General features: G+C 39.4%; 5 protein-coding genes and 2 long non-coding RNA genes across 8 annotated transcripts; 3 read left to right on the plus strand and 4 right to left on the minus strand.

Annotated features, from left to right (window-relative positions):
* Nucleotides 1-4,729: 4,729 nt before the first annotated feature.
* LOC110971617 (major histocompatibility complex class I-related gene protein-like) lies at nucleotides 4,730-48,786 on the minus strand. Of its 2 annotated transcripts, XM_051956043.1 has the most exons (8): nucleotides 48,393-48,786; nucleotides 46,522-46,788; nucleotides 43,675-43,953; nucleotides 40,584-40,886; nucleotides 6,541-6,648; nucleotides 6,400-6,417; nucleotides 6,263-6,305; nucleotides 4,730-5,679 (listed from the first exon to the last, which is right to left on the minus strand). In XM_051956043.1, exons 1-8 carry the CDS (start codon nucleotides 48,439-48,441, stop codon nucleotides 5,649-5,651), a joined length of 1,098 nt encoding a protein of 365 aa, XP_051812003.1. In that variant the 5' UTR covers nucleotides 48,442-48,786; the 3' UTR covers nucleotides 4,730-5,648. The 2 variants fall into 2 exon arrangements, with proteins under 2 accessions (XP_051812003.1, XP_051812004.1); XM_051956044.1 differs by lacking the exons at nucleotides 4,730-5,679; nucleotides 6,263-6,305; nucleotides 6,400-6,417; nucleotides 6,541-6,648 and adding an exon at nucleotides 38,077-39,044.
* LOC127536248 (uncharacterized) lies at nucleotides 11,599-13,186 on the plus strand. Its single transcript, XR_007945238.1, has 3 exons — nucleotides 11,599-11,941; nucleotides 12,670-12,778; nucleotides 12,938-13,186. It is a non-coding gene; the product is annotated as an uncharacterized LOC127536248 (long non-coding RNA).
* A 10,603-nt stretch (nucleotides 48,787-59,389) lies between the features above and the next one.
* Nucleotides 59,390-61,787, minus strand: LOC127536247 (uncharacterized). The gene is made up of 5 exons (XR_007945237.1): nucleotides 61,382-61,787; nucleotides 61,156-61,295; nucleotides 60,741-60,971; nucleotides 59,803-60,646; nucleotides 59,390-59,727 (listed from the first exon to the last, which is right to left on the minus strand). It is a non-coding gene; the product is annotated as an uncharacterized LOC127536247 (long non-coding RNA).
* A 3,225-nt stretch (nucleotides 61,788-65,012) lies between these two features.
* Nucleotides 65,013-65,858, minus strand: LOC127536085 (BOLA class I histocompatibility antigen, alpha chain BL3-7-like). The gene is made up of 3 exons (XM_051955541.1): nucleotides 65,642-65,858; nucleotides 65,440-65,547; nucleotides 65,013-65,318 (listed from the first exon to the last, which is right to left on the minus strand). Exons 1-3 carry the CDS (start codon nucleotides 65,856-65,858, stop codon nucleotides 65,287-65,289), a joined length of 357 nt encoding a protein of 118 aa, XP_051811501.1. The 3' UTR covers nucleotides 65,013-65,286.
* A 469-nt stretch (nucleotides 65,859-66,327) lies between these two features.
* Nucleotides 66,328-73,098, minus strand: LOC110946630 (major histocompatibility complex class I-related gene protein-like; the record flags this gene model as incomplete). Its single annotated transcript, XM_051955542.1, has 2 exons — nucleotides 66,328-66,970; nucleotides 72,774-73,098. Coding segments are annotated over 2 exons (717 nt in total), but the record flags the coding sequence as incomplete, so codon positions are not given.
* A 5,865-nt stretch (nucleotides 73,099-78,963) lies between these two features.
* slc39a7 (solute carrier family 39 member 7) lies at nucleotides 78,964-98,385 on the plus strand. The gene is made up of 8 exons (XM_022220803.2): nucleotides 78,964-79,168; nucleotides 80,007-80,434; nucleotides 82,589-82,757; nucleotides 92,088-92,168; nucleotides 92,349-92,483; nucleotides 92,705-92,815; nucleotides 95,849-96,045; nucleotides 97,277-98,385. Exons 2-8 carry the CDS (start codon nucleotides 80,015-80,017, stop codon nucleotides 97,529-97,531), a joined length of 1,368 nt encoding a protein of 455 aa, XP_022076495.2. The 5' UTR covers nucleotides 78,964-79,168; nucleotides 80,007-80,014; the 3' UTR covers nucleotides 97,532-98,385.
* A 26,979-nt stretch (nucleotides 98,386-125,364) lies between these two features.
* On the plus strand, nucleotides 125,365-133,988 carry LOC127536086 (chitin synthase-like). The gene is made up of 14 exons (XM_051955544.1): nucleotides 125,365-125,390; nucleotides 125,841-125,976; nucleotides 126,463-127,100; nucleotides 128,737-128,911; nucleotides 129,031-129,132; nucleotides 129,229-129,364; nucleotides 129,455-129,655; nucleotides 130,027-130,142; nucleotides 130,312-130,480; nucleotides 130,584-130,763; nucleotides 130,900-131,172; nucleotides 131,939-132,003; nucleotides 132,284-132,394; nucleotides 133,857-133,988. The coding sequence occupies exons 1-14, from the start codon at nucleotides 125,365-125,367 to the stop codon at nucleotides 133,986-133,988; spliced, it is 2,460 nt and encodes an 819-aa protein (XP_051811504.1).
* Nucleotides 133,989-144,179: the final 10,191 nt, after the last annotated feature.

Raw genomic sequence — 144,179 nt, forward strand, 5'->3', positions numbered from 1 at the left:
CTTGATCAAGGTAGACACTGTACTTGGACCTGGCTGATGCCGCAGAAGTCAAGAGCTCTTTCCTGATGGGAATCTTGGTCACCCTGCCATGTTGAGTGACATAATCACACACAAGCCTGTGCGCAACAACAGTGTCCTCCTGCATGTTACACGTTTCAACTTCCTTGTTTACAGAAAAACCTCTCTCCACTGTGGCCTGTCCATGGGACAAAATGAGCAGCTTCTGGCAAAAAGACCAAAGTTCAGGATAGGGCCTTCTAAGGAAACTACTAGGGCTGGCCCGAATAGTGGTTTCTGGGCTCCGAATATTCGTTCCGCCCCATAACGTCCGACGGCGGAGACGGCCCGGGGGGGGGCCGCGGCAGCGGCGGCGGCTGCTGCTTGTGGCGGAGACGGCCTGAATATTCGGATCCGTTCGTCTGGTCTCGGGTCCAAATTTTGCCTGCGTTTTGTCTTCAGTTAAACTGAAGAATTCCCAAACAGCGGAGTATTTCAGCATCTTCTCTTGTGTTTATGCAACGAAGTGAAGCGTGACCGCTGAGCGTGCACAGCAATGGCTGGTGGTGTTCGATAAATTGTGGCCGAGCAGTACAGGTAGCCTACATTTAGTTCCGGTTTATAGTTACGTTATAGCGTCCTCAAAAATCGAAACATTTCAAAGCGAGACTGAAGTTTATGCATGTTTTACATATAAGTAACATCAATAGATTTTTAAGACCTTTCAAAATCGTATTTAAGACCTTTTATAAGATTTTAGGAGAATTTTAGACATTTTAAGGCCTTAAATTCAAATTATTGGATTTAAGACTTTTTAAGACTTTTTAAGACCCCGTGGATACCCTGTAGAATACACCGTGCATAAACAAATCCTGCTGCAAAACCTCCTCACCATCAGGACCATCAGTTGTTGAAGTCCTTCCTCGGGTCTCTGGTTTCTAGAGTAGCAGCACTAGCGCTGAGCTACAGACCGTCTGAACACGTCAGGGCAGTGAGGGACGTCTACGTAGATCATGTGACCGATCAAGAGTAGATCTGAATTTAAAAAAACAAAATTAAATGAAATTAAACAATTTTTTTAAAAAAAAACTGACAAAAGGGCATTTTGGGCATCAAGGGGCAAAAGGGCACTTTGGGCATCAAGGGGCAAAGGGGCAGGTGTTTCAGCCCCCTCCACCCTCCCCTCTGCACGTATCTGAACTAGACAGTGGTCATGTGATCATTTTTCATCAAATAAATATTGTAATGAACACGTTAAATTTTTTAACCAAACATTAATTTTAGAGTTGTATATTTTTCAAAATCACCTTTTTAAACATCCTATTTATTGCAGTTTTAATCAACCTTAATCACCATATGAATTCAAACAGTAATGACATTACAACATAAAATATAAAATTCAACTTGTGCTCAAATCTCAAAAATAACTGACAGTCACAACAAAGGAAGGAAGGCTAGAGATGTTTAAAGACATTTTATGACCAATTACTCTACTGTTAGTTAAAAGGCAAATTAATAAATAGCAACAAGAATGATAATAAAATTATTATTATTATTATTAGAAGTAGTAGTAGTCTGTACTGTGAGATGATATATGTTGTGAATCTGCACTATATAATTAAAATTGAATTGAATCCTGAAAAAGGGTAAATAATAAATGAATAAATAACTACAATAATAATGATCATTATTATTATTATTAGTCATAGTTGTAATAGTAGTACTAGTAGTAGAAATAAACAGCATAATAACAATTATTAACATTTTTCATATTATTTCTGCCAAAACAAATTCCTCATTGTAATGTTTTTGTCACACTCCTCTGGTGCCAGCCCCTCTGATCTGGCTAATTGAGCTCAGCTGAGGAGGCACAGCTGAACTCTATGAACAATCACTGCAGTATTTAAGCCGGCCTCTCTGTACAGCTCACTGCCGGGTCATTGCTCCATGCTCATCTGCCAGACCTCGACACACTCCGCCAAACCATGTACAGCTTTCTCCGTTTCCTGCATATAGTGATGGTGAAATCGAAGCTTCATGAAGCAATGAACCACTTTGACACATCTGCTTCAAGAATGACACATTGCTTCGAAGCATTTGACACAACCAGAAGAGTGACATCTGCTGGTCCTGTGTCTGAACTGCATCTAAGTGGAAAAAAATGAAAAAGCCTCAGGACTGCTTCTCTCACACTGCTTTGTACTTGCAATAAATGTTTTAAAACGTTATATATGTATGTTTGTGTTTATATATGTATAGTGTGTTTCTATGAATGAATGTGTGTTGTGTATGTGTGAATCTGTGTGTGTGTGTATGAGTGAATCTATGCATATGTATCTGTGTGTTATTTAAAGCTGCTGTCCGGAGTTTCCGTTTGTTTTCAATTTATGTTTTTTAACAAAGCTTAAATGTGTTAGTCTAGTTCGATACTATAATATAAAGTTAGTATGACGCGATATGAAAATTTATTCCTGAGCTCCGCCTTCCTCTCATAGACCCCCATGTTATTCCAAAAAGCGCCGGTTGCTGCCGACCAATCAAGTTCGAGCTTCAGCTTTGTCATGCTGTCAATCAATGGTTACGCGCACAGCAAGCAAGCCCATGCAGAGGTGGGCGAGCTACGCACTACGCAACCGCGCGCACATTTGTTTTGCTTGTGGAGGAGAGATCATCAGGGCTCAGCAACTTCCAGAAAAGTTACCAATCCCACGGCTTGTCAGGCCAAGAGACTGCAGGACGTTTTTTGGCTCGGGGTGCTCGCGTCGCTCCCCGACCACGGCCTCCATAGCCCGCCTGCGGGCTTCGTTTAGATGCCCGACCTCTGGAGGAAGATGTTGGGGCGTCTGGGACATACTCTTCGTCAGAGGAGTCATGCAATTCTGAACTCAAGATAGAAATAAATAAACAATGTAACACATATACACGCGTAAATGCACTAAGTTTGATAAACAACGTCATCGAGAGGGATACACGAGTGTAATCACATATTGAAACTTTACTTGTTCGTCCTAGCAGATTCATGTTATTTTGGTATTAGGACAAGTTAGACTCAATACAGCATTCTAACGTAATTCCTTTATTATTTACTAAATGTACTAAATGTAGAAGAGTGGAAAACAGCAAAACAGGCGAGATGCTGCAGCACTCCGGGTACTTCTCTCATGTACTGTGCGCGTGCACAAATAAAGGGGCGAAATCAGAGGGAGGGAGGGACCAACAGCGTTTTGGGAGACGCTGCGATTCAAACTCCGGACAGCAGCTTTAATGTATGAAATGCAACTAGATATATCTAAACTAAATTCTAACTAAATATATACTCTCCCTAACTTCTCCATAAAAGACTGATCACACACATTTAACTGCAGTTGTTGCTGCCAAGGAAGGCCCAACCAGTTATTAGGTTTAGGGGGCAATTGCTTTTTCACAGGGAAGATATAAATTTTAAATAAAATCAGCATTTAAAAACTACATTTTGTGTTTTGTGGGTTATCTCTGTCGAATATTAAATAAATATAAATATTAGTCTTGGGATCTTTCTGCATGGAGTTTGCATGTTCTCCCTGTGCATGTATGGGTTTTCTCTGGGTACTCCGGTTTCCTCCCACAGTCCATAAACATGCTGAGGTTAATTGGTTACTCTAAATTGCCCGTAGGTGTGAATGTGAATGTGATTGTTTGTCTGTATATGTAGACCTGTGACAGACTGGCGACCTGTCCAGGGTGTCCCCTGCCTTCACCCGAGTCAGCTGGGATAGGCTCCAGCACCCCCCACGACCCTAGTGAGAATAAAGCGGTGTATGGGGAATGGATGGATCTGAAACATTTATGTGCGAGAAATGTGGAAAAAATAGAAGACATCAGGAATTAATACTTTTTCACAGCTCCATATAGACACAAGTTTAGCCTTCAAATCGCTTCTTTCTGAAAATACTACACACCTGATTCAATGGAAAGTTAGTTTCAGACTAAGGACCAAATAAATCAGGAGGATGAACCAAGTTAAGAACTAACTGACAACTTCATGAAACTTTGGCATCAGGACAAATGTAGCCAGGTGTCAGCGAATTCAAAGATTAAGAGCATCCAGCTTCAGGTGCTTCTCCATGTACTGGATTTGAAATCTCTGAAATCTGAAATCTCTGAAATCGCTTATTGGTTTGTACAACACTTTTGTTAAACCTTTTGAATCAAATCTGAAAGTCAACAATTCAGTCACATCTTCACTGTTTCATTTCAAGTCCACTGTGACGGTGTACAGAAGCAACATAACAGAATCTGCATCACTGTGAGTTATGATACTCCAGAAGAAATGCAGAAGTTTCATGATGTCACTGTTGTGCTGCAAAACATGTGACTTAGACATGGGAGACTGAAGTTTGCTTCTTGTTTTCAGAACTCATTGGAGTTTCTTTCAGTCATGACCACAATTTCCCTTTCCCACTAAAAGCAAAGTCAAAGTTTTGTTTCCACATTTTAATGCTGTATTTTCATTTGTATTTGTATTTATTTACAACTTTTTCTGCACAATGGATTTTTATGTTTTCAGTTTACTGATAACTTGCATGACCTAAAAATCTGATAATTTCCCAATAAAATTTTTAAAAAAATACACATTACAAACAAATGGAGATTACAGTATTTGAAAATCTAAATCGTTTCTTCACAGTGTTGTGACCAATATTTAAAAAGTCAGCTCTCTGAATCCATGAACTGTGAATTTGAGGTCATGAAATCAGAGCTTAGCCTGGTGTTTAGTTTGACCAAAAAACTGGACATGAGAAACCAAAAAATACAAGTATTTACTAGGCAAGTAAAAAGTAATGTACAAGTGACCCATCTATGTAGAAACAGATCCAACTAAGGAAGCAGATAAAAGGCAAAAACCAGGAATAAACAACATCCAAACACTTAATATGCAGGTTAACATTTTGAAAAACAATCAGCAAAAGTCATACAAAAGGAGTTAACTAAACCAGAAAACACAAGGAAACTATTTTTTGTACGAGGAATCTACATTTAAAACATGAAAAAACACAAGCAGAGCAAACTTGGGAATAGCTGGAAAGCTCGACAACAAGAAGTAAAAAGATAATCTGCTGAAGAGTGATCAGAGAACTGGTGTGTTTCTACCGTGGAAAGAAGTTAATGGATCAGCTTCAGGTGTTTGATATTAGAGGAGGAGCAGGTGAGAAGGCAGCAGTCAGAGGATGAAACATCCACAGCAGAAAACTGAACAGGAGACATAAAGGAGAAAGAAAAAGACACAAAAATACCACAAATACAACAGAAGCTGCCATGACACTAATGTGTGTTTGGACAGTTATGGCAAATAAGTAGACATTGATTATAATCTGTAAACCATACTTCATATTTATGCTTGAGCAGAAGAGTCCATTGTAGACATGTAGTATGTGTTCAAACTATGAGAATAATCATATAAAGCTGCTTTTGTACCTGTGGTTAGACTTAAACAATCAGATGTTTTGCATGATGGATAAGAAACAAAACATTTAAATTGTCTGCATTTTTTTGCACAATATTAGACACAAAATTAAACTGAAGAGTTTCCAACTTGGGTTAGTTGCAGAGGCTTATTAAATGCAGAACAGACTCAATTAATGGTTTTGACAGAATCCCAGCTTCACTGGAGTTTACTCTCCTCCTCCAGTCTTCCCTGAGAGTCTGTCAGGACAGATTAAGATATGAGCAAGTTAAATAACTGGTCAGATGCTTGGAAGAATTCATTATACAATACTATTTACTGGATACTGACAATTAAAAGGACTTACAGGCTGGTGTTTACAGAAAAGCGAATATTATCCCAGTATACTGTTGAGTGTAAACTTTAGGTTCATATACACTAATGTTCAACAGTTTGGGGTCACCCAGACAGTTTCATGTTTTTCATGAAAACTCACACTTTTATTCATTTGCTAACATAATTGCACAGGCGTTTTCTAATCACCAATGAGCTTTTCAACACCATTAGCTAACACAATGTAGCATTAGAACACAGGAGTGACGGTTGCTGGAAATGTTCCTCTGTACCTCTATGCAGATATTCTATTAAAAATCTGCCATTTCCAGATAGAATAGTCATTTACCACTTTAACTATGTCTAGACTGTATTTCTGATTAATTTACTGTTATCTCAATTGAAAATAAATACTTTTTCTTTCAAAAATAAGGGCATTTCTAAGTGACCCCAAACTTTTGAACGGTAGTGTATATCTGTAATGCATCTATGAAACAAGGACGTACTCACTGTGATTGGCTGGAATCTGAGTTACTGTCTGCAGAATCTGAGGCTAAAAAAAACATAGTTTGAGTTCAAAACCCAACAGACAAGACTGTAAAGATCAGACTGATTACAGATCTACAGTACACATCAGAAAATCTTACTGTTAGCAGCTCTGAACCCTGAAACAAAGACGAGAGATGACTGTAGTTAAAATAATGGATCAGTCATTTGCCATGAAGAAGTTTCACAGATTTTTGCTTTGAATGTGAAGGCAGGACAGCTGCTCTTGTGTTACTGTGTACCGTTAGTCTTCTTTGTCCACATGAAGAGTCCAGCGATGCAGAGCGACAGCAGCAGCAGACCTACAACTACTCCAATGACAGCACCAGCAGGAAACCCTGATGGAGGAACTGGAACCAAAACACACCCTTCAGATTTCATCTCTACTGCAGAATGGAGATTAATATGTTCAGTGGCGGCTGGTGGTAAAATTTGTTGGGTGGGCTAACAAATGCATAATGCCGATTAAATAGTTAACATCACCTATGATACACACAGTTACATCAATTACAGGTACACTATACTTTAGTGCTCTACATCAACTCTCTCTCTCTCTCTCACACACACACATGCCACATCGGTTGTCTCATCAGCTTGCACAGCCACAAATGCCATCTGTGATATTTCATCAGTCACTTTTTGTTCATAAACAGCTATCATACAATTAAGCAACTCGTTTTGGCTAGTCTTGGACGTGTACTTTGCAACTTGTGTGTTTGACAGGTGATCTGCTAACTGGCTGTCTAAAAAAGAAAATTGGTCAACCAGGTCCAGAAATACGCCACGTTGGGTTGAAGTGGGGGATTCGTCAAACTCCCGTAAAGCTAGCTCATGTGCTCCACAAAATTTAATACAGTCCACAATCCTTGATAGTGAATGTCTATTATTTTTTCCACCAGCTCGTTGTGCCTCTGTTTAGCGATGCGGTGGCCCTCATCCAGCTGACAGGGGATGTTAACTTTTCCTAACATGGACAGCTTGACGCTGTTTCCGATGTGACTTGTGCTGCATTCATGTTTTCTAATTTTGTCTGACAAATGTTTCAAATCCACAATTCTTTGTTGAGTCCATGCGGTATCTCCTCCAAAAAGTGAGCATGGGAAACAGAAAAGTGAATTCTTCGCTACACTTGCCGTTAGCCAGTCCTTTCTGTCAAACTAAGAAACGCAAAACTTACGATTTTGTCATTTGTCCCGTTGAGTTTTTTGAACATCGTTTGGTCGATGTGATCCCAGTCTCTTAACTTCCAGCTTTTCCTCCAAAGACATTGAGGAAAATGGACAAGAAAGCAAATAATCCACCTCGTTCATGCTAACACCCGTCATTGCTTAACTTTTTCTCCCTCCTTCCCAACTCTGGCACAAATAGCAGCACCGCTGCGTTAACTCGCTGCTATTGGTCAAAAATCAGTGGCCTGTGGGCTGACTGAAGTTAGCCCAAATGATCAGTAAATCACGGGGGCGTGACATGACACCTGTCAATCACTTACAAGAACGAAATGAATGAAAGCGGACTGTATCTGCTGGGGCTGTAAAAAATAAGCCCACTTAGAGATATTCTATGTTTTTCTATGTTTTTCTTTTGACTGATTGGTGTTGTTGCTACATTTGGTTTCACCTAAACTTAAAACAATCTGTTATTTAAAGTTATTTAAAATATAATTTTCTCATCTTTTTTGTGTTTGCTTGGGAGGGTTTAGCCCTGTTAGCCCATTTATACCAGCCGTCCCTGAATAAGTTTCATTTCCAGACTCCACTGTTCTGACTGACTTACCCCAGTTAGTCCTGATCACTGATTTGTCCAGTTTGGTGATGATGTTGTCTTTGACACCAGACAGCTGAAACACACAGTCATACTTCTTCCAGTCTTCAGGAGCGATTGATGAAATCTTCAGGTCAACACTCATCTGGAAGGTTCCATCATGGTTGGGGAGGATCTCTCCTTTGTCCACGTCCTCATGAAGCTCCTCTCCATCTTTCCTCCAGAACAAGTCGGCTCTGTCGGGGTAGAAACCTGTAGCGTGGCAGGTGACCGGAGAGGAGGGAGTCTTCTGGAGGAGAGACACTGAGGGAAGATCTGGAGAGAGAAACTGATGAGTCTCAACTGAACGTGACCGATCTGAGGGCTCTACTACAACATGAGATTACTGGATTAACAGGTATGTTGAGCCCGAAGTCAGAGTTTTCAGTGTCACAAAGGTGGTTTTCTTTTAACCTACATTATGGGACAGAGTCAGACCTAAATGCATTTCAATACATCATATTTACATATGTGATGTCTCAAGTTTAACTGCTTTAATGCTCTAATAATCAGATGCATTGATGGCTAAAATTAATATATTAACACATTTAACAGTTTTCTACCAACATTTCTGTTTTGCTTCATTTGCAGTCGCAGCACTTTTAACTGTCATGTATTTTTATTTTCCTCATTGTTGTCCATTATACTAACCTGTTGACTGAAGCAGCTGCCGATACTCGTGAACTCTGACTGTGGTTCTGTCGAGCCGACTACCAGAAAGAAGCCCAGCTGTGTCAAACCAGCTTCATAGTATATGTAGCATTTATTATTTGTTTATTTTTTCGTTAATATTTCTCCATCAATTATAACTGTAAGATTATTAAATAATGTTTCTCCACCAAATTATAAAACATAGGGTAATTGTTTGTTCAAATGGGGTTAATGTTACTTCATGCAGAATTTTTAAATAGTCGAACTGATATTCAACCAGCGAAGTATTTAGATTAGACAAACTAACCAATTCAGCATATAGGGAGCACCTCTTGTTGTCAAGAAGAGCTTCAAGAATTGCCGGGGAATTATTTAGCTTGACAGAGTTCTATGTTAAATTTAGATAATAACCTGTTTTTTGGTTACACCTAGTTAACCCTAGACAGGTGGATCATAATTTTGCCTATGCATTGTTTTATTTTCATTGGATGCTCTTGTGGATAGAAACAGATGGAGTACATAACTGTGTGTATCTCAGGTTGTGTAATTCTACCTGTTCTCAGCAGAGAACTCCTCCCGTACTGCACATATTTCTTCAGCAAGTCAGGGCACATGTAGGTGTAGAAGTTTTTGTTGAACTCTAGTCTAGCTTTCTCTGTGTCCCATTTCAGTTTGGTGATGAAAGCCTCTGGTTTTGGAGCGATCCATGTCAGTGTCTGCAGGTCCAGCGCTATGAAGTCTTCACCATCATATCCATATTGATTAAAACCCCTGATTTCTCCAGTTTCATCATCCCATTCACAGCTGTTCATTCTCTGTAGGATGTGGGCACCTGAGACACAGAAAGGGAGATTTTATTGGTTTACTGTTAAGGCTGACTGACATGGACACAAATATCACCTCAACAATTTTCTGACTGACAGACAGCCAACTACAACCAGCACTGCTCTCAGGAGATTGCACAATGATAAACTGTCATACTTTATTTGGTGCATTATCAACACATTAACAGCTGTGAATTATTCATTATTTTGTACATTTAAAAACTCTGTGCTTTATCAGTTTTTCTACATCTAAAAGAATCTGCGCAATGTCAATATTTTTCCACTTATGGGCAAATCTGTAAAATATAGATAAAATCTGTTCAATATTAATACTAGTGTAGATTTTTCTCTTGAAAGATTCTGTACAATACCACTGATGTGTGCAATATTGTTATTTCTACATCCAGAGGAATTCAGACAGTCTAAGTGAGTACAAAATATTTTGTTTATTTTTCTACTGACATTGGTTACATGTTTGCATTTTCCACTTTGCTGCTGTAACAATGCCAATTTTCCTTCAGTGGGATTAATAGAGGGTCATCGTTTTGCATTGTTATCACAATATATTTTACATTTAATACTATCAGGCAGGATGGGGAACCTGACGTCAAGCACCATAATCATGAACACAGCTAGCAGTAGAGAGGGTGAACTCAATCAGACTCCTTGGCATGCACATTACCAAGGATCTGACATGGACACTAAACATCTCCAAAATGGTGAAAAAAGCCAAGCAGAGGATGTTCTTCCTGAGGAAGCTGAAGCAGGCTGGTCTGGCCTCACCACTGCTCAGAAACTTCTACAGAAGCACCATCGAGAGCATCCTCTGCCAGGGCTGCACAGTGTGGTACAGTTCCTGCACAGCAAAAGACAAACAGGATCTGTCCCGGGTGGTAAAGGTGGCACGGAGAATCGTGGGAGCTGAGCTCCTGGACCTGGACTCTGTGTACACTAAGCGCATGTAGAGAAGAGCACGGGCCATCTGCATGGACGTCAGCCACCCAGGACACTCTCTGTTTGTCCCACTGCCATCAGGGAGGAGGTACCAGGCCATCAGAACACAGACTACCAGGCTGAGGAACAACTTCTTTCCCAGAGCTGTTGCCTCCATCACACCACAACATCTCCTCCCTCCCCACCCACCTGCTCTCAAACAGAGACTCACTGATGGACAATAATCATCGTCATGTGCAATAACCATTCATACCGAGTGTTTTACTTGTATCAGACACTTTAAAGCAGACGTTGCACCTCATTGCACTATTACACTTTTAAAATATTCTTTACTTGTGTGTGTGTGTGTGTGTGTGTGTGTGTGTGTGTGTGGTCAGGTGCTGGCTATACTTGTGGGGACCAAATGTCCCCACAACTGTAGGAAAACCGAAAACAATGTCACTTCTGGGGACCTCATTTTGGTCCCCACAAGTTTAAACAGTGTTTTCTTGGCCATGTTGTTGTTACTGAAAAAAGTAAAAGCACAAAAACGGTTCTTTAGAGTTAGGCATTGTTTTGGTCTGGGTTAAGGTTAGGGTTAGGGGTTAGATATGAATGGGAGTCAATGGTATGTCCCTACAATGATAGAAAAACATAGTGTGTGTGTGTGTGTGTGTGTGTGTGTGTGTGTGTGTGTGTGTGTGTGTGTATATGTCACTTATATATGTATATATATATATATATATATATATATATATATATATATATATATATATATATGGCATGCCGTTTAGGAAATTATATATATAATGAAAGTCGATATATATATAATGAAACTTGATATATATATAATGAAACTTGATATATATATAATGAAAGTCGATATATATATAATGAAACTTGATATATATATAATGAAACTTGATATATATATAATGAAAGTTGATATATATATATATATATATATCAACTTTCATTATATATATATCAACTTTCATTATATATATATCGACTTTCATTATATATATATCAACTTTCATTATATATATATCTCGACTTTCATTATATATATATATATCGACTTTCATTATATATATATATCGACTTTCACTATATATATATCAACTTTCATTATATATATATCAAGTTTCATTATATATATATATCAACTTTCATTATATATATATCAAGTTTCATTATATATATATCGACTTTCATTATATATATATATCAACTTTCATTATATATATATCAAATCTTTTTTTCCTACCGAGCCCCGGAAGGGACATGTCCGTATGGCGAAGCGACAACGAAGGACACTCACCCGGACGAGAATTTTATTGAGTTTTATTTTAAAATCGGCCTGAAACACACAGACATTCAAGCAGTGCGATGCGCTAAGAGTCTGCCATGCAGACCAGCGATCCTGATAATGGTAAGTTTTATTTCTCCAACATCCTGCTGTTATCCTACTATGAATACGCTAGCTACAACAGTCCCACATCAGTATTATGAACGTTCCGCCAGCTAACGCGGTCCGGACACCGGATCAGTGATTAGAGGTTGGCGTTCAACTATTGTTTGCCAGCCAGTTAGCCGCTGGTAAGCTAACAAGCTATGAAACAACTCCTTATAAAACCGGAGGAAAGCAGCAGCAATATTTCAGTCCAAGACCTGTATTCAGAACCTCCCACGCTGTTACACAATGACCCATTAATCATATTACTGAACTATATGGTTATCATTGAAATTTCCCTTGAAGAACCAGTGAACTCTTTGCGAACACATTTTAATTTATGTGTTGATTATGTTTCGTATCAGTAATACAAGTCTAAAAAACTGATTGAAATGATCAAGTTAACACAATGAAGTAAAGAGTACTGGTAATCTGCAGCTATTTTCATAATTTCAAGGTGAAATTCTGATGTGTGATTTTCTAGCTTTGCAGATGTGGAAATCCAATGCACTGATTTCTTATACACAGATGCTTTTGGTGTTTTTTGTTGTAAAATAAAACAAGGCATTTATCACTGTTGGAAATTATTACAGGTATTATTTGTAAGACTTTCTAACATTGTATGGACAAAGCAATAAATCAGTTAATGGATAAAATCATTTGTATTACAGATGCTATCAACAGCATGTCTTGTTCATTTTATTTAGTTGTCGGCCTTGGATGATGAGGTCCAGTTACCAGGAGCACTAGTCTGCAGCTTACTGGTTCCGTCTTGCAGCTCCTCCACGCTGTCCTCCTCTCTACAGACCAAATCAAGTAAGATCTGTTTAGACTATGCAGACATCAACATGATCAGTATGTTATCTTTTGACCCATCCTAAAATCACAAAATAGAACATTTACTTTAAGTTAACTGTGTTTATGAAAATAGAAAATAATTACTGACAACTCGTACTTTTTGGTGCTTTTATGCAGGAAAAGGGAACCAGGAAGCTGCTGTGGATCCTCTGCAGTATCTGGAGAGGTCAGAGGAACGGTTCTTGGAACAGATCGGAAGACACCAAGACGTGACCTCTGCCATGCTCCAGAACATCCAGAAGATGAATGAAAACCTTGGTTGCACTGATGGGACGCATGGTGTCGGTGCTGGAGCAACTGTCCCAGAATTAAACTGCATTGTTGACTATTGGCTTTTCTAGAAAATAAATCTTTTTTAGTACTTCACCTGTTTTGTATTTTACTCATGCACTTTGGATGAATGAACAGAAATTTGTGATGAGAGATGCAAATTTTGTCTATAATCTACAGAGACTTTATTCAGTGTTCAGTGCACACTTTTGTTACACACATTTTGACAGATAAGCAGTTGTGCTTTTCAAGCAGATTTTAGTCAGAAACATCAGTAGCATATATTGTTGTTTTTTTTACTGTTACACCAATCTAGGTAGATAAACTGCACTACTGCAGCAGACATATTATTGAAATGTGCTTCTATTATGTGTCTACATACACTGCTCACAAGTAGTTATTCAACTTTTGGGTGAAATTGATGGAAAATATAAAAAGTGCACGCTGTAGTGATATATCATAAAAGTAGGGTATTTAACTAGAAACATGCAATAGTGATTTCCTCATCTCAAAAAAATTATTGAATCAAAAGCTAACAACAGTGGAGGGTATGTCACAATAAAAATGTCTCAGTTTGGACAGAACAGCAGCCTTCAGCTGAAATCCAGTACAATTGTGTCCCACCAGTGGCGTGATCATGGATGTGTCCAGGCAGCAGCTGACCTCTGCCTCGTAATTAGCCTTAAGACCAGCTATAAAGATAAACATAGATATTATCATTATCATCAACATATGGTGCATGTGTTTAACCTTTAAGCTATGTAGGGATGCAAATGTAGTCGAAGCTAAGTAGCTAAGCTAATGCTAACACGTTCAGTGTTCAGAATCAAAACATCTCTAAAAATTACCTGTTTTCTCAAACGTAGTCGCCGTTCCCTGTGACAACCATGAAGACAGATAGATAATCACAGAAGAGCTCATCTGAAGAGCAAATGTCCAATAAGGTTCCTGTTTTTGTTTGCCATGTCCTTCCAGGGCTCAGTAGGAAAAAGTCTGAATATATGGAATGAAACTTTGAATAGATGGAATGAAAATCTGAACATTCTATATTCCGACTTTCATTATATATATATCAAGTTTCATTATATATATATCAACTTTCATTATATATATATATCAACTTTCATTATATATATATCAATTTTCATTATATATATATATATCAAGTTTCATTATATATATATCAATTTTCATTATATATATATCAAGTTTCATTATATATATATCGACTTTCATTATATATATATATCAACTTTCATTATATATATATCAACTTTCATTATATATATATATATCAAGTTTCATTATATATATATCAAGTTTCATTATATATATATATCAAGTTTCATTATATATATATCAATTTTCATTATATATATATCAAGTTTCATTATATATATATCGAGTTTCATTATATATATATCAAGTTTCATTATATATATAATTTCCTAAACGGCATGCCATATATATATATATATGTATATATATATATATATATATATGTATATATATATATATATATATATATGTATATATATATATGTATATATATATATATATATATATATATGTATATATACATATATATATATATATATATACATATATATATATATATATATATATATATATACATATACATATATACATATATATATATATATATATATATATATATATATATGTATATATATATATATATATAGTGGGTACGGAAAGTATTCAGACTACTTGAAATTTTTCACTCTCTGTGTCATTGCAGCCATTTGCCAAAATCAAAAAAGTTCATTTTATTTCTCATTAATGTACACTCAGCACCCCATCTTGACAGAAAAAAACTGAAATGTAGAAATTTTTGCAAATTTATTAAAAAAGAAAAACTGAAATATCACATGGTCATAAGTATTCAGACCCTTTGCAGCGACATTCATAATTAACTCACATGCTGTCCATTTCTTCTGATCCTCCTCGAGATGGTTCTGCTTCTTTATTGGAGTCCAGCTGTGTTTAATTAAACTGATTGGACTTGATTAGGAAAGGCACACACCTGTCTATATAAGACCTTACAGCTCACAGTGCATGTCAGAGCAAATGAGAATCATGAGGTGGAAGGAACTGCCCAAGGAGCTCAGAGACAGAATTGTGGCAAGGCACAGATCTGGCCAAGGTTGCAAAAGAATTTCTGCAGCACTTAAGGTTCCTAAGAGCACAGTGGCCTCCATAATCCTCAAATGGAAGAAGTTTGGCTCCAACAATCCCTCTCGGCATTGTTGGAGTCAGTCTCATTGCCAGGTGGCTGAAGTCGGCAATGATGCCAAAGGAATCATAACGGATTGAGCTGGTCACTCTAAGACCTGGATACTGTGCTCCTGTAGCCAAGTTCTACTGACTCTGGATGTGTTCAAGGAGCATTATCTCATGGAAACATCCAGTTTTGATCTCAACAGAATAATGCACGTGCAGAAGGGAGCATGTGGGTTTGAAGAATGACACAGTACTTGGCAGAGTTTAATGTGCCATCACAGACAGTGAGATGACCAACACGAGCAGCACTCATGCATCCTTAAACCATGATACCGCCTCCACCATGCTTGACAGTAGGTACTGTACATGCTACAGATAATGCTTGGCCTTCTGCGTACCCTCACGTGAGCAGGAAGAAGATAAAGCTGGAAAGTGGACTCATCTGACCACAGAATCTTCTTCCGATTCCTGGCTGTCTAGTTCTTGTGTGCTTGGACTCAACGACGTCAGGCTACTCTCTGTCTCTCATTGATCAGGGGTTTCTTGACAGCCTTGTAGGATCTTAAGCCATGATCTAAAAGTTGGCCACGTACAGTGCAGGTGGAACACTGGACACCGGTTTAACCACTGCTGCTGAACCTCCTGTGATGTCATTCAGCGGTTTTCCCCACACATGCAGATCAGTATGGAGGAATAAAAGTGTCAAAATTAAATAAATAAATACATCAATAAATAATTAATTAAATATGTCACTAATTAATTAAAATTGTATTTTTTTATTTCATTTTGACTCTTCTGAAGGACTAATAGGGCCAAAATTAAATAAATAAATACATCATTATATAACTAATTAAATATGGCACTCGTGTTGCAGTGGATCATGAATTTATTTTATCTGTCAATCTTGCCTGTCAAAGTTGGTGGGCGGGACTAATGCGAATCTAGTCTAATCCACTGCTTTGGTCTGCCTTGAAACCGGAAGTAGAAGAAGAAGAAGACGTCTTTCTAAACAATGGAGGATCTCTGTGAACTTCCTGGAGAGTTGGTGAGAGACATTCTAGACCTTGCAGATTATGTGGAAGCAGGACCTGCTGACCCTGAGCACGTAGCGTGTAGAGGAATTGATTGAAGTTGTTGGAGTTATTTCCGCACTTTCTGATCAAGATGTTGATTTGTGATTTCAAATTTAGAAGAAGTACTCTGCTGCTTCTCTGGTACAGGAGCACACACAGGGACCGTGATGTTCTGGAACATCACGTTCTTTGTGGAATACAAGCCTGTCAAATTGCAGTGATGCTCGGAGTGTCAAAGAGGACCATCAGGAGGCGCATGCAACAATACGGTTTAAGGTATTTACACTAAATTCATGAGTTTTTAGTTTATGAATTGCCAGTCTCATCCACTCAGAAAGGATATTACATTTAGTGTAATACGCAATGTTAATTATTTTTGTTTGTGCAGAAAGACAGACTTGTATTCAGACGTGAATGATGAGGAGTTAGACTGCATCGTAAGTGAAGTCCACAGAAGACATCCAAACACCGGCTACAAGCTAATGCATGGTCATCTGAATGCAAGAGGTGTACATGTTCCAAGTGAGTATAACATGGGCATTATTTAACGATATACAGTACAATATCACTACCTCTCGTGTGATATTGCTTTTATACAAAAGTTCAACCACAACTTGTAGCACTGCTGAGTAAGGAAATGTTAATAGAGGGTGATGAAATAAATTATTTAAGTAGGCTATGTTAGGCCATATAGCTCCGCGGAAAAATACAGTTCTCTTAGTCTGTTGCCAGGCAACGCAGCACACACACGAGGCAATCATAACGCTGCTTCGTAGCTTTGTTGATCTGCAACTGTAACTTTGACCAGTTCGGCTGATGAAACGTTGGCAAACCTGGATGTCGAAACAGCTTCCAATCTCCCTCATCCTCATCAGTACCTCAACAAATGACCAATGATAATTCAGTTCAAACGATATCACAGCTTTGTTTTGCTTTTATAGCCTACAACAGCTCTACAAACGTCATTATAGCCATCTACAGCGAGTGTAATAGTTGGCTAATTAACCGTTATATTTCGAAAACTTGTGAGAGAAATGATTTTACTGTTACATGTCCCAGTAGTTGGGTTTCCATTCCAGTTTTTCGCAAAATAAAAGCAATATTTCTAAAATTTCGACAAAGTATATTTGCGCTTTGAACGTGTTTCCATTGAAGGTTGTTCTGGGCAGAAGCATCGTAACTCTCGTAAAATATCATCCCGTGAGATTTCACTGCAGGAAGATGGACGCTTCTATCTCCTTATAACACTCTGCATTCCTCTGCTGTTTGCTGTCTAGTATGGCAGTGATGTTTTTTCTCAAGAATAACGGCAAGAAAAGTCTTGGTCTCCTCTTCTGTCCACACGTACCGCGCCATGTTTACTCCGAGAGAACTGGTCATGTGACCAGGTACGTCACGACCGGTGACGTATAATTGCGGAAGAAGTGCTTCCATTGCACTTTTGCGATATTTTTCAATATCGAAACGTCCGAAAAACCACCTCCAGAGAGCGTAAAAACTTTTTAGCGATATTTTAGTCCTTTTTCGAAATTCAGGTGTTTCTATTACCAGTTTTTTATTGCACTATTTACATTTTGTGCATATCTAAGGGTAATGGAAACACAGCTAGTGATGATGTACTGTATCAGCACTCATGGAATGCCTCTTGTCTAATCAAATTACCCGGTCAGAACTAACTGTTGTATAATTGAATTTATTTTTAATGTATTTATTATTTAAATATGAACTACAAAGTAAATTAGTGAGCCTAGCTAATTTTGAGATAATATTCATGTATCCATTTGATCCAAACTTTAAGCCGTATCACTGCCGAAGTCTAATCATTTGGTCCTTGTGTCATTTCTGACCGACCCTGAAAATTTCATTTACATCCCTGAGTCCGTTTTTGAGTGATGTTGGTGACAGAGGAAGGATTCACACATGCTGATGAGTCACACACATAACTCCGCCGTGTTCTTTGGTGGAATAATTAATCTAATTTACCTTCATTCTTTCAGTGGTCTAATGGACCGGGATGCAACAGTTTCCATCATGGTGATTTGTCTGGTCTGTTGTCCGCTCATTTCAGCCGTTTTAATATGTTTCGCGTTTTTAAAAAAAGTGTGTATCAATCGCTGATTTTTTTTTCTTTTTTGTATTCCACCACAATATTGCACGGGTGTAAAACAGTTTAGCTCTGCTTTGGTGAAGAACATCAGTGAATTAATTGTTTATCACGGTCTTCATCAGTAATTTTTGTTGGTAAATGAGAGACATTAGTATCGCATGTCTGCATCTTCAAACCATAAACAAGGAAGTGAATTCGGTGACGTACGTGCATTACGTTTGCGCTGGGAGCTGCTATGATTGGTGGAACTCACGGAAGGCGGGCCAAAATTGCGGGAAAGTTGCGGTGATTGGACAAAATTGCAAGGCCGCGCAAAATTCGCGGAGATTGGTTGATTTCGCGTGAATTTGCGCGATCACAACATCGCGAATTCCTGGAGGGACTGATCAGGGAACACTGAATCCAGACAATGAAGTCCGACTTGATGACCAAAAATAACGATCTTAAATATTTTGTGTAATGATGTGTCAGACTAGTTTTCAGTACAAGGTTGATCATGCTTGTCCCCCATTCAGGTTTATGAAGACTATGGGATCGACTGGAACGGACCTCACAGTCTTCATGAGGCACTGTGTCAGTCCCTGTGGTTCAGCTGGCCCGTGAGCTCTCGCTGGAAGAGGTTGCCATTTTGCCAGCTCCAGGAGTTTCTGTAACCGATATACTTAGATCATATGTAGAGACTGTGCAAGTTTTATCAAGAATCATAGCAGACTGATGTCCAACCCATGCTTTTATTTAGCATTTTACAACAAGTAAACATAAACTGAAAAAGTTTGCTTTCCTTAAAAATAAAGCTGTTTTACTTTGGTCCTCTATCAAAATCATTGTTAAGATCTAGTAAATGCACTTTATGCACAGAACGAATAACATGAATGCTGTTCCGTTAACACTGAAAGCTGAAGATGCAGAACTGTTTGGTTTCAGCATGTCAGGATTCTGCCCTGTTGCTGCCTCTTGTTCCTTTTCCACTTTTCCTCTCTTTTTCCTTCCTCCCCCCCGTTTGGATTTAACCCTTTTGGATTCTGTTTTTTGCTTTTGACCTAAGCCTGTTTGTCCCCTCAGTGTTTGTTGTCCTTCTGTGTGTGCTTCTGCTGGTGTCTTTGTCTCCCTCTGTCTGTGGCCCTTCTCTCCTGTCGCTCGTCCCCTGGCTCTGTCTTCCCATTAGTTCATCACTCTCACCTGTTGCAATCAGCTCTATTCATCGCACCTGGTTCCCTTCCCTATTATTTAAGCTCTGCCATTCCACTCAGTCTTTGCTGGCGCATAGTTAGAGCTACATGCAGTTCTGCCTTCACTGCCCACTTACCCTCGTCCGCTGGATTCTTGGTTGTTAGACTTCGTCATTTTTCACCCTTTTCTGGATTTACCCCCATTGGACTTGATGCTTGTTCGGACTCTAGTTTGCTCTTGTGTTAGTAGTTTGTTCTCCTTCTGTAAGTACCTCTTTAGTCTTGCCGTTTAGTCTCTGTCAAGTTTAGTTTTTGTCCACTCCAGTCTCGTTTTCAGTTGTTAAAGGTTTCTTGATTTAGTTAATAAATTTTTTTAATTATGCCTAGCGTTCTGTCTGTGATGTCTGCGCCTGGGTTCTCCACACCCCACATTCCTAACACAGCAAGTGGAAAAAAAATATTTTGAATAAAACCATTATCAACTACAGCACAGTATGTTAAATGTTTTCAAAGACATGGGACTTGTGTCAATTGACCTGTCCTACTGAACAGTACATTCAATGACATCTGTCTGAAAACTTCATGTCCAAATCCAGTCTGTGCACTACTCATGGCAGAGACAAGTGCTTCTTCGAAGTCCATGTAGGTTTTGAAATGAGCTGGCAGCTTTAGTGTTTCAAAGCACGTGGAGGACGTAGGAAGGGTTCTCCCAGAGATCTCCACTTTCAGTTCAGGAGGAAGCTTCTCCCAGCCAACCCAGAATGTCTGCAGCTGGGCCAGTGTACCTGATGAAGCTAAAAGTCATAAAATGGATTCAAGACAACATTTAGTTAAACTTTAATTGATCATATCTATCCATGAGACATAGAAGCATTTGTAAAGAGAGCAATATGTTTGCCAAATAAAGTGTTAATACCTGTTTCAGTGAACATCCTTAGAAAGTCAATGATGCAGCACATGGACTCTATGTCAAAGTCTTCATCATCACTGTCCTCAGCTGGCCATGTGATTTTTATTTTTTTTTTTCTAGGAGCATCTTAAACACATCAGTGTAAATATTTTAAAGGGAGAGCTTATTTTGGTGAAGGAACATGTGGATCACATTCCTGGTAAATGGAAACATAATTGGCTCAGTCATTGAAAACACATGTAAATTGAGTAAAGTCACAAATGTAACTAAATTACTGACATACCTGGGATGTGAACTGCATTTCAGCCATTTTAGGGGAAAGAAGTGAGACAACATCTGGCCTAAATATCAGCAGGGGCCATACCATCACATCTTTCAGGCCCTTTCTCAGCTCTTTAATTTGGCGCATGGTCCTCCCAATGACCTAAGAGACAGGCCCGACCCATATTACAGACCAAATCCACAACCCAAATTTTACAAAAGTTGGCACAGTAGGGAAAATGTTTTTAAAAGTATAATGAAGTGCTTTATAAAATCCCTTCAAACTAGTACAGAATTTATCAACCCTTAATAAGAAAACACATTTTAGATTAATGGATTCCATTTTGTTTGGAAAAAAGTACTCACTTCCTCACAACTGAGGTGTTCATTGTTGTTAGTTTATGACATCCTAAATGCTGATGTGTCCGCAAACTGCAGTCACCCTAAAACAAGTGTAGGTGCCAAGTCATCCCAAATTGTCACCCTTGACCCATGATTCTCCTAAACTGAGGATGCAAACCTGTTGATGCTCTTTCTGTCCCTAATATGACCCTGAAACAGACAGATGCTTGCTGGAGATAAAATAGGAGTGGAAGACAACTGTTTGTAAGAAAAGCAAGGTTACATTGCTGTATTCTCTGACAGACGGAGCCTGAGTTAACAGTCCTGTCTCCATATTTGGAAGTGTAACCTAGACATGGCATGCCCTCCAAACGGTAAAAGTACCCAAGATATCAGTAAACCTTAATCTCAACATAAGCCATCTGAGTCTCCAGAGTATCTCTGAGTTTGCCTCCTGATTCTTCTTTCGACATTACAAAATTCCCTAACACATTTTATACATTTCTGCAGCTGATGTCTTTAGTGCTCAAAGGCAGTGGTGACTGTATCGCCTTTTTAAAGTATATTATCAAAAATGCAAATTCACGTAACCTGATGTGTGTTGTTGAGCTACTCTAAATGTACTGTAGCAGGGTTTTATTTGTAAAAGATTACATTTGTTTTGTATAATCATTTTCCTATTGTGTCAACATTTGTGAAATTGTTTTTTTTTAACATGCCACTGTTCGATCAACACTTGCAGGAGTGAAAAATATTGAAGTAGTCCCTTACATCCATTTTCATTTTCAGTGGTTTCCCAGGTGCATGTTCCCTTAGCAGATTCTCTTTGAAAACTTTGGCAGCTTGAGCTAGTTCTTTAATAAGTTTCCATTCTAGACAAAAACAATAATAAAGTTATCTATTCTGGAGAGGTATGTTGTGAGTTGGCATGTCACCTGCAGATACAGATATCCTCTCAGTCTACAGAAAAGGAGGAAAGTTCTGTCCATGTCACTGACAAACATGAGACCCAACATCTTCAGAATCTGCTACAAAGCTGAGTTGACATAAAAACAGCAAAACAGCATTCTGAACAAAAACTAAATATTTTAACAGTGAGAATATATAACCCAGTTGAGTGTTATTGTATTCTCTTATCTGATTATATCTTGTAGGTGTCATTTTTCTATTGACTGAGTTTAAGTTACACACAATCTTACAGCAACCCTAATGTGATGACACAAACCACTGACTGTTTCTTTGTGATCCAAGGCCTCGCCAATCACTGCTGGTACAACTGCACTCTCAGCTGATGTTCCAGGGCTCACTGGAACACTGTCACTGACTGGGGCTGTCTATCATTTTCTTCACTTCGGCCTCCCTCTTGTTCGCTCTCCAGTTCCTGCGTGGGTGCCCCTGAAGTTAACAAAATTGAAATTACGGTCATACTTTATTATTTGTGTGCACAACACTCTAAGAGAGACATTGTACAAAATAAAAATTAATATGCTACCCTTGCATTTCTTTAGGAATTACATACCCATTGCAGCTCAATCTGTGCAGCTTCATTTCTGAAAAGGGAACTTCCTTCTGACAGGTGATGCAGGGGATGACTGGACCAGAGGCAGTTTGTGAGCTCTCCTAACAACAAGAAATGGCATTCAAACTCATGATTAAAAGTCACCAGTGAGCTTTGTTTTAACTATGTATTAAACTGAGTCTCTGTAAATCTGTACACAATCTATGGGTAGATCCTGTTGAAGTGGACGTATGTAGATTGTAGCCTGTCCAACTATCGTCGATGGATCTCTCAGATACGCAAGGGTGTATCCAGTGCTGGGACATGGAAGCAACACAAGATTTCAGCTATGAGTAGATCCTACAATTTTTAGAAATTCAAAGCCTCCCCCTTTTTTGAGCTTCGGAAATACTTCCATCAGTTTATTTGTTATAACCATGGGATCGTTGTCATTCCCTGTAAAAAATAAAAAATAAAAAATAGACATAACTTGTATTGACTCACCTAATGCCTGCGACAACTATTATTCACACTATTAAAATCAAGTCTGAGTCAAATATGAACATATGGAAATACTTATGACTAAAAAGAAATGCCGAGTTGAACAGCAAATAATTTAAACGAGCCACAGACAGTACAAACTTTTTTTTCTTTGGTTTTGGTAAATTCCTAATTTCATACTGACCTGAAAATGTCACTTTTTGCTCTCCAAGTCCGCAAGTAAGGAGGTCTGCTTTTAAGCAACACGTTAGGAACTTTATCTGCCTTGTGGTCAGCCAAACAACAGACAGTGTGTGTGTAGCTTATTTGACTAACTTGGACTTGTGCTGATCGTCTCGTCATATTCCTTCTGGCTACACCGTTATACGGCGCAAAGAGCCTTGCTACCTTGGCTGCAACACAGAAAAATGTCACAGCTCAGTGGTCACCAGTCAGCTAAACAGCCTCAACTTCTATCTTGACATGTTACTGCCAGCTAACACTATTTTGCCGATTAGCAAACTAGTTTTATACTTCCACCATTTAGCTACATTGAACATGTACATACGTTATTTTAGCTGCGTGCTTAGGGTCATTGTGAAAAATTTCAAGGGGTCTGAATACTTTCCGTACCCACTGTATTTTCGATCCAACTCCAAATTGTTATCTAATTTAACCCACACCTGTGTCCCGAGTCACTGATTAGTCGCACACCTGGCTAACATTAAATTATTTAGCTTACCTTGGACAGGTGTAACGTTACGTGATGGAGCAGCAGGTATCTGCTGTGTCTGAGCCGCCGGAGCTGGAGGAGTTCTGCTCAGAGCTTCCTCAATCAAATTCGCTGCTTCTCTCAGCAGCTCTGGGCAGGTTTTTGACATGTTGTCTTGCACCGCGCTGTATCAAAGTTTAGAGTAGAGGAGCGAGTCTTTAGCGGTTGCCTGTAAAGTTTTGTTTAATAGAGTATCCAAACCAACGTTGAGGTGAATAGCGCCACCCAGTGTATCGGAATGCGTTCACAAGCTCTGCAGCAGTCCATTATCTGGAATCGATTTGCCTTGACTTGATGTGCAGGATAACCAATCAGGTGTTAGGATCCGCCCTCCAACTTTGACGGGCTAGGTTGACAGATAAAATAAATTCATGATCCGCTGCAACACTAGTGCCACATTTAATTCATTATATATTGATGTGTTTATTTATTTATTTAATTTTGGCAATTTTATTCCTTTGAAAGTGCCAAAATTCAATAAATGCAATTTAAATCAATTAATGATATGTTTAATAATTTACTTAATGATATATTTATTTATTTAATTTTGACACATTTATTCCTCCATAGATGAGGATGCGGTCATTTCTTGCTGAAGAAACCCTTAGACGTCCAGATTTTGGTTTGTCTTCCAAGCTGTTGGTTCATCTGTATTTCTGCAGAGTGAATCCAACTGCTGAAGGACTGCATCTGCACTTCCTGGCTCTCTGGTGGTAGCTGTACCCTTCCTGGCTGAGAATGTTTATCTTCAGGGGTGTTTCCTGTGTTAGGTTCCTTGTTATAGCCATTTTTGTCTCTGAAGAACTTTCAAATGTGCTGGCTTTATACAGACACGAAACATGGTAACAAAAATTGTGTCTTTTAATAAAAAGCATGAAATTCATTAGTGCATCACTGGTACCATGACAAAATACTCAAAATTTCTTAAGTATTGTTATGGAACCAATCAATTTTAAGTTTTTAATGGCTTTTTTTAGGACCGTTTAGTATTTTGGTGGACTGTACTAAAAGAAATTGCGCTTGAAAACTTAAGAATGATTCTTAATGCAATATTTCATAAAGGCATGTGGTGTCAGAACACTTTGTTCCACCACTGTGACACCCTGCATTGAAAACAGACCTCCTCAAATTCCATGACCACAAGGTTTTGTTAACTGACAGCAGATGAAAAGGGACACAAACCTGCAGCCAAACTAAGACACGTCAGGAATTCTCAAGAAAATGGAATGAAATCTAATGTAATCCATAATTTAGCACAGTCTAAGTTGTCTCTTCGGTGACTTTGGCAGGATTAGAACATGTGCAGACAACACTTACAGATAATGTTGCCTTCAGAGACAAGCAGACAAATGACAAATATAACAAGATCTGAGAGAACAACTGATGTGGAACAGAAAGGGGAATCAGACTAAAGTATAATGAGGAGCTTTAAAGTAAGAACACATCTGATGTGCAGCCCACAATCTTACAAGAATTTGTCTAAATCAAAGGCAACAGAGAGAAGCCATTACTGGGCGTTAGGAAATTCCATCAAGCTGTAATGTTCATGAAACTCTCGTATGAAGTATCAGTAAATACAGATATTGTGAGAAACTGGCTGTCCAGGATTTAATACTTGCAGTAGAACTCTATGGGGAATATTCCAATTATGAGTCTACCAGCAAAATTCTAGTAGAAAACCAGCTTTTATGCCTGCAGATGTTTTCAGTTGGGCAGATGTTAGCTTCACAAATGTAGCAGCAGTGGCTGCAAGTCATTAAGCCTTGTCCTAAAAACACTGAAGAAGGGCTGATATTTAGTGCAGCATCTTCCAACAGAAGGACGACACATTTTAGCATTGTAAACATAGACAAAAAAATATCTTACCTCCTGTTTGGTTTAAGCGTTTCATCAAGCTGTTGATGTTGGCTCTGAAGAAGTGCTGGGTGTTATAGTATTCGTTAACGTAGAACTCCTGTTGTCCTGGGTTGTCTTTCATGAACTTTCTCATCCAGTCCTGTTTGGGTTCAGCCGTATTGATGTTGCTGTCACAGTAACCCACTTGAATGTCATCAACCAGTGCAGAACCCACCAACTCTGGAACATCCTGCACTCCAGAAGTTGCAATGATGAATAATGTCAAGGAGTGTTTCACTGGAGGGGAAAGGAAGTTATCAGCTTTTGAATTGTGTTTTCTTTTCTACTTTTGTATTTTGAAATCTATTAACTCACAATTGACCAGAAAAAAAATCCGGAATATTTTAAAGGCCCATTCCTATACTATTCCTCCTATCATACATGTGTGTACAACAGAGATGTGCTCATGTACAATGACATATTAAATATCATGAAGAATGAAACTTCTGTGAAGACCTGTGTCAGATGTTCAGCTCATTAAGCCACAAGATAATCCATCCAAATGTAAAATGAAGCATTTCATTTGTGCTCAGTACCATCATGCGCGGGGACTTCAGCCAGTACTCGGCCTCACTTGAAAACATGGGGCATAACAGTTTAATGTGAATTTAAACCATTGCTCCATGAACTTTATTCACCAACCTGTACCGTCTGACTACTGTCTATTTCCTAAACAGAAATCTTGCATGGTTGCTATTTTCAGAGTGATGAAGTCATGCATGCTTTTGAATATCTGGAGGCCCAAGATGTGACCTTCTGCAAAGGGATAATTCTCCTTTAATATCGGTGAGCGAAGTGCACTTAAGGTAAAGGAGACTATGTTGTGAAATAATGCAAGAACAACTTTCAGTCGATGACAGTTTCTGGTGAGGGAGAGAACTTTTTGAAGCACCATCATTGTAGTCTTTGATTTTTCAGCTCTGCCTCTTGCCAAACTGCACATGACACACCTGATTTCCATGATGCACACTCTCCTTTCATTATCAAATATTGCACATCTAATGCATATAACATATATTACACACACATATTATACAAGTCAGAAAACTACATATTGTTTTGTAACATAGTCATACTACGTTTAGGTCAAATTTAATTGCTGTGCTGCATTATCATTTATTTGCGATCTATTCTGCATTACTATTCTCTATCATATATTTTATTATAGTGGAATATTTCACTTTACAGTTTCCATGCCATATGATCCACTGTATTGCTTCACAGGACTAAATGATCTTACAGTTTCTATTTTAAAATTACAAAATGTTTTAGCAATATCATAACAGTGCATCTGAATATTTTACTTCTCTATTTGTGTGTGCTTATTTCTGTCCTTGTGCTGCTGCAACACGGGAATTTTCCATAGTGATCAGTTAAGGCTTATTTTATTTAACTTATAATTTTGACAGGTTCTTTATTGTGAGACATCAATGTCTTCTTTAGAAAAACGTTGACAGAGAAAGTCTAACAGATCCTTATCTCCATCAGACTGAATCCTGCCAGTTACTCTCAGCCATGACAGCTGCAGCAAATAAATGTTGTCTTTAACTCACTGATTTGTAGGCAATATAACAATAACATCGATAACAATCATAAGTCAGGACTAAACGGATACATGTCAAGCTGAATTTGTGCTATTAAGACACTTGTAAGACTTTCAAAAAAAAGTGAAACTAAAAGCATCGGGTGCTTTGCAGACAATAACTGAACCAACAAACAACAGCACCAAGAAGAAGTTAACAGTTACTCTGAGATCTTACCTGAACATGCGACGTGACAGAAGAAGAGTAAAGCCAATAATTTCTTCATCTTCCTTTTGGAAGTCCTGGAGCTGAAGGCTTTAATCAGACAATCAGAAACAGATAGAGAAAGTGGGGCGTATCTTTCACTGAAGTTCCAGTAACTACACAGAGCCTTCTCATCAGGAATGTAACTAGACCGGCCCGATGTAATCATGCAGGTATTTATAATATTTGTTTACTCTTCAGTCCTTAGTCTTGTCATCATCCACAAAAACTACAAAAAATAAAGACAATACAAGAAACATTTCAAATACACATTATACAGTTATTTTAAAAGTTTCCTCCCAAAAGTGTCTCTAATTAGACGGGTTCAACAAGTCTCTCAAGGTAGTTTCAGTCTATAGATGGATCCAGATATACTAACCTGCAACAGTAATACATTAAACTGTTCATCATACAAAAGAACTTTGACAAATATTACAAACAAATAAAAGTTAAAAGTCACAAACACAGTGTGTGCCTTTGAATGTGTTTTTTCTCTATCAGATCATGTGTCTGATCCATAACACCACAGGTGTGTCCATTAACTAGATGGAGATCATGTGATCTTTCTTCATCAAATAAATACTGTAATAAACAGAGGTGGGTAGTAACGAGTTACATTTACTCCGTTACATTTACTTATGTAACTTTTTGAAAAAATGTACTTCTAAGAGTAGTTTTTCTCTGCCATACTTTTCACTTTTACTTGAGTAGATTTATGATGAAGAAGCACTACTCTTACTCCGTTACACTGGGCTACACTCCACTCATTCCTTTTTTTTTAAAAACCACTTTAGATCTGCTTTATTTTGTCAGGGTTGTTGCTAGAGGTACGGACCCGTACCCGTAGCCTGTGGACTACGGATACGGCACTTGCCATTTGCCAATCAGATACGCAAGATCTGGTCACGTGACTCCCGGTAGACGCTAGCTGTACGGACCCGTAGCATCGGTACGACAGGTATGGACCCTAAACCTGACCGTAACACTAACCCTAACCTTAACCTTTGCTTACCTTTCAACAATTTGCAGTGGTTAGCAGCTTCTTGACTCGCGAGACTCGCGTACGGGTCCGTATCTGTCTGGCAAATGGAAAGTGCCGTACCCGTAGCCTGTGGGCTACGGATACGGACCCGTATCCATAGACACTACCTTTTGTCAGAGAGATGTCCCAGTGGATCTACCATATGATTGTGTTTCACCAATCAGACGAAGCAACAATAATCACGTGACTCCGTTTCACAAGAAGTCGCCCTGCAGTCACATTAGCAGCATAGCGGCACAAAGTCTACACACGTAGCAGGCAGGGAATGAAAAAACAGAGGCATTTTTGAGAAATTTGATCTTGCTTCAGAGTCCGACAACATTAGCATAGCATTAGCATGGATATCTCTGTCTTTTGTCTTCTGTTTACTAACACAGGCGAAGTGAAGCGTGACGTCAGGCTTGATAGGTACGCATGATACGGGGGTGGGGGGGAATACAGCACTAACATACAATCTATGTCATATACTCTATGAGCATGCTGTAAATCTTGTCACTGGAAGTATTTTGCACTGATCAAACATACAAACGTTACCTTACTACAGGTAATTGTTTCAAAGGTTTATGTTGTGAAAAACTGAGATTTGGAAATTTGGGGTTTTTTTTTGCCTTAACTTGTCATTTTGTAAAGATGTTTATTTTTGCTATTTTTTATTATTTGGAAATACCAGAATTTGCACATTATTTTACATTATTCTCTGTCTGATCTCATCATTTCTTTAAAAAAATAAAAATAAATCAGACATTACAATCAAACAGTTACTGAGTACTTTCAGTACTTGAGTAGCCTTTTCACCAAATACTTTTTTACTCTTACTTGAGTAATTTTTTGGAAGACTACTCTTTACTTCTACTTGAGTGATATTATTTTGAAGTAACGTTACTCTTACTTAAGTAAAATTTTAGGCTACTCTACCCACCTCTGGTAACAAACAGCATCACACTGTTTCACCACACGTTTATTTTAGAGTTGTATGTTTTTCAAAATCACCTGTTTGAACATCTTATTTATTGTCCTTTTAATTGACCTCAATCACCAGATAAATTCAAATAGTAATGAAATTCTGACATTAGATATAAAATCAAACTTGTACTAGAAATCTCAACACTAACTGGCAGTCACAACAAAGGAAGGAAGGCTGGAGATGTTTAAAGGACATTTTATGACCAATTGGTTCAGTGTTGTTTAAAAGGTCAGTGATTAAATATCAACAACAATGATAATGATATGAATTCAGGTTGAAAAATGATTCTTCATGCATGATGCGCTGATTAAATAAGGTGACTGTCTTCCCTATTTCTGATCTTTATCACACCCTGATTAATTATTTACAAGGTAATTACTTTTATATAAAAAATCATTTAAAGCTCAGTGTACATTATCAAAACATGACTACATTTCATCTAGTCGCTGGCCTAAAAGTATTTTCCAAAGAAAAAAACACATCACAGACACACACATACAATCATGAAACTTAAAACAAACAAAAAAACATATGATAACATGTATTAATCCATGCAAGACAATCACAAAATAGAAAGATTAATAAACATAATTAATAAACAGTATCAGGGATGTCTTCTTCATCGTATGATATTTCATGTCAGACCTCATTACTCCCTTTGTGAATGTTTTGGCAGTGATGCAGATGGTTCCAGTAATTTTGAAAACAGTTATAAGTTACAGGACACCGATTGTGACTTACTTACAACCCACAGGTATTACAGGTAGCATGACTGCTGAACTCAACGTTGCATTTTTTCTTTCAGTCAGTAGCCTCCTAACACCTGAGCTTTGGATGGACTTCAATTTTAGATTTATTCTAGTTATTTAGAGGAGTAACCAATAAATATAATCAGAAAATATCTAATATTTATTATATTTTATGATATTGATAATATCTTCATATTGTCATTGTAATTATTATTATTAGTAGTATTGTTAATGTTATTTAGATGAACAATATCCTCCTTTTAAATAAAAAAAATGACATCCACATATGTGAACTCCAAGTCTTAGGAGGTTAAAATGGTATAATCTACATACAGTGCTGTGAAAAGTATTTGCCAGCAGACAACTGGGTTCAGTTTCATCATCCACACCTACATATGATTCCTGCCAGACTTGTTGAATCTAAACATTAAATAGAACCTGTCTGGTATTGTGAAGTAGCTAATCAGTTAAGGTCCATCTACATGATTTCATAACAAGAAAGATTCAGGGGGGGAATATTTAAAAAATCACATCCATGGGAGAGTTGCAAGGATCAAACCACTACTGACCAAAAAGAACAGAAAGGTTTGTCTGGTATTTACAATAAAATATCTAAATGAACCCCAACACTTTTGGGATAACATTCTGTGAACTGATGAGTCAAAAGTGGAACTTTTGGAAGACATGAGTCTGTTACTTTAGGTATGAAGTAAATATTGCATTTCACAGATGAAAATGACACCAACAGTGAAACATGATGGTGGGAGTGTGATGGATTGAGGACCTGCATGACTTGTCATAATTGATGAAGCCATGAATTCTGCTTTGTATCGGAAATTCCTCCTGGAGAATATCCACCCATCAGGTCAGGACCTAAAGCTCAACACAAATGTATTATGCAGCAAGACAGAGACACAGAGCACACAAACAAGTCCTCCTCTGAGTGGCTGAAAAAGAACAAAATAAAGCTTCTGGAGTAGCCGAGTCAAAGTCTGGACTTGAATCCAATCAAATGAGATGCTGTGGCAAGACTTTAAAAGAGCAAAAAAAAAGTCTAACGTGACTGAGGTAAGACTATTTTGCAGAAAAGAGTGGGTCAAAATTCCTCCATGTAAAAGACTGATCACACACATTTATCTGCAGTTGTTGCTGCCAAGGAAGGCCCAACCATCCATTCTCTATACACCGCTTTATCCTCACTAGAGTTGCGGGGGTGCTGGAGCCTATCCCAGCTGACTCGGGCGAATGCAGGGGACACCCTGGACAGGTCACCAGTCCGTCACAGGGTTAAGGCCCAACCAGTTATTAGGTTTAGGGGGGCAATTACTTTTTCCACAGGGATGATATAAGTTTTAAATAAAATCATCATTTAAAAACTACATTTTGTGTTTTGTGGTTTATCTCTGTCTAAGACTAAATAAATATAAATATTAGTCTCATGATCTGGAACATCCGAGTGTGAGAAATGTACAAAAACAGAGGACATCAGGAATAAATATTTTTTTCACAGCTCGGCATAGACACAAGTTTTGCCTTTAAATTGTTCCTTTCTGAAAGTACTACACACCTGATTCAATAGTTAGTCGGAGTTACGATGCTTCAGAAGAAATGCAGAAGTTTCATGACATCACTGTTGTGCTGAAGAACATGTGACTTAGACATGGGAGACTGAAGTTTGCTTCTTGTTTTCAGAACTCATTGGAGTTTCTTTCAGCCATGACCACACTTTCCCTTTCCCACTAAAAGCAAAGGAAAAGTAAAAGTCCTGAGATGAACATTTTACTTGAGTAACTACAGACTTGCTGGAAACAGAATGTACTTTTAGGTTTTGAAGATTTACAGAAAATGTCCACTGTCAGAGTTATATTATCATGATTGATTATCATGACTGTTATCAAAAAGTAAAGTGATAAATAATGTACATGTGTTAGATTTCTTCTGAATCTGTTGTGAGGTCCAAGTATAAATAAGGATAAAAATTACAGCTAGAAAGTCCAACTGCACTAAAGTAAATATACATAAATACTTTACATCAATTCTGTAGTTTTTGTGCCAGACTTTAAAGACAGAAGATAAACGAGTCATTTCTGAGGTAATCACAAAGGACCTAATAATGTAATGTCAACAGCTGAGGTTTTTTCTCCATCTGTAATAAATGTAACACAGTTTTTGCTTGTAATTATTCTATTCTTATTTGAGATAAGTAGAGTCTAAATACTTTATTACTATAATTAGAAACATTCTGGAGTAAAAAAAAAAAATCGTTTTGGGTAAAAGTGTCTCTTGTGTCATAATATTTTGTACTGGTTGTCAGGATTGTGGAGTGTAGAGAACCCAGGGACAGACATAACAGAGAGGTAACCAGGCATAATTAAAAGGATTTATTTAAGCAAAATCAAAACTACTACAAACTGAAAGTGGGCCTCAAGTGGACAAAAAAACAAAACTAGACTGTGGCAAACGACAAGACAAAAAGGTACTTACATACGGAGAAACAAATGACTAAGGCTAGAGCAAACTTGAGTCAAACAATTGAGTCCAAAGGGGTAAATCCAGAAAAAGGTGAAAAGTGAAGAGGTCCAACAAACTGATGAAATCCAGACGGATAGGGAAAGTGGGTAGTGGAGTCCAAAGCAGCATATCCAACGATGCTCCAGCAAAGAACTGAGGGAAAGGCAGGGCTTAAATAGGAAGGAAGGGGACCAGGTGAGATGAGTAGAGCTAATTGCAGCGGCTGAGAGTGATGGGCTGTGTCCGAAATCGCATACTAACGTACTACATACTACATTCTCAATGAGTATATACTGTATACTACATACTATAAGTATGATTAGAATGCCAACCGTTCACACTGTAGTATACTACTACATTTCCCATAATGCATTTCAAACCTCCGACGACAAAAACCGGAAGTACGGCTATCAAATATCTCGGCTGAATGCCGGCTTCAGGTCGATTTTACGCTAACAAACAGTCACATAATTAATGTGGCAATTTCAAGCCGGCACTCCTCATGCAGTTATTAGCCAGATTATGCGAATCGTTTCAATTGTAGCTGCAGGCTACTGGAGGTAGCTGCTACTTGTTCTGTATGCAAAGCGAGCTGCTGCAACTAGCTGCTAGCATTCAGTAGCACGTTCTGGGGCGTCTGACAAATTTAAAACGTTGGTCAGAAAATGCCTATTTCTCAAATCTGTGGGGTGATTAGGATGACTACTTAACCACATAAAATAAAATAAAAATCGGCCCGGTCCGGCCACATATCCCGCGGAGGCTTGCATTTCGGTGGATAGCTCGGAAAGCATTATGGGGCGGTTGAGTATGACTAGTGTGGTCACCGCGCATACTTAAAAATTTTCCAGATATAGTATACATCCAGGTATTTCTCGCGTACTCAATCTTTTCATACTATCTAATGTGAAAGCACTACATACTTATTTTGACGTCACACTTAGTATGAGCAGTACGTTAGTATGCGATTTCGGACACAGCCATGGAGTAATCAGGTGACAGAGCCAGAGGACGAGCGACCGGGAGAGAGATAGAAGGGGAAGACAGATAGAGGGAGACAAGGCCAAAACACACACAGAAGGGCGAAAATGAGAAAAGGAAGGAAAAGTGGAGAAAAAGGGCAAAAGCAGGACCATAACCATAACACTGGTAAATGATCTCTTATTTATTTCAAATTTTACAGCCACAACATGGGACTGAAAATTACTTTAATCTGTATCAGCACAACTAATAACAGACTAAACATTATGAAGGAGTCAATCAGTGGGGTGCACAGATAGACATCAGCAGGTGCTAGAGCACCTGCCCTTTGCCCTCAGTATCAAGCAGGTGCCCTCCGTGTAGCAATTTTTTTTAATCGAACCATTAAACACACACACAGGTGAACGCACACACATACAAACACACACACATGACCCATGCCATGCTAAGCTGCGACTCGGCCCACCACATCTCGTAACATGAACACGGGGAGCGGACACGCACCTACAGCCATCTCCACCCTGACTGTATCCACCAACCAGGTAACACATAACTGAATCAAGTGTGTTGTTCATAAGCCTCAGTTGCCACACTGTATTTATTTGTCTCTGTTGTGAAGTAGTCTGTCTCATGCAGTGCTAAACAACCGTGCCTAAATTAGCCAACTGCCCGCCTGCTTAACAAGCTCAATGCTACACATAATAATAATAATTAACGGACATAACATGACGACGATGACAGCACAACCAATGTTATTTGGTGAATTGGTACGGCATATGATCTGTATACTATAACTGAATATATAGTTTGTGTAGGTTTATTATTAGCCTACATTAGGTAGAGGCAACACCTGCTGTGACTTATTTGCTAAATGACAAAAAGAAAAAGTAGCTTTCTGCCTTTTTGTAGCCTAATATCAAAAATCAGTCTTGATTTTGTGGATCTCTTTTAATTTACCAATTACAGCATGCCCAGAAGGGAAAAGATCAAGAGAGTGTGGTATCTGATCTGTTACATGTATTACTTAATAAGTTAGTAGACTGGAATCTGTTTTGTTTGTTCTAGTATTTGAAAGGAGATGCAGTGTTTGCTCTGGTGTCTCTGACCACAGATGGAACCTGCATTATATTCAACCCATGCCATGGGAATGTGTTCTCCTGTTTACAGAGCCCTGTTGGAGGTGTTTTTATGGGGGTTCTTCTGTCTAAAATACTGATTTAGGGATTCTTCAGCTGTTGTAGACACAGGGGGTTTGTTTGGAGATACTCCTCACTTGTTTCCCATGTGTTAGACAATAAATAACCATATGTTGTACTCATTTACATGTTAAAACCTATAAAACCTGGTTACTGGTCACTGTCGGCAGGGATTCAATTGGCCGACTCCTTCCAGGCAGGTTCTGTCTGTACTGATGCTGCTCTTTCTTTTAATAAAATACTTGTAAACATGGCCGTAGCCAGGTATGAGGTCAGCGAGGTCCGGACCTCACCTATTTTTCCGAGTTTTTTTGTTTTTCGCCAAATATGCCCAACTGAATAAAACATAAACTCATAAAAACTTGAAACCTCTCTGTGAAACGTGCTTGTAAATTGTAAATTGTGGTAAACATCCATGGGCTTTGTGTTCTGTTTGTGCCTGTGTGCGTGTTGCGGTGAAAAGTTGTTTGATCTGCTGATGCACGTACCCGCAAATGCGCCCTGTGACACGCTTGGCAGCGGGCCAAACCCCGTTCATAAACTAGTGTTTTTATTATTAGCACTTTGTAGACCACATCCCCGCCCATCTACACCAAGGTGACCACAATATATTTTTTTAGATAATTCGGCACGAGTTCGGCCTGTCAGATCATCTGATCAAAGAGTTTAATTACTTTTATCCACAGCGTCCGGCGCTTTTTTTTTTTTTTTTTTTGATGAGCGCCTGGCTCATCAGACAACATACAATGTATGTTGAAGATATTTCTAACCTTGCCAGTGACGACTTGTGCCTGTGAGAGGTCATTCTCAGCCATGCAAAGACTTAAGACATGGCTTTGATCTACCATGTCCAACGACAGACTGACAGGCCTGGCCATGATGCATGTGCATCAGAAAGTGGAGGTGAACCGGGAGAATATCCTTCAACTGTGGGATGCCTCTGGTCACAGGAGGATTCAGCTAGCCTTTGATGTAAAAAGTTGATGTTTTTTTGAAAAAATATACATTTTTGTTTGGAAAATGCTGATTTCACATCATTAAAAGATATTTAAACAACAAACATCTTGTGTGACTTGTAGCCTAAAAAAGATATATAAAAATATATTTTTTTAAAAAACATTGAAAAATTTTCGGCGCGCGCTTTTCGCGCGCATCATGGACCTCACCTATTCCAAAATCCTGGCTACGGCCCTGCTTGTAAAGAAAGTCAGTGTCACGAACATCTCTCCTTCACCTGCACATCACGGACACCAGAGAGAGAAACAATGACAAGAGCCAAAGAAAGGAAGCTGCAGCAGGCTGCCCAAGGAGGCAGCTCTCTGCTCTCCTGGATTAAATAAACATCTAAGGTGGATGAGGAGACAGATCATGATCATGAAGAAGAAAAATCAGAGTCAACATCAGAGTCATGTTTACTGTTAAGGGCCGTTTCCTCTAATTTTATGGAGATATCATAAAAGCTGTTCCTGATTTGCTTTGTCAACACAAAGTGATTTGATGTAAATAGGCTGTATTGGCAAAATATATTATTTTGTACTAACCATGAGTTACTTCTACATTACAACACTTGCAGCAATTTTGCATTTACATTGATAGGCTATTATTAAAACCTTAAAAAATGGTAACTTAAATACCCTATTAAAATGTGTCTTCAGAACACAACTACACGGCGAACAAGGTGAACCTTTTTTTCCACTGAGCACCTGCCACCTAAAATGTTTGTGCACACCACTGGGGTCAATAGAAACCTGCAGTCAGATGGAGATTTAGCTGCCGGTAAAACCGAAATGAAAGTGAAACTAAACCCTCAGCAAACAGCACCAACAGTCCATCAGCTCATAGACAGATTACAGTCAGACATAAAGCAGTTTTCGGCAGAAATTCAGGAAACCTGATCTTACACCGCTGAGCAACAGATTCCTCATTCTCTTACCAAATTTTAATGTTGAAAACTGTGTCAGTAGTTTTAGGTAAACCTGTAATCATGTCTTAGTTCACCTGCAAAATTTATGAAATGTTTATTCTACTTATGAAAGGACAATAAAGGGCAGATTTTACTGCCTTTTGTTTTGTTTTTTTTGCCATTAACAGCACATTTGACCAGTTCAAATGACCACTGCTACGTTAAATGTGTGTTTGTAAGATGAAAGAAATGTAATTCACTGATTTAGATGGACCCTTTCATTTGCAAACATTATTGTCATGAGTTGTGTTGACATGATTGCGTCAACTTAACAGCTGAAATCAAGTTGATGTAACATAATACAAGTGGCTCAATAACTTAATGAATCTTCAACTTGAGTTCAGGATTTCTGTCTTATGGACAATTTCACAGGTTTTTGACTAGTAATTAAAATATAGATGAAAAACTAAGTGTCCTAACTCAAGATAGTTTGTTGGTTAAACAATTTAATAATTTTCATAACTTTAAACACTGACATTAATATTTTTTGTTGAGTCCATACATTATTTTTTAAATTGGTAAAATCAGATTAAGGCAAAAAAAAAGGTCTTTTAAACATAGCCTCTGAATTGTGAAAGCTTTATTCTATTTGTGAAAATGCAAAAAAAAGGTGGAATTTCTTAGTATTTTTTCGCATTTGAACCACATTGGACCAGATCCAGACCCCACCAAAAAAAGTAATTCAAATGATCTTTTTTATGTTTGGTTGCAGGATAAAGAAACCTAATTTACTGATTTATATAAATTCAGTCATTTGTAAACAATATTGCCATGAGTTGTGTTGATGTAATAATTGCATCAATTTAATATTGTGTGTAATTTGAACTTACGTGTTTGAAATCAAGTTGATGAAACTCAATTTTTTCTATTTTTCTCCACATCTGAATCACACAAGACCAAAACCCACTAAAAATAAATCATTCAAATCTATATTATCCTACAGAAGATGAAAAATCTTTCAATCCACTTTCTGCCATTTCTGCTATCAGTACAAAGCACAAGTAAAGGATACAAGACACATTAAAAGTTTAACACCAGTAATAAAAAAATCAATAAATATGTTTATTTAATGACAGAATATTCACAGTTTACAAATTCAATACAGACTACATGACTATTGTTGACATAATGATGTATTTGCACATTTTAAAACAAACCTTTGAAATTTTTTTTGTTGATTCAAAATACATTTAGCTCATTTGCTGGCATCATTAGGTGAAATAGCCTCCGGCTTTGATGAATTAGCCTATTTTGTCCTTCATCATTATTATTCTGTCTCCAGATAAGGAGTCCAGTGATGCAGGAAATTCTAAAGGAGAAACTCAGAGCTGTCGGAGCTACATCATTTCACATCAATCCAGGCAATATTCAGAGTCCTCTGAGGCAAACAGTGGCTCTCCCTGTGCTGCATCACAGTGCAGTATTTCATTCGTATTACGTTCTACTGCCTGACCTCGTGATTGTGCAGCTGCTGCATCTCATTCAGCAACACCAGAACCATCCAGATGTTTATCTCCAGGAGAAAACCTGTTTTTTACTTTCTAGCATCCTCTTCCAATGCTCACTGTTCCATTGTTAAGACAAATAAGAAACAAAAAGTAGTATAAGCATCAGAATATTTGTTTCTTGGTGAGAAGAAATAAGAAAAATCTTTTTTTTTTTGTATTTAAAGGTAAAATACTAACCGTTAGAGAGCTGGAACCCTGAATATTGAAGAGAGATAATTGTATAGAATGATTGACATTTCAGCATTTGCAATATGTTCTTCACCATCAGTTGTTGAAAAAACAAAATCATTTACTAAAAGTACCACACAAAACATGCAGATAGGTAAGACTATCACATACACTGATTCCAGATTCATTGGCGAAATGAACATCATTGTCAATATTGTTGCCCAAAGATGCTCCTTCTCCTGATGAAGAGTCCGGCAATGAAGGCGACCACGAGCAGCAAAAATCCTACAACACCACCAAGGAAAGGACCAGCTGGAAACTCTGAAGGAGACACTGAAAAGGTCCAACAAGGTTATTAGAAACAATCCATCCATCCATCCATCATCATCTATACACTGCTTAATCCTCATTAGGGTTGTGTGTGTGTGTGTGTGTGTGTGTGGGGGGGGGGGGGGGGGGGGCTGGAGCCTATCCCAGCTGACTTAGGGTGAAGGCAGGGGACACCCTGGACAGGTTGCCAGTCTATTGCAAGATTGAATGTAAACAATAATAAAAACAATAATAATCCTTATTTGCACAACATTATCAGTATCAGGATTCAAGAGACAGCTAAAAACAGTTTGGCAAATAAAAACAACAATGTTGAAATGCAGTTCAAAAGAAATAAATATCAAATTAAATCAGGAAAGGCTTGATGATTAAAGCTGCTGTCCGGAGTTTGAATCGCAGCGTCTCCCAAAACACTGTTGGTCCCACCCTCCCTCTGATTTCGCCCCTTTATTTGTGCACGCGCACAGTACACGAGAGGAGTGCCCGGAGTGCTGCAGCATCTCACCTGTTTTGCTGTTTTCCACTCTTCTACATTTAGTAAATAATAAAGGAATTACGTTAGAATTCTGTATTGAGTCTAACTTGTTCTAATACCAAAATAACATGAATCTGCTAGGACGAACGAGTAAAGTTTCAATATGTGATTACACTCGTGTATCCCTCTCGATGACGTTGTTTATCAAACTTAGTGCATTTCCGCGTGTATATGTGTTACATGTTTATTTATTTCTATCTAGAGTTCAGAATTGCATGACTCCTCTGACGAAGAGTATGTCCCAGACGCCCCAACATCTTCCTCCAGAGGTCGGGCATCTAAACGAAGCCGTCAGGCGGGCTATGGAGGCCGTGGTCGGGGAGCGACGCGAGCACCCCAAGCCAAAAAACGTCCTGCAGTCTCTTGGCCTGACAAGCAGTGGGATTGGTAACTTTTCTGGAAGTTGCTGATCCCTGATGCTCTCTCATCTCCTACACAAGCAAAACAAATGTGCGCGCGGTTGCGTAGTGCGTAGCTCGCCCACCTCTGCATGGGCTTGCTTGCTGTGCGCGTAACCGTTGATTGACAGCATGACAAAGCTGAAGCTCGAACTTGATTGGTCGGCAGCGACCAGCGCTTTTTGGAATAACATGGGGGTCTATGAGAGGCAGGTGGAGCTCAGGAATAAATTTTCATATCGTGTTATACTAACTTTATAGTATCGAACTAGACTAACACATTTAAGCTTTGTTAAAAAATGATACATAAATTGAAAACAAACGGAAACTCCGGACAGCAGCTTTAAAGTATGTTTTAAGAAGTGACTTAAAAGTTGGAGACCAGATTCCCAAAGTAAATCTGAATATTATTGTTTGTTCACTTTAAAATGACCTAACGACTCATAGTTCTGTTGAACCAAGGAAACCAAGAAAAACATCTGGAAACACAGTTGATCACATTTCCTAAATGTCACAGTTTTGAAGGCATCCTAGTAAATAGCAGATAAATAAAATGATAAAAGCATGATCACCTTGACTGGGACAACATCACTTCTATATCAGTCTTACCCCAGTTAGTCCTGATCACTGATTCGTCCAATTTGGTGATGATGTCGTCTTTGACACCAGACATCTGAAACACACAGTCGTACTTCTTCCAGTCTTCAAGAGCGATTGATGAGATGCTCAGGTCAACACTCATCTGGAAGGTTCCATCATGGTTGGGGAGGATCTCTCCTTTGTCCACGTCCTCATGAAGTTCTTCTCCATCTTTCCTCCAGAACAAGTCAGCTCTGTCGGGGTAGAAACCTGTAGCGTGGCAGGTGACCGGAGAGGAGGGAGTCTTCTGGAGGAGAGATACCAAGGGAAGCTCTGGGGAGAGAAACAGATGAGTCTCAACAAAGCGAGACTAAAACTTATCAGGTATGTTGAGTCGAAAGTCAGAGTTTTCTGTGTGAAGATGTCTCTCTTTTAACCTGATAGATCTCCATTGTAACTAATACTGTGGAGCTAACCTGTGTCTGAGGAGGTTATGATGACTTTCAGCTGTAAGAAGTGCCTCCCTTTAAACAAAGCTTTTTCCTAATAATTATTTATGAGTGATACAGATTCTCAGCTGAGAGAATAGGTTTTATCTGCTAACATGAGGGGGTGGGAGAGGGGAAGGAGGGGCAGAGGGGTGGGCAGCGGGTGCAGATTTTGGTGGCCACTACCCACCAGGTGGACCCATGGCAGCTCCACCTGAGCTCACGCTCTAGGCTTCCGTGCTCACCACAACGACACCTCCTACTCCTCGCAGCTCCTGTTGCCAAAAACAACCAGGTATGGGCCCGACACTCCAGCCCATCCATTTTCATAGCGAGTTGATTCAACCAGCCCCTGCAAGACACGACCCACCGGGACAGTATCTGGTATGCCAGATGGCCAGTCCACCCTTGGCTCCAAACGATTGTCGAACCTTGGATTCAGGTGGAGCAATGTGGATTCCATCCTGGTCGCGCAACGGTGGATCAGCTTTTTACTCTTGTGGCGCAGCTGAGGGGGTCACGGGAGTTAAACCTGTGTTTTGTGGATCTGGAGAAGGCCTATGACCGTGTACCCTGAGGGGCTCTGTAGGGGCTACTGCGGCAGTATGGGGCACTGGGCTCACTGATACAAGCCATTTGATCCCTGTACAACCAAAGTGAGAGCTGTGTCCGCATGCTCGGCACAAAGTCTGACATGTTTCCAGTAGGTGTTGGACTCCACCAGAGCTGCCGCTTGTCTCTGATCCTCTTTGTTGTGTTCGTGGACAGGACTTCAAGTCTCAGCCAGAGTGAAAAAAGTGTCCAGTTTGAGGACCTCTGGATCGCACCTCTGCTTTTTGCAGATGATGTGATTCTGTTGGCTTCATCAGATCGTGACCTTCAGCATGCACTGGAGTGGTTTGCAGAAGTGTGTGAGGTGGCGGGGATGTGGATCAGCACCTCAAAGTCCGAGGCCATGGTTCTCTGCTGGAAACCTGTCGATTTCTCCCTCCGGGTTGAGTGGTAGTTGCTTCCCCAAGTGAAGGAGTTCAAGTATCTCAGGAGCTTGTTCACGATTGATGAAAAAAATGGAGCGTGAGATGGACAGGCGGATGGGTGTGGTGTCAGCAGTAATGGGGGTGTTGTATCGAATTGTCATGGTGAAGAGGGAGCTGAACCGCATGGCAAAGCTCTTAATTTACCAGTCCAACCCTCATCAATGGTCATGAGCTCTGGGTAGTGACTGAAAGAATGAGATCGCAGGTACAAGTGGCCGAAATGAGCTTCCTCCACAGGGTGGCTGGGCTCAGCCTTAGAGAAAGGGTGAGAGGCTCGGATATCTGGAGGGAGCTCAGAGTAGACCATTGCTCCTTCGTGTCAAAAGGGGGTGATTTATGTCATCTGATTTGGATGACTCCAGGTAGTCATCCTTCGGAAGTTTGAACACATCTGCCTGGGAGGAGACTCTGGGGTAGATCCAGAATTCGCTGGAGGGATTATGTACCTCATCTGGCCTGGGAACGCCTTGGGATCCCCCAGGAAGAGCTGGAAGGGCCGCCGGGGGGAGGGACAAGATAAGAGGAAGAAAATAGATGGATGTATGGATGTATGGATGTATGGATGGATGGACACTGTGTGCATTGTGTTGCCATGGGAACCTGGCATGTATCTCGTTGACGATGCAGAAATTGTTGCACAATGTGTTTATGTTTGACCCTGCTGGTACAACAGCTGATATAGACAACTGATTCGAACATTGATTATTGTGCTGGAAATAACTACAGAGAATATTTAAATGGTATCATGAATTTCGTTTTGATTTTGCCACAAATTAAAGTGATTTCCTGCATTATGGGACACTGCCAGACCTCAAGGCACTTCAATACAATATTATGTTTAAATATTAAGTTTAAAGTTTAACAGGTCTGATGTGCAGCTGTCAGTTAGAAAGAATCAGTTAGGCTGATCAATAAAATAAATATATTACCACATTTAACAGTTTTCTACCAGCATTCCTGTTTTACATTATTTGCAGTACCATCATATATTTTTTGTTCCTTGTTGTTCTCCGTTAAAACAAACAGTTGACTGAAGCAGCTGCACACGATTTTTTAAAATCTTGTAGAGAAAAAGACTAACATGATGCGTTTAACTCTTTTTGTGTGAATGCAGGGTTTGAAACTGAAAGGCTGAGTTAACACAGAAAGTCGATTAAAAAACATCATGATACATGTTAACTCTGACTGAGGTTTTAGTTTTTGACTTCCACTTATTCATTAGTTACTTTTGTTCATCACATGGGTGTTGTGATTGTGTCTTTAGATTTTGTAGGGAGTTCAGGTTAGTTGTTTATTTTTGCTACTTTGTTTTAGCTACTTTTGCAACTCTGTTAGCCTTCATTTGCATTTAATTGGTTCTTTTAGTTAGCAGCACCCATCAGCCCTGTATTCTTTCTTTTATTATCACGTTTTCTTAATTATGTCACTAAGCAATGAATTGCTTTACTTCACGAATAACCTGCTTTTTGTAACACCTAGTTGACCCAGCATAGTTGGATCGTAACTTCATCTATACATTGTTTTATTTTCACTGGATGCTTGGATAGGATCAGATGGAGTACAGAACTGTCTGTATCTCAGGTCGTGTAATTCCACCTGTTCTCTGCAGAAAACTCCTCCCATACTTCACGTACTTCTTCAGCCAGTCAGGGCACTTGTGGATGTAATAGTTTTTATTGTACTCCAGTCTAGCTTTCTCTGTGTCCCATCTCTGTTTGGTGATGAACGCCTGTGGTTTTGGAGCAGTCCATGTCAGTGTCTGCAGGTCCAGCGCTATGAAGTCTTCACCATCATATCCATATTGATTAAAACCCCTGATTTCTCCAGTTTCGTCATCCCATTCACAGCCGTTCATTCTCTGTAAGATGTGGGCACCTGGGACACAGAGAGGGAGATTTCATTGGTTTCCTGTCAGTGCTGACTGGCATAGACACAGCATCAGCTCAGCAATCTTCTGATATGCAACGAACTACAACTAGCAATGCTCTTAAGCTGTGTGTCCACTAGATGCGATTTTCCCGCACAGCAATGCATCGCACGGACAGCAGGTATCACTAGTGGACCACAACATTGTCACATGACAGCACTCGAGCAACAGCGGGCCGCAAGGACAGCAGTTCAGCCAGGACCTTTCCCTTTTATTTCGAAAACACTCAAGCGAAAAGTATTTCTGAAAGCATCTGAGGCGAGAAATAAGCTGTGTAGCAGCTGAATTTGTCCTCGTTTTAGGTCCCCGGCGACTAGTTTAGATGTTTGAGGACAGTTTCACGATGCGTGGAATCTCCGCACGCCGCATCTAATTTGCATAAAGTAGAAGTCCAGTCTCCTTTATGCAAATGAGCTGCATCCCTCTCCGGGTAAACACACCAGATCACAGCTGGAAACACACCGCAACCGGACCAGCTTGCAACATGCAGGGCATTTCCAGCTGCGATCCGGTGTGTTTACCTGGAGCAGGCTGCAGCTCATTTACATGGAGTAGACTGGACTGCAGTGTGGAGAACCCACACATCGTGAAACTGTTCTCAAACACCTAAACTAGCCGTCGGTGAAATAAAACAAGGACAGATTCAGACAACTTATTTCTCACCTCAAATGCTTTCAGAAATACTTTTCACTGCAGTGTTTTTGTAATATTAGACAAAGTTTGTAGTCGAGCCTCCATGTTGGTCCAGCTTGAAATCCAGGCGCAGACCAGCCCTCGAGTCGATGCATTTGTCCAATCAGGGGCAGGCAAGGTGCTTAAAGAAGGTGTTGAACATGGTTCACCATGGAGGAGAAGCTTATAACAGCTGTATCTGTGCATGCATCGTAACCATTAGCGTTTTAGAAATAAAAAGGAAAGTTTGCGGCCGAGCCGCTGTGTTTATCAGACTCATCTGCCGGACTGTCAGGCTCGGTCATGTGACCACGTAGCCGCCTGCTGCTGCTCGAGTGCTGTCATGTGACAATGTTGTGGTCCGCTATGAAGCGCCTGCCGGCCATGCGATTTTCATATGCGGTACTTTGCCATGCAGGAAAATCGCATCTAGTGGACACGTGGCTTAAGTCGCGCATTGTCAATTTATTAGAAGTTGTGAACTGTTAACCTGGCAATAGCCAGATTAATAATGGTGTAGTACTTGATAGTACTCCACAATATCAATCTGGGACCGCTCCATGTAAATCCGTTCGGAGGAAAGAGGCACGGATTGGACAATGCAACAGTATGTCCCACCTCTGACAGATTTGTTTTTAGCCAATCGCGGGATCTTTACAACAAGCGTAAAATAATTTGTGAAATTAGTGTTTCTCTACTTATAAAAAAATATATGTAATATAAATAAAATCTGCGTAATATTAATATTTCTCTATTAGTATTTCTTCTCTTGAAAGACTCTGTGCAATATTATTGATAAGTGAAATATTGTTACTTTCACATCCAGAGTAATTTGGGCAAACTGAGGTTGTACTTACATATACTTTTGTTTTATTATTTTTTTTCGACTAATATTTCTTAAATGTTTGCACTATCCACTTTGCCAATGTAACCATGCAAATGTCTCCACTGGTTGGATGAATAAAGTGTTATCATATCACATTGTTATCACAATGCAATGTAGATTTAATATTATCAGGCAGGACACACTGAGTAGAAAAGCGCTATATAAGAGCAAGTCCATTTACCATTTACACACCTTCAGTGTGTCTGTTAGGCCTCAGAGATACACACTATGTTTTTATTGAGTAAAATTAATGTTTTTGCTTATGAGCAAACTCCACAGTCAATCTATAATTTGAGTGGTATTTGCATCTTAGGATTGATTGTTGGCTGCTTAACAAACATATTACCACATGCACACATGCTTTCATTTATATGCCCTGTAATAGCAACATATAAAAATATATGCAATAGCAAAATGTGGCGGATAAAGTGAAAGTCTCGTTGCTTGAACAGAAAAAGCCCATGAATGACCAAACAGACAGAGTGACTCTTTAGAACTGATGTTACCACAACTGACTTGATTTGGTGTTAGCAGTGTGGGCCCAGAGGCTTCTGTAAACTTGTTGGGGTGGTAACACAACTCATTTAAATGTAAAAATTTGTTCTGTCTCTTGTCTTTGTGGGCAAAGATCTCCTGGATAACTGGCAACTGACATCACTCGACCATTTATGATTGCAAGAAAACTCTATGGGGAATGCCAGAATGATGTGCCTACAAGGAATTTTGTAGTAGAAAACTTAATTTAAATAATTTCATAAAGCGACCTGATTCTCTGCCTGCTGATGTTTTAAGTTGAGTAGATTTTAGAATTACAAAAGCAGTAGCGATGACTGCAAGTCATTAAGCCTTGTCCTTTAAAAACACTGAAGAAGGGTTGATATTTAGTGCAGCATCTTCCAACAGAAGGACAACACATTTCAGCAGTAACAACATAAACATACATTGAAAAATATCTTACCTCCAGTTTGGTTTAAGCGGTTCATCAAGTTGTCAATGTTGGCTCTAAAGACGTGCCGGTTTCCAGAGCATTTGTTAATGTACCATTCCAGGTGTTGTGGGTCGTCTTTTATGAACTTTCTCATCCAGTCCAGTTTGGGTTCAGCCGTCTTGATGTTGCTGTCACAGTAACCCACCTGAACTTCATCAACCAGCGCTGAACCCACAAACTCTGGGAAGTCTGGGACTCCAGAAGTTGCGGTGAGGAAATATATCAAGGAGTGTTTCACTGGAGGGAAAAGAAAGTTTTCAGATTTTTTTTGCGATTAATTTTTGTATTTTATAATTTGTTAAATGACAATGGACTCTAAAACAACACGTGATTATGTTAAAGACCCATTCCTTCTTATTGCACATGTGTGTCCAACAGAGATGTGCTCATTTATTGCAAATATAATGAAGGAAAGCATGTGTCCTATTCCATTCTATTTATGATGACCCATCCAAATGCAAACGGAGCACTTTATTTGTGCCCACTACCATTCTATGCAGGTACTTCATAACGTACTCGGCCTTATCCAGAAGCAAGGGGTGTAACTGTCATTTCGGGGTATATTTTTATACAATAAAGCTTGATATTAGAGTCCACAAACACTGAAATGTTAGAAGCAATCAAAGACAAACAGAGTTGAAAGCTTGGATGTGGTTGCTCCAGAAAAATGAATCCTTCCACACAGATCAGGTTGTAGAAAGAGCTAAATGTGATTTTAAACCGTTGCTCCATGATCACCAAAGTGCATCGTCTGACTTTTTTCTGTCTCCTTAACGGAAATCTTGTGTTGTTGCCATTTTCAGAGTGATTGAGACCTTCTTCTGTAAAGTGATAGCTCTGCTTTAATATCGGTGAGGCAATGCATTTAAGTTAAAGGAGACTATGTTGTAAAAATAATGCAAGAACAACCTTGCTTCTGTGACAGTTTCTGGTGAGGCAGAGAACTTTTTGAAGTACCATCATTGTAGACTTTGACCTGCACATGACACACCTGATTTCCACAGTTCACATAGGATAATATTCTACCTCTTCATTTTTAAACATTGCACACTTAATGTATATAACATATACTGCTTGCACATACAAGTCAGAAAACTACATACTGTTTTGTACTATACTCATACTATAGTATGAATGGCTTAGGACGAATTTACTTGCTATGCCATATTTTCATTTATTTGCAATCTATTCTGCCTTATTATTCTCTATCGTATATTTTACTATATTGGAATATTTCACTTTACATTTTCCATTTCACGTGATCCACTATATTGCGTGACTGGACTAAATGATCTTACGGTGTCTATTTTAAAAATTTAAAGATGTTTTAGTAATAGTATAATAGTACATCTGTGTATTTTACTTCTCTATTTGTGTGTGCTTATTTCTGTCCTTGTGCTGCTGCAACACATGAATTCTCCATCTAGTGATCAATTAAGGCTAATTTTATTTAATTTTTAAACTAATACTGAAAGCTTCTTCATTGGGAGACATCACTGTCTTCTTCATTTAAAAAAAAGGTTGACAGAGAAATTCTAATAGATCCTTATCTCCACCAGACTGAATCTTGTCCATTACTTTCAGCCATGACAGCTGCAGCAAATATCATGTCGTCTTTAATGCACCGATTTCACCGCAATATTAAAATAACATCCATAAAAATCACAAGTAAGGACTGAACAGACACGTCAGGCTGAATCTGTGCTATTATGACGCTTGTAAGACTTTAAAAAGTGAAGTGAAACTAAAAGCATCGGGCGCTTTGCAGACAATAATAACTGAAGCAACAAACAAACAGCACCAGAAGTAACAGTTAACAGTTAGCTATTCTGAGATCTTACCTGAACATGCGATGTGACAGAAGAAGAGTAAAGCCAATAATTTCTTCATCTTCTTTTTGGAAGTCCTGGAGCTTAAGAGGTTCCGTCAAACCTTGAGAAATAGATACCGAAAGTGGGGCGTATCCTTCTCAGAAGTTACAGTAAATACACAGAGGCGCGGTAAATTTGGTTCGCCTATTCACCGAGGTGAAATTGGTTTTATATTCGACATTCGCTTGTTTTTTTCCGTTTCCAGCCTTAATAGCGTCGCGAAAACCGCACCAATTCCAGCCAGGTTGGTATTATTTTGTACAGTTAAGTCAGAGAGACATTTCACAGTTGCCATCAACTCACCAACCACTATAATTGTGGCGAAAACTAAAAAGAGCAACGCTGAATGTCCGTCGGAGTCCCGTGCGGCAGCCGGAGCGTTTAGGGACCGTCGCAAAATTGCAATCGGTGATTTTTCTGTTTGGACAATCAAGGAGAAAAAAACCCCCATACAAATACTGTCTGTTTAAGTTTATTATACATCTTTCACAAGCATTATCTAGAAGAAAATGCATTTAAAAACACCTCACAAAGAAGAAGTGTTCAGTCAACAAGAGTTATTTATATTTCCATATTTGGAAATTGCACACAGAGATTCCAGCCGAGCAACCACAAAATATTTGTCATGTGTTCTGCTGTTCTTTTACGACCATTATGTCCTACAAATAAAAAATTTAAATATATACCAGAAAAAATGCATGTCCATTGAGTGTGATATTAATATTTCTCCATTTTATTTTGAAACAGGTCACAACAATTTAATCTGACCAACACCAATCTACTCATCATCTATTTGTATGGTTGATATTGAGCTTTCACAAACATTATCTCTCAGAAAATCATGTATAAAATATTCTAGAAACTGTGACAAATCATTGAACATATTTTTGGAACATTTCTCAGTTTTATTTTGAAATAGCTCACAGGAACTTCCACCTACCAACACCATTCAACTCGTTAGCTGTTGTTAAGGTCAATATTGATCTTTCACAACCATTATCTCTTAGAAAATGTGGTAAAAATATTTCAAGAACGCAGAATACACGAGTAGCAGAAAAGAGGTGCTGATCACTGATCTAAAGCACCTGAGAAGGACTGGGAAAGCTGTTATCACTGATTTAAAGCACCTGGGAAGGACTGAAGCAAGCTCAGTCATTCAAACAACCTTCAGAGGAGAAAGAAGTAAGGAAAAGAACAAAGGAGATCCAAGTCCACTCCCGGATTCAGCCCAATGACGCCAATGGTTAGTTGAATGTTTGTTTGCTTTCATGGTGTTTAAAATCTTTCTTGATATGGTCAAGTTTATGCTAACTGCTGTTGTATTGGTGAATGATAGCATTCACTAGTGATGGCAAAAATGGAACGATCAAGCGATCGAGTCATTTGGAACAATTGATTCAGAAAAAGAATCGATCTTATGGAACGTTTGAAACATCTCCCCGCAGTGACATCTGGTGGCCAATCTCAAAATAACATGCTCAAACAGCACAGCCGTGTTGCCACTCCAAATTGTAATTTAAGGTGTAGGAGAGAGAAATAACATAGTGGGAGAGAGAAAAAGTGAGTAAAAAAACACCCTAAATATCTTTAGCAATACAAATTAACTGTCTCCTGTTGATTCTTGGTTTGTGTGATTTTAATTTTGCCTTTGAAATAGGCCGTCACTTCTCAAAATAACTTCATGACTCAAATGCTTTGTCTCAATCCACATTGCATAAATCAATTTTCTCATCTCTTGTTACATGTTGGAATATCACATTTACTCAAAAGACTGATGTGGAGTGGAATTACTAGCTCTACCTGCAACAGTCCTCCATTATCTCGAGATGAGAAAGTGACCCAAAAGAGGCATATTGCCACATTTGCGATTGAGCAGTGTTGATCCTCAGGGCCAGTGACCCCCTAATTAACTTACTCAGCTGTCAGGGAATCACCGGACCAGCTCTCCATCCTTCGGGTCCGGTCCTACTGCCCCCTGAGATCTTACTCAGAGGGATGCTGCAGAACTGTTAAGCTGGTTGACGAGGAAAATTCGCCTAGCTGTCTCACTGCCTTCATCCAGATGCCTATCCCTACTTCCCCTGATAATTAATTTAACCGAGTAGCCACTTCGGTATAGTTAAATTTAACCACCAGATACACCTGTTAACGGCAGCTTTTCCTCTCATAGATCTGGCACTTGTTAAGTTGCTAGGTTTAATTCAGAGATTATGGACATATAGACAACCTCTAGGATATGTTTATACTGGGCCAACCTGGCCCCTATGACTAGGTAACCTTTCAGAACCTTGCTACTATCATGCACGCTGTAAGTTAACTTATTACATCCAGAGCTAGATGTATAAGTATTTGTTCAGGGATAATACAAAATAGAAATAGAAATTAAAAAATAATAAAAGAAAATAGCACTTGCAATTTGTTGTCTTTAATTGCAGAATAATGCTTTATTGATATATTTTAGCAGGGCACAAGCATAGCCAATAAATCATCAGACAAATAATCAAACATTAGATAATATTCAAACCACCCTTAATCCATATCCCTACTGGTCTTATGCTTTCTTAAGAAAAAAGGGGAATGCGTGTTACCTAATGTAACGGTAATTTGGAGGGAGTAGAACAGCGGGTGGGGCCCCACCCGGCCGTTCACCTGAGCCCACCAAGGAACCCAGGGGGAAGCTGGAGAGAGCGTTAGTCCAAATTTCAGGTCTGCATGTAATCCAGTTTTGGGGTTTTGGGCCAGGAAAAAACTTTGTTAATCCATTCAGGTGTTATTCCTCTGGAAATAATAGAATCCAGTGATACTCCATCAGTCCATTGTCAAGCCCCGAGCACAATCTTGTAATCCTTAACAACGAATAAGATGCAGTTCCTTTAGTCCATTATTCCATCAGAACAGTCCTTCCTTCAGCAGACCAAGTTATTCCACTCATCCAGAGTTACGTGGTAATCATCCCCTGTGCTCGGACTAATGTCCGGATTGCACCCAGGCAGATACCCGCAACTAACTCCCCCGAACTACTTCCAATAGGTACAATTTATACATCACAGCTCTCTTTAATTTTGCATACGTGTTGACACCATACTCTAACCCACGCAAACAAATTACAGCCACGTCCACCCCCCTCCGCAAATGTGCACTTCCTCATTCCTCACCCAGTAACCTTTACTTGCCCCAGACATGTTCTTGTCCCTTTTTTCACCTCTCTCTACTGGTTACAGGAACTTGAGAAAAGTGAATGTCAGCAGCTTTTAAAAGTTGCTGACATATGCACCCCACATTTCAGCACGGTGCACACAGACTTACAACACTCCCCTATCCTATTTACAGAGCCAAAAAGTCCCATGACCCTCTAAGGGCATGATCTAAACTAACCTATTTTAACTCTTTTTGAATCACCCTCTAGTACAGTAATTCATTATCTACACAGGGATCAACCAGTGATCCCCCCCTGAAAGCATTTCCATTTATCTAATAGCAGCAAACCCTTGTTTAACCTTCCGTCCTATTTCGTTAACAAAAGGCACTCACAGCTCCCTGTGAGGTGCTGCCCTCAAGTGGTTACCCCTTAGAACACAGTTACCATTCTCTTTGCTGCACCCTAGTAGACCAGTAACATTTTACTCAATTTCAAACAACATAAAACCACTGATATATGTATATATTCAAAGAATTAAAAAAGAGAAATAATAAAAAAAAAGACATTCCATTATATTAATCAAACCATCACTACTTATAGTGAGACACGCTTCTGATTTCTACACTGTTTCAAAAATTAAAGGAGAAAATAAAAAGACATCCTTCCAATATAATCAAACCATCATTCTTCTGAATAAGGCACTCTTATGATTTCTACATTGTTTCAACACTGTAAATGTAAAGATGTAAAAATGTAAGCATTTGATTAATTCACACACATTCATTTGGTTATAGCGTACTGCATTTTAAATCACAGATTAATATATCATACCGTGCTTCTCTCATTCTGCCGCCGCTCCTTCATAATTCCATCTTTATGGCTGACTAGGCATCCCATATTCATGACCAGGAATGTTGACAGCAGTCATCCGCTTTTGACAACACAGATGCCAAGATGATTTGGAAAGTTGCCAGAATTTGCAGAGGGTCACCAAATTGGCAACACTGCAGTAGAGTGTTTTTGTGTATCTTGTTGTCACTTAACTTATGTTTTGTTTTGTTAGGGTTTGTAGTATTATTTGTATGAAAGGATATATTGTTTCAATCTATCAGTATTTGTAGGGTGTGCTTGTGTACAATATAGACATTAGTCAGTATTTGTAGGGCATGCTTGTGTACATTCAAGCATAGGCGTCAGTTTAGGGGGGGACAGTGGGGATGTGTCCCCCCCCACTTTTTGTCAGGGGTCATTTTGTCTCCAACACATTCAAATTCTTCACATGTAAGCTGTTGTAAACCCAGTTATTTTCAGCAGTATAGAAAATTACGACGCTCCTGAACGCACCATCCGTACTCAGCCGAGAGTTGCACAGACATGCAGCACACCTTCATGAGGTTAAAAAAAAAAACAACAAAAAAAAACGTGCCAATTGGAAGCTCCGACCAGAGGTGTGCAGGGGCAAAATTTTGGCCCGGGAGAATTAGTATTATAGTGGCCCACAGACCCTACTACCTGCATGTACTGATAGCTCAACAGGTTGAGCCTTTGTCTTTGGTGTGGGGGTTGTGGGTTCAAGTCTTAGCTTATGGCATTTTGCCGCCATTCTTCGACATTTTCTCAAAGTGCTGTCTTACCAACGACACGGAAGCATATGAAAAAAGCAGGCGTGCCGCACCAGTTGGCCCGCGAGTTTGAGACCCATGATTTAAAGCATTATTATTATTATTATTTTATGACTGGAGCGGCCCAACAATAAAGCGGCCCACTGGGGATATCCCCGGTGTTCCCGATTACCCAGCACGCCACCCAGGGTGTGCATTTCCATCTGACAATGGCTGTGGTCTCCATCCCCCCACTTGTAAAAACAAACTGACGCTCTTGCATTCAAGCATTTTTATTCAGAAAGACGATGTGTTCAACAGTGCTTGGACTGAGACGGTTTCTTCTCTTGTTTAATATCTCTCCTGCTTTTGAGAAGATTCTCTCACATGGGACTGATGTGGCAGGAATGGAGAGATATGTCTTGGCCAGCTCAAAAAGATGAGGAAATACAGCTGCATGTCGGTTCCAGAAATCGAAAGGGTCATCTCTTCTGGGCAGGTATGGGGCTGAGAGATGGTGCTGAACCTGGAGAGTAAGATACTGTATCAGTTATATAGCAATAAATATGAATGGAAAAACCATTACAACCTCATTCAATCACTGTTAGTATAGTGTGTGTCTGTGGGGGTGGCCTACCTCAACAGTAGCATCAGCAGTGGCACTCTGTCTTTGAGAAGTCTCCCCCACCATGCTGTCAAATCCATCCCACAGGCTCTCCTCCTTGTGCTCACTGGGTTGTGGTCCTGTTGCTGATGTGGACGGCACACAAGCACTTGCGTGTTCATGAGAAGCTGCTCGAATGACAGCACAGCACTCCGCTGTCAAAGCCTTCAACGGCCTGGTCTGCATTCTTTGGACATCCGAATGCAAGAACTTTGAACCGAGGATCTAAGACAGTTCAGACAGCTAGGACCCTCACAACCTCCACTCCACATCGCTCTCAAGTTCTTATGAAGGTTATTGCTCAACTGAAGGACAGTTGGGCAACTTAATCTCCCACGTTGTTCAACAATTTTGCAATGTATTTGTCTCACTAAAGGAATGATTATTAAGGCTGACACTCTTTTCAGAGGAGAGCTCCACAGTTGCTTCATTAAATACAGCAAGAAGCTGAAGGCACTCGCTTAATGTGTCATTGTCAGCACTGTTTAAGGGAGTCAAGCTTGTGTTCAAGCAGGCCAAGGCTGCTGCTACTGCTTCATGCTGCTCCAGCAGACGCTCAAACATTGCATAAGTGCTGTTCCATCTTGTCTCCATTTCTTGTATTAGTTTCATCATTGGTTTTCCCATTCGCAGCTGGATGTCCGAAAGCTTCTGCTTAGAACTGGCACTAGATCGGAAGAGGCCTACTATCTGCCTAGACTGAAGATGCAGAGCATGCAATGCAGGAGTTTGCTCTATGGCTTGTTTCACCGCTAAATTCAATGTATGAGCAAAACAAGGCACATGACGTACCTGCAAATGTTGTGCACAAGCTATCATATTGGCAGCATTATCAGTGACTAAGCATGTAATGTTGTTCTCGATCCCCCATGAATGTAAGAGAGTGCTCTTTGCCTCCTTCAGGTGTTCAGCTGTGTGAGTCTCAGGAAAATTAGTGACCCCAAGTACAGTGGTGGAAAGCTTTCCATTCTCATCAATAAAGTGGCATGTAACTGCTAGGTAAGCATCCATGTTTATTGATGTCCACATATCTGAGGTCAAGCTGACAGTTTTGACCTTTTTCAACTGAGCCATCGCTTTCTCTTTGGTCTCGGTATATCTGGACTTCAGCATTGTTTTCAGTGTGTTCCTGGATGGAAGGATGTAGTTGGGGTTAAGTTTTTTTTAACAAAGTTCCTGAAACCCCCATCTTCCACAATTGAAAAAGATTGTGAGTCCTTCACAATAAGGTCAACTAGGGCCTCATCTAATTCTTTTTGCCTCCCTGTCAAAGAACAAGAAAAAGACTGAGTTAGAAGGAATGCTGCCATGCAACTTCATGTATTACATTGTACATCTATGTAACTTGTAATTGTAGAACAATATGATCTCTTTTAGTGATTGTATTTCTTGTAATGACAAATGTGAATAAATAATTTTTGATTTTTTTTTTCAAATTTTATTTTTGATCATTTATAAATTTTTACTATTGTATTGCTGTCCATTTTGTATTTCAACTTCTTTGCACTACGTGTTATTTGTGCTATTCTTTCAGGTGTTTATGGAGATTTCTTTGTGTGGTCTTCTGTTTCTGGCACATTATCTGCACACTGGAGCTGTCATGACAGTATAATTCCCCACTGTAGCATCAATACAGCTTCTCACTCCACTCTCTACCAATAAATGTATAGGTGTACAAAAATGACATGAATACATTACCACAAACACCATGTTGGCCTCAGTTTGATTCAGCACTTGGTCGTGTAGCGCTAGACGTGCAGACGTCCAGATGTTTTGTTCGCAGGTGTCTCCACATAGTTGTGGTATTACTACAAAATGCAAGCTGTTGCATGCAATGCAAACATTTCACTTTATTTGCTTCAGGAAGGTCGAAGTGCTCCCAGACACCTGACCTGGGACGCTTTCCACCACCATCCATTTTAAGTTCTCAGTCCAAAATCAACGCTCAGTACAAGACACTCAGAGAGGCAAGACTTCGCAAAAAAATTGCGGATTGCAACTGCTTTTAAATGTTTTACAGCCAATCACGCTGAAAATGATTATTTTATGTATAAAGTACTTGGATATATTTTGAATATAATAGGTATTTTCATATTGTGTAATGGTAGTATTTTATTTACTATTCAATTTTAGGAAAAGGATAACAGGATCATCGCGTGTTCACTTTGATCGTGTATTCACTTCCATTTTACTGAAACAAAAACAACCGTGATGTTTCAAACCAGTTGGTGTTCCATGGAACGCGACATCATTCTTCTGATCCAGACCTCGGAACAGCGTTTCGAATCACAAGTTCCACCGGGGTTTCGGTACGTACCAAAACACTGTTCCGATTTTGCCATCATTAGCATTTACTTCATTGATTTTATGTTAAATGATTGTAGCAGGATGAATGAGAGCTGCATCCTGGCTTTGGGTTGGCTGGTGTTTTGCTCCTGTGACTTGTATTAACAAATCATGTTAGAGGACGCGCTATAAAGCTGGGCAATGGTTACTCACCTTTCTCTTGCTTTGACGTCAGGGGCACGCCCCTGCTCCCCGTTTGCCTCACTTCCTGTTTACATTTTGCTGACAGGTATGGTAGCAGTTGCTGCATCATTTTCCCTTTTGTTTAAGGCTGTTTTGGTGTGTTGTGGTTATGGTAGCCATTTATTATCCTCATAGAGTCACTGTGGTGCGTTAGAAGTGAGTCGTACGCAGGCTGCATTTTGTGTGTGTCCAGTCCGACCTGTGAGCCGCCCGTTACCGGTAGGTCTCTTTCGCTTGCTATCGCGTGCTATGGTTCTATTGCATGCCTATAACAGCTTGTCATTTTAGGCTGTTACTTTGGCTGCGGGTCGTTCCCTGTTATCTCCTTTTGGACTGATACACTGACCGGCGTGGCCGCCGTTTGTCTGGAGCTGTGCTGGCTACGCTGGATCAGATGCAGGAAACGCTGCTGCTTTGCCTTACTGGGTTTATTTGGCCAACGTGGGTCTGCGTCGCCGACGCCGTTGGTCGACTTTGTCCTCTTTCAGGCTGTTATTTGTGTTGAGCTGCCTCAGCTTGTCTCTGTGGCTGCTGATAAATGTCCCACCTGTTGCGTATTTTAACGTTTGTGTGCATGTGTGACGGCAGGGTGTAATTTCTTTGTTTCTTTTCTGTGTGTTTTTTTTTTTGAGTATTTACTGCAGGCATGTGGTCATTTGTTTGTTAGGTATTTTCTTTGTTTGACATACATTTGTCATGTGACTGCATTTGATTAGTTATTTTGTATGATCAGTGGATTTGGTTTGAGTTGTAAAATGGATTTTATCAATTCTTAAATTGAATGTTTCAGTTTTTATAACTATTCTTTTGGTTATTAAGTAGTTTTCCTCAGTGTTTGTAATTATTTTATTGTGTTAATTGAGTTTCTTTTTGGAACCCTGCTAATGAATATCCCTTCCCTTTATTATTTGTAGGAGCAGTGGGCCTACGGTGGTGGGAATTGGTGTCGCAGGGTGGTGGGAACCCCTTCCTGTGTGGCGTGCTGCCCATCCCCTGGTTTTGTTTTGATTTCTTCATTTAGGTGTGTGTGTGTGTGCATGTTCACGTGCGAGTGGGGAGATTTTTCCTGGGCTCCTTTGTGATGCCCGTCGGCCCAAACCCCTGCCATAGAGCCCCCAGCTCTGATTAGTCCCTTGAAATAATCATTTAGCAGCTTGGTGTGAATGGTTGCTTTTAAACAGGTTTTTTTTTTTTAACAAGAGTATTTTTGATATTGTTAAATAAAAATTTATATTGTTGCCTTCATTGGAATCACGTCTCCTGCCTCATTAGTAGAACGAACCTGAGTTGCCTTCTCATTAGTATTGGTTATAGCTCCCTGGGTGAAAGTCCCGGGGTGGCGTTGTCCGCCTGGTGTCTACAGTTGGTAGTTGTAGCACCCTAATTCTTCTCATTGAAGCCCTCCTCCACTCGCCACATAAGTTTGAATTAAGATATATCATTTTGAGTTTCAGTAAAGCAAAATATAGTGTGTATATATGTGTGTATGTTAAATTTCTAAACTTTACTAAAAAAAAAAATTTTCCTGTCTTTAAAGGTTTACAACCTATTGCTATTGAAATACTATGACCAGCTAAAAGGAAAATAAAAAGTTTGAGTTGTAATCCTGAATTGAGTTGTCCTCGCGTCCTTTGAACTGAAAGAGGTGGACTTGACAGTGGTGCTGGTGTCCAAATGGTGGTGTCCTCCTTCTTTTGGTGTACTGTGCGCCCGGGGAATTGGTTCACGTCGAGAGTGTGTCATGTGTGCTTGGGCTGTCTTTATATTATTTTGGGGTACTCCCTTCACTACGGTGGCCGAGACCCGCCATCGCTGCAAACAAAACAACCGCTGCAAATAAAAAGAAACACCGCTGCAAATAAAAAAGAAACACCGCTGCAAATAAAAAAGAAACACCGCTGCAAATAAAAGAAACACTGCAAACAAAAAGAAACGCCGCTGCAAATAAAAAGAAACGCTGCAAATAAAAAAAGCCACAACGAAAGTGGATTACTGGGGATTATTTTTGCCGATACACCGGTGTGAGAAGAAGTAGAAACAAGAACAGGAGTACGACTTGGAAAATGAACGAGAAAGTAAGTGAAAATGTTAGTGTTTAATGTCACTACGTCTAATTTTTAATGTGTTATCTGGTTAGGCCATGCAGCCCCAGGTTTGAAGGTTTGAAGTTGAACTGGAGGATGCCGGTGTGTTGTTAGCCGTCAGTTGTTTCCACCCGGATGCGTTTTCGTTCCGGACTCATTCATTCTGTCCGCTCGGGCGGACGGGCGCCGGCGGCAAAGGATGGTTCGCCCGGGGCGCAAATCTAGCCAGGACCGAATCTGTGTGTTTTTCTGGGGTAGACACTGTTCTGGAGTGAGAGCGTGCAGTGGAACATGTTACTGTGTTTTGTTGCATATTGGAGTAAAGTTACCAAACTCGATTGTCCTCTCGTTAGCCGAAGCTAACAACACACTGGCATCCTCCAGTTCAACTTCAAACCTGGGGCTCCATGGCCTAACCAGATAACACATTAAAAACTAGAAAAGCACTCGGAGAGCGCAGACCTCCGCCAGGCCGTCTGTCTGTCTGTTTACAGCATAACTCAAAAAGTTATGGATGGATTTTCACCAATTTTTTACAGAATGCCCGGAAGAGCAAAAGTAACAATCGATTAGATTTTGGAGGTGATCCGGATCACCGTCTGGATCCAGAAAAAAATCCTGGATGCAGGATCCTGGATCCAGATGTTTCTTTTTTTTTTTCAAAAAAATCCTGGATCCAGACGTGTGGAGGTGTGGATCCAGGTGTGTTGTTAGCTTCGGCTAACGAGAGGACAATCGGGTTTGGTAACTTTACTCCAATATGCAGCAAAACACAGTAACATGTACCACTGCACGCTCTCACCAGTGATGTGCAGATGATACCTCAGTGTGCGTGTCACACATTCCCCCTATTGTGTCGACGCTGTATCACGCTGTATTGGTATGTGTATGGGTTCCATTTAGTGGTTAAAAAAATGTACTGCAGCATATAACTAAAGGCACACTTGTAATGAGTTTCCATAACATTAAACATTTTTATTCAGAAAGAGAAGTTTTTGAAGCATGTTTGGGCTCAAACGATTTCTTCTCTTGGATGCAATTTCTCCAGCTTTGGAGAAAATTCGTTCACAAGGAGCTGATGAGGCTGGAGTAGACAGATATTTTTGGGACAGTTTGAATAAGTGTGGGTAGGTATTCTTTTGAGATTTCCAGTATTCCAGTCGATCTTCGGTTCTGGGAATGTTTGCTGATGAAAGGTATCTTTGTACTTCTATCATGGCATCAGCCACAACACTTGTACTTGTTCGAGTACGGGCCACCTCCATGTCCAGCTGTTGCCACAGGTTGTCTGTAAAACAAGACATGATTAGCTTCAAATGTAAATATATCACCCCAAAAACATTTTGAATAAATAAATACACACCTGACATAGAAGATGCTGGCAAATGAGATGAGGGGCCAGGCTGATCTTCCTGTGGTGCCGAAGGTGGCCCAGAAATTCTCACCTCTGCAGCACATTCAGATTTTAGTTTCTTCACAGCATCATTTATTTTGGTCCCATTTAAGAATCCAAGGGCTTTAAATCGTGGATCTAATAAGGTTGCCAGAGACAGATGACTGGAAGATTCATAATTGTTCAAGGTTTCGGTTACTCTTTTGTCGAGTTCATGACGCAGTTTTTTTCCAACTGATGTTTCCAGAGATGGAGCACATTTTTGCATTGTATGATGAAGCATTTTCATCATCGGGATTATTTTGCTCCCACTCACTCGCTTCTCCTCTGAAAGCTCCACAGTAGCAGCATTAAAAGGGGCAAGCACAATCAGGACTTCTGCAATGATGTCATGCTCCTCTCCAGTAAGTGCAGGCAATGGTGTTTTTAAAGATGCCAGACTCACTCAAACAGGCTGTTTTTGGCTTGCTATTCTTGACAGCATTTGGTATGTGCTGTTCCAGCGTGTAGGAACTTCATTTATGAGTTTCAGAATTGGTTTTTGCATTTGTTGCTGCACGTGACTCAGCTTTTCCTTGGCAAGAGTGCTGGAACGAAAATAGGTGACGATGTTTTTGGTTTTATGTCGGATATCAGTTAGGTCTGACACTTGATCGCAAGATTTTTTAACAATCAAATTTAAAGTATGTGCGATGCAAGGACTATGCCCGATTTTTAATAGTCTTGCAGACGCGATCATATTTGCCCCGGCATCAGTTACAAAGCGTGGAACCTTCCCTGTGATGGCCCAGCTGTCAATCAGATCTTGTGTGACCTAAAAAAATACAGAAATAAAAAATAAGTCTATGAGTATATGACAAGTACATGACATCAACAGATACCATTATTAATATTTTCAAAAAACCTACCTCAGCAATATTCTCTGCTGTGTGGCTCTTGGGAAAATATTTAACTCCCAGCACAGTGGTGCACATTTTATTTTCAGTGTCAAAGAAGTGGCCAGTCACAGCCAAGTAGGCCTCCATGTTTACTGAAGTCCACATATCTGCTGTAAGGCTGATTGCATTGGTGGAGTGTAATTTTTCCTTAATGTTCTGGGTTTCTGCTGCATATCTCTCAGAAACCATTTCCTTTAGAGCCTGTAAAGTAGAAGAAAATCTTCAAACAATAATAATTGAAACTCCTAATGATAAGTGCAATTTCTGACATATAGTACCTTTCTTATTAGCAAACCACCAATAATTTCTCTACCAGAGTCTATTACAGATCCAGAATTCCATTGAAATATTGTCAATATAATATTATGGAAATATAGTACAGTACCTTTCTGGTTGGTATTGCGTATGATGGCTCAAGAGTCTGGAGCATCTCCCTGAATCCCTCGTCCTCAACGATGCTTAAAGGTTGGCAATCTTTGATTATCATATTTATAATGCATCGATTGAGGGCCTGTTTTCTAGAGGCTTGAAGTAAAAAAAAAAAACAGTTTGATTTAGAATGTAATTAGCCTCCATAATAATTAGTGATAGATTACAAAATAATAATCCACCAGTATCCATTCCTGGTGTATTGTCTTCTCTTTCATGACGAGCTTTATAATGCCGTAGCATTGATGATGTGTTTCGGGTTGCATAAGACAACTCCGTTGAACACAGACGACATTTAACCTGTGGATCATAAAAATATACACTACAGATTTTGTCAGCCATTTAAATTGGAACGAAGTACAAAGAAATTACCTTATCAGGTGATATAAGGTCAAAATGATCCCACACGGCAGAGTACTTTCTCTTTCTCGGAGGTTCCATAGCAATGAACAGCGTCGAAGCAACAAGTGAGTCGATGGGTGCTGGACTTCCTCAAGTAGAACTGGCGCCTCGAGGACACGTGATACAACATGATACAATACGACACAGTTACTGTGTCGGTCACGTGACTTTTCTTAAAGCGATACGCTCAGTGATACAGCTCGGCTGAGGTATTGCTTTCAGTGCATGATACGTGAATCGGTGCCTCGGCTCGTTCAGACCAACACTAGCTCTCACTCCAGAACAGTGTCTACCCCAGAAAAACACACAGATTCGGTCCTGGCTAGATTTGCGCCCCGGGCGAACCATCCTTTGCCGCCGGTGCCCGTCCGCCCGAGCGGACTGAATGAATGAGTCCGGAACGAAAACACATCCGGGTGGAAACAACTGACGGCTAACAACACACCGGCATCCTCCAGTTCAACTTCAAACCTTCAAACCTGGGGCTGCATGGCCTAACCAGATAACACATTAAAAATTAGACGTAGTGACATTAAACACTAACATTTTCACTTACTTTCTCATTCATTTTCCAAGTCGTACTCCTGTTCTTGTTTCTACTTCTTCGTCTTCTTCTTCTCACACCGGTGTATCGGCAAAAATAATCCCCAGTAATCCACTTTCGTTGTGGCTTTTTTATTTGCAGCGGCGTTTCTTTTTGTTTGCAGTGTTTCTTTTATTTGCAGCAGCGTTTCTTTTTATTTGCAGCGTTTCTTTTTTATTTGCAGCGTTTCTTTTTATTTGCAGCGTTTCTTTATTATTTGCAGCGGTGTTTCTTTTTATTTGCAGCGTTTGTTTTATTTGCAGCGATGGCGGGTCTCGGCCACCGTACTTCACCTTCACTGGCCCTGTCCACCTGGCCGCCAGCAACTGATTAGATTTCTTTTCCTTTGACCCCTAGTGTGAATGGTGTTTATCGATTTTAATCTGTTTTTTTTTTTTGTTGAGAAAATTATAATAAATTGTTTTAATTTGGACGCACGTCTCAAGCCTCAGGAAGTAACGTGTGTGCCTCCCATATTGGAGACCAATAATTCTCTGGGTGAAATTTCCAGGGTGGCGTTGTCAGGCACTTGATCTCAATTTTGAAATCGTAGAATGTGTGTTGTATGCATGTAGATTCGCACCGTGACATAAACATGCAGTATGTGTTCAAACTATGAGAATAATAAAGTTTTTCTTGTACCTGTGGTTAGACTTGCAACCAATCAGATTGTTTTGTATGATGAACAAGACACTAAACATTTAAATTGTCTATTTTTTTGGCACAATGCTGGACAGAAAATTTAACTGGCAAGATAAGAGTTTCCAACCCAGGTTAGTTGAAGAGGCTTCATGTTTGCAAAACAGACTCTGAATGATTTTGACAGAATCACAACTTCACTGGAGTTTACTCTCCTCCTCCAGTCTTCCCTGAGACTGTCAGGACAGATTAAGAAATGAGTAAGGTAAATAACTGGTCACATTCTGAGAAAAATTTATTATACATTACTGATAGATTCAACCTCTAGGGGTTGGCTGGATGCAAGAAAAAAACAGAATGCTGTTGGTTTAGGTGAAGGGATTTATTGCTTAGTGGCAAAGGAACATAAAAGTGATAGAACACAAGACTGGTGAGGGTTGCTAAATCAAAGAACAGAATAAAACCAAATGAAGGCTAACAGAGTTTCCCAAACTTACCTAAACCCCAAAAAAAGCAACTAAACTCCCTAGCCAAACTTAAATACATCAGCTACACCCACCACCAGTAACAGAAACTAATACAAAGAGTGCAAAAACAAACTCAACAAAACTAGTGCCTCACACTCACAGACATTTGACCACATAGGGCACGAACACTGAAAAAAATGGCTTCTTTACCAAGCCCGAAGTGTCTGTAGCACTCCCCAAGAGTGTCTACAGACCAAGGTGTCTACATTACCCCCAACCCAACCACACGTACCTACAGACTGACACACATCAACATACAAATTATCACATACAAAGAGGCACCAAAGTGGACTGATCACCGATACCGACCAAGAGCACGGTTGCAGATATATAAGCAACAGGTGTGGGGATGGCTGTGTCCGGTTGGTTGATGGTGGAGGGGAGCTGGAGGGTGGCCCATTGAGGAAGGTTGGGAGACGGGGAGAACAGGGCTGCAGTGTAGGTTAACTCCAGAGTTGTCAGTTGAATGGCTGGCAGCTGGGGTGCTGGAGAGATTCAGAAACAGCCACAGCTGAACCCATGCATGCAATTTCCCCCACACAAAGGCCCGACAGAAAACCACCCAGAAACTAGATGGCACACAGATACCTGTGGCCGTAACACTAACGATTAAAAGGAGTAATCGGCTGGTCTTTAGAGAAGAGCAAATATTATCCCCGTATAATGTTGAATGTTTTTAGGTTCATTAATATCTGCAATGCATATGTAGCCAGGTGAACTAGAGACTGCTTTTCTAGCCTGATATGACCAAAATTTAAGTATAAATATTGTAAAAGTTGTTTCTCCTGACTAACGTAGCGCTGTACCTTTAAGAGCGGCGCAGGGGTTACCCTCGCGAGACCGCAGAGACCGTAGACGCGGAAGTGAAAAGGAAAAAACAAGACACGTAATGTTGGACCGTGTAGGTGTGCGTTTTCATCCACATGGAGGAAAATATCTCTGTAAATGTTAGTTTAACGCAGAAAATAGTCATTGGCACATCCAATAAGGTGATGTTATTGTTGTTGAGCGAGACTGACGAGTGATGATTTAGTATTCCTGACGATGTTTGTAGATCGTTGAAACGAAACGTGTTCAGTGAGTCCTCTCTTCGCCACACTGAGGGAAAGACTGAATAGCAGGGCGGCGTAAGTGGTTGTTTATTGCACTTATGAATGAAAACAAAGCCTAAGGTGTTTTATAATTGATTGTTGAGTTTTATATGCTTTTGCCACGTTTTAGAGGGGAGATATGCCGTGTTGAGTTCCTGGTGTGTGTCCGTTTGTGCAGATTACACACTGGAGTGAAAGTGAGTCTTCTTACTTCTTTTTTTTTACTTTGTTGGCTGCTGGGAAAATGTTATAAATAAATGCACAGAATATTTCCTAAGAGCAATACATTATTTAAGTTACTGAATTATGTGAGTAAGGTTGTGACTGTTTAAAAGAAGTGTATTCATTTCTTTCTGTACTGTTGTTCTCTTGCCAGGAAAGTGCCACTACTGTTGTCTTTAGTTTGTAGTAACATTTATTTTGTAGTCAGTGAACCCGGTTTGATTAGAGGGTGTTCCAGGGATTACACTTTGAGGGTGCAGATGTACCAATGGGTGTGTAAGAGTACCAGCATCGTGTACTGAGCAACAGGTTAACTATTCTTTATTGTTACAACTGTAAAAACAAAAAAATCTACAATCCTCAGTGAATAATATTAACGCTGTTCTCATTTTTGTATGGGTCCAGTCGGGCAATAAAAACCCACATAAAAATTATTCTGTGTCCGGTCCTGTCATTTTATGACCAGGCCACACGTAGATAAAAGAAGGACGTACTCACTGTGATCAGTTAAGATCTGAATGTCTGTCTGCAGAATCTTAGGCTGAAAACCAAACAAAGTCTGAGTTTAAAATCCAACAGACAAGACTGCAAAGATCAGAGTGATTACAGATCTACAGTAAATATCAGAAAATCTTACTGTTAGCAGGTCTGAACCCTGAAATAAAGATGAGATGACTGTAGTTAAAATGATGGACTGATAATTTGTCATGAAGAAGTTTCACAGATTTCTGCTTTGAATGTGAAGGCAGGACAGCTGCTCTTGTGTTACTGTGTACCGTTAGTCTTCTTTCTCCACATGAAGAGTCCAGCAATGCAGAGCGACAGCAGCAGCAGACCTACAACTACTCCAATGACAGCACCAGCAGGAAACCCTGATGGAGGAACTGGAACCAAAACACAACCCTCAGATTTCATCTCTACTGCAGAATGGAGATAAATATGTTTCATTTCCAGACTCCACTGTTCTGACTGACTTACCCCAGTTAGTCCTGATCACTGATTTGTCCAGTTTGGTGATGATGTCGTCTTTGACACCAGACAGCTGAAACACACAGTCGTACTTCTTCCAGTCTTCAAGAGCGATTGATGAGATGCTCAGGTCAACACTCATCTGGAAGGTTCCATCATGGTTGGGGAGGATCTCTCCTTTGTCCGCGTCCTCATGAAGCTCCTCTCCATCTTTCCTCCAGAACATGTCGGCTATTTTGGGGTAGAAACCTGTAGCGTGGCAGGTGACCGGAGAGGAGGGAGTCTTCTGGAGGAGAGACACTGAGGGAAGATCTGGAGAGAGAAACTGATGAGTCTTAACTGAACATGACAGATCTGAGGGCTCTACTAAGAAGGGAGATTATTGGGTTAGCAGGTATGTTGAGCCTAAATTCAGAGATTTCAGTATCAGGGAGATGTCTCTCTTTTTTAACCTGCGAGATCTCCATGGTAACTGATGCTGTGGAGCTAAAGTGTAAAGAGACTGTCACTGTAATTAAGACCTTCACTGCACATGAAGGTCGCTGCTAACAGCTGAGATGCAGCCTTCAGGGCTGGAGACAGGACTGCTCTTCACTCAGCCAGGTCTGCACTCTCAAAAGAGATCAAGACTGCAAAACGCACCTACACAGAGAAAATCCAGGAGCACGTCTGTGATACAGGAAACCCCACACGGATGTAGCAGGGAGTCCAAGCACTGACGAACTGCAAGACCAGGCAGGGGGTAGATGATGACGATGCTTCTCTTCGCTTAGTTTAGTTTTGTCTTCTGGTATTTTTTAGCTAGTTTTTAGATCTCGGTTTTCATAGGTTCTTTGAGTTAGCAGCAACCCATCAGCCCTGTTTCATTTTCACCTTTTCTTTTGTTAATTATGTCACTAAGCAATAAATTGCTTGACCTCACTCATAACCTGTTGTTCTGTAACATCTAGTTGACCCTAGACAGCTGGGTTATGCATTGTTGTATTTTCACTGGATGCTCCTGTGGATAGACACAGATGGAATAAAGAACTGTTTGTACCTCCGGTTGTGTAATTGTACCTGTTCTCTGCCAAGAACTCCTAAAGTAGTGCAAGTACTTCTTCAGCCAACCAGGGAAAAAGACAGTGTAGTAGTATTTATTGGCATCTAGTCGAGCTTTGTCTGGATCCCATCTCTGTTTGGTGATGAACGCCTGTGGTTTTGGAGCGATCCATGTCAGTGTCTGCAGGTCCAGCACTATGAAATCTTCACCATCATATCCATATTGATTAAAACCCCTGATTTCTCCAGTTTCATCATCCCATTCACAGCCGCTCATTCTCTGTAGGATGTGAGCACCTAGGACACAGAGGGAGATATTATTGGTTTACTGTTACGGCTGGCTGAAATGGACTTAAACATCACCTCAATCTTCTGACTGACAGACAACCAGCACTGCTGTCAGGAGATTGCACATTGGAAAAAATGTCATATTTCATTTGGTACATTAACAGCTATGAATCATTCATATTTAGTACATTTAAAACTCTGGTCTATCAGCAGGGGCGGATCACTGATCTTTAAATAAACCCTGGATGTACTGGGCTGCTGAAGCTGAGGTAACCGGATATACTAAAGCGGACATCTTGCAAGCCCCAAAACAATGCCCTGCTGTGGTCCCCCGCTGGTTTAAACAAAGCAATCCCATGCACTTGCACGTGTTATTCTTTCTCGGTATTTTTATTATTTTACAACGTTTCTTACCATTTATTATACCGTCTTGTGCAGGAATTAACTGTACTTACAGAAAAGGGACAGGAAAGGGGAAAACCTTTCATAAGTAAGTTGAATTTATAGTTTATTTTAAGTCATTTAATATGTCAGTGAAAAGTTCTGTACAAGGTACATTTCCCAGGCATGGCAGAACAAAGCCCCTTATTATAACCTGTTACTGACAATAATTAATCATTATAATTTTATTAATTTTTAAATATGCTTCTTAATAAATATTTAGACATATATACCTATAATTATAGAATAAGTTATATTCTGATAGAAAGCAAATTATTAAGAAGTAAAAAGTTCTTATGTATAGAGGTATATATATATATATATATATATATATATATATATATATATATATATATTATAAACTGGATAATATATATGTATATATTATCCAGTTTATAATATGCCTTCAAGACATCTACATAATATATATATATATATACAGTGCCTTGTGAAAGTATTCGGCCCCCTTGAACTTTTCAACCTTTCGCCACATTTCAGGCTTCAAACATAAAGATATAAAATAAAAGAAATAAATTTTTTTTGCCAAGAATCAACAACAATTGGGACACAATCGTGAAGTGGAATGAAATTTATTGGATATTTTATACTTTTTTAACAAATAAAAACTGAAAAGTGGGGTGTGCAATATTATTCGGCCCCTTTATTTTCAGTGCAGCAAACTCACTCCAGAAGTTCAGTGAGGATCTCTGAATGATCCAATGTTGTCCTAAATGACTGATGATGATAAATAGAATCCACCTGTGTGTAATCAAGTCTCCGTATAAATGCACCTGCTCTGTGATAGTCTCAGGGTTCTGTTTAAAGTGCAGAGAGCATCATGAAGACCAAGGAACACACCAGGCAGGTCCGAGATACTGTTGTGGAGAAGTTTAAAGCCGGATTTGGATACAAAAAGATTCCCCAAGCTTTAAACATCTCAAGGAGCACTGTGCAAGCAATCATATTGAAATGGAAGGAGTATCAGACCACTGCAAATCTACCGAGACCCGCCCGTCCCTCTAAACTTTCACCTCGAACAAGGAGAAGACTGATCAGAGATGCAGCCAAGAGGCCCATGATCACTCTGGATGAACTGCAGAGATCTACAGCTGAGGTGGGAGAGTCTGTCCACAGGACAACAATCAGTCGTACACTGCTCAAATCTGGCCTTTATGGGAGAGTGGCAAGAAGAAAGCCATTTCTCAAAGATATCCATAAAAAGTCTCGTTTAAAGTTTGCCACAAGCCACCTGGGAGACACACCAAACATGTGGAAGAAGGTGCTCTGGTCAGATGAAACCAAAATCGAACTTTTTGGACACAATGCAAAACAATATGTTTGGCGTAAAAGCAACACAGCTCATCACCCTGAACACACCATCCCCACTGTCAAACATGGTGGTGGCAGCCTCATGGTTTGGGCCTGCTTTTCTTCAGCAGGGACAGGGAAGATGGTTAAAATTGATGGGAAGATGAATGGAGCCAAATACAGGACCATTCTGGAAGAAAACCTGTTGGAGTCTGCAAAAGACCTGAGACTGGGACGGAGATTTATCTTCCAACAGGACAATGATCCAAAACATAAAGCCAAACCTACAATGGAATGGTTCACAAATAAACGTATCCAGGTGTTAGAATGGCCAAGTCAAAGTCCAGACCTGAATCCAATCCAGAATCTGTGGGCAGAGCTGAAGACTGCTGTTCACAAACGCTCTCCATCCAACCTCACTGAGCTCGAGCTGTTTTGCAAGGAAGAATGGGCCAGAATTTCAGTCTCTCCATGTGCAAAACTGATAGAGACATACCCCAAGCGACTTGCAGCTGTAATTGCAGCAAAAGGTGGCGCTACAAAGTATTAATGCAAGGGGGCCGAATAATATTGCACGCCCCACTTTTCAGGTTTTTATTTGTTAAAAATGTTTAAAATATCCAATAAATTTCATTCCACTTCACGATTGTGTCCCACTTGTTGTTGATTCTTGACAAAAAATTAAAATTTTATCTTTATGTTTGAAGCCTGAAATGTGGCGAAAGGTTGAAAAGTTCAAGGGGGCCGAATACTTTCACAAGGCACTATATATATATATATATATATATATATATATATATAGTTGTGTTCAAAATTCTTCAACCCCCACAGTAGATAAGTGTTTTTGCAAGTTTGACATTTATTCTTCACCTTGTTTATAATCACATTAAATAATGACATGTCAAATAGACAAATACAACTGAAATTACAACAAAAATGTTTGTAATATACCAATTAATGGCCTTTCTGTGATTACCTCATTGACAAAATTATTCAACCCCCCTAGTCCACCACTCTTAAGAACAGAGATTTCCATCAGGTGTTGTCAAACAGCTGATGAAAACACCTGTAGATGTGAACGGAACCCTAATGAGCAGCAATTAAGCAGATTTAAAAGGACTGTGACACGTGGCTCTTCTTGGCAGTTAATGACATCTTTGCAACATGGTGAAGTCCAAAGAATGGTCAAAAAAGTTCAGAGAGGAGGTCATTTCACTTCATAAGCAAGGATATGGATATAAAAAGATAGCAAAGAGGCTAAACATTTCAAGAGACACAATTGGGAGCATAGTCCGCAAGTTTAAAGCTAAAGGCACAGTGGAAATGCTACCTGGGCGTGGTAGAAAGAGGTTACTGTCTGCAACTGCAGTGCGATACCTGAGGCGAAAGGTGGAGAAAAATCCCCGGGTGACAGCTGAGGAACTACGACAGGACATGTCAGAGGGAGGTATTCAGGTTTCATCCCAGACAATAAGACACACACTGCGAAATGATGGCCTCCATGCAAGAACTCCCAGGCGCACCCCCCTGCTGACTCCAAAGCACAAGAAGAGTCGACTCCAGTATGCCAAAAACCATGTGGACAAACCACAAAGATTTTGGGATACTGTTCTCTGGAGTGATGAGACCAAACTGGAACTTTTTGGGCCAATGGATCAACGGTACGTGTGGAGGAGAAAGAATGATGCCTATAAAGAAAAGAACACCCTGCCGACTGTGAAGCACGGTGGGGGGTCAGTCATGCTCTGGGGTTTTTTTGCTTCTTCAGGTACAGGGAATCTTCAGCGTGTGCAAGGTATTATGAATTCAGTTCACTACCAGGAGATCTTGGATGCAAATGTCACGCAGTCAGTGATGAAGCTGAGGCTTGGGAGATGTTGGACCTTCCAACAGGACAATGATCCTAAGCATACCTCAAAATCTACCACAGCTTGGTTGCAAAAGAAGGGCTGGAAGATTCTGGAGTGGCCATCGCAATCACCAGACTTAAATCCCATTGAAAATCTCTGGTGGGACTTGAAGAAGGCCGTTGCAGCACGCAAGCCAAAAAATGTTAATGAACTGGAGGCCTTTGCCCATGAGGAATGGGCAAAGATACACACGTGGGCAAAATTGTTGGTACCCCTCAGTTGAAGAAGGAAAAACCCACAATTCTCACTGAAATCACTTGAAACTCACAAAAGTAACAATAAATAAAAATGTATTGAAAATTAAATAATCAAAAACAGCCATTACTTTTGAATTGTTGATTAACATAATTATTTAAAAAAACAAACTAATGAAACAGGCCTGGACAAAAATGATGGTACCTCTATAAAAGATTGAAAACTATTTGACCAGAGTGACATGATTAACTCAGGTGTGTCATTTAATTGACATCACAGGTGTTTCCAAACTCATAATCAGTCAGTCTGCCTATTTAAAGGGAGACAAGTAGTCACCCTGCTGTTTGGTGAAAAGGTGTGTACCACACTGAACATGGACAACAGAAAGCGAAGGAGAGAATTGTCCCAGGACATCCGAAAAAATTTTTTAGACAAACATCTTAAAGGTAAAGGCTATAAGACCATCTCTAAACAGCTTGAAGTTCCTGTGACAACAGTGGCTCATGTTATTCAGAAGTTCAAGACCCACGGGACAGTAGCCAACCTCCCTGGACGTGGCCGCAAGAGGAAAATTGATGACAAATTGAAGAGACGGATCGTTGGAATTGTATCCAAAGAGCCCAGAGCAACCTCCAAAGAAATTAAAGGTGAACTCCAAGGCCAAGGTACATCAGTGTCAGATCGCACCATTCGTCGTTGTTTGAGCCAAAGTGGACTTCATGGGAGACGACCAAGGAGGACACCACTGCTGAAAAAAACTCATAAAAAAGCGAGACTGGAATTTGCAAAAATGCATGTTGACAAGCCACAAAGCTTCTGGGAGAATGTCCTTTGGACAGATGAGACCAAACTGGAGCTTTTTGGTAAGGCACATCAACTCTATGTTCGTAGACTCAAAAACCAAGCATACGAAGAAAAGAACACTGTCCCTACGGTGAAACATGGAGGAGGCTCAGTAATGTTTTGGGGCTGCTTTGCTGCATCTGGCACAGGGTGTCTTGAAAGTGTGCAAGGTACGATGAAATCTGAAGACTATCAAGGCATTCTGGAGAGAAATGTGCTGCCTAGTGTCAGAAAGCTTGGTCTCAGTCGCAGGTCATGGGTCTTCCAACAGGACAACGATCCAAAACACACAGCCAAAAACACCCAAGAATGGCTGAGAGAAAAGCGTTGGACTATTCTAAAGTGGCCTTCTATGAGCCCAGATCTGAATCCCATTGAACATATGTGGAAGGAGCTGAAACATGCCATTTGGAGAAGACACCCATCAAACCTGAGACAACTGGAGCTGTTTGCTCCTGAGGAGTGGGCCAAAATACCTGTTGACAGCTGCAGAACGCTCATTGACAAATACAGAAATCGTTTAATTGCAGTGATTGCCTCAAAAGGTTGTGCAACAAAATATTAAGTTATGGGTACCATCATTTTTGTCCAGCCCTATTTCATTAGTTTTTTTTTTTAAAAATAATTATGTTAATCAACAATTCAAAAGTGATGGCTGATTTTGATTATTTAATTTTCAATAAATTTTTATTTATTGTTACTTTTGTGAGTTTCAAGTGATTTCAGTGAGAATTGTGGGTTTTTCCTTCTTTAACTGAGGGGTACCAACAATTTTGTCCACGTGTGTAATGTTCATGAAACTCGCATACGAAGTGTCAGTAAATACAGATATTTGAGAACTGGCTGTCCTGGATTTAATGTTTACAGGAAAACTCTACAGACAATATTCAAATTGTGTTCCTACAAGGAAAATTCTAGTAGAAAATTTCATTCATCAGTAAATAATTTCATAAGGCAACCAGCTTTTCTGCCTGCAGATGTTTTAGTTGGGAAGATTTTAGCCTCACAAATGTAATAGAAGTGGCTCCAAGTCATTAAGCCTTGTTCTAAAAAACACTGAAGAAAGGCTGATATTTAGTGCAACATCTTCCAATAGAGGGACAACACATTTCAGCAGTGAAAGCATATATGAAAAATTATCTTACTTCCAGTTTGGTTTAAGCGTTTCATCAAGCTGCCAATGGTGGCTTTGAGGAAGTCCCGGTCTCTATAGCATTGGTTAACGTAGAACTCCAGGTGTTTTGGGTCGTCTTTTAAGAACTTTCTCGCCCAGTCCACTTTGGGTTCAGCCGTCTTGGTGTTGCTGTCATAGTAACCCACCTGAACTTCATCAACCAGCACAGAACCAATAAACTCTGGGATGTCTTGCACTCCAGAAGTTGCAGTGACGAAAAATTTCAAAGAGTGTTTCACTGGAGGGAAAAGAAGGTTTTCAACCGTTCAATTTTTATTTATTTTTTGGCATTTTAAAATCTGTTAAATGACAATGGACTGTAAAAACACATGTGATTATGTTAAAGACCCACTCCTAGTATACTAGTCTGCCTATTGTCCATGTGTTTACAACAGAGATGTGCTCATTTAATGTTATTATAATGAAGGAAAGCATGTATCCTCTTCTACTCACTCTGTGGTCACCCATCCAAATGCAAACTGGAGCACTTTATCTGTGCCCACTACCATTCTATGCAGGTACTTCAACAAGTATTTGGCCTCATCCAGAAACAAGGGGTGTAACCTCAATTTTGGGGCATATTTGTACACAATAAAGGCTGATATTAGTGTCCACAAAACCTCAAATGCTTGAAGCAATCAAACACAAACAGAGAGGAAAGCTTCAAATTGGCTGCTGTTGCTTCAGAAAAATGAGCCCATCCACAGAGTTCAGATGATAGAAACAGCCAAATGTGATTTTAAACTTTTGTTCCGTGAACCTTATTCACCAACCTGCACTGTCTGACTTCTGTTTCCAAAACAGAAATCTTACTCCATTTTCAGGGTGATAATGAAGTCGTGCATGCTTCTGAGTATCTGGAGGCCCAAGATGTGACCTTCCTCTGCAAAGGGATAGTTCTGCTTTAATATTGGTGAGCCAGGTGCATTTAAGGCAAAGGAGACAATTTTGTGAAATAATATCAGAACAACCTTTCTTCTGTGTGTTTCTGGTGAGGGAGAGAACTTTTGAAGTACCGTCATTGTAGACTTTGACCTTTCAGCTCTGACTCTTTCCAAACTGTAACCTGCACATGACACACCTGATTTCCACGGCTCACACAGCATAATATTCTCCCTCTTCTCTATTAAATATTGCACACCTAATGCATATAACATATACTACACTCACATACTACACCATTTAACAAAACTACAAACTGTTTTGTATTATACTCATTCTATACTTAGGTCAAATTTAATTGCTATGTTATCATTTATTTGCAATCCATTCTGCATTACTATTATCTATCTTATATCTTACTATATTATTATTATTGGAATATTTCACTTTACTTTTTCCATTTCATGTGATTAACTATATTGTGTGACTGGACCAAATGATCTTAGAGTCTTTTGATTAGTGATTTTAAAACTACAAGATGTTTTAACAATATCATAACAGCACATCTGAGGATTTTACTTCTCTATTTGTGTGTGCTTATTTTAGTCCTTGTGCTGCTGCAACACGGGAATTTTCCATCTCGTGATCAGTTAAGGCTTATTTTATGTAATTGATATGATAATACTGAAAGCTTCTTTATTGGGAGACATTACTGTCTTCTTTAGTAAAAGGCTGACAACAGAAGTCTAACAGATCCTTATCTCCACCACATTTTATCTTGTCCATTACTCTCAGCCATGACAGCTGCAGCATGTCGTCTTTAACGCACTGATTTAACCACAATATTTTTTAAAAATTGATAATAATCATAAGTCAGGACTGCACAGATACATATCAGGCTGAATCTGTGCTATTAAGACATTTGTAAGACTTTAAAAAGAGAAGTGACACTAAAAGAAGTGAAGTACTTTTAGAAACACTTTTAGAAGTGAAACTAAAAGAATCAGGTGCTGTGCAGACAACAATAACAGAACAAACAAACAACAGCACCAGGAAGAAGTACAGCCATGGCCATAAGTTTGGACATAACATGACTTATGTCTGTTTTGATGTCTATTACAGAACATAACTAATATTTTTTGACAGCACCAGTTTAATTAGTCAACAAATCAACAAGGGATATAATATTATCAATAAATTCCAACAATTGGAACAACTTTGTTCCCAAAACATATATGAGAAGAAAATAACAAAAAAAATGCAGTACTTTCACAACCGAATTTGGTAAGAATAACAAAATGACACCAAACTCTTTTGAAGTTTTTTAAATATGAAACTTAATATAGTTCTCAGGAGTTGTGTATTATCACCCAAACACTTCAGTATTTTGTGGTATTTTCTAAGATTCACATGCGTCATGGTACTTGTGTCCAAACTTCAATTAAATAATCAAAATCAGCCATCACTTTTGAATTGTTGATTAACATAATTATTTAAAAAACAAACTAATGAAATAGGGCTGGACAAAAATGATGGTACCCATAACTTAATATTTTGTTGCACAACCTTTTGAGGCAATCACTGCAATTAAACGATTTCTGTATTTGTCAATGAGCGTTCTGCAGCTGTCAACAGGTATTTTGGCCCACTCCTCATGAGCAAACAGCTCCAGTTGTCTCAGGTTTGATGGGTGTCTTCTCCAAATGGCATGTTTCAGCTCCTTCCACATATGTTCAATGGGATTCAGATCTGGGCTCATAGAAGGCCACTTTAGAATAGTCCAACGCTTTTCTCTCTGCCATTCTTGGGTGTTTTTGGCTGTGTGTTTTGGATCGTTGTCCTGTTGGAAGACCCATGACCTGCGACTGAGACCAAGCTTTCTGACACTAGGCAGCACATTTCTCTCCAGAATGCCTTGATAGTCTTCAGATTTCATCGTACCTTGCACACTTTCAAGACACCCTGTGCCAGATGCAGCAAAGCAGCCCCAAAACATTACTGAGCCTCCTCCATGTTTCACCGTAGGGACAGTGTTCTTTTCTTCGTATGCTTGGTTTTTGAGTCTACGAACATAGAGTTGATGTGCCTTACCAAAAAGCTCCAGTTTGGTCTCATCTGTCCAAAGGACATTCTCCCAGAAGCTTTGTGGCTTGTCAACATGCATTTTTGCAAATTCCAGTCTCGCTTTTTTATGAGTTTTTTTCAGCAGTGGTGTCCTCCTTGGTCGTCTCCCGTGAAGTCCACTTTGGCTCAAACAACGACGAATGGTGCGATCTGACACTGATGTACCTTGGCCTTGGAGTTCACCTTTAATTTCTTTGGAGGTTGCTCTGGGCTCTTTGGATACAATTCCAACGATCCGTCTCTTCAATTTGTCATCAATTTTCCTCTTGCGGCCACGTCCAGGGAGGTTGGCTACTGTCCCGTGGGTCTTGAACTTCTGAATAATATGAGCCACTGTTGTCACAGGAACTTCAAGCCGTTTAGAGATGGTCTTATAGCCTTTACCTTTAAGATGTTTGTCTATAATTTTTTTTCGGATGTCCTGGGACAATTCTCTCCTTCGCTTTCTGTTGTCCATGTTCAGTGTGGTACACACCTTTTCACCAAACTGCAGGGTGACGACTTGTCTCCCTTTAAATAGGCAGACTGACTGATTATGAGTTTGGAAACACCTGTGATGTCAATTAAATGACACACCTGAGTTAATCATGTCACTCTGGTCAAATAGTTTTCAATCTTTTATAGAGGTACCATCATTTTTGTCCAGGCCTGTTTCATTAGTTTGTTTTTTTAAATAATTATGTTAATCAACAATTCAAAAGTAATGGCTGTTTTTGATTATTTAATTTTCAATACATTTTTATTTATTGTTACTTTTGTGAGTTTCAAGTGATTTCAGTGAGAATTGTGGGTTTTTCCTTCTTTAACTGAGGGGTACCAACAATTTTGTCCACGTGTGTATGGCCATGGCTGTACATAGTTTTAGTGAAATAACATAAGCTCTGCCTCGGTGCCTCTAGAAACACAGAAAACACACTGCAACTCACTGACAGTAAAATAATGCATCTCTCTGATGCACTTTGCCCATGACAAAAGAAACATACAGAAACAAAACGAAGCATGGCATACTTTATCTTCTCAGCACTGTGTGGTTAACTAGTGGCTATAACTGATGAGGTGTGTGTAGAGTCAGACACACACACAGGATGCTCACTTCACTTCGTCAGTCATCTAGAATACACCGTGCACAAACAAATCCTGCTGCAAAACCTCCTCACCATCAGGACCATCAGTTGTTGAAGTCCTTCCTCGGGTCTCTGGTTTCTAGAGTAGCAGTACTAGCGCTGAGCTACAGGCCGTCTGAACACGTCAGGGCAGTGAGGGACGTCTACGTAGATCATGTGACCGATCAAGAGTAGATCTAAATTTTTTTAAAAAAGAAAATTAAATGAAATTAAACAAATTAAAAAAAAACAACTGACAAAAGGGCACTTTGGGCATCAAGGGGCAAAGGGACAGGTGCTTCAGCCCCCTCCGCCCTCCCCTCTGCACGTATCTGAACTAGACAGTGGTCATGTGATCATTTTTCATCAAATAAATATTGTAATGAACACATCACATTTTTTAACCAAATGTTAATTTTAGAGTTGTATATTTTTCAAAATCACCTTTTTAAACATCTTATTTATTGTAATTTTAATCAATCTTAATCACCATATGAATTCAAACAATAATGAAATTACAACATAAGATGTAAAATTAAACTTGTACTCAAATCTCAAAAATAACTGACAGTCACAACAAAGGAAGGAAGGCTAGAGATGTTTAAAGACATTTTATGACTCTACTGTTAGTTAAAAGTTAAATGAATAAATAGCAACAAGAATGATAATAAAAATTATTATTATTATTATTATTATTAGAAGTAGTAGTAGTCTGTACTTTGAGATGATATATGTTGTGAATCTGCACTATATAATTAAAATTGAATTGAATCCTGACATAGGTAAATAAATAAATGAATAAATAACTACAATAATAATGATCATTATTAATATTAGTCATAGTTGTAATAGTAGTACTAGTAGTAGAAATATACAGAATAATAACAATTATTAACAATTTTAATATTATTTCTTCCAGAACAAATTCCTCATTTTAATGTTTTAGTATGAATTCAGGTTGAAAAATTCTTCTTAATACTTGATGCTCTGATGAAATAAGATGGCTGTTTTCCCTATTTCTGATTTTTATCAAACCCTGGTTAATTATTGACCAAATCCTTACTTTTACAGAAAAAAAAAAACTTTTAAAATTCAGACAGTGTACATTATTAAAACATGACAAATTTTGATCTAGTCACTAAAAAAAGTGTTTTCGAAAGAAAAAATACAACATCACAGACACACACACACACCATGAAACTTTAAACAAATTAAAAACATATGAAATATCCATGTGAGACAACCACAGAACAGAAAGACAAACTATCATTAGAAAATGAAAAGCAGACACAACAAAGGGAAGCCAGCTGGCAGCAGGAAGGACGAACCATGCTGACAAGAGCTCATTATCAGTCAAGTATTACTGCTTTTAAAAACATATTACTACGATTGTACACTTGTTGCTACCCTTCTGTGTCCAGCTGTTCTACCTATCTTGAATTACACCCAGAGGAAAAATAAAGTTTTTGAATTCACATGATTTCACTGACATCTGAAAGTGTTACATGTGTTCTGCTCTCTCATACGGGATGGAATAGAGCTACATTGTTGTGCAGCTTTATCAGAAAATGCAGACTGACTGCCATAGCTCTTTCTCAAAGTGATAATGAAATCCTTGCTTGTTATACATTTCCTCACATTTCCTCAGTTGGTTTCTGTGTCTAAATGTTGTTTCTGTTGATGTATTTATACAACTATTCACTTTGTGTGAAGCTGTTGTTGTTATTAAGCCTTTTCCTAACTGATAATTTAAACCAGTCTGGTAATGTGTTTGCTGTGTCATCAACGTTTCAGTAAAAACACAGACGGATCTGCATCCTGGAGCTGCTGTACTGATGTAGGTCTGTGGTATCAGTGGTCTTCTTCATCTCGCGATATTTTGTGTAATACCCCGTTACTATCCTTCTGTCTCCTTTGAATTACTACTAGTCAAATGTTGCATCATTTGTAAGTATGTGAACTTTTAGAAAATAGTCAAATATATGTTTATATCCGATTGTAACTATTTTATTTGCATGAATTTTTTTTCGTCTTGGTTGGAAAGACGAATGAGCAGAGAAGTAAGCATTTGGATTGGACCGGAGCCTCGCGAGATTTCCTTGAGTTGAGTTTGAGTGAATGCCACGTCTTACCAGCAGCACCAGCGTAGACTGAATATCAGCAGTTTTCCACGCAGGACAGAGAGTCCCACTGTGGCCCAGCAGGCAGCGATATCTGACACTATCCGGTAAGAATCCCTTGTTTGTTATTCTAACGTTTTCTGCGTTTATTGGTGATGCTTCTGCTGCAGCAACATGCTAGCATTTGAATATTAGCTAGCTAGCCAGCTAGCAGGCTTCCTGAACAACTTGTGGAAACCGGTGATCAGTGCTAACTGACTGATGAGCAGCTTTCTTTTGTTTACTCGGAGAGTAATCTTGACGCTTTTCAACTCAGATTCAGAGATTAACTTCTTAACTTCTTCCTCATCTGATGTGTGAAGCCGCTAACACACAATCTACGACAAGGCTAGCTAAAGCAAACTCAAACGGCAGGTTTTACATCAACACTGCGTGCTCTCAGCACAAGATAGGGGTTTAGTTCAACCAAGTACTGAACACTGTGGTGCACTGTAGTGTTATATCTGGGCAAAATAGCAAATGAACTTTCATTTCAGCTGTAAGCATCATGCAAACCTACTGATGTGATTGACAAAGGATAACTCCACTTACAGATGGAATCCCTGTGGACTGACTGTTTTGTGATCACTTAAGCCACATTTGGTGGAGATCTGGAACATTTCTGACCGATTGTGGTGTTGTAATAATGAAATGCATCCTTGTCCATATGGACTGACCACATAGTCAGCTTTTCAGCATGAGTATATCACTATAAAGCACCCAAACAGCTTATTAGCCAAAGTCAAAGGGCTTGAAATCAGGTTAAATATCCTGCCACATAATAAGTACCATAAAAATCCATTGCAGTTGCAAAGCTGATTATTTTCCCATTCTTTAACAGCAACTACAGTTTCTTACAGATGAGTTTTTGTTTATTCTGTGTCTTCTGTTTGCTCTCTGTCATAGGGGATAATATGGGCTGTGTACGTCTGCTAGTATTGACACTGGCCACATCTGCAGTGCTGCTGTTAGCCGCTCATTCATCCACCGCTCACAGCCATTCTAACGGTGACCATGGACACGGCCACCATCACCACGGCCACCATCACCACGGCCACTCCCATGGCGAAGATGATGATGGCCCTGAGGTAAAGATGTTCCATGGAGCGAGCAAGTGGAGCGCTCAGGCCAATCTGCCAACGCATGAAGAGGAGCACCACGGGCATGCTCATGATCACGGGCACGTTCACGATCATGGGCATGCTCATTCTCATGATCACGGTCATGGGCACGCTCATCAGGAGGACATTGTTCGAGTCCACAAGGACAGCGGACATGGACACTCGCATGGAGGGGAGAGAGTGAAGAGGGACATGGTGGAGCTGTGGACACAGGTGGGCTGCTGGGGACAACAGGGGAGCTGGTTTACAATGTAGTCTAAAATATTTGACACAGGAAGGAGAAGCTCAGTGTTTATCTTCCTGCTGCAGCCATCAGTCGTGCTGCTGAGGGGGAATGTCTGTTTCCTCTCTGGTGACACATTTTAAAACGAGAATCTGTCAGTCTGCTGGGATAAATATTAGTTTGAGACTGTTTTGAATGGGCGAGTTTAATGAGAAAATGTTGGTCATTATAGAATTAAGTTTACAGAGAAATGATCTTTTTAGGAGGAAAGTTCTGACGTTTTGAAAAGAGACAATATTTGCTTCCTTGCTGAGTTGTTGTTGAAGTTCAGCTCCACTCATCTGTTCCTCTAGAGAGTCACTGCACCAAAAAATAGTGAGACACCCATTAAACCACAAGTTGCCATTTTTACATTTGGTGTTTTTTAATGGATTAAATAAATCAGAAGCTTTGTTTTAATTAGTCAGAGGTGCTGGTTGTTTAGCCCAGTTTGCGGTCTTTATGCTTAGTTAAACTGTCCGTCTCCTGGCGTCAACATAATATGTAGTGGGCAGATATCGTGTCTTCATCTGAATCCCTGCAAGAAAGTGAAAACACCCATTCTTTAGAGGCTTTGTAGGGACAGACTTTTAGTGAAAATGGCACATAAAAGCAATAGTTTGTAGTGTTTTATTGTAGAAATGATTTGTTCATATCATTTCATCCACATGGACATCTTACAGTGTAATACAGTTTGGTAAAGTAGAATCTGACTGCACTGTTGATTGAAAGTGGTGAAGCCAGCAGTATTCTGGAGACTAAATCAGAATGGGTCTTATAGGCAAAATGTTCAGTTGGGACCCAAAAACAACATCACATTTCACTCTGATTGTTGCAGTGGACAAAATATGCTTGCAGAAAGTTTCACAGGGCTGGAAACTGTCATCTACAACTTTTTAACCGTGTCACATGACACATGTTTGACAGTTTTCTTCTAAAGACTTTCTGTAGTTCTGTTTTATTACTTATTCTGAGGACCTTGAATGCTGTGTCTGTTCTTAGACTCACCATAGACACAGTTGGAGTCGCAGTCTAGAACCAGATGGTACTTTTCTGTATTGTGTTTAACAACATGTGGGCACTTGGTGTTTGCCAAAAGCGGTTTATTCTTGTTTACTGGTCATCATCAAAGCAGTTTGCCGTTCAAATGCTCCACTTATGTGAAACTTCATGACTGTGTATTGGGTTTTGAAGGTGCCTTAAAGCTTCTGTGAGCTCAGCAGTATTCTGACTGTGCAGATCCACTGTAAACAAGGTGTGGAAACTATAGACTGTATATTAAAGAACATTATTGTCTCAGAGTCTGGTGAGTGAAGCCAACAAGGAGGCATCTTAAACCTGCATTCTCTCCAACAGCCACCAGGGGGCGACTCCTCTGGCTGTAAAATGAAGTTTGATTGTATAGAATTCTATGAGAAAGTTAAGTTGTTCACTCACTAAACATTTTCCTTTTGAGTTTATGATCTCAGTTGCTAGTTTCAAATCCTTTTGGGATCAACATGATGTTTATGAGGTAAATTACGGTCCTATTAGGAGTTAAATGGGTAATAATGCAGAGTATATTGAAAGGTGGAGCTGCATTATAACTGACAGGTTGGTGCCTTGTTGATGTACATTCATGTCCTCAGTTAGATCCAGCTTTCTAAGACCGCAAAACACTTGCCCACAAGCCAGTAAGTGACTTCATGGTTGCTACATCCATCTTTTAAGTACATTTTCTGATGGGAACACACTAAATTTCAAGTCTGGCTAGCTACATTAGCTTCACTATTAAAGCATCACTGAGTGATCTCTCCTTGACAACGCCACACTTCGCAGTTTATCCTCTCACACAAGCCTCTTCAGAAAAGGCCTCCAGTGTAATTATTTTATTGTCGCGTCATTGTACTGATCAATAGTATCAGCTCCAAGTAGGTGTGAACTTACTAATCCAAGCACTTTGCTAAATTAGCTTCCACACAGATACTTTTGCCCTTCCTTTGTTTTTTCTCCTCTGCTTCCTGTTCTGCTGTCGTTGCCTGATTGATGATGCTACAGTCTTAAAGACATTTTCTCCCTACAGGAACACAACACAAATGTGAACTTCCGTCCATCTTTGTCCGCAGGCTGTCGGCGCCACGCTGCTGATCAGTGCGGCTCCTTTCCTCATCCTGTTTCTGATCCCAGTTCAATCCAACAGCGACCAACACCAGAATCTGCTCAAGGTGCTGCTGAGCTTCGCCTCTGGTGGGCTGCTGGGCGATGCCTTCCTCCACCTCATACCACATGCTCTGGGTAGGTAGCTGAGATGCCACTTTGTACACTCGCAATTTTTTCACCCTTTACTTGAGGCGAAAGTATAGGGTACAGGGTGACACAAAGAAACGGGAACTTTTTCACAATGCAATTGTGACAGAAGTGACAGAAGAAAAATATTTTATTCATAGTAATTGAAACCTTAACCCTTTGGGGACTGCAATTTTAAAGGTTCGCCAGTACATACATTTGTATTTTTGTTCATTCTGATGTCATTTCTTGGAATGTCTTCAAATACCTAATATCCCTAGAATCCCTACAACTTAATCTAAAATGGTATACATATAAATAAACCAAAAACATTAGGTAAAGGTGTTCAAATTGTGTTATAAATAAGAAAATACATAAATCGGAAATGATTTTTTAATTCTAATTACTAAATATGCAAACAAAACCCATTGATCGAAATGATTTCCACATGTAGAAAAATAAATAAGAAATTTCTGAACACACCAATACCTATTTTAGTTTTTGAGATATGAACATTTTTGTGTAAAAACTGCAGAGGCGTTTTTTTTAGTTTGATCACTACTGCAGAACTAAGGCAACACTGAACATAGAAACTTGAACAAAATATTTTTTCAACAGTATTGTTTCAACTATATTGGTTCATTCATTCAACATTCATCATTTATTCAACTATATTATATACTCACACACAATCTCTCACTAAATCACACGACTCTCTCACCTAATCAAACTACTTACTCTCCCTAAATCACACACTCTACAGTACCCAACTCTCCCTATCACAATTCTAATCAATCTCTCTGTCTCTGTCTCTCTCTCTCTCTCTGTCTCTCTCTCTCTCTCTCTCTCTCTCTCACTCACTATACCTCCTGCTCTTTCGAACCTACTTGCCACAAAGGTCCTTTGGCGCCACACAGTGGTGGTGTGGAAAAATCCCCGGGGTAATCACTCGAGATTTTTTTTTTAATTTTCTTTTTATTAGATTTTTGCATTTAAGTACAACAAATAGACATATAAAACAGAAATACCCTCCCCAGTAACAAGTGCTGCAGCAAAACAGGTACACAATAATAAAAAAAAAACAGAACAAAACAATAAATAAAAATAAATAAAAACAAAAAAAACAAAAATCAAGACACGTGGTACAGGGAATAACTGTCATGACAGGGTAAAAATCAGATATTAATATTTGTTAATGAATGAGTCAGAGTCTCTGTAAAAAAGTATGCAGGGGTTTCCAGAGTTTCCAGAATTTGTCCAGTTTATGGTTAAGTTCGTGAGTCAGTTTCTCCAGTGGAAGCAAGGCTGATATCTGGGAAATCCACATATCAACGGTGGGAATCTGCGGCGCAGACCAGCATAGCAAAATACACTTTTTTGCTATGCAAAAATATAAAAGTGTTACTAAAAGGGCTCTGGTATCAGTATCAAATTGCTTGTCTGAAGAGTAATTTAGCAAATAGAATGAGGGAGATTGTGCAAACTGTTTGCCAATAACCTCTTGAATCACAGAGTGAACCCCTTTCCAGAACACTTGGATACGGTCACATGACCAGAACAAGTGAATAAATGTACCTTTATGAGTTTTACATTTGTAACAAAGGTCTGAGCTGTTGGGAAACATCTTCTGGAGGTGGGCAGGTGTGAAATAAATCCTGTGGAAAAATTTAAAATTTTGCTCATGTATAGAAATTGAGGTGCATTTAGGAAAAATCCCATTGCAAATCCATTCCGCCTGATTGAATGACACCCCCAGATCGCGTTCCCACAGTGACTTTAAAGGGCCATAAGCAGAGCTATCTGAATACTGCAATAGGTCATAAAACTTTGAAATCATGCCTTTACAGAATTTGCCCATTATCAAAAGATCTTCCAGCTCTGATAGCTTCGGACGAATTTTGTTGTTTTTTTTAATTTTTTTTTTTATAATTTTTATTTTTAACTTTTAGTTGACAAACATCTTAGTTAACAAAAATGAGAAGAGTACCTTCAAAATATAGTTTCCACATTACATTACCCTTTAGAAATGCACAATAGTCAAACAAAATCAGACCTTATAGGTTTAACATACTCAGTCCATTTAGTCCAGATGATATGAAACTTGTCCCGTTGAGTTTTAAGCGTAAAGGAGAGCTTTTCCATTGTGTAGATCTGTTGAATGATGATAATCCATTCGTCGATGGTTGGAGGGTCTGCCTTTAACCATTTCCTTGTTATGGCCTTCTTACTTGCTGCCAATAATATTCCAAGCAACTTTTTATCCCTGTTTCTCCAATTTGTTACATTCACATTACCTAAATACACATTTTCACAATCACAAGGTATTTTACTATTAAATACGTAGTTAATATGCTCACAGATCTGCGTCCAATAAGGTCTTATTATGGGACAACCCCAGAATATATGAAAATGATTGGCCCCTGAGGACCCGCAGGATCTCCAACAAGAGTCTCCAGTGCCTAGATGTCTCTTTTGAATTGGTGTAACGAAAAATCTGATAAGGTTTTCCAACAAAACTCTCGCCATGTGTTAGAGCCAGTAGCGTTCCATTGAAATATACATATATTCATCCAACTTTCATTTGTAATTTGCATATTCCCTTCCATTTCCCATCTTCTCCTAATGTAATCTGTGCTGGTTCGTTTACCTTGTTGAATGGCTTTATACATTTTAGATATAATTTTAGTTTGAGGGAATATTTTAATTAGTGACAAGAAAGTTTGCAAGAAACCCAAGTTGTCTTTCTCCCATGCTGTTTTTACATTCTGGTCGAAATAATGTCTTACCTGTAAATACCTATAGAAATCCTCATGACCTAGTCCATATCTGTTTTTTAAGAGTTCAAAGCTCATGAATGCCCCCTTATGGAGAAATGAGTAATATGTTGTAAGACCTTTTACAGTCCAACTTTTAAATCTCTTGTCCAGGACATTTGGTTTGAATTCAGAATCATATGCACACCACCTTAAAGTTCTGGACACTTTTTCCAAGTTCAGAGTTTGTATTATTCTATTCCACGAATTCAAAAGAGACTCATACATAAAATCTTCACACAGGTTAACGCTAATTTGTAATTTTTTGTCAGACAATAAAGCCATAATAGGTATATCCTTTATAGTAGTCCCCTCAACGTCCCTCCATCCTGCAGTATATCTGGCCGAGCTCAGACAGATCAAAGGTCTAATTTGAGCAGCATAGTAATAATCCCGAAGGCAGGGGAGACCAATTCCCCCTTTCTCTCTTGTCAGCAGCATTGTTTGATATTTTATTCTAGCCTTTTTATTTTGCCAAATATATTTTCCAATTAATTTGTCCCACTCATCAAAATGTTTTTCAGTTATTAGGATGGGAAGGCATTGAAAGAGGTAGAGGAAACGGGGGAGTATATTCATTCGAATTGATTCTGCCCTTGAATGCAACCCTAAAAATGGTACATCATTCCACCTTTGCAGATCTGATTTTATTTTTGAAACTAGAGGTCTATAATTGGCATTGAACATTTGTGAGGGGTCCTGTGTCAGTACGACCCCCAAATATTTAATTCTTTTTGATTCCCATTTCCACTTGTAAGTATTTTTGATTTTTGGAGATGGATTATAGTTAAATTTTAAAACCTCAGTTTTAGTAATATTAATTTTATAACCCGAAAATGAGCCATATTCTTTTAGCATTTCCATTAATTTGGGAAGTGACTGTGTGGGATCCGTCAAAAATATTAATATGTCATCAGCAAATAGAGCGAGTCTTTGCTCCCCTGATTTTAAAGTAACCCCTTTAACTTCTGTACTCTGCCTTATCCACTGAGCTAACGGCTCAATAAACAACGCAAACAATAAGGCTGAGGCTCCACAACCTTGACGAGTTCCTCTTTCGAGTGTTATAGGTTTAGATAAATCACCATTCACCTTAATCCTAGCAGTAGGCCTGCTGTACAGTGCAGAAAATATCCCCATCATGTCTGGGTGGAAGCCGAATGCAGCCATTACCTTGTATAAAAAATCCCATCGAACTGAATCAAATGCTTTTTCCGCATCTAAACTAATTATTAGAGTTTTTAAATTATGTTGTCGGACATGTTTCATAATCAGAAGGGTTTTCCTAATATTGTCTTGGGTCTGTCTTTGTCTTATAAACCCTGTTTGATCCCCATTTATAAGTTCTGGTAAGATTACCTCGAGTCGTTTGCATAAAATAGAGGTGAACAATTTGTAGTCGATATTTAATACACTCACAGGGCGATAATTTCCACAATCAAGTTTGTCCTTATTTTCTTTAGGAATAATTGAAATTATGGCCTCTCTCCAAGAAGGGGGAATAATTTTTTCTTCAAGTACACAGTTAAATGTTTTTGCTAATATTGGTACCAACTGATCATTCATAATCTTATACCATTCAGAATTGAATCCATCTGCTCCCGGGGCCTTCCCATTTTTTAATCTTCTAATAGCTGAAACAATTTCTTCTTTAGTTATTTTAGATATTAATTTCTTGTTCTGGTTGTTTGTGACTTTAGGTAAATTTAATGAGGATAAAAAAGAGTCGATTTCACCTGCACTTCTTAATTGTGGTTGAGAGTATAGTTTTTGATAATAATCTTCGAAACACTGTTGTATTTTTCTTGGATTATTCTCAATTAGATTTGTCTCAGGGTGTTTGATTCTAAATATCGTTCTCTCTGTTTGCTGTTTTTTTAGTCTATACGATAAAAGTTTTAATGCTTTGCCCCCTGTATCATAGTATTTTTGTCTTGTAAAAAGTAGATTTTTTTGGATATCCTGTGTGTTTATTTCCTCAATCTCTTTTTTCACTTCAGACATTTCCAATTTCAGTGAGTCATGTAACGTTAAAGAGTGTTCTTTTTGTAATTTCTTAAATTTATTTTCAAGGTCTACTAATCTTTGTCGTTTCCTTTTCTTAACTGTAGAGGAAATTGCAATAATTTTCCCTCGAAGCACTGCTTTTAAAGCATCCCATACTATAACAGGTGAAACTTCATTATTGTCATTATGGTCAAGATAGGACTCGATCTCCATTTTCAATTTACTCCTAATTTCAATATCATTCAAAATATCTGCATTTAACTTCCAAAGTGTATGTTTCATTTCACCAGTAAGGTCAAGAGACAAATACACGGGATTATGATCAGAGAGTGTACATGAACCAATGTCACAGTTCACCAATCGAAATATATCATTTTTAAACATTAGAAACAAATCTATTCTAGAGTAAACATTATGAGCCCCAGAATAATGAGTGTAACTGCGACTATTTGGATTGTTCTCTCGCCATATGTCCAATATCCCTACTTCCTTCATAAAATTGTTAATCTTTTTATAGATATTCTTTGAGTCAGCTTTACCATTTGAACTGTCAGTTTCTGGGTTTAATCGAACGTTAAAGTCCCCCCCACATATTAAAACCCCTTGACTCTTTGTTGACATGACCTCGAGTACATGTTTGTAAAACGACCAGTCACTACCTGGAGGAATATAAACATTGAATAAAGTCACTAACGTTCCCTCAATTTTACCTATTATCATAATGTACCTGCCCTCTTTATCTTTAAGTTCAGACATTAATTCAAAATTCACTGCATTGTATAACAAAATCGCCACTCCTCTACGTCTTCCTGAGCTATGCGAAGAAAAATAAACTTTTGAATAACCCATCCTGTTTAATTTTGCATGTTCGGAGTCGCTAAGGTGGGACTCTTGGATATATGCTATTTGGACTCTATCTCTTTTCAACTGTGTTAGCATTCTTGCCCTCTTGATTGGATTGAGTATGCCATTTATATTTAGTGATACAAACTTTAAAGGCCTGTTAAACATACATGGTTAAGATTGGTAAACAGTGTAAACAAACCTGGTACTCTTCCCTTCTCTGCACAGAACAGCAGAGTATAAACAATAAGTGTAAACCAAATAGTAACATATGAAACAAAGAAAAGCAAAAAAGCAAAAGGTGACTTCCTATGCAGGGGTCTAGGCGTATGACCCTGATAAGCCCAAGAGGGCATTCCAAGGCAAAACCCCTTCAACTTGGCCAAGTGAAGGGGGTCCTTGTTGGTTCACAGCTTCGTGAAGGCGAGGTCAACAGAACCGTTCAATCAGTATTTCAGTCTACTCACCCCACTGTCATAATGAAAATGCCATTTTTTCATGAGGATTCTCACTTTGCCCCTCTCCCATTCAGTCATTGGATTCACCTGGGATGTTTCTTCGAAATGTGCGAAGCTTTTCCTTGTAGCTGATGTCCCGGGTGAAGTCACGTGCTGTCCCGCCGGCACGCCTCCTCTCTCGGGTCCAGGACAGCTGTTTGATCCGGTCAAGTAGGGTTAACGGTGTCGATGCTGGCCTTGTGGTTATCTTGTAGCCTCTCTTTGCAAGGTCTTCAACTGCGTCTGTTGGTGAATCGTATACTTTGGTGCCATCTTCATGCCTCACGCGTAGTCTTGCAGGAAATAAAGTTTGAAACTTAACCCCGTTTTCTTTCAAGACTTTCCTTATCTCAACATATTCCTTACGTTTGGCTATGATTGATGGCGGATAATCATGGTCGAGGTTGATATGACTGTCCTTCCATTTGAATCCTTTTGCTTGCCAAGCTTTATGTAGTAACATCTCCTTTACCCTAAAGCTCAGAAACTTAACCACAATAGAGCGAGGTGGTGCGTTAGCCGATGGTTGTGGGCCTAGGGAGCGATGTGCCCTCTGTATGTGTAAATCCACGGCCTCATCGGTCATATGAAGACCTTCTCGAAGCAGTTTGTCAACAAAGGATATCATATTATCAGAGTGTTTTTCGGCCTCTTCGGGTACTCCATAAATCCTCAGGTTTTCACGTCTATTGTGGCTCTCGGTTTCCGTTAGCTTAGCATCCAACTTCACATATAGCTTTAGCATCTCCGATGCCGCTTCTTCTGAGGCTAACATGCGCTCTTCAACGTTTTCAATCCGACCTTCAACCTCGTCCAGTCTTCCATTGAGACCCGTTAAGTCACTTCTCAAGTCCTCAAACTGTTGTCTGTTTTCCTGGCGAAATTGTTTCAGTTCTTGCAATATCTCCCCTTCTGCCATCTTTTGCTAAGTGCTAGCAGAATAAGCTAGTGCTGGCGCTAACCTCGAGAGTAAAGCTGTATTTCAGTAAAATGACTTCTTCAGGACGAAAATAACAGTGGCGGTGTCTTGCCCCGTCTTAAAGTTCACTTCAGTATAATTTCTTTAGATAGAGGTGGGACATTTGCCTGTATTTCACGGGTTCTGTCGGGAGCCCTCTACTGTGCGACCGTCATGGTGGCTGGTCCGGCTGGGAGTTCCGAATTTTGTTGGTTTTTAAGAGACCATCTATAAAATGACGAATTTGAAGATATTTTAAAAAATCTTTGTGAGAAACATTGTGATCAGATCTTATTTGTTCAAATGATTTTAGAGCATCTGAGGTCAGCATGCCTGCAAAATCTGATAAACCCTTAGAAGACCACTCGATCAAACCGATACTCCTGAGCTGTACTGGGAGATCAGGGTTCAGCACCAAAAGGGATCGAACAGAAATATCAAAAGGAATATTTAAATATTTTTTCACGTCCCTCCATGCCAGCAATGTATTATAAATAATCATATTATCATGGAGGGATTTAATTTGATCTATACTGTTGATGAAAGGAAGGGATGCAAGTTTCCTGGGGTGACAAGCTGAGGACTCCAGATTGATCCATAGAGAGTTCTGACTATTCATAAACCAGTTTGCGATTATTTTAAGTTGAGCTGACCAATAGTATAGTTGTAGATTAGGTAACAACAGACCACCTAGTTCCCTTGGCTTGGTAGGTTTGGAAAACCTGACCCTCTGGTGTTTATTGTTCCAGATGTAACAAGAGAGATTTTATTTTTTTTAACATGACGTAATGACGTACATGATGTCACTTGAAAGACGGAAGTCTGTGCTTTTAGCAGCAAAAAGAATGAGCATTCTAGCTGGTTTTTGAGTTATATCAGTTTAAGCAGACCTATGTAGACAGCGCGGGGGGGCGGGGCCGCCCGCGGGATTTCCGTCCCTTGAGGGTTAAAACATGCCATTTAAGAAACAATGATGGAATTTTCATTTTTTTTAAATTACCTCCTGTAGATGGCGTCCTCCTGGAGGAATCCATTCTTGAAATCTGCTGTTGAGATTCCTCATTGACCTCTGCAACATCTCAGCTTTTCCATAACAATTGAGTACCACCTCATCGTGGGTGGAGTCGTCATAGCACGGCGGCCTAGCCACAGAATTAGCGTTGATGGCTAACTAGCTAGCTTACCAGGCTTTGCAAAAGTTCTGTTACACTCGGTTTCATGATCTTTAGAGACGTTTACATGTCGGAGTGAAAAATTCCATTAAATAAACTGAAAGTTCTACCTTATAGGCAGGTGTCCTTAATACAAATTTTTTCTCCGGTGAAGTTCTATCAAGATGGAAGTCAAAAGAGTTGAGATATCTGCTCTCCTTTGTGCTGAACATCAGCCGGATGACCGTCCACAGAGTTGCGGAGAGGCTAAAGAATGGTGAAGATCTTTCAGGTCTTCACCATTCTTGGAAGATCACTGAAAGATCTTCACCATTCTTGAGCCTCTCCGCGACTCTGTGGACGGTCATCCGGCTGATGTTCAGCTGCTTGGCTCTGTCAGACTTGTTGTGGCCAGCATGAAGGAGAGCAGGTGTCTCAACTCTTTTGACTTCCATCTTGATACAACTTCACCGGAGAAAAAAATTGTATTAAGGACACCTGCCTATAAGGTAGAACTTTCAGTTTATTTAATGGAATTTTTCACTCCGACATGTAAACGTCTCTAAAGATCATGAAACCGTGTAACAGAACTTTAGCAAAGCCCGGTATTGTCTGCATACAGGAGATGACGACGTTAGTTTCAAAATATACTTGTTTGTTCATAGTGAGCGTGCCACCAGTGGGATAAGTAATGTAAAAGCTTCTTGAAGTTACAAAAACACTCACCAGTTTTTCATGCAGGAGTCGCTCTCGTGTGTCGTCACTCCCTGTCTAATCAGTGGCCTGCACTCTGTAGATGTCACATTATCAGCTCGACTCAGCTCGCTTGGAACCCCGGTCGAGTATGTACTAAAATAGTACCTGTTACCAGGTACTACGTGCTATTGGAAAACCTCACAAACCGAGTGGAGTCGAGTAGGTGCGAGTTGAAAAGCGTCAGTAGATTCACTCATTTTCCTCTGTTATTTTCTGATATTGCCACACACAGGGAGCAAGAAAATCGGCTCGTCTTCTCTGTGCTTAGTGTATCTTTATGTTTAACGTCCTTGTGTCATGTTAATTCTCCACAGAGCCCCACTCCCATCATGGAGATGGAGATCATGGACACTCACATGCAGAAGAAGAGTCACATGACCACGGTCACTCCCATGGTTTGTAGTTTCTCTTTGTTGATATGCGGTTAGTTGATACACAGGTTAGCAGCAAAGAAATTCACAAAAAAGTTACATCTTTCTACTTTTTTATGATAACTAGTGTACCACTTTGCTGTATTTTGAGCTCAGCATGAATCAAACTTCCAACCACCCACTCTCTGAATTCTACCTGCACAGGAGCTGCCCACGGTCACATGATGTCGGTGGGTCTGTGGGTTCTCGGCGGGATCATCGCCTTCCTGGTTGTAGAAAAATTTGTGCGTCTGCTGAAGGGAGGACACGGTCACGGACATTCCCACGGCCACTCGCATGGTACGCTGCAGAGCCACAGTCCTTTTTATTGACAGAGTAAAACACTGAGCTGCAGAAAAAGTTTTTCATTTTTATGAGTGACCAAAAGTTAAAGTTTTGTCCACGCACTTGTAGATTCCAGTATTTAGCAGATATTATTTTGTAGGTGTTCAGTAGATTTTACTGCTCTCAGGAAATTACCTGGCGACTAATTTGGACTTTATTCTGTGTAACACTTTCAGCTGCTCCCAAGGAAAAAGACAGTGATGGAGAGGAAGAAAAGGAAAAGAAGACAAAAAAGAAGGAAAGCAAGGATGAGAAAGTACCAAAGAAAGAGGAGACAAAGAGCTCAGGTACTTTGACTTAAATCGACCTCTAATTGTTTACATTAATCATTCTGTCAGTCATGGGCTACAACAGAGGCTTCCTCTGAATAAATGCAAATTCCCAGGTCTGAATCAAGCACAGAATATTTGATGTAGAACTTTAAGAAATGTACATTTGAAATAATTACAATAGCACATATTTGAAGATTGGTTGTGAGTTTGATCTTAAATCTGTTTTGAATTTTAGACTTCTTTTGAAAAATGTATGAAGTGTTTAGTGGAAAACCAGATAAATACCTTGAAACGGGATTTGAATGTGGATGGATTGCAGCAGTCTGCCTGAATTCAAAGTATAAATTGACCTACAAATAATGCAACATTTGAATGAAAAAAATTATTTCCAGTTTCTGCATATGATACTTTTCTATAAACCTCCCACAATGCATTGCTTCCCTTTTGATTGAGACGCAAGCATGAAGCTATTTTCATGTGAATTTCACCTTCTCTTCCGCTTTCTGGGTGTTACTGTTCTCAAAACCCCCTTTGCACAGAAAGAGCAACAATCTAAACCAGGGGTGTCAAACTCATTTCCTGGAGGGCCACTATCCTGCATGTTTTAGATGTTTCCTTCTTCCAACACACCTGATTCAAATGATCAGCTTATCATTAAGCTCAGCAGAAGCCTGATAACGAGCCTGATCATTTGAATCAGGTGTGTTGGAAGAGGGAAACATCTAAAACATGCAGGATAGTGGCCTCCAGGAACGGAGTTTGACACCCCTGATCTAAACCCTGAAAATGGTGTTTTGACAAAGATTTTTAAGTCACAACAAGACAGCCTTTTTTCTTTTTTTTCTCGGTAGATTAGATATTTATGGGCAAAGTTCCAGCATCTCGTGATGTTGTTCACGAGCGACAGGAAAATGGAGTATGAGATGTACGGGCAGATTGGTTTGGCGTCAGAAGTAATGCGGGTATTTTTACCGTCGTGGTGAAGAGGCAGTTCAGCCAGACGGCAACATTCTGGATTCACCGGTCAGTCTTCATTCCAACCCTCACCTGTCTGATTTGGATGCCTCCTGAGTGCCTTCCTGTGGAGATTTTCTGGTCACCTGGGAGGAGACCCTGAGGCAGACCTTGAACTTGCTGGAGGGATTGTACATCTCATCTGGCCTGGGAACACATCTGGAATGAGCAGCTACCACCAAGACCTGACCCTGGATCAGTGTTGTTGGTTTTTGACTTGTATCTCTTGATTTCTATTCTGCCCCCTGAATTCTGAGATTCTGCTTTTTTTTTGTTTGTTTACAGTAAACTTTTTATTTTTGTAAGGTCCCAAAGTACCGATGCAAATGCACAGAGAAAATACGTCAATGTTGTTGAAGTAAACTGCTGCATTCCCGATTCATTCTTGTTGCAATATATCACAATAATTTAGAAAACTCAAAGTGCAAAGATCTTATTTTAGAATAAAATACTGATTTATCTAAAAAGAAACCATTCAAACTTGAAAGATTGCAATTAATTTCATGTAATGCTCTCTGTTGTTAGTATTTTGCCGTTCAGTGTCCTAAGACTGACAGCATTTGTTTCCAAAGTGAGACTATTTGCTGGTGTTGTGGTTGAATGAGCTTATTTTAAGACATGTATGAAGTGTTTTGTTGGTGAGAAACAGTTTTGGGGACAAGATTTACTGTTTAGCTGAGATACATGATGGAAATGCATGCTGTGTTAAGAGTTTTGAACATGTGACTTCGGTTTGGACCAATGCGTGTTAGCAATCGAAAAAAACTGTAAAGAACATTATTGTCTCAGAGTCTGGTGAGTGAAGCCAACAAGGAGGCATCTTAAACCTGCATTCTCTCCAACAGCCACCAGGGGGTGACTCCTGGTTGTGAAATGAAGTTTGATTGTATAGAATTCTATGAGAAACAAGGAAGCCTTTTTGTCTTTTTTTTCGGTAGATTAGATATTTATGGGCAAAGTTCCAGCATCTCGTGATGTTGTTCACGAGTGACAGGAAAATGGAGTATGAGATGTACGGGCAGATTGGTTTGGCGTCAGAAGTAATGCGGGTATTTTTACCGTCGTGGTGAAGAGGCAGTTCAGCCAGACGGCAACATTCTGGATTCACCGGTCAGTCTTCATTCCAACCCTCACCTGTCTGATTTGGATGCCTCCTGAGTGCCTTCCTGTGGAGATTTTCTGGTCACCTGGGAGGAGACCCTGAGGCAGACGTTGAACTTGCTGGAGGGATTGTACATCTCATCTGGCCTGGGAACACATCTGGAATGAGCAGCTACCACCAAGACCTGACCCTGGATCAGTGGAAGAAGGTGGATCGGCCATTGGAAGTTCACACCCTTCATGCAGACATTTTACCAGAATCATTTCCCGATTTCTATTTTGAAGGGCCACCACCACTGTATCCTGGGCTTAGTGTCATCCAAGATGATTGGGATTGGTTTAAAGAAACATACAGGTTTTTTTTCCCCTTAACAGAAGAATATTAGTGGGGTGCAGACAGACCATTCTCCAGCATTGCAGATGCACTAATGTGGTACTACACCTGTCAGTGTTGCTGCAGATGATTCTTATGTGTCTGCTATATGTTGTAGTTTGTACAATAGTTGACAACACAGTGACTCTGGTTTCAGTCCAAATCTTGCTTTTGGAACCAGAAAGTTTCTTTTGGAAATGAAACAAGGAATAGACAATCATTTATTCAATGTCAACATTTTGTGAATCAAGCATTTTGTTTTCCTGTTGAAGCCGAGAGTTGTTATCGTGCTGCTTCCTGGGGACTGAAGCGTGTTCTTTTGGCTTCTAGTCAGTCAAGGTTTTGCTGCTGGTGTCATGGAAATGTTTGTGATCATAACATTGTTAACTTTCTTAGAACTGCAGAAACCGTTGAACCTTGACACAGAAAAGCAGAACTGTTTCCTGACTCTCTGACCTGCTCAGAAGAAGTATCCCAGATAAAAGCTTTTAAAAAACAGCATCTTTACACCTTCTTTAAGTCTAATCTTTTTTTTTTTACTGTTCTATCCACTAATGCAGACATCAAGGTCTCCGGTTACCTAAACCTGGCAGCCGACTTCACCCATAATTTCACTGATGGTCTGGCAATCGGAGCTTCATTCCTGGTCGGTCCGGCCGTGGGCACCGTCACCACCCTCACCATCCTGCTGCATGAGGTCCCACATGAGATCGGAGACTTTGCCATCCTTGTCCAGTCTGGCTGCACCAAGAGGAAGGTAGCCGACAACTCATGCTGTAATTTAGAAGAGTGAACTGTGTAAAGAAAGGATCCATTTATATTAAGAAGACTATCAAAAACACAGTACAAGTTGTTGTCCCAGAACAAACCCAGTGGAGCGATTTGCTGCATAGATGGAGCTTACCAACCAAAATAGTCATAGATACAGCAACTATGCAAAATCTAGGAGTTAGCAGCTGTTGGTGCTCTGAACCGCTGGCAGTTTCTGGGAATTTTTTGCTCCTTTCATAGTTTTTTATGTATTATATTTCTTCGCTGCAATATAAAGTCATGCATCTCTATTGAAACAGCACAACAATGATTAGAAGTAACGAAAACTCCGAAACGTGTTTTGCAAAATTGAAAAAAACCTAGAATCACCATGTGTAACATTATCCAAAGTGCCCACAGGTGTTACCTATACTGTAAAGCACGCTAACTCCACATTTTATTGATATTTTAATACTTGGGTTTTCATTTTGTTTCCATACTTGTGTCTTATCTGCTCTGTGTAAACACATCCTGCAGTTCAGCCAAAAAATCTTTGAGTTGGTAGCACTAAAAGATTCCCAATTGTTCTGATGATTGCAGAATTTTTAACCTTTGTTTTACTGAATCTAGAATTTATTTTTAACAAAATTTTAAATGACACTTGCAGAATAAAGGGATCTTGATGACATGTCACAATCCTACGCGTACGGTTTGTTGTTTACTGACCAACAGTACATTACAGAAATTCATTGGAGTAGTTCAGGGACTGTAGGAAAGCTGATAATCCAATAATACTTTCAAGGTCAACGTTCTCCAGGAAGTAGTTTTGACAAAACAGTATCCTGCTAATTGTCTCATGGTCAGTACAATAGAAAACTGTCATTAAATGTCTAAACTTTGCTTTCTGAAATAGCCTCACTGCTCCTCCTTCGCTATAAAACACTGTGGGAAAGCTGCTGTGGTCTGGTTGGCAGCTGTGATGCACAATGTTCCATTTCCTTGATTTTGTTCAATCCCAAAACCTGCCTGAATTTTTTTTTACACGTTTCACTTTTTCCAGCCTGTTAGAGGTTTTAAGAAACTGTAAAATTGCAAGAGTGTGACTAAGAATGTAAGGGCGTAAACGTGCTGAAAGCTGTTTTTGGTCACAGCTTGTGTCAGCCGTTTTAAATTCTGATCAGATCAGTGAATATGTGTTCAGATGTTCCCGCGTACTAATCTTCTTCCTCTTCCTTCAGGCCATGTGTCTACAGCTGCTGACGGCCCTCGGAGCTCTGGCCGGGACGGCTTGTTCCCTGTTGGCCGAAGGCGTAGGAGCTGCTGCGACCGCCTGGATTCTACCCTTCACAGCCGGCGGGTTTGTTTACATCGCCACGGTGACGGTGCTCCCGGAGCTGCTGGCGGGTCGCTCCAGCTTCGGCCAGTCTTTGATGGAGATACTGGCGCTGCTGTTCGGAGTCGGCATGATGGTTCTGATCGCAGAGTACGAGTGAGGCGCTGCAGAGCGGACAGAAACGTCATACAGCGCTGAGACCGAGAGGGAAAAGGTCAAAATGTTTAAAAAGGCTTGTTTAGGTAGAGTTCAGGTGGAGTATCTTTGGCAGGGCAGTGTTTTCCTGTTTTTAATTGAGCTGTATTCTGGGAGAAGCACTACCACCTGATGGAGAATGGATGATTTTTGATGTCTTGTATGTTTTTTTTTGTTGTTGTTTTTTTAGCAGTTCAGGGGCACATCGCCGATTTGTGTTACTGTTTGTGTATGAGAGGAAAATCAGCAGAAGAGACTGAGAGCTGGAATGAAACAAATGGATGGAAAGGTCTTTGAGGAAGAGGAAGAGGCCACCAATCAGAGCAGGAGGTGGAATTTTTCTGTACACTGCTTCTAAAATTCCCTCGCCACTTTCTCAACACGGACCATCCAACTTTAGTTTGACTGCAGCTTAAACTGACATCGAGTTCCCTCCAGAAGTGGCTTAAATTGAATCCGTTTTCCAGCCAAAATGTCGACGCTTCTGGCATTGGAGTGGCTGGTTCTCAGATCTACATTTCAGAGTCGGTCAGTGAAAGCGAACGTCTGGCTCTCCGCTCAGTTCTGTGTCTAAAGTCCGTTTTGTTCGAAGCTGATGAATGTCGGTATTTTTACATTCCACACAATAAAGGTAAATGTTGTGGCTTCTGCACATGTTTGTAAAGTGCCCTCACGTTTTATCAAATCATGAAAATCTCCCATTATTGTATTATAAAGCAAAAGCATCCACATTTTTTTCCAACTGATGGATGAGGAACAATGAAGACACTTGAAGCTTTGCTGAACGTCCCCAATAAAGGTTCATTATTTTCAAAGTGATCATTGCTTATCAGCATTTTTTTTATAATTAAGACCTGCTCTTGAACATATAACCTGATTATGTGCTGTGCTAGTGTACAAAAGGCTGAAAGCTGTTCTACTTTGACATGAAACTCAAGTTGAAACAACATGATTTTACCTGCAGCTATCTGACGGGACCACAGGAGGGAGCAGAAGGTTTGTCACACACACACACACACACACACACACACACACACACACACACACACACACACACACACACACACACACACGTACGTTTGTACTTCTATCTTAGTGAGGACATCCATAGGCGTAATGCATTTCCTAGAGCCTTACCCTAACCTTAACCATCACAACTGATTGCCTAACCCTAATCCTTACCCTAACCAAACCTCAATTCATACCTGTTCTCTAAAAACAAGTCTTCACCCTCAAACATGGCTGTTTCAAAGTGAGGACCGACCAAAATGTCCTCACTTTGTAAAAATGTCCTCACTTTGATAGTTAAATGCAGAAAATGGTCCTCACAATGTAGCAAGTACAAGAACACACACACACACACACACACACACACACCCATTTACACTACCGTTCAAAAGTTTGGGGCCACCCAGGCAATTTCATGTTTTCCCTGAAAACTCACACTTTTATTCATGTGCTAACATAACTGCACAATCTACTCATCGGTTAGCCTTTCAACACCGTTAGCTAACACAGTGTAGCATTAGAACACAGGAGTGATGGTTGCTATGTAGATATTCTATTAAAAATCTGCCTTTTCCAGCTAGAATAGTAATTTGAATCATTGAACAAAAACTGCTTTTATTTCAAAATAAGGACATTTCTAAGCGACCCCAAACTTTTGAACGGTAGTGTATGAAGTGACCTGCTCAGTTCTGTGCCTAGTGTCTGTTTCGTTTGAAGATGCTGAATGTTAATATCTTGACATCCCACACAATAAAGGGAAATGTTGTGACTTCTGCACTTTTATAAAATGGCCTCACGTTGATCAAATCCTGAAAATTTCACATTATTGCTGTTTATAAAAGCAATAACGGCCATTAAGTTGAAATAATTCACAGTAGGTTATAGATAAATGGTTGGTGTGGCGTTATAAAATGCTGCAGCTGATTCACATGAATGGAAGAGATTAAATGAAACACAAGTGCAAAAGAGAACATGTGAGTGTGTTTGGATGAGTAATAAATACCAATTAAGGTGTGGTTCTCATCTGGAAGTAACACTGCTGACCTTTAACAAGAGATAAAATCTAAAACACATCAAATTACAAATAACAGGTATTTAGGTCACTTTAGGTACAGGTATTTAGATCAGTATCTTTATCTGGAAGTTGTCTGATCCTGGAGACACTGAACAGTGGTGTTATTAGTGTTTTTAATCTGATCACCGAGGAAACACGACTTCCACAGAAACACTCAGGACTTCAATCAATCAATCAGAGTTTATTTCTATAGCACTTTTCATACAAAAGTAGCACAAAGTGCTTAACAAGTTAAAAACAAACAATAAAAACAATAAAAAGACAATGGCCCACATCCCTCCCAAACCCTGCCCCGCAACATACTTCCTAAGAACACACAGACATACACACACAGACAGTCACACAGCCATGCACACACACACACACACACTTTAGTGAAAGAAATAATAGTGTCTGTTGGCTGAGAGCAGAAGCACCTGAAAGAGGAAACACCATCAATGAGAGCCGCCCGCACCCGGGGCAGCAGCAGGCCCCGTCAGGCCCAACAGGCCAGCTAGCTCCAGGGCCATTAGGCCCAGGCCCTGCCAAAGCCCCAGATGCAGACGGCTCCCCACCGAGGAAACACTGGAATCTAAAATAGATGTGTTAAAAATAACATGTAAAACTAAAAATTGAAGAATAAAATAGCTACTAAAAGATAAAGAATAGTAAAATAGTAAATAAATAGTCAAATAAATGCTAAAATAGTGAAATAATAAAATAGTATACAAATAATAAAATAAATGTATAAATAAAAGCAAAACCAGGGAATAAACAGTATAAATCAAGACATTAAGATAAAATAAAAGCATTATGTAAAAGCCAGTTTAAAAAGGTGAGTCTTGAGCCTGCGTTTAAAAGTATCTCAACAATGTGATGAAAATGTTATTTGTTCTAGTCATGCAGGAAGCTTTATTTCTTTTAAAAGTTATTGAGAAACCAATAAATGTGAGCAGAAACTGTAAACTTGCATTCTGTTTGCTCGATGAAACTTTAAGGACAGTAAAATAAGTGTGTAAGAATATTTTTATTTAACAATTCAATTAACTAATTTGTTTAAATTCATATATATGTATGTGTGTGTGTGTGTGTGTGGTCAGGTGCTGGCTATACTTGTGGGGACCAAATGTCCCCACAACTAGGAAAACCGAAACAATGTCACTTCTGGGGACCTCATTTTGGTCCCCAGAAGTTTAAACAGTATTTTCTTGGCCATGTTGTTGTTACTGAAAAAAGTAAAAGTGCAAAGACGTTTCTTTAGGGTTAGGCATTGTTTTTGGTCTGGGTTAAGGTTAGGGTAAGGGGTTAGATATGAATGGGAGTCAATGGTATGTCCCCATGGGGATACGTATAAGAACCAGACGTATGTGTGTGTGGGTGTGTGTGTGTGTAGATACACACAATATCACAACATATGTATGGGTCATTCCATGTGGTTTCACCAGATGAATGAAATTTTAGGCTACAGGCCTACAATTTTGCATAGAAAGTACTTTTGTGACTATCTAATGGCATAAAAATTAGGACTAATTTGAAAATGGTGCGGCAACACCCCCAAGGAATATCTGGTCATTTCACTTGAATGACCCGTATATATAAAGTGATCTGCTTAGTTAGATGTTTAATGTCTGTTTGAAGATGCTGAATGTCAATATTTTTACATCCCACGCAATAAAGGTAATGTTGTGGCTTCTGCACATTTGTGAAATGGCCTCACGTTTTGTCATATCGTAAAATCTCACATTATTGTTGTTTATAAAAGCAAGAACAGCCATTAAGTTGAAATAATTCACCGTAGGTTATGGAGAAATGGTTGGTGTGGCGTTATAAAATGCTGCAGCTGATTCACATGAATGGAAGAGATTAATGAAACACAGAAGTGCAAAACAGAACATGTGAAAAACACCCAGGACTTTGACGTATCTCACCATCATAATAAAGTTTAGTTGTTCCAGTCATGCAGGAATAAATGTGAGCAGAAACTGGAAACTTACATTCTTAACAATTCAATAATCTGATTCATCTAAATTCCTGTGTGTGTGCGTGTATGTGTGTGTATATATATATACACTGACAGTCATTTAAAACTTTGAGACCATATTTTCAACATAATTTTATTTTGAAGCCCGAAACTGGATTTTCTTCATATGAATCATTTGTGTATCATATTGGCATACAGAAACAAAAATCTAAAGTTTCAAGAATGATTTCAAAATAAAGAATTTCACAAAAGAAAACGGCACCTGCCAACACAAAGTCACAACAGTCAATACCGAGTATGGCTTCCATTTGCTTCGATGCAGGCAGCAATCCGTGGGCGCATGCTTTGGACCAGGCTTCTGATTGTGGGTTGGGAACAGCCCATACGCCTGGATACATCACTGTAGCTCAAACCGGCCTCCACCATACCCAGTGCCTGGAGAAGAAATAATAGTGTCTGTTGGCTGAGAGCAGAAGCACCTGAAAGAGGAAACACCATCAATGAGAGCCGCCCGCACCCGGGGCAGCAGCAGGCCCCGTCAGGCCCAACAGGCCAGCTAGCTCCAGGGCCATTAGGCCCAGGCCCTGCCAAAGCCCCAGATGCAGACGGCTCCCCACCGAGGAAACACTGGAATCTAAAATAGATGTGTTAAAAATAACATGTAAAACTAAAAATTGAAGAATAAAATAGCTACTAAAAGATAAAGAATAGTAAAATAGTAAATAAATAGTCAAATAAATGCTAAAATAGTGAAATAATAAAATAGTATACAAAATAATAAAATAAATGTATAAATAAAAGCAAAACCAGGGAATAAACAGTATAAATCAAGACATTAAGATAAAATAAAAGCATTATGTAAAAGCCAGTTTAAAAAGGTGAGTCTTGAGCCTGCGTTTAAAAGTATCTCAACAATGTGATGAAAATGTTATTTGTTCTAGTCATGCAGGAAGCTTTATTTCTTTTAAAAGTTATTGAGAAACCAATAAATGTGAGCAGAAACTGTAAACTTGCATTCTGTTTGCTCGATGAAACTTTAAGGACAGTAAAATAAGTGTGTAAAGAATATTTTTATTTAACAATTCAATTAACTAATTTGTTTAAATTCATATATATGTATGTGTGTGTGTGTGTGTGTGGTCAGGTGCTGGCTATACTTGTGGGGACCAAATGTCCCCACAACTAGGAAAACGAAAACAATGTCACTTCTGGGGACCTCATTTTGGTCCCCAGAAGTTTAAACAGTATTTTCTTGGCCATGTTGTTGTTACTGAAAAAGTAAAAGTGCAAAGACGTTTCTTTAGGGTTAGGCATTGTTTTGGTCTGGGTTAAGGTTAGGGTAAGGGGTTAGATATGAATGGGAGTCAATGGTATGTCCCCATGGGGATACGTATAAGAACCAGACGTATGTGTGTGTGGGTGTGTGTGTGTGTAGATACACACAATATCACAACATATGTATGGGTCATTCCATGTGGTTTCACCAGATGAATGAAATTTTAGGCTACAGGCCTACAATTTTGCATAGAAAGTACTTTTGTGACTATCTAATGGCATAAAAATTTAGGACTAATTTGAAAATGGTGCGGCAACACCCCCAAGGAATATCTGGTCATTTCACTTGGAATGACCCGTATATATAAAGTGATCTGCTTAGTTAGATGTTTAATGTCTGTTTGAAGATGCTGAATGTCAATATTTTTACATCCCACGCAATAAAGGTAAATGTTGTGGCTTCTGCACATTTGTGAAATGGCCTCACGTTTTGTCATATCGTAAAATCTCACATTATTGTTGTTTATAAAAGCAAGAACAGCCATTAAGTTGAAATAATTCACCGTAGGTTATGGAGAAATGGTTGGTGTGGCGTTATAAAATGCTGCAGCTGATTCACATGAATGGAAGAGATTAAATGAAACACAGAAGTGCAAAACAGAACATGTGAAAAACACCCAGGACTTTGACGTATCTCACCATCATAATAAAAGTTTAGTTGTTCCAGTCATGCAGGAAATAAATGTGAGCAGAAACTGGAAACTTACATTCTTAACAATTCAATAATCTGATTCATCTAAATTCCTGTGTGTGTGCGTGTATGTGTGTGTATATATATATACACTGACAGTCATTTAAAACTTTGAGACCATATTTTTCAACATAATTTTTATTTTGAAGCCCGAAACTGGATTTTCTTCATATGAATCATTTGTGTATCATATTGGCATACAGAAACAAAAATCTAAAGTTTCAAGAATGATTTCAAAATAAAGAATTTCACAAAAGAAAACGGCACCTGCCAAACACAAAGTCACAACAGTCAATACCGAGTATGGCTTCCATTTGCTTCAATGCAGGCAGCAATCCGTGGGCGCATGCTTTGGACCAGGCTTCTGATTGTGGGTTGGGAACAGCCCATACGCCTGGATACATCACTGTAGCTCAAACCGGCCTCCACCATACCCAGTGCCTGGAGAAGAAATAATAGTGTCTGTTGGCTGAGAGCAGAAGCACCTGAAAGAGGAAACACCATCAATGAGAGCCGCCCGCACCCGGGGCAGCAGCAGGCCCCGTCAGGCCCAACAGGCCAGCTAGCTCCAGGGCCATTAGGCCCAGGCCCTGCCAAAGCCCCAGATGCAGACGGCTCCCCACCGAGGAAACACTGGAATCTAAAATAGATGTGTTAAAAATAACATGTAAAACTAAAAATTGAAGAATAAAATAGCTACTAAAAGATAAAGAATAGTAAAATAGTAAATAAATAGTCAAATAAATGCTAAAATAGTGAAATAATAAAATAGTATACAAAATAATAAAATAAATGTATAAATAAAAGCAAAACCAGGGAATAAACAGTATAAATCAAGACATTAAGATAAAATAAAAGCATTATGTAAAAGCCAGTTTAAAAAGGTGAGTCTTGAGCCTGCGTTTAAAAGTATCTCAACAATGTGATGAAAATGTTATTTGTTCTAGTCATGCAGGAAGCTTTATTTCTTTTAAAAGTTATTGAGAAACCAATAAATGTGAGCAGAAACTGTAAACTTGCATTCTGTTTGCTCGATGAAACTTTAAGGACAGTAAAATAAGTGTGTAAAGAATATTTTTATTTAACAATTTAATTAACTAATTTGTTTAAATTCATATATATGTATGTGTGTGTGTGTGTGTGTGTGTGTGTGTGTGTGTGTGTGTGTGGTCAGGTGCTGGCTATACTTGTGGGGACCAAATGTCCCCACAACTAGGAAAACCGAAAACAATGTCACTTCTGGGGACCTCATTTTGGTCCCCAGAAGTTTAAACAGTGTTTTCTTGGCCATGTTGTTGTTACTGAAAAAAGTAAAAGTGCAAAAACGTTTCTTTAGGGTTAGGCATTGTTTTGGTCTGGGTTAAGGTTAGGGTAAGGGGTTAGATATGAATGGGAGTCAATGGTATGTCCCCATGGGGATACGTATAAGAACCAGACGTATGTGTGTGTGGGTGTGTGTGTGTGTAGATACACACAATATCACAACATATGTATGGGTCATTCCATGTGGTTTCACCAGATGAATGAAATTTTAGGCTACAGGCCTACAATTTTGCATAGAAAGTACTTTTGTGACTATCTAATGGCATAAAAATTTAGGACTAATTTGAAAATGGTGCGGCAACACCCCCAAGGAATATCTGGTCATTTCACTTGGAATGACCCGTATATATAAAGTGATCTGCTTAGTTAGATGTTTAATGTCTGTTTGAAGATGCTGAATGTCAATATTTTTACATCCCACGCAATAAAGGTAAATGTTGTGGCTTCTGCACATTTGTGAAATGGCCTCACGTTTTGTCATATCGTAAAATCTCACATTATTGTTGTTTATAAAAGCAAGAACAGCCATTAAGTTGAAATAATTCACCGTAGGTTATGGAGAAATGGTTGGTGTGGCGTTATAAAATGCTGCAGCTGATTCACATGAATGGAAGAGATTAAATGAAACACAGAAGTGCAAAACAGAACATGTGAAAAACACCCAGGACTTTGACGTATCTCACCATCATAATAAAAGTTTAGTTGTTCCAGTCATGCAGGAAATAAATGTGAGCAGAAACTGGAAACTTACATTCTTAACAATTCAATAATCTGATTCATCTAAATTCCTGTGTGTGTGCGTGTATGTGTGTGTATATATATATACACTGACAGTCATTTAAAACTTTGAGACCATATTTTTCAACATAATTTTTATTTTGAAGCCCGAAACTGGATTTTCTTCATATGAATCATTTGTGTATCATATTGGCATACAGAAACAAAAATCTAAAGTTTCAAGAATGATTTCAAAATAAAGAATTTCACAAAAGAAAACGGCACCTGCCAAACACAAAGTCACAACAGTCAATACCGAGTATGGCTTCCATTTGCTTCGATGCAGGCAGCAATCCGTGGGCGCATGCTTTGGACCAGGCTTCTGATTGTGGGTTGGGAACAGCCCATACGCCTGGATACATCACTGTAGCTCAAACCGGCCTCCACCATACCCAGTGCCTGGAGAAGAAATAATAGTGTCTGTTGGCTGAGAGCAGAAGCACCTGAAAGAGGAAACACCATCAATGAGAGCCGCCCGCACCCGGGCAGCAGCAGGCCCCGTCAGGCCCAACAGGCCAGCTAGCTCCAGGGCCATTAGGCCCAGGCCCTGCCAAAGCCCCAGATGCAGACGGCTCCCCACCGAGGAAACACTGGAATCTAAAATAGATGTGTTAAAAATAACATGTAAAACTAAAAATTGAAGAATAAAATAGCTACTAAAAGATAAAGAATAGTAAAATAGTAAATAAATAGTCAAATAAATGCTAAAATAGTGAAATAATAAAATAGTATACAAAATAATAAAATAAATGTATAAATAAAAGCAAAACCAGGGAATAAACAGTATAAATCAAGACATTAAGATAAAATAAAAGCATTATGTAAAAGCCAGTTTAAAAAGGTGAGTCTTGAGCCTGCGTTTAAAAGTATCTCAACAATGTGATGAAAATGTTATTTGTTCTAGTCATGCAGGAAGCTTTATTTCTTTTAAAAGTTATTGAGAAACCAATAAATGTGAGCAGAAACTGTAAACTTGCATTCTGTTTGCTCGATGAAACTTTAAGGACAGTAAAATAAGTGTGTAAAGAATATTTTTATTTAACAATTCAATTAACTAATTTGTTTAAATTCATATATACGTATGTGTGTGTGTGTGTGTGTGTGTGTGTGTGGTCAGGTGCTGGCTATACTTGTGGGGACCAAATGTCCCCACAACTAGGAAAACCGAAAACAATGTCACTTCTGGGGACCTCATTTTGGTCCCCAGAAGTTTAAACAGTGTTTTCTTGGCCATGTTGTTGTTACTGAAAAAAGTAAAAGTGCAAAGACGTTTCTTTAGGGTTAGGCATTGTTTTGGTCTGGGTTAAGGTTAGGGTAAGGGGTTAGATATGAATGGGAGTCAATGGTATGTCCCCATGGGGATACGTATAAGAACCAGACGTATGTGTGTGTGGGTGTGTGTGTGTGTAGATACACACAATATCACAACATATGTATGGGTCATTCCATCAGCATTTTTTTTTATAATTAAAGACCTGCTCTTGAACACATAACCTGATTATGTGCTGTGCTAGTGTACAAAAGGCTGAAAGCTGTTCTACTTTGACATGAAACTCAAGTTGAAACAAACATGATTTTACCTGCAGCTATCTGACGGGACCACAGGAGGGAGCAGAAGGTTTGACACACACACACACACACACACACACACACACACACACACACACACACACACACACACACACACACACACACACACACACACACCCATTTACACTACCGTTCAAAAGTTTGGGGCCACCCAGGCAATTTCATGTTTTCCCTGAAAACTCACACTTTTATTCATGTGCTAACATAACTGCACAATCTACTCATCAGTTAGCCTTTCAACACCGTTAGCTAACACAGTGTAGCATTAGAACACAGGAGTGATGGTTGCTATGTAGATATTCTATTAAAAATCTGCCTTTTCCAGCTAGAATAGTAATTTGAATCATTGAACAAAAACTGCTTTTATTTCAAAAATAAGGACATTTCTAAGCGACCCCAAACTTTTGAACGGTAGTGTATGAAGTGACCTGCTCAGTTCTGTGCCTAGTGTCTGTTTCGTTTGAAGATGCTGAATGTTAATATCTTGACATCCCACACAATAAAGGGAAATGTGACTTCTGCACTTTTATAAAATGGCCTCACGTTGATCAAATCCTGAAAATTTCACATTATTGCTGTTTATAAAAGCAATAACGGCCATTAAGTTGAAATAATTCACAGTAGGTTATAGATAAATGGTTGGTGTGGCGTTATAAAATGCTGCAGCTGATTCACATGAATGGAAGAGATTAAATGAAACACAAGTGCAAAAGAGAACATGTGAGTGTGTTTGGATGAGTAATAAATACCAATTAAGGTGTAGTTCTCATCTGGAAGTAACACTGCTGACCTTTAACAAGAGATAAAATCTAAAACACATCAAATTACAAATAACAGGTATTTAGGTCACTTTAGGTACAGGTATTTAGATCAGTATCTTTATCTGGAAGTTGTCTGATCCTGGAGACACTGAACAGTGGTGTTATTAGTGTTTTTAATCTGATCACCGAGGAAACACGACTTCCACAGAAACACTCAGGACTTCAATCAATCAATCAGAGTTTATTTCTATAGCACTTTTCATACAAAAGTAGCACAAAGTGCTTAACAAGTTAAAAACAAACAATAAAAAACAATAAAAAGACAATGGCCCACATCCCTCCCAAACCCTGCCCCACAACATACTTCCTAAGAACACACAGACATACACACACAGACAGTCACACAGCCATGCACACACACACACACACACTTTAGTGAAAGAAATAATAGTGTCTGTTGGCTGAGAGCAGAAGCACCTGAAAGAGGAAACACCATCAATGAGAGCCGCCCGCACCCGGGGCAGCAGCAGGCCCCGTCAGGCCCAACAGGCCAGCTAGCTCCAGGGCCATTAGGCCCAGGCCCTGCCAAAGCCCCAGATGCAGACGGCTCCCCACCGAGGAAACACTGGAATCTAAAATAGATGTGTTAAAAATAACATGTAAAACTAAAAATTGAAGAATAAAATAGCTACTAAAAGATAAAGAATAGTAAAATAGTAAATAAATAGTCAAATAAATGCTAAAATAGTGAAATAATAAAATAGTATACAAAATAATAAAATAAATGTATAAATAAAAGCAAAACCAGGGAATAAACAGTATAAATCAAGACATTAAGATAAAATAAAAGCATTATGTAAAAGCCAGTTTAAAAAGGTGAGTCTTGAGCCTGCGTTTAAAAGTATCTCAACAATGTGATGAAAATGTTATTTGTTCTAGTCATGCAGGAAGCTTTATTTCTTTTAAAAGTTATTGAGAAACCAATAAATGTGAGCAGAAACTGTAAACTTGCATTCTGTTTGCTCGATGAAACTTTAAGGACAGTAAAATAAGTGTGTAAAGAATATTTTTATTTAACAATTCAATTAACTAATTTGTTTAAATTCATATATACGTATGTGTGTGTGTGTGTGTGTGTGTGTGTGGTCAGGTGCTGGCTATACTTGTGGGGACCAAATGTCCCCACAACTAGGAAAACCGAAAACAATGTCACTTCTGGGGACCTCATTTTGGTCCCCAGAAGTTTAAACAGTGTTTTCTTGGCCATGTTGTTGTTACTGAAAAAAGTAAAAGTGCAAAAACGTTTCTTTAGGGTTAGGCATTGTTTTGGTCTGGGTTAAGGTTAGGGTAAGGGGTTAGATATGAATGGGAGTCAATGGTATGTCCCCATGGGGATACGTATAAGAACCAGACGTATGTGTGTGTGGGTGTGTGTGTGTGTAGATACACACAATATCACAACATATGTATGGGTCATTCCATGTGGTTTCACCAGATGAATGAAATTTTAGGCTACAGGCCTACAATTTTGCATAGAAAGTACTTTTGTGACTATCTAATGGCATAAAAATTTAGGACTAATTTGAAAATGGTGCGGCAACACCCCCAAGGAATATCTGGTCATTTCACTTGGAATGACCCGTATATATAAAGTGATCTGCTTAGTTAGATGTTTAATGTCTGTTTGAAGATGCTGAATGTCAATATTTTTACATCCCACGTAATAAAGGTAAATGTTGTGGCTTCTGCACATTTGTGAAATGGCCTCACGTTTTGTCATATCGTAAAATCTCACATTATTGTTGTTTATAAAAGCAAGAACAGCCATTAAGTTGAAATAATTCACCGTAGGTTATGGAGAAATGGTTGGTGTGGCGTTATAAAATGCTGCAGCTGATTCACATGAATGGAAGAGATTAAATGAAACACAGAAGTGCAAAACAGAACATGTGAAAAACACCCAGGACTTTGACGTATCTCACCATCATAATAAAAGTTTAGTTGTTCCAGTCATGCAGGAAATAAATGTGAGCAGAAACTGGAAACTTACATTCTTAACAATTCAATAATCTGATTCATCTAAATTCCTGTGTGTGTGCGTGTATGTGTGTGTATATATATACACTGACAGTCATTTAAAACTTTGAGACCATATTTTTCAACATAATTTTTATTTTGAAGCCCGAAACTGGATTTTCTTCATATGAATCATTTGTGTATCATATTGGCATACAGAAACAAAAATCTAAAGTTTCAAGAATGATTTCAAAATAAAGAATTTCACAAAAGAAAACGGCACCTGCCAAACACAAAGTCACAACAGTCAATACCGAGTATGGCCTCCATTTGCTTCGATGCAGGCAGCAATCCGTCGGCGCATGCTTTGGACCAGGCTTCTGATTGTGAGTTGGGAACAGCCCATACGCCTGGATACATCACTGTAGCTCAAACCGGCCTCCACCATACCCAGTGCCTGGAGACGTTGTTCATGTGATAGACGCGGCATGATGCTGTTCACTGGACTAACAATGGTGGCCTTTTTTGGGCCTTTATATAGGCCTTCAAAACCCATTCTCAAATTGTGCAGACACTCACTGAGTATTGCTTGGTGTGTATTTGGTTCACTTTTGCAAAGTGACCAACCCATGTGCAATGAATCATGACAAAATGACAACTCATCATTATCTCAACTACCAGGGCACTAGATCATCAGTAAATCCACAATGAATAATTACAACCCCCCTACAAGTAGAATTCTGCGTACATTTCTACCTCAAAGTTTCTATTGACTGTCAGTATATATATCTCCATAATTATTGGCACCCCTGGTTAAGATATGAAGAGTTCATTTGCAAAAACAGGTAACACCGTTTTCAGAAAACTCATTTAAGGCATGCTTGTATATATTTTTTCTATTATATTGCATTCATGTATTCAGTAAATCCATACATTTAGGATGTTTCTGTTTTTGTCTGTGTTTTTATATTCTGGTGGTTGTTCCTAACAGACACCTCCGTGTTTTCTCTTTATGATGCACAGCAAGAAGAAAGCCAAATAACATCATAGGAGTGTTGTTAAATGAATCCAAATATCCCACGAACTATAAAGGTGCACCTAATAAATGGAATCTTAAAGAAAATGCAGCTTTTTCTTTAAGATTGATGTTACACTGTCGCTGCTAGCTACTAAGGTTCGGTGACTCTCTGACCTGTCATCGCAGCTCAAATGTTTGTGGTTGATGCAGTTCATTCCCGGAAAAATGTGAACACAGCCGGGTGGATGCTTTTTATCTGTTTGCACAACTTGCTAATTATCACCTGAAGTTAAAAATACTGTAAAATTTAGCTTAATCAAATGAAACAGCTAATATTTATCTTTGATATTTGCTCACACACACCCTCAGTGAAGCTTTGAATGCCATTTAAGGAACATGAACACGTGTTTAACACACGCTAAAGGTTTGTTCAACCTGCAGAAGAGAAAAGAGAAAGCAGGCAGCAGTTTCCCATGTTAACATTGTGAGCAATTTGTGTTACACGTGATGAGTGATAAGAAGCTGTACCCATAAACGTGTACCCATAAAACAAACCTACAAACCACAACTAGAGCACTTTTTTTAAAAAATCCTTCATTTTCAAGCTCTCCATAGGCTGTGAACCATCTAATTTTACAGCCAGTTTGCAGATCATTTTTAAAATGATTTAAAACCAGTTCTGCTGAGGTGTCTGCACAGTTGTTGTGATTGTATGGACCCATAAAACATGTCACCTCCACATGTGCAGAATACTGAGCTTGTAGGTCTGAAAGGGGTTGATAATTAACAGATAATGATGAAACATTTTGGATCGATGATAATACGAGTGTATGAGACTCATCGCTGTGATGTTACATATCGTAGCAGCGTTTTCTGTCAGAATACACTATCAAGTTCAGACTAAAGTATGCAGGTTTGTATCACTTGGCATCAGGACACATGAGCTGCTTTTGACAGCTCAGTCATGGCAGGAATGCAGGAGGAAGTTTTTAGATGGTTGACTGCAGCAGCTTCAGATGAAACTTACATAAGAAACTAATAAACTGTCACCGTGCAGCCAAGAGACACATTTCACTCTATCACTTTGAGACTAATTACTGGAGCATTTTATGGAAGGAAGCATCCTTCCTTTTTGTCCCCCCACATGTAGAAAGATGATGTGAGAATGTCTTTAGCAACATGCTGCAATCCAATGACAAGTATTTTGATGTTGGTTGAGGAATTATTTGAGATCCAGTTACTGATGCTAGGAATGGATTCAGCACACCAGGATCTAGCAGGCAGGTAAATCTGTTCGACATCTGTATAGAATGAAAATAAACACCATGTTTCTGAATGACGAGCCCAAATCTAAACATAGATAACAAGAAAAGCACTTAGAGAGCTCAGTACTCCACCAAGGCTGAGTACTCCTTGAATCCTTGAATCATTTCCGACGCCTGAAACCTTTGAAAGAAATTGTGTCAGAAATCACGGTATCATAAAATGTGGCCATTTAAAATCGATGTACCCCCAAACAAAATTACCTTACATTAAGCACGTGTGTGTTATGCATATGTACGTTACTTAAGGATACAGAATCGCGTCACCTAAATATGTAGGGGGCGACAGGAATTGATGGGAATGGCAAACATCCTCACAATTTAATCAGTTGTTCCTTGTATCATTTCCAGTCAGCAACGGTTTATTTGTAGTAGGATCGCAATCATGTGATCATCAGTAGGTTCACTTGTTGTCATAGTTACAGTGATAGCATGCTGCTATCTCGCAATGATACACAAATCTTTTACAAATTCATGGGTCTGAGCTGTAAGCTGCATCACTGACAAAATCTAATCACTTGGATCTTGTGTCATTTCTGGCCTTCCCTGAAAATTTCATCCAAATCTGTTTGTCTATTGTTGAGTAATGTTGCTAACAGACATACAGACAAACCAGTAAACCAATTCTGATCATCACTTAACTCCGCTGAGGTTCCGTCTCCTTGGTGGAGTAATAAAAGTAAAGTAGGTCCCAGAACAGATCTCTGTGGGACATCATACTTGAGAGATGAAAACAACCATATGTGAATGTTGATGAATACATGGAACCTTGACCAATTGGATGAGAGTCGGTCTGAAGCTGGCCCAGATATCCAAACCCAGAGCCTCAGTCTGTCCAGCAGGAGTCTCTGATACACTGATTAGATCATTAGTGACCCTCAGCAGTGTTCAGTCTCTGCAGCTTTACAGCACGATTTTAGGAAAAGTAATGATGTCTTTCAGTCTGTCAGTGTGGGACTGTATTTTGGTTCAGGGTGAAACAAAAACATACAGTGAGGCGGCATTTCCTCATTATAACTCATATCTCTGGAACAGCAGAAGACCAAAGGGCAGCAGAAAGCGCTGGTGATTTAAAAGCAAACTCAAGGAGTTAGAGATTATTTGTATGGTTTTATTGCTTTTTTAAATTTCTGTTTCCTATGAAGCACTTTGTGTAGAAAAGTAAAATGCCAAATAGATAAAGTCTAATGTAGTTGTACTGTGATGCTCCTGCTCTGGTAATCTATAAATGATGTCACTGACTTGATGGCGGTTTTGTTAAATTTAAGGGAGCAACAGTTTTACGTCAGCATTTATTGAAAAGTCAACGGGAGTGAATGTGATTTAATAAAAACTAACTGTAACGGACTGCAGTTTGGTTGGGAGTGAAATATCTCGATAACTATTTGATGGATCGTCACAGAGGATGAACTGTACTGACTTTGTATTTTAAACCTCTTCTCTACTTTCTTCACCATGATGGTTGACGTCAGTGGAATGAAGCCTTGAGGTTTGGTTACATGCATTCATCTTCTTTAGTAAATAACCTCAAACTTTCCGTCTTTATCAGGTCAAAATCAGACAATATACTAAAATAAACATTTCCACAGCCATCATGTCGGCATTCTGATATTTTATTCATTTTTTATTTCATTAGGAAGCCTCATTGAGACAGCGATCCTTCCTGAAGCATTTATGATGAGACAAGAAGCAGAGTGGTCCAACCCACAAAAAATCCAAACTATTCTGTATAATTTCTGTAATATTTTATGGTGTAGATTTTAGTGGCAAAGTGGTCGAACCCACAACCTAAATGTAGCGTTACAGTGGAAATGTTAGACCATTCTTCAAAACCCAAACCAATTTTACTCAAAAACTACAGAAAGTGGGTTAGAACTCTCTGCTTCCCAAACCCTTCAACCGATCACAACAGAAATGACGCATCTAGACAACTTCTATAAAAGTCATAAAAGATGAAACTGTTTTAAAATCTCTAAAACCTATGATGGATGTAGTTTAGGAGGAAGTAAGTACACCGTAACTGAAACCAGTTATGCAAACTGTAGTTACATAAGGATGTAAATGTTTAAAAAAAAAGATGGTTTGGAGGCTTTGACAGCAGACATTTACAAACTAATTAGTACTTCTTCATATTTCACATTTCTCTGTGTAGGAGTATCCATTCAGTGTTTTGACACAAACAAGGAGTCCAAATGTTGGTGTGAAGTGCTGCAACAAACAGGATATGGGAGCTGAAGAAATAATAACTTCTCCATATTCAAGTACAGACGTTCAAATAAACAGTCTTTAAAGGCTTGACAAGGAGAAACAAAACAAATCTTGCCAGAAGCAAGACTTGCTTCTGGATTGTTTACTATTTATTTGTGTGACTCAGTGATGTAATTTGGGTTAAAGTAGCACAGGGACCTTCACACTTTTTGCATCCCAACTCACGCAGACTCGGTTATTAGTAAAAACATTATTGCAATGGGAGAAATTTTGGCCTTTGTTATCATTATCATTATTATTGTTATTATTATTATTAGGTTATTTCTATTTTTTATACTTTACAGGTAAAAGCAATGCAAATTAATGTTTGAATATGAAATCACCTGACAGGCCCAAAACAAGAGCACCAAAAGACACGGATATGATTTTAAAATACCTTTATTTCCGCTCCTTTACCAGCATTTGTTTAATCTCCTGCAAATATAAATGTAAAACAAACACCTGACACAGTAGAGCTGCCTTGACGTCTTTTGTTCAGGCTGTGATTTGGTTTGTTTTTGGCTCGGTGCCATTTCAAATATGTCTGTACAATCAAAACAAGTTTTCACACTGTTGTTATTCCTGGGTGTGTCTTCTGTGATCTCAGACCCAATAAGGAACAAGGAAACATTTGTTGGGTTTCATTTTACAAGGTGGAGTGTTTGCTGCTGTTCACATGTAACCTATTTCCTTTAATAGTTTGACTGCAGGTCACCTCCACAGTGTTTCAGCGTTTATCAGTTTGGTTTTCAGCACCACTTCAATCACAAAGTGTGACGAAATGCCTGATTTTCCCAAACTGTATCTTTCAGCCTTAACTCTTTCCCCCTTGGACGCCTATTAGGAACAACCCATACATATACTACTAGGGCTACCCATAGAGCATAATTCTATAAATGACAACGATTTTTCACAAGTGATTATAAATGTGTTTCACACTCACAAAATTTATTGAAACATATACATATTTGGTATCTCCTGAAACCTTAGACTCTGAACTATCCATTTATGGATGGCAAAATGTAATTCAATTAATTATTTAAAAATAACACCTCAATGAAAAAGAGAATCTAACTGTGCAAAGTTAAAAAACGAGTACAAAAAGTACACTCAGCACCTGATAAAACAAGGTTCTAAACACTATATTCATAAAAAAAAGTTAAAATATATTTGTCAAAGTATTGGTAAAGATTTCATATCATGAGATACACAGTATAGACAGGAAAATACATATTTGAACCTGTTTTACACTTGTGTGTACCTCACTCGTTTTTTCCCCATTTAGCTCATCAACTCATTTACATTGGCAATAAAGAAACTCTGTAATTCTGAACAACTTTTTCATTATAGAAACATCTCATAACATCTGAAAAGTCAGATTAATCTGAACCTGATGTGATTTCAATGAATTATCTATGAAATACACCACACTGAAAATGAAAGTTTACATAGAAAAGTGCAAAAAACGAGAACAAAATAATACATTCAGCACCTGATAAAACTGTGTTTCAAAGCAGTATAATCATCAATATGTTTCAAAATATATTTGTCAAATTATTGGTAAAGATTTTATATCATGAGATATACAGTGTAGACAGGAGTACACCTGTTTGAACTTGTTCTACCATTTGTGTGTACCTCAATCGTTTTTTCCCCACATTTGGCTCATCAACTCATTTACATACTCCTGCACTCTGAATTGTCCTTTTTCAATATAGAAACATCTCATAATGTCTTAAAAGTCTCATTGATCTGAACCTAATGTGACTCAGTCCTCAGGTGGATGCAACTGCCGGAAACAGTCATTGCACATGTGTGCATTGCATGTTGAACAGCCAAATACAGTTTCATGGCGGCGTTCCTTCTTGTAGCAGCTTTTGCACCTGCGGTGTTTTCCAGGGAGTCGCTCAAAGGTGTGTGTCATCTTGCGTTTCAGCATGTCAATGTTTATGGGAGATCCACACTCGCGAATGGCTGCTCTCTTTCTACTGGAGAAATCATTGACCAACTCCTTACCCAGCTCCAAGATGAAATCCTTCTGGGTGTAGCGCTTTTTCCTTCCCATCTGTCTGGTTGATGCCAGTTTGTACACAATCCAGGCATTTACACGGCAGCAGTCAACCACAAACCATAAGATGTACTTCCAGTATTTTTTACTGGCTCTAGATGCTGCATACTTTTTCCTTAGTTGATCATGAACATCAACGCCATTCATGTGTTGGTTATATCTGCTGATAGCCTGAGGTTGTGGCACAGTCAGTTTCTGTCTTCCCACCTGTCGTTCACAGGTAACCATTTCACTTGGATGTGGAAGGCAACTGTGAGCAACAACTACAATGTTGTTGTCATTCCATGCAGTTACAGTGATGTTGCTTTTCTGAAAGCTCAGGGTGTCACCTCTTTGGGGCAGCAGTCTTTTGAGGTGCTGTTTCTTTTGTTTGATGGCAGGGGGGGTATCTTTTTTGTTCGTCATCATTGTACCACACGCATATATGTGGTCTGACAGGAGATGCTCCAGCAATGTAACTGAAGAGAAAAAACGATCAATGTAAACACAGTGATTTAGGCCCACTAAGTCTCGTGTCATCTCATGCACAACTCGATATCCTAGTCCATGAAGCTTCTGAAGAGGAGTCTGATCACGCTTGCCTGAATATAATTGAAAATCAGACATGTACGCTGTTCTGCCATCACATCTTGCCCAAAATTTTATTCCAAACTTTTCTGGTTTGTTTGGCATGTACATGCGCAGCTCTGTTCTCCCTTTATAGCCCTTCATGGCTTCATCAATGGAAATGTCACGAGTATGTGTGTAATACTTTTTGAAATTGTGACGTGCCATATCAACTGTAGGAGCGACTTTAGATACGGGATGATAACGAGGATCTTTTCTATCAATACGCGCTGCAGCATGATTGCAATGTAGGTACTGACAAAGTTTTTCATACCTGTTCATTGTCATGACGCGCTGAAAACCACTGGCTCCCAGAAATGGATCTCCAGACCAGTAGTCCGAGTATTCGTGCATGGGATTTACACCCATTAGAATGCATAGTCCAAACAACGCTTTGATCTCTTCTCCGTCCGTGGGAATCCAGTATTTGTCCTCTTGTCCGCTTTCTCGCCTGCAGAGCGCTGCATACGCGTTTGTTTCTTTAGCAATCCTGACATACTCCTCGTCTGTGAAGAAAAGACTGAAATACTTCAGCGGTGTAGCCTCAGTAACATCCAGATTTCTGGGCAAGTTGGGTCCATAATCAAGAACAAAGTCCTCGATAACTTGTTCGGATATCTCACGAGTCCAGGGAGAAGCTGCATCCCCGTCGCTGCGGTCGCCGCCTCCGCCACGCTCTTCCACCTCCTCTTCGTAAGTATCACCGTCCGAAATGTCACTGTCACTGCTTTCAACCGTGGGATTAAAATCCTCATCACTTTGAAAGCCCAAAAAGTCCGAGTCTGAGTCACTTTCCCCAAAGTTATCAAAAAAAAAACTGCCGCTCATCATCTTCTGTCACTCTGCGCGCTGCCATTTTCTCATTGCCTCTCTCGTGTTGTGTTTTTCCCGGTCTCGCGTTCTTTCCCCCCCCCGAAGTGTACTTCGTGTAAATTCGGGAAAAACCGTCAAAAAATACATTCTTAAATCCTATTGGTCAGCGTAGTGAGGGCCGAGGTGCTCCCCACCTGTCACATCCTTGTTGCTAAGGAGAAAACGCAGCTGTTTCTAATGGTCGTCAAAAGCCGTCATTTGGGAAATGACGGAGGTGTCAAAAGTCGTCATTAAGGATACAGGGGGGGTCGTCAAATGTCGTCTTTATGGGGGAAAGAGTTAAAGGAACTTTGTGAACAGTCTGTCATCACCCACGTTCAAAATGGTTTCCAACTGAACTTGGATTCTGTAGTCTGAATGCTTTCTTAGATTGCTCTTTACAGTTGGACCTAAATGTAAAAGGTTTGTTAGCGGCTGTGTATTTTAATCCTCGTTATTTTGGTGACAACTGCGGATTCTTTCTGTGCTGTTATTGTGTCTTCAATCATTATGCACAAAGCACCACAATGATTCATCATCTCCACCTATTAATGAGTTTCAACTAAAATTGCATTCATATACGACTACTTTGTGTGTGAAAACATGCCTCATGGAAACAATGCTACATTAATTTAATCAGTTGTCAACATAAGTGTATTTGTGTCAAAGCACAAATACACGAAAAAATTGCCCTATCACAGCCCTCTTTGTCAACATCGTTAAGCAGCTGCACACTCTAGAGCAAATGACCGACTCTATCAAAATCAGATCAGAAACAACTTTATATATTTCCAAGGTGCAATTAGGTCAGATAAGACTCCAAAAACACTGTTATTGTGATGCAAAACTTACGTTCATTCTGAGACCTCCCCCATATTTATATATATATTTATGTCAACCTGTTGTGTAATTTATCTAGTGCACATCTGTCTGTTGGCAGAAAAATTTCTCTTCTGTTGTTCTTCTTGTGGTTTCTTTCTTCTCTTTACTTCTACGACAGTTTTAGGGAGTTTCTCCTGATCGGAGTCAATAGGGGATTATCATGTCCTTGCAAGTCTGTAGTTCTTAATATTCACCTATATAAATAAAACGGACTCAGCTTGACTGATAGAATATTGTGCTTGAGTCAGAAAAAGTCAACACAACCTGTGTAATCATCAGATCATCAAAGTCAAGAAGTTACTTAAGATGTTTATTTATTCATTCATTTAGAGTCACTAAGAGATACAAGAGTTCAAAAAAGGTTTCTGAATTGCTGCACAATGTCAAAAGAGCCCTGACAGCTACCAGTTTCAGTTGAGATCTAAGTGTTCCCTCTTTCAAATTCCTCTTCAGTTTCCTTGTGCTGGATGTTTCATTTACGTCACTGACTACAATACCATTGAGGAAGGTCTTATTGAAACTGGAACAAAACCTCGATTTACATTTTATAAGGAAACTCAGTTGAACTTCATGACTTCATGATCAAAGTTACAGCAGCAAAGGTGGAGACTTCGTTTCATTTGGTCACTGAACTGCAAACACTGGAATATACATTTGCCATCATGCAATCTTGAAAAAACAATCATCCTGCTTCCATAAAATGTACAACTCCAAACCTCCATTTTTAATGAAGTCTGTTGAAGTTTTTAAGTTTTAAACCAAACGTCGAGAAAAATGTTTTTTTTTTCTTTTCAGACATTTTATAGCTATTTTCAAGGCCTGAGCAGAACTTTGTCTTTTTCCTCCCTAAAGCAAAACTCAGTTTTCACATATTTCATGGTAAAGTAGCTGGTTAGTGGTGGTATAACCTGATGGATGAGGCTGTTTAGACTGACTTTTGTTCCCCCTCCTCCAAACTGTCATGCTCCTGTCACCTTTTACTGTAAAGCGCCTTATGTGTCTTTCTGAGAAGTGCAAAGCAGTAAAAAGAACTTACGTGCCCCTATATTATTTTTTCAGTTTGTTATCTGTTGCTTGCATGGATTTCTCCTTCAGAACATTAAATTCCTTCAGAAGGGAATGCTGTTGTTGCCGATACTGGTGCTGCATGTCTTCAATTTACTACATTAGCTTGAAAATGGCAGTTAGTTCTACAAAAAGATTTCTAACTCAGATGTGCATGAGAAACACTTAAAGCTACTGATAATTAGATATTTATGTGAAATCAGTGTATTGGATGTAAGTCACAGTTGATGTCAATTTGTGGAACCAGACGAACAGAACGTGTGCAGGCAGTGTTACACAACTTGTCTCCTCATGATTGTCGTCTTGACGGGGAGCAATTTTCTGCTGTAAGAATGAGGATGTTTGATAGCTCAGCTGCAGAAGAAGAAGCCCTGCAGGGCTTTGTCTGCTACCTTTGCTGTTGGCTGGTAGTAACTGACTTATGTCACGCTTCATAGAAACTTTTTCTGACTTACTGCGAAACGGAAGTTCAGAAATAAAGCCCCGACCCACAGAGGAATGTATGCCAGCATTTCCTTTTAAAATTTCTCCTGCGTGACAAGAGTCACTGCTTCATCATTCTTCCTTCAACCCATCATTATCACCACCATCTTCACATGGAGGGAAAATCCCCCACACAGGTCAGTTATGGAAAATCTCAGTATCTGGCCTGATCCACACTCAGTTTTATTCATCTGAGATATCAGAGTAAACAAATCATTTAGTAAATCTTCAAGCATGGTTGAAAGAAATAAAGGTCTGCCTGATCTGTCATGCTCTGCTTAAAACCTGACACGAAGCTGGAATTATTTTGTGTGCCTCCACGCACCTCAGAAACTATCTAACCAGACTTGTTTGACCTCCAGCACCACTGTGAGGAACCTTTGGAGTTAGTTTTGACCAGAATATGTACTTGAAATCACACACAGAAAACAAGGGTCTGTGACGACTCTGTTCCAAATACACAACAGCATCTCTCTCAAAGTGATGCTGAAACACTGCACCATGCATTTGTTACCATTAGGCTCAACTTTTGTGCTGTTTTTTTAACAGAAGGCTCCAAAAATCCTCCATTTGATTTAAAATGCTGCTGCAGTGATAGAACTGACAAGAACTAGCAAGCAGGAGCATATTTTCCCCATATTATTTCCTATCAACAATATGTCTCAGTCAAATAGACAGCTGATTCTATGTAACATGTAACCAAGCATGTTGTACTAAATCTGATTTAAAAGTAAAATTCTGACAAATTCTGACTTATACTAAAGTTTTATTTGATAGTCAAAAGACTTTGTGTTAGAGATTTTAACATTCTGTGTTATTTTTGTTGTTGTTTTAAACATTATTAATGAAAATTCATGTCCAAAATCATTTATATCCCCTGTAATTGTTGCAAATCTTTGATGAAATGCAGCTTCTACACCATTCCAAAGAGTCCTGGTAAGTTTCACCATGTTATAGGCCATTTTAATACACTATAAAGTGAGAGAAGCTGATACAACTAGTTCTCTAGTCAGTTACAGTCAGTTGCTGCTCATGAGTAAAATCAAACAGCTGCTTGAGTTTGTGATGAAGGTTGATAACTGAGAGAGAGCTGATTCGGATTTTTGCATATCCCCCCATCTGGGAGGGTTAGAGTGCAGGGTCAACCGCGGTACAGTGCCCCTGAAGCAGGAAGGGTTAACAGCCTCGCTCAAGGGCCCAACAGTGGCGGCATCGGGGTTTGAACCACTGACCTTCTTTCTGTGCTGTTATTGTGTCTTCAATCATTATGCACAAAGCACCACAATGATTCATCATCTCCACCTATTAATGAGTTTCACCTAAAATTGCATTCATATACGACTACTTTGTGTGTAAAAACATGCCTCGTGGAAACATTTGATGCTACACTCATTTAATCAGTTGTCAACATAACAAGTGTATTTGTGTCAGTGGTGTCTACAAAGTGTTCTCTTCCAACACAGCATGCTCTGATGGGCAAACCGCCAAAAAAGTATTGAAAGTCTTCTTCTTTTAATACCTGAATGTGGTAACCAAAGTATAGTTAACGTTTTAAAGCGATCATTAAGAACCCTAATGATCACACAGGTTGTGCTGGCCTTTCTGACAAAAGCACAAGATTCCCTTACTCTAGCTGAGTCGGTTTGATTTATAAAGTAATTTGTCCTCTACCTTCTTAAGATTTTGCGGGCAGCAAGCAAAAAAAAAATCACAAAATATTGGAAAAAAATTGCCCTATCACAGCCCTCTTTGTCAACATCGTTAAGCAGCTGCACACTCTAGAGCAACTCTATCAAAATCAGATCAGAAACAACTTTATATATTTCCAAGGTGCAATTAGGTCAGATAAGACTCCAAAAACACTGTTATTGTGATGCAAAACTTACATTCATTCTGAGACCTCCCCCATATTTATATATATATTTATGTCAACCTGTTGTGTAATTTATCTAGTGCACATCTGTCTGCTTGCAGAAAAAATTCTCTTCTGTTGTTCTTCTTGTGGTTTCTTTCTTTTCTTTACTTCTACGACAGTTTTAGGGAGTTTCTCCTGATCTGAATCAATAGGGGATTACCATGTCCTTGCAAGTCTGTAGTTCCTAATATTCACCTTAAAAAATAAAACGGACTCAGCTTGACTGATAGAATATTGTGCTTGAGTCAGAAAAAGTCAACACAACCTGTGTGGACGTCAGGGTTCCTAAAGGACACTTTGAAACATTAGATTTTCTTTGGTTAAATTTATAAATTCTGAATTTGACCATTTCTTTAGCACTTTTGATATTATTATTATTATTATTATTATTATTATTATATGTATTCAAGTCATTGTTGTGTTGAAGCACCCAACTGAGTCCAAGGTGATTTTAGGTTTTTTGTAGAATATGGAGATAATCATCCTCTGATATTCAGTTTGCTTGTGTGTAAGACACCAGTTCCACTTGTACCAAAACAGCACCATAGAATAATACTGCCACCACCATGCTTGATGTTAGCTTTGGTGTTGTTTTAGTTAAACATCTCAATGTCTCTCCTCTGGCATCGGAGTTTGAACCACTGACCTTTTGATTAGTAGTCCAGACACTTAACTGTTGCACCACCACTGCCCCTGCTTGATCAATGGGATGACAATGAAAGACTTTGACACACAGTACTGAGAAACAATATAAGTTGTTTTAGACATGATATTTTAAATAAAAATAGAAAAACAAACTGATAACAGTTTAATTTTAACATCTTGAACACAATGCCATTTCCATCCGGTAGAAGCCTACTGATCACAAGGTATATGTACCATATCTTAATTTGACCCATAGGTCAACGTTGGTGTGAATGATTTTTTGGGCTTCACTGTACAGATAATCATAAACCAAGCATATGTTTACTGCTGTAATGCTGTGTATTTTTTTCCTGGCATTTGTTGTTCTGGATAATCTTCTTATGATTGTGTGTAGAAAATTTTAATTAAGAGATGAAGGGATAAATTTGCATTTTAGGACCTTTTGTGTTCCCTGATGTTACTTTTTCCAGAAACTTCTACGATGGGATACGTCCATTTTTGGTTGGTGCTTCATTTCAGATGTCCCTGATAAGTGGATATTTTAAGCAGAATGTTACTGGATAAGGCAGAGTCACAGGAGATTCATATGTGACCCTTTGATGACTTGTTGGAAATGTTTGAAACTCTGTAAATGAATAATTAAGTTCTCATAGTGGAAGCCAAAACATCCATATCTTAAGGAACCTCTATGCTTGGCTTCCCGTAAACTCATGTTTATCTGTCAGTGTCATGACTTTTCTGACCTTCATCGGAAAGAAGTATGTTGACGGAGCAGTTTGCAGGTCTGATCAAGATTACATCGGACATGTGACTTCAAACGGACGAGCGAGAAATATTTAAAAATGTTGCCACAAAGTTGTTCACGACTCTCTGGGGTCAGACGCTGAAGACTCAGCAACAGAGTTTTAAAGGCAAAATGGTTTTGTCTTTTAATTTGGAGATTTATTCTAACAAAGCAATCTGATCTACAGAGAGGTTTCAGTTTGCATTTGTTTCATTTAGTTTGTACTTTTCTGCAATGCAACATAGAGAGACGGTAGCTTATAAGATAAGAAAGATGAAAAATTCTGTTCTGCTGTAAAGAGAAGTACTTTTCTACCTTTGTTGAAATAAATAACTGGATCAAAGAGAAAAATGCTGACATTATGCAACACATGACAAATGAACAATTCAAGACATTTTAAGGGGCTGGGTCAATAATATTATGTACAATATAGAGAATAATGGAGTTGTCCAGATTCTCGAAGGAGAAGCACAAATGCAACAGCTTTAACAGTGAACAGACAGTCAGAAATACATACACAGATGTAACTGTAACCCTGTAATAAGGTTCTATGGCAAATAAGAACTGCTGAGTCTTTCTTTCCTAAACCCAAAACCTCTTTAGGAGTCCAAACATGTCTTCTCTGGATGACCTCCGACTTTATGACACAAAGGCACTTCTCCAATAATTATGCTGATCCATCAGAAGATTACTCTCCTAACAAAAAAAGTTCCACAGCAGCAAAAGTACATGTGTACAAAATGAACACATAGATGATAAATGGTAACCCAAGCGCTCATGATCGATTTTACTTACAAGCTCCCTAAAAAGGAATCCCAATTTTTGGTGAAAGCTCAAAACACCAAAATTATCACTCCAACTCCCCAGAAAACGCTGCTTGGCTTTATCTTGACACAAAACATAAAGAAGAAAACCAAAATGACTGCAATATGGCACTTAAACATTCAGAGTGAACAACTATTTGAAATATTTCCTTTTTATCAAATAGCATAAACCCAAATCCATGGGTAAAAGGGTGATATTTAAGATTTTTCTCTCTGTGTTCCTGCCTGAGCACAGATGAAGAGTAGACAGTTATAGAAACCATATAAAAACTGTCTGATCTACATTAATTGCATCTCAAATGAATACATTTAATGCTCATATATGACTGCTGTCTGGAAGGCTGCATACATTTACCATCAAATGTTGAACTCTAAACTATTAAGTCACATATTTGGAACCTGAGTTCAGCTCGTTTCTACTTTCTTGGGAAGGCATCTCACCTGCAGCTGAACACTGTGGGTGTGTCTATGAGGGCATGGCCATGGGTGATGTCATGCAGTGGTGTATATATACTGTAATGAAGAGACAGCATCTATTTACTGCAGTCACCATGGAGGAGGAAAGAGACCTGCCCAAGTACGTACAAACCTTTATGGCAAATTTATTACAATTTCATCAATGTCTCCTTTATATTTTATGGAAGAAGTTGATAATTTCAAGTTTTAAGCTGAAAATATGCCTCTACATATTGACACAATTAGTGACAAGTAACAGGCAAAAAAGTGTTGGTTCTGTAATTTTACAGATTTCTGAGGTAAATGAAAGATATCTTGTACAATTACATACGTTTCTAAAAATGTTGAATTAATCTGTTTTTCTCAGTGTGTAATATCTTTAAGGACTTATAAGTAGTGAAAATACAGTGTTTATCATGATGTTAATTATCTATCTATCTATCTATCTATCTATCTATCTATCTATCTATCTATCTATCTATCTATCTATCTATCTATCTATCATCTATCTATCTATCTGTTTAAGACTGTTTTCTCAAATCAGACTGTGAAATTTTGTGTTTTTATTCAGGAGGCCGTGGGACACCTGTCGAGAGGTTCCGGTCATTGAAGATGAAAGGACGCCATGGAAGCTGATCAAACTACTAAAGATCATCTCTTTGATTGTAGTAGCTCTTTTTGTGTTTGGACTGGCATTGTGTAGCAAGGTTTGCTCTTTTACATACATTTTTATCAGTGATGCTTGAATTTATGAGGTCATTTAAAGTATTTGATCTTAGTGTGATAACTGCTAAAACTCATTGTGACAAGCTGCTGATTATATTTTGGCTTCACATTGCAGTATTAGTCAACTGATTCAGTGATCCATGTTTATCTCTTCTCCAGGCTTCTTTGCTTCTCCTCATCACGTTATCAAATGAAGGCACAAAAGTCATCCCAGATGATCAGAAACCTGTCGCTCTGTTGTGTATCGGCTGTGCTCTAATCGCCCCCAGTGTCCTCCTTTTTCTCAAAAGCTTCTGGAAGTCATGTCACAAAACGTCGAAGGTGCCCAGAATAACAACCACTGCCCTGGTGAGACATAAGTCAACATTTCCTAACTATACCTTGTCTTTGATTGAGAGTCTAAGAGGTATTTTGACTGTTTTCATCACCTTGTGACTTAATTTTATCTTCTTCTGCCTCTTCTTCAGGTTCTGTTCTTTGAGTTTCTGGTGTCAGTGGGTGCAGCCATTCTCATCATCGTAGCGATGCCTCACTTGGACATTGTGACCAACGTGACCATACTGAACAGTGTAGCCATCTTCTCTGCGCTCCTTCAGGTGGTCGCTCAGTGCAGTTCCAAGGAAAGGAACCGCTTCCTGCTGCCTTCCATCACCGCCTTCATCCTCATTCTGCTTGGTTCTGTTCTGTTCCTCGTTCTGTACATCATCAAGGATCCGACTGATACCCAGATGGCCATTTGGGTGGGTCTGGCTGTTGGTGGGGCCTTCTTGGTGTCTTTGAACTGGTGGGAGAACTACTTCAGAGTGATCAGTGAGAACACAAACTCCACCTCCCTCAAGAACTTGTGCAAAGACATAACAAGGTGCCGGAACATGCTGCACATCCTCTCCAGCCTGATCAGGATTGTGGTGACTGCCTGTGTGCTCGGAGCCTACATCCCTCTGGCCAACATGGACTGGGACATTGTGACCTCCATCCCGAGTCGTGAGACCAGGATCATAGCCATCATCATTGGAGTCCAGCTGATCTCTTCAGCTCTTTGCCACTGGTTTTCACTGGTAGCCTGCAAGATGCACGCCCTGAGACGGTGCTTCATCCTGCCTTTGTATCTGGCCTCTCTGGCTGTGATGGCCCTATTCGTCATCCCCGTAATTGTTAACTATCAGGACTACAGAATAAGCCTGAATGAAACTGCAAGCACCAACTTTACAAGCTACTGTAGTTTAGTTGTGGATGCAAGAAACCAAAGTGTGAACGGCAGCGTGTTTCCAGATCTGGTTTTGGATGTTACACACACTCTGTGCTTCCTGGATATGTCCACGATCTTTGACATCGGCATGCTGACAGGTAAGAAACTGGAGCTACAAGTAATGAAATCACAGTTCAGCACAAATTGTTCACATGACACCCACTAAAACGAGATGATAAACAGTTACATGGTTTAAAAATAGTTTGTGACCAGGTAGAGCAAGATTCTGTGCTCCTATATTACATACTTGTTAGCCACAGTGCTCTGCTGTGTCCAAGGCAATCACCCTCAAGAACCTTGTATTGGGCAGATTTCATTATTTAGTGCTTGCTTGTCTGGATATACTTTTAAACCTCAGCATATAGTTAAGATAAAAATACTTTGCCATGTTCAAAATGTCTTTCTTAATCTTCCCTCAGGATTAGCAGTGTCCTGGTGGCTTGGTCTTGTGCTGGCCACCCTCCATCTCTGGTACCTCAACGTGTATCGCATCCAGAGGACACAGGACCTGTTCATCAGGAGGCTGTATGAAGGAACTTTTATCGAACAGTCTCTGCTCCTCAACACCCGATTTGACATCCGTACCAAAGACAGGAAGAAGTAAGTCTACCATTTTGTTCCTGTGGTTCTTCAAGGTGAGGTGGCTCTTTCTCCTCCAAACCAAAATGTTTCTCACATTGGCAAAATCTTTTCATGTCAAGGTTTAAGGAGCTTGAAACGACAATGGTGTATCTGTGTGCGACCATGTGGCACGAGACCTACGATGAGATGATGAACATTCTGATCTCAATTTTCAGGTGAAAAGCACTGACGTTTTTTTTTGCAGAAATATTCTTTCATATTCATATTCATATTCATATTCTTTCCTCACCATTCTTCTATCTCAGTCTCGCTGAGTTCCAGCAATTTTATAAATTTCTTCTCATCATGTTGAGGTCTGTGGTTGCTAAAGAGAGAAATACTCAGCTTCTTTCTTTGTAACATTTTGAAATATGATCATCCAACACTATTCGAACTCTGTAATTGTGCTGAATAAATGCCACTAGTAAGGTTAAAAGGAAACAATAAGATGCTTGATTTGAGTGAAAGAACAGTTTGTGAAGAGAACCATCCTCGGACAAGGAAATTCAGAGAAATGTCCTTTTAACAACCTTTAACTTCACATTCTCAGAGTGGATTTTAGTCTGTTTCCTCTCATGTATTCCCCTTATTGTTTGTATGATCTTTGCAGATTGGACAAGTACAGACCAAAGAATGAAACGAAGTTCAAAGATTTCACCTTTGAAGCTCACGTTTACTTTGATGATGCATTCCAACATGTTGAGGGGAGTCAGGAACGTCACCTTAACGAATATGCAGAAAACCTTGTGGAGGTCATCACAGAGGTTTATGGGTGAGAACCATGTTTACAGATAGTCTAAGGTTCACAAGCATTTTAAATCATTTGAATCCAGTTTGGACCTGACAGTGCTCTCTCATTCTCTGTCATCAGCATCTTCCAGAACATTGATGAAAAGTTCTTCAGGAAGCAGCAGCAAATCCCTGACCAGACCATCATAAGAACACCGTATGGAGGTCGTCTGGTCGTCACCATGCCTCATGGGAACAACATTGTGGTTCACTTCAAGGATAAAGAACTCATCCGTCACAAGAAGAGATGGTCTCAGGTATTAAAAACTTATATTTTCATGCATCATTTAAAAGACGTTTCATGTTTAGGTCTTGGTGAAACATTTCAACACTTGAACTGTGGAAAATATCTTCTTGTTTGTTATTTCATATGCAGATCATGTACCTTTATTATCTCCTGGGGTATAAACTCATGACCAAACATTACTCACGCTGGAGGACAGGAGATGATGAGAAGGAGTTGAGAGAAAAGGTCCAGGTGAGATAATAGAGACATTTTCAGATTTTTCATCTGGAGGCCTACTACAGAATAAATGGAAAACAAAGCTAACTGTGCCTGCTTCTCCAGAGAGAGAAGCAAAACACCTACCTCCTGGCTTTAGATGGGGACACAGATTTCCAGCCTGGTGCTGTGATGCTGCTCATCGACCGTATGAAGATGTACCCTCGAGTCGGGGCAGTGTGTGGCAGGATTCACCCCACTGGATCAGGTTTGCATGAACAAAACAGCCATTGAGAAAGTGACATAGAGATAATGTAGAGAATAGCACTCAAGTTTATGGTCTGTATTTCCCCTGCAGGTCCTGCAGTCTGGTTCCAGAAATTTGAATATGCTGTTAGTCACTGGCTGCAGAAGACAGCAGAGCATGTGTATGGATGTGTGCTCTGCAGCCCCGGATGCTTCAGTCTGTTCAGAGCAGCAGCGCTAATGGACGACAACGTGATGAAGAGATATTCAACCAAGTCCATGGAGGCGAGCCACTACATCCAGTATGACCAAGGTAACGTTTTATATCAAAAGTCAAAACTCACCTTTCACAGATGAGTAATTAAACCCTGATTGTAAAACCTGTACTACCTTTAGTAGTGATTTGTTGTGTCATTTTAACAATTTTATTGCAACATCATTATTCATCTATTTATCATTTTTCAAATTGCTAAAGGAAAATAATTAATGGTCTGCATTTGGTGGTTTTCTACCTTAACAGTACTTAAAATGGTTTACAGTGCTTCTCATTGTTCCATTCACACACAGATCTGTCTTACAAGGTGTTCGAAACATTTCATGTCTTTGTTATAATCTTCATTGTTTCTTCTTTATGTGTTTCTTCTTGCTCCTGTCACATATAAATAAATGTTCTATTCCCTGCAGGTGAGGATCGCTGGCTTTGCACTCTGCTGTTGAAGCAAGGATGGAGGGTGGAGTACAACGCAGCATCAGATGCCTACACCAATGCACCAGAGAGCTTCAAAGAACTCTACAACCAGGTGAGTGCTGAACCTAATTAGAACCGTTACAACACTGTTACAATGGTCATTAAATTACCACAAAGACTTGATAAATCGATTTGTTTTGAAAGTCAGAATGGATTGGTTTCATGTTATCATTTCATCAACTACCATAGAAGTCATACTGATGTTTCTGTGCCACCTTCAGCGTCGGCGATGGGGACCATCCACGATGGCCAACATCGTAGATCTGCTGGGTGCCACCAACCTGATCTCCAAGAGAAACTCCTCCATGTCCAAAGCCTTCATGTTTTACCAACTGTTTGGCATCATCTCGGGCACTCTGGCTCCTGCCACAATCTGCCTTTTGGTCGCAGGTTTGTGTTATTTTTGTGCTTCAGAGCATAATCTACCGCTTACGTGAACTTTTGTAGAATTGTGGTGTCCAAGAACAACATTTAAAGTACCTGCATCCTCCAGGTGGACTGTCCCTCATCTTTAGCATTGATTCTGCTGGCGCTCTGGTCATTGCTGTGATTCCTCCTGCCATCTATCTGGGTCTTTGCTTCCATCTTAAAGCAGACACTCAAATCGCTATAGCAGCAATCATGAGCATCACGTACGCCTTCCTTATGTTGGTGGTGACAATGACCATTGTTGGTGAGTTATGTTCAAACTGGTTTAATTTCATGCAGACATATGTGGAACTACTCTACATGGATTTTGTAAAATCAAGCAAGACATGCTGACAGCTGCTTTAATTCTAAAACTTGTTCGTCTCTTTGCCTTCCATCAGCGTCAATGGTGGAGAACTTGGTGTCACCCAGCAGCATATTTGTTGTCTGCATGGGCATCATTTACATAGTCACTGCGATAATGCATCCTCAGGAATTTGGCCTCATTTTCTATGGCTTGCTCTACATCGTCTGCGTCCCCAGCGCCTACCTTCTGCTCACCATCTACTCCATGGTCAACATGAACAATGTTTCTTGGGGGACCAGGGAGACGAAACCTGCTGCTGGCGCTGCTCCACCTGCAGCTAACGTCCCGCAAACAAAAGCACAGAAAGGTATGCACGACTTATTGGTAGGCCAATGGCAGGTTGTCCACTAATTGCAAGGTTGGCAGTCATTGACAGCACGTTGAGTACAACTAGCGGCTCAAAAAGCACTGTATAAGAGCAGACAATTTCAACTAATGCTGATATTTACCCCTGCAGCCAAAAGCACCTTTCACCGGCTCTTCTCATGGGTCAAATGTTGCAAAAAGTCCAGCCGGAGATCTCAAGATGGACAAGTCATTAGCAACCAGCAAAATATGATCCCAGAGCAGCCTGAGCCTCAACCACAAAACACCATTGTGGAGGACATAAGTATCCAAGAAGCAGAACAGAGGTGAGTTTGAATGATGGAAAATGAAGTCAGATTCATTATCAGTCATACAAAGCAAGAGATAACACTAATAACATTTCTGTTTGTCTCTCAGACAAGCGGCACCGGTTTTCAACAATCCAGTTCAAAGTAAGTCCATATTATTTAACAAAAATCAACATGATTTTGTTTCAAAATGCTCAACATAGACGCAAATGCGGTCAAGGTCAAGGTTTACTTCATTGTCAAATTTATCTTAGACAAAGGCAAAAGCAAGCTGCACTGCAACACATAGAACAAAACAAATGCTACTAAAAACATATAAAATACGTAACTTATAATTAGGGAAAAACCTAAAATACACACATACCCCCAAACATACATCCCTATGTACAGAACATTTGGCTACTTCCTTTAGGTGATGTGATGCTATCTAATATTTCCGTGACTTGGTCTTTGCTCCAGGTTGGGTCACACAGCTACAGAATGTGTCTGATGACATGCGACTGCAGGAGGAATCACTCGACCAGGTGTGTGTGTCTTATTGATCCTTCTTTAAATCACCTCTGTCCAGGACTTATTAGATTTCCAATCCATAACAATTATCATCACTCTATAGTACATTCATTACATTCATGTATTTGCAGTGGAATGACTTTATTGTTACTCACTCTTTGTTAACATGCATAAACACTAATAATTCAGTATTTTATTATGTTGACACTAAGTGTCTTGGAGAGTTTTGGGATACATTAAAAGTGCATGTCTGAGTTTTAAGTGGACTGAAAGGATTTCTGTGTCTCCCTGCAGGACGAGGTGAAATTCTGGAACGAGCTTCAGGAGAAATACCTGAAACCTCTGGCTGATGACAAAGAGAGACAGAAGAAGATTGCCAATGACCTGCGAGAGCTAAGAAACAAGGTAAGTGTGGGGAGTTGGACTGTAGTGTATATCTAAATGGAGACGTGTGCGTTTAATGGTGAAATAATGTCATCTTTCTCCCAACACACAGATCAACTTTGCCTTCTTCATCGTGAATGCTTTCTGGTTGGTGGCGACATTCACCCTCCAGGTCTTCAACCAAACCTTCGCCATCAGGATCCCGGCAGTCGACATCAACCTCGAACCAACTGGAGGAACAATCGATATCGATCCCATAGGCTTAATGTTCATTCTGGGATTTGCTCTTTCGGTTTTTCTCCAGTTCATTGGCATGTTTTATCACAGGTGAACACTGACATCAAATGATTTCTTCTTCATACTGATGATGTTTCATCTTTAAAAAAAAAAATAAAAATCTAATATCATTGTTCTGTGTTCATCCAGGATCTACACTCTGATCCATTATGTGGCTTTTACGGACACTGAGCCCAGAGAGAGAAAACCAGAAGAAGAACAGCATGAATACCTTCCAGGCAAAAAGGTATTTACTGTTCCTACTGCTTACTAACACTAATCTTCACTACTACGTATGCTGCTACTGCTTTTTCAACTGGTCTGCTTCACTACTGGTAATGCTACTGCCACTACAGCTCATTACAGACAGTACTAATCGGCTACAATCAACACTACTTATGGTACAATATATGTGTCAGATAAATAACAGCCTCTGTTTCAAAATTTAAAAATAATAAATAACTCTTTGAATAGTTAGCTATCAGTGTTTGAAAACTTTTTTGCCAAGTTTTGAAGGCTTTGGAAGTTTTTAATGGCTGAGAAAATGTTTTAAATCTCTGCAAATATTATTTTGTAGTTGAGCTTTCACCACTTTTTAAACGGTTTCTCCAACATATTTTTCGAGTTTTGAGTCTGTTCTCTCTATAAATGTTTGTAAAAGTCTTGTAATGTGAACCTGAAAATTAGTGCATGTCGCATGTTGGAGAAAAAAAGTTCTGAAATGTTGATGCTGATCTGAAACTCTGTAATCTGACTTACCAGATGAAGGATGGAGTTTGCACTGAGTCAGGGCTTTCCATATGAATCACAGTTTTTATCTCTCTGCATGTAAAAAAAATTCCACTATTTTGAGCACCAGAGCTGAATAGTTTGCAGCATTTTTCCCCTTCAGCAGGATGATAATGAAGTGTAGCAGACCATTCTGTAATGCACAATGGTCTGGCTAAATGTTAGCTGCGCAGTTAAGTCCATCTCTTCAAACTTCATCCCAAACTCATAATAGCTGATGTCAGTGAGGTAACACCTACTGAAAAGCAGCAACCTTGGTGATGACATTAGCATCTATGATACCAAGAGGATAATTATCCAGCTTAGTGTTTCTATTTATACCCGAGGTTATAATTCCGCTTATTATACGCTCTTTTATTCATTGTAATGAATTGTGAAGTTTTCCAACTACATTAAGATTTATTTTGTCTCCTCCCAGGACGACCAGGACAACCAGGTCTCCAGAGCAGACTCAACCTACGGCTCCCTGCAGGACTCTGAAAGTGACTTTAGCGAAGATGATGATGATGATCTGTGGGAAAGAAGGGAAAGTAGAGGGACTTTGGTGTAAACACAGATATTTTGCACAAAAAAACACATTTTGAGGACTTTGACGTATCCACTGTGTGTGAGATTTTACCAAAAACTATCCTTAGTATCACAGGTATTATTATTTTGTTTACATTTAGCCAAGTGCAATTTATTTATAAATGGCTCTGCAGAATCTAATATGCATGTTAAGTCTTTATTTTTTTAACTTCATAGAAAGTGTTTGTGTTCAGATTGTTGATGCTATTTATGAAGGATTTGAAGTTTTGCTACACTGTGCATGTTGTACTGAGTTTGCTGTTTTTGTTTTTATTGAACTTTAATGTCGAGAGGAATGAAGCTTAGAAACAGTTTGGACTTCCTGAAGAGGAATAAAACTGTATGTGTTTACTGTCACAAACATGCAAATGGAGTTCTTTTAAGGAGAAAAAATGTTAGATTATCACTTCAATAATGGAAATCATGGAAGTTTAAGGTCAGGATTCTGAATCTCATATTGTTTTCACACATGAAGTATTGTATAGGACAGCACACACACATATATAATTAGATATCTGCTGCTGCAGCATCACTGGTTCATTGTGTTCAAGTATCTTCTTGTGCTGGTTGTATGTTAAATAGTAAAAATTTGGATTCCAAATATTGCTTTGTCTTTAGTGTTGTCTTATTAAAAGATAGATAGATAGATAGATAGATAGATAGATAGATAGATAGATAGATAGATAGATAGAGTAGGATTTCTGGATATATGTTTTGATATACCGGTATGTTTGTAAGGATTTTCTCCACCAATTATAACCGTAAGATTATAATAATGTTTCTGTAACTGGGGTTAAGATTACGTTGAGCAGAATTATTAAGTAGTCTAACTAGTTTTCGGCCAGCGAAATATTTGAGTTAGCCTAAAAATAATAATGCAGCATCTGAAACGTCTCTTGCTGCAGACAAGAAAAACCTCATCAAGTAATCAAAGGAATTATTTTAGCTCAATAAAATTAATAGTAGAATTTCGGTAGCTGGAATCAGTGGCGTATCCAGGACTTTTTTTACCGGGGTGGCCTTGATGGGACACAAAGCTAGTGTGAGGTGGCTAGTGGGAGTTTAATGCCATGTACGCAGCTGACCATGGTGTATGTTATCTTAACAGATAACATACACCATGTGGTCCAATCATCTCCAGCTGACTGACTGGCAATAAGCCACGCCCACTCACCGCACACCTCACTCACTCACCCTCTGCCCACAGAAACACCGGACTACATCACCCATAACATCCAAACTGTTGTTTTTAACAGACCCAACAGAACCCGGACTGTTTTTAGACCAAGAACCCTGCTTCCTGTAAAACGCCAGGAGGAGCGCACGTTCAGTACGAGCATCAACATGGCCGTACTGAACGTGCGCTCTCTTTTAAACAAATCTTTTATCATAAATGACTTGATTTTAGATAATAAATTGGACAGTCTTCTCCTGACAGAGACGTGGCTTGGCACTGACGCACCTGTTGTTCTCACCGAGGCTTCTCCACCGAATTTTAATTTTTTATTCTCCATCAGACAGGGTAGAAGAGGAGGAGGAACAGCCTCCATTACTAAAAATGATCCCACCCCAACTGAAGTATTCTTTAACAGTTATGCATCTTTTGAGCATCATGCTTTTGTTTTTAGCAGCGCCCAGATCCTCTGTTTAACAGTCTACAGACCACCCCATCACTCCAGCCTTTTTATCAGTCAATTCTCAGATCTCTTGTCAATCATTCACACCAAATACAACAGAATTTTAATAACTGGCGATTTTAATCTACACATTGACAACATCTCGGACTCAATGTCCAGAGACTTTTTAAATCTTTTAAACTGCCTTGATTTTACACAGCATGTCACACAGCCGACTCACAACAGAGGACACACCCTGGACCTGGTTGTAACCCATGGCTTGTCCATTGGTGTGTCCTCTGTTGTTGACCTGGCTGTGTCTGACCATTACTGTGTGTTTTTTAATATCGCCAGTTTTAACCAGCAGGAGGCCCCGGTGAGAACAGTGAGGAAACGTTATCTAACTTCTGAAGTGGCTGCAAATTTTATTGAGATTTTACAGAGCACTCCTGCAGTAATTCTGCCTGCACCGTGTGATTTTATTGTTGACAATTTTAACAACAGACTGAAGTCAACTCTGGACTCAGTGGCTCCACTTTTAACAAAAACAATCAGAAAGAAACCGATACCCCCATGGAGAAAAAATGATAACATCAATCACTTAAAAAGAAACTGCAGGAGTGCTGAAAGGAGATGGCGGAAATCAAAACTAAAAGTTCATCATGAAATCTTACGTCAACAACTCAAAACCTACAATAATGCAGTCAAACAGGAAAGAACTTCTCATTTCTCACAACTCATCACAGAACATAAAAACAACCCCCAGTTCCTATTCTCCACTTTCAATGTTTTAGCAGGCACTAATTTTAATAAAGCTTTTAAGACACCATCAGACACTCTTTGTGAGAACTTTGCAGACCACTTCAGAACCAAGATCAAGGACATCAGATCCAGCCTTTTATCCCACCAAGTTTTACCTGTTAACACATCTGATCTGCTGTCCTTGCCTGAGGAAACCCTGGAGAGTTTTGCCCTGGTTGATGCAAGGACACTTGGTCGAGTTTTCTCCCAAGTAAACCCAACAACCTGCCTTTTAGATCCTATTCCCACACCACTCTTAAAATCATTTTATGGATTCTTTGAGGAACAATTTTTAAACATAATGAACTGCTCTCTTCAGACAGGTGTCTTCCCCACTGCCTTTAAAACGGCGGTGGTGAAGCCCCTCCTGAAGAAGAGCAGTCTCGACCCTAATGTTCTTAATAACTACCGTCCTGTATCCAACTTACCGTTCTTAAGTAAAATTTTAGAAAAACTGGTTCTTAACCAAGTCAGTGACTTTTTAAACAGAATTAACATTTTAGAAACATATCAGTCTGGTTTTAGGATGAACCACAGTACAGAGACAGCACTTTTAAAGATTTTAAATGATATCAGGTGGAATTTAGATAATAAAAAACTAACAGTGTTGGTTCTACTGGATCTCAGTGCCGCTTTTGATACAGTAGACCATCATATCTTATTAAACAGACTCAGACACCTGGTTGGCCTCTCTGGTACTGTGCTTAACTGGTTCAACTCTTATCTTTCAGACCGATGTTTTTATGTAAGTATGGATACGTGTTCCTCAGGAACCCATGAAATTAGGTGTGGGGTTCCCCAAGGGTCAATTTTAGGTCCCATTCTTTTTAATCTTTATATGCTTCCTCTTGGGGACGTCATCAGGAGACACGGCATCAGTTTCCATAGCTACGCTGATGATACACAGCTGTACATTGCCGTGTCTCTTGATGACACAGGGCCAATTGATACTCTTTTAAAGTGTATTTTAGACATTAAGTCATGGATGGCAGCGAACTTCCTACAGCTCAACCAGGACAAAACTGAGGTTTTAGTTATAGGTCCTGAAGGTCAGAGAGAGAAACTTTTACTTAAATTACAAGTTTTTAAACCAGCAGAATTTGTAAAAAACCTGGGCGTTATTTTTGACTCTGAGCTGAATTTTATCCCACATATTAAAAACATAACAAAGATAGGTTTTTATCATCTTAAGAATATAGCCAGAGTCCGCCCATTTCTCTCTCAGGCCAGCATGGAGGTGCTAATGCATGCTTTTATCTCTTCTCGTCTAGACTATTGTAATGCTCTGCTCTCTGGTCTTCCCAAAAAGAGTATTTTTAATCTTCAGCTTTTACAAAACTCAGCCGCACGCGTGCTGACAAGGACCAGGGGGCGGGAGCATATTACACCAGTTTTAAAGTCGCTGCATTGGCTCCCCGTCCGTTTCAGGATCAATTTTAAGGTCCTTTTATTAGTTTTTAAATGTCTTAATGGCCTTGCGCCTTCTTATTTGTCCAATCTCCTTTTAACATACCAACCCTCGCGGACCCTGAGGTCCTCTGGCAGCGGACTCTTAATTATACCACAAGCCAGAACTCGAACATACAGCGAGGCGGCATTTAGCCATTATGGCCCCCGCCTCTGGAATGGCCTGCCGGAGAACCTCAGGACTGCAGAGACTGTCGGTGTTTTTAAAGGAAGGTTAAAGACTTACCTTTTTAATCAGGCTTTTAACTGATCTTTTAAGCCTTCTTATATTCTGTTGTTCTTATCATTCCTTATTTATCATCTTATGTATTTTAAGGTTTTTTACTTCCCATTATTTAGTTATTGGCACATTTATTTATTTGTTTATTTTATTTATTTTATTCTTTCAACTCCAGTGTTTCCTCAGGGGGGTCCTCCACACTGGGGGCTGTGTCTGGTCTGCTGCTGGGGGTGTTGTCCTCGGGTCTCCTCGGCTCGGCTAGTTGAGGGGCTCCCTACCTCGGTGTGGGGTCCCTGTGTCAGTCGTGGTCGGGGAGTCTGGGTGCCGGCGCCTCCGGTGGGCACGGCCTGGAGCTCCTCCCGGTGTGGACGGCCCCAATGGAGGCGTTTTCCACAATTGTCAGTGCCACGCCATGTCTTCCTATAGCCATTGGTGACGGTGTGTGTGTGTGTGTGTGTGTGTGTGTGTGTGTGTGTGTGTGTGTGTGTGTGTGTGTGTGTAGTTGTGTACCTATAAGGAGGGAGGGCGGTATGGGTATTCTTATTTTAAATGTTTTTAAATTTTGTACAGCACTTTGAGCTGCTTTTTATTGTATGAAAAGTGCTTTATAAATAAAGTTTGTTTTGATTTGATTTGATTTGACCACAGTTCAAATCCCAGTACTTTGCTGCATGTGACATCCCCTCTTTCTCCCATGATTTCCTGTCTCATAAGTGTTAAATAAAGGTGTCTATTCTGGTTTATTTTTAAATTCCATTTCCCATTATTACAGTCCTCAATTATATCTGGTTATTTTAACTACTCTAAATCAGTAAAATATGTTCAGGATAGGGTACAAATTTTCTAAGAGCCATTTCCTTGGATTAAAGTCCTCATCTCTTCACAAATTAGATTAGATTAGCAAAATTCAACTGCTCTCAACTCATCCTGTAGTCATGATCTAACCAGCTCCCTACATCATCCTGTGTATTGCACAGCTGCTTACCGGTGAAATAACTAATCTGAGACAATTTTTTGTTTAAAATTCAATGTTATGAATCTAGTGTTCCTAGCAACTTACTGCAGTAAATGTTGGGTTAGAATACAGCATCTGATAGATCTAATAATAGCCCTGATTTATGATGGAACTATTTTTGTTGTAGACAATTCTTTATCTCTAGCTACTTTTCTCACATGTTTAAGCTTTCCCAAAGAACGTGATTTATACACGTGATATAATAGTAATAGTAGTAGTAATAATAACAGTAATAATAATGCTAAAAAAATAATAGTAATAATAGCAGTAATAATAGTAATAACTGATAGAATATTAAGAGTAATAATAATAATTTTTACTATTAACAGTAGTAATAATAGACCTTTTTCCGAAACGTCATCATCGAACGTCACCGCCGGTCACCGGCCCTAGCAACGCGATTCCGCCATTTTAAGAGGGGTATGCTTTGCCTTGACGACCATTACTTTCCCACGTTTCCCTCCCGATTTGAACGACCAAAAGCAGATATGCCCAAAACCTGCGCTGTTTTTGGCTGTAGTTCTCAGTCATGGAGCAACAAGAACATTTCCTTTTATAGGATTCCGACTGAAAAGGGCCAGAAAAGGAGTTTATGGCTCAAAGCATTGAGACGGATTAACAATAATGGAACCACATGGAGCCCACAGTTAAAATGGTCCTATGTTTGCAGTCAGCATTTCGTCAATGGTATGTTGTGTTTCATGCAATTATTAACCCTTAACTGATTTTCTGAAATTATTAATTAATAAGCTTAAGTTAACCCGTTGCGCTTCAGTGTCCCGCCCACGGTACACTTTGAAATCTGCATAAGCAATTTGCTAAATGTCTGAAACTGCAAACACGATTATGCAAACACTATACGCCGATGGAAAGCTTAGATTCTCATGAATCCGCCGATATAAACCACTTTCAGATGCGATTACCACAGCGGGTAATATAAACACATTTGTCCGACAAAAACGAATATCCATCCATCCTTTCTCTGTACACGGCTTCAACATACACAGCATTTCACTCACATTTCCGGGTTTATTATTACACACAGATGAAAATATTCCACAAAAAACGGCCATAATGCAACCTTGGACATCCAGACGAAACAAGCCAGTAACATATTTTGTCCAAAACATGTCTTGAAGTCGGTATATAATCCACGAATAGGTCGTTTTCAAGGAAATGCACCTCGCAATGCACGTCCAATATTCCCTGTATTTCTCGTCATATTTTTATTTACAAATAGAATATTACCGATTTTTTTGTACTGAAAGTGGCTGGAATTGACTGAAGCTTATGATGTCTATAATTATCTGAAATGTTGAGGGCTAGCTACTTAACTTAGGCTAGTGCTAGCTGTGCTTCCCACAAAAAGTCAGGGGTCTTTCTACTCACACTGCTATTTTTAAACCTTCTCTCCTCCCTTTCGTTCTGCTAACTACTATGCTGTAATCAGCAGCATTGTCCTCATTATTGTTAGCACCTCATACCCTTGGGCCTAGGGTGGGTAGAGCTCATTTACAGGTATCTGACTCTTAGTTTTGATCATGCACATCTAACTAATATACATACACTACTTCCACTTGAAATTAAAAGGTGTAATGGCTCACCCCGTTAGCTTAACATTAGCTTAGCATTGCGGAGCTGGTGTAGCCCTGTCTTACAAAGCATTTATCATTCTGACATTGACCTGTATGCACAAAAATGTATAAATATAAGCATACCTCAAAGAAAACGTATGAGTCCAGGCTTTTATAAGTCTTCATCTTCTCCATTGTGTGGATGCCTGGGCTGTTGATAAGGTACTCGTAAATGGAGTGCCAATGAAGATCTGGACACGTAGTAGGGTCGTTTTCCCATGAAACCAGAGGAATTTGGTACGGACATGACTGCAAACCAACCAGTTCTATTTTTTCTTTATACCGTAGCTTGGCTTTTGGCTCAAGATTTCTGAAATAATCACCAGACGTTTTTCTCCGGGTCAAAACCGTGTGGTTTCGGCGGTCAAATCATGGTTGCTAATGACTTTGTTGCCCCCTCTTAAAATGGCGGCGTGCGTTGCTAAGGAAGGTATGGTCACGTGTCCCCGACTCTGACGTCACTGCGAAAAGGTCTATAGCAGTATCTATCTATCTATCAATCTATCTATGGCAAAACCAGCATTGTAAAAAAATATCCCAGAACCTTGTATAGTAGCTACATGTGTGACATTTCTAAAAATCAAACAGTTTGGCAATCGGTTCAAAATTCAGCGAATAATTCCACTTTTAGATTCAGCAGTACCTCTCTCCTCCATAGATGTCTATGCACCGCTGCCTCGGCTGGCCCTGAAGCAAGATGGCGGCGCTGTAGGCACATCGCTCGAGTGGGCAGCCGCAGTCAATGAGGCGTCTACGTATATATGTCTATGGTTTCTGCTACGTGTGGTCTACTTGATGGCGGCACCGACACGGCAAAATAAAAGCATCAATAAGGAAGCAGGTTATTATAGCATGTACGTTTAACACCACATGTCCGTTTCTGTTTATAATCTCCTCTGCGGGGAGACACTGGCGATATCAGGAAAAAAAGAAAACTAACGTTCAATTCTTAACTTGGTTTGAGGCTGCTAAACTTAATCTAGCTAGTGCAGCCACTGCAGTGTAGTTCGTCTTACTCTTTTAGCTGATACTTAGTGCTAGATGAAGTTTTTCTACACATTCAGAGGGAACTACGATATAAACAAACATTGCATTACCATACTTCCGACAGATTTCACCGGTTTCCTTATCCAGCATGTGAAGCTCCTTTCACCATCCTCACAGTCCAGCAGGTGCAACGTATGACGCAATGTGCGTGGGTCACCTGACTCTCCACCTGTATGGTCATTGGCCAGACGTATGTTGAACAGAGATCAGCTGTCACAGCCTCGGTAAAAACCATTACTGTGATAGTTCAAACTGTAAAACTGGCTCTAAATCAGTTGATCGGCTGTCATCATTGATTGACAGAATTTCTCTTGTTTCTGCTGTTGACGAACTTGACCAACTACCTATCAGATCTGGGGTGGCCGCAGGGGTGGCCAATGAGATTTCAGGGGTGGCCCCAGCCACCCCAGGCCACCCCCTAAAATCGCCATTGGCTGGAATCAAATACAAGTTAGGGACCAAAATGTGAACAATAAACAATTGAGTCAACTGGATTTAGTTACTAAACATTTATTTACTAACAACAACAACAGGACAACAACTAACTATGATTAATGATGTCTATCAACTAAAAGCACAACACTACACATACAACACAAAACACTAACACAAAACAAACAATAAGCGTAATGTGAATGACAGGGAAAGGAAGGAATAGAGTACAATATTACAATGCAATATTGGGAGAATATTACGTTGTAATATGGTGCTCTGGGAGGAAGGAATTAGAAGACCACACCTGAAAGCAGCCGTAACTTTTGGGAAATGCCAATGTGAAAATTTGCCAAATGAATGGTTTTAGGGAATCTAAGAATTTAGAGGAATGCGCCAAGTATTCAGTGATTGAAAGGTACTTGCGTGCCCGTGATGATGATGACGAAGGTGATGATGATGCGTGCGGTCCGGTCGGCCTGTGGAAGCGGGTCGGAACAACGGTGGACAGAGTGGAGCCTCAGAATGACGGATAGCAAGTCGACTTCAAAATTCAAGAGAACTCAAAATGGTGCTTTCAGATGTGGTCTTTTAAAGTGTACCTTTGCATATCATTAACTCAGCAGGGGTCTGGTACATCCCCTGTCAGGGGGGCTGAGCTTCAGATGTCCCTCGCAGAGTTACATTTTCAGCTAATTTCTATAACTTTCCAAAATATTAAAATTTTTTGAACATGGCTTCTCTAGGAGCATTACTGATAGATAGCTGATTAAAATGATACCAAACATGCTCATATGTGATCGGCAGACACGTTAAAATTAGGACATTGATACTAATCAGGAGGAATAAAATATTAAAAGTAAGGCAAGAGATAGATTAATCACAAAGTCATTGAAAAGTTCACTTGTTTGGTAAAATGGATGTACATAAAAGGATTTTTTTTCAGAATTGTGGGATGATTGTCTTTGTTAGTTTTGATGTGAGTTCAGAGTTCCGTTGTCTGTGAATGGAATGTCTTTGAAGTGTCCCTCCAGGTTTCTGAGCTTCCTCTCTTCTGTGGTTCAGGAATCAGTCAGAATTTTTATTGCCATCAATTTGGTTCCTTTGGGACTTTTGATGGTGCTTGGAGGTTTTGAGCCAGTCTCTTGCTAAGACAGGTCCAATACACATCCTGGAGGTCTGTATTGGGGGGAATCCTTTAAAGTCAGCTCTTGGCCTCGCTTCCTGCTGACTTGGTGCTTCTCACATCCATGTCAGACATTTCCCACATCTGGCATGGTATCCTGGTGTCACTCTTGCTTCGCTGATCAAAAGGGGAGCCCATCTCCATCCTGTGGCTGCTGAGGTGCTAGGACTCCAGAGCTTTTAGGTGGGGGAATAAATAAAACTCTGTCCTGGTTCTGTTTCATTGTTGATAATGGCTGGTAGACCTTACAATAGATAGATAGACAGACAGACAGACAGACAGACAGATAGACAGATAGACAGATAGATAGATAGATAGATAGATAGATAGATAGATAGATAGACTCCCACTCAAACATTTGAACTCACCTTCTCATTTAATGCTATTTATGTATTTGTATTGTTTTCTACATTGTAGATTAATACTGAAGATTAACACTTTTTTGTTTACAACATAATTCCATCTGTATTATTTTAGAGTTTTCACATCTTCAGTATTAATTTACAATGCATAAATAATCAAATTAAAGCCATTGAATGAGAAGGCGTGTCCAAACTTTTGACTGGTAGTGTAGATATTGGCTTTAGGATTATGAGCACAGTTCACTCAGCAGTAAGTTTCAATGTTAACGTTGTTCTTTTTTTTTTTACTTTAACTTCCTGAAAATTCAGTTCACTTCAGTTATATATAACCCCAATTCACAAGGCATCATCTTAAGGGAATCTACAGAATTTATACAGATTAACCCAACAAATC

Source organism: Acanthochromis polyacanthus, chromosome 11 (assembly GCF_021347895.1).
Source record: "Acanthochromis polyacanthus isolate Apoly-LR-REF ecotype Palm Island chromosome 11, KAUST_Apoly_ChrSc, whole genome shotgun sequence".
NCBI lineage: Eukaryota > Metazoa > Chordata > Actinopteri > Pomacentridae > Acanthochromis > Acanthochromis polyacanthus.

Bases quoted from the DNA above. Each gene is read 5' to 3' on its own strand.
- LOC110971617 (XM_051956043.1), bottom strand. From the start codon at position 48,441: ATGAAGAAATTATTGGCTTTACTCTTCTTCTGTCACATCGCATGTTCA. The intron at 43,954-46,521 runs GTAAGATATTTT...TCTGTGTCCCAG, and splicing joins CCGCTTAAACCAAACTGGAG to GTGCCCACATCTTACAGAGA. The intron at 6,649-40,583 runs GTAAGACTGATA...TTTTGGTTCCAG, and splicing joins AGTGATCAGGACTAACTGGG to TTCCTCCATCAGGGTTTCCT.
- LOC127536086 (XM_051955544.1), top strand. From the start codon at position 125,365: ATGGAGGAGGAAAGAGACCTGCCCAA. The intron at 128,912-129,030 runs GTATTAAAAACT...TTTCATATGCAG, and splicing joins ACAAGAAGAGATGGTCTCAG to ATCATGTACCTTTATTATCT. The intron at 129,133-129,228 runs GTGAGATAATAG...CTCCAGAGAGAG, and splicing joins AGTTGAGAGAAAAGGTCCAG to AAGCAAAACACCTACCTCCT.
- LOC127536085 (XM_051955541.1), bottom strand. From the start codon at position 65,858: ATGTTCTGGAGGAAAGATGGAGAGGAGCTTCATGAGGACGCGGACAAA. The intron at 65,548-65,641 runs GTAAGTCAGTCA...TTTTGGTTCCAG, and splicing joins AGTGATCAGGACTAACTGGG to TTCCTCCATCAGGGTTTCCT. The intron at 65,319-65,439 runs GTACACAGTAAC...TCTTTATTTCAG, and splicing joins GTGGAGAAAGAAGACTAACG to GGTTCAGACCTGCTAACAGT.
- slc39a7 (XM_022220803.2), top strand. From the start codon at position 80,015: ATGGGCTGTGTACGTCTGCTAGTATTGACACTGGCCACATCTGCAGTG. The intron at 80,435-82,588 runs GTGGGCTGCTGG...CTTTGTCCGCAG, and splicing joins TGGTGGAGCTGTGGACACAG to GCTGTCGGCGCCACGCTGCT. The intron at 92,484-92,704 runs GTACGCTGCAGA...TAACACTTTCAG, and splicing joins TTCCCACGGCCACTCGCATG to CTGCTCCCAAGGAAAAAGAC.